This window comes from Oncorhynchus mykiss, chromosome 10, assembly GCF_057628025.1.
Source record: "Oncorhynchus mykiss isolate SJ-2025 chromosome 10, ASM5762802v1, whole genome shotgun sequence".
In the NCBI taxonomy this organism is placed as follows: Eukaryota; Metazoa; Chordata; class Actinopteri; order Salmoniformes; family Salmonidae; genus Oncorhynchus; species Oncorhynchus mykiss.
This window is the reverse complement of record NC_143031.1, coordinates 1,772,949-1,916,667: the sequence shown is the minus strand read 5'-3', so window position 1 is coordinate 1,916,667 and position 143,719 is coordinate 1,772,949. Positions and strand designations below refer to the sequence as shown.

General features: G+C 47.1%; 1 protein-coding gene across 4 annotated transcripts; it reads left to right on the top strand.

Annotated features, from left to right (window-relative positions):
• Positions 1–35,650: 35,650 nt before the first annotated feature.
• Positions 35,651–139,158, top strand: slc7a1a (solute carrier family 7 member 1a). Of its 4 annotated transcripts, XM_036989484.2 has the most exons (13): positions 35,651–35,913; positions 48,942–49,185; positions 63,311–63,493; positions 65,341–65,499; positions 65,719–65,884; positions 65,975–66,108; positions 71,821–72,043; positions 79,889–80,025; positions 121,492–121,594; positions 128,291–128,499; positions 129,074–129,225; positions 134,051–134,159; positions 134,920–139,158. In XM_036989484.2, the coding sequence occupies exons 2-13, from the start codon at positions 48,999–49,001 to the stop codon at positions 135,114–135,116; spliced, it is 1,959 nt and encodes a 652-aa protein (XP_036845379.2). In that variant the 5' UTR covers positions 35,651–35,913; positions 48,942–48,998; the 3' UTR covers positions 135,117–139,158. The 4 variants fall into 4 exon arrangements, 3 of the variants coding, with proteins under 3 accessions (XP_036845379.2, XP_036845380.2, XP_090044885.1); XR_016484076.1 differs by lacking the exon at positions 79,889–80,025 and having other exon boundaries at positions 134,920–135,395; XM_036989485.2 differs by lacking the exons at positions 79,889–80,025; positions 121,492–121,594.
• The last annotated feature ends 4,561 nt before the right edge of the window (positions 139,159–143,719 follow it).

The window sequence follows — 143,719 nt, the reverse complement described above, 5'->3', positions numbered from 1 at the left end:
TCTGTTCTATTGTACTCTGTTCTATTGTACTCTGGTCTACTGTACTCTGGTCTACTGTACTCTGGTCTACTGTATTCTGTTCTATTGTACTCTGGTCTACTGTACTCTGGTCTACAGTACTCTGGTCTAATGTACTCTGTTCTATTGTACTCTGGTCTACTGTACTCTGTTATACTGTACTCTGTTCTACTGTACCCTGTTATACTGTACTCTGGTCTACTGTACTCTGTTCTACTGTACTCTGTTATACTGTACTATGTTCTAGTCAATAATGACTAAATAATGTATACATTTGGCATAGAGTTATAACTAACAGAGTTATATGTTGTCTGTTAAATAATATGTTGGTACATAGGCAAAGAGGAAGGGTCAACAGACAACTCGTGATCACAGTGAAACTAACAACAGGAAATATGTCTTGTCCCCAACCAGGGAGGGGAGAAACCCGTTGGGTGTGTAGTAGATTGTAGAACATATGGTAGCAGAAGATAATTAATGTGTTGGAATGGAATTGAAAAACAGCTTTGTCATGGTCCAGGAGGAGGAGGGACATTTTCGCAAGACATGACGCAATGTGTGTTATATAAACTAACTGTACTTTGTGATTATGTTCAGTACACTCGAGAATAAACGCTGTTAATTGATTTTGAGACTGGTCTCTGTCCATTTTATGCAAACAAGTATCTTACAAATTCTTAGAAATGGACAGAGTGTTTTAATTGAATTGGTTAATGAATATATAGTTAAATTCATCTAACATTGGGGCATACAGAACCATTCACAGGTCCCACTCACCTCAGCCAGACTACGATCCTCTGCTCCTCTGACACATTATTTTGAAATGACAAAAAATACAAATAATTAAAATTAAAAATATTATACATATCTTTATGAACGTCATATCAACTTTGCACAGCACTATAACAACTGTGTCAGTCCTATCAAAAGATGAGAACTCACATTTTGTGAGGTCGCTGTTTCTTACTTTACTCCGTCAGAGGTTTGTCAAGGTTCTGGAAATTCTGCTATGGATTTTTTTTTGACAGATTAGGATTGTGAGCATGTCTGTCCCAGAGAAAGCCACAATATGTGTTCTGGGCTAACACAGTGACAGTAGCTAGCTAAATCCTCATGCCAGCTCACCAACAAATTAACTTGACTTAAACTAATGTTACCTCCAAATTACAAGATAATGTATAACTTCTTAACGGTGGCTAGCTAGCTATATGCACTTCGGCACTAGCGCCATGGAAACATGTTATGAGCTAAACATGTATACGCTAGCTAAATTTGGTTGTTAGCAAAAGTTAACATTCACCGGAGTTTCCATCTTGTCCTAGATTTTTTGTGATCTCCATCCCTCAATCATTCCCGTAGCTTTAGCTAGCTAGCTTCGCCTTTTTTGACTATATTTTGCACGGGTCCCTTTATGTAGAAACGTGACGTAGTGATGTAGCTTGAAAAATGAGAAATTCTGCAGTCAACGAGTCACCACGATGACAAGTTGAAAGCAGCAAGTAGGAGAGAGACATAGCTAGCTAGGTATTATTTTTATTTTTTTCTGAAATTAGTCAAACAGTCACCATGACGACAAGTTGAAAGTACAAAGAGATGAAGATAGCCACGTGGACCTTCTGAGAGTGGCATACCTTGCAACAGGGTTTCATGTGTCGATAACTTCTACACCAGCACAGCCCTCTTCCACCACTTGCACAGGTTGAAGTACGGCACCTGTGGCACTTTCAGGGAGACCCGTATTGGACTCTCCTGCAACCGAGAGAAGGCAGACAAGGGGACCATCAGATGGGTCACTACTGTACATCCAGTGGAAGGGCACCCGGGATGTTAGCATGCTCTCCTCCATCCACAAGGTGACTCAGTCAGCAGAGAGTCAGTAACCATGACGGGAAATGGACCCCTCGTTGTATCCCAGCACCAGTGAGGGCATTTAACAGCTTAAGCCTTGTGTTCGCATCTGTGGGACCCATTTTCAATGTTTACTGAAAGGAAAATAATACAATTCATTATTTTTTCAATCTGAGAGTCATTGGCCTCGGCTCGTTTTCTGTGAAGAACATGTAAAATAACACATTTCCATTGAGTGCACACTGTGCACCCCCCTATCAATTAATATTATATATGTGGTGTTCTGGTCCACTGGACCCCCTATACATTTATATTATATATGTGGTGTTCTGGTCCTCTGGACCCCCCTATACATTTAGATTATATATGTGGTGTTCTGGTCCAATGGACCCCCTACACATTTATATTGCATATGTGGTATTCTGGTCCAGCCTCAGCAACCAGCCCCAGGACCAGCCCATCAGCAACCAGCCCCAGGACCAGCCCAACAGCAAACAGCACCAGGACCAGCCCATCAGCAACCAGCCCCAGGACCAACCCGTCAGCAACCAGCCCCAGGACCAGCCCTTCAGCAACCAGCACCAGGACCAGCCCATCAGCAACCAACCCCAGGACCAGCCCATCAGCAACCAGCCCCAGGACCAGCCCGTCAGCAACCAGCCCCAGGACCAGACCGTCAGCAACCAGCCCCAGGACCAGCTCATCAGCAACCAGCCCCAGGACCAGCCTGTCAACTATCAGCCCCAGGACCAGCTCATCAGCAACCAGCCCTAGGACAAGCCATAGGACCAGCCTGTCAGCAACCAGCCCCAGGACCAGGACCAGCCCCAGGACCAGCCCGTCAGCAACAAGCCCCAGGACTAGCCCCAGGACCAGCCCATCAGCAGCCAGCCCCAGGACCAGCTCATCAGCAGCCAGCCCCAGGACCAGCCCATCAGCAACCAGCCCCAGCATCAGCACATCAGCAATCAGCCCCAGAACCAGCCTGTCAGCAACCAGACCAGGATCAGCACATCAGCAATCAGCCCCAGGACCAGCCCATCAGCAACCAGGACCAGTCCATCAGCAACAGCCCCTGGACCAGCCCATCAGCAACCAGCCCCAGGACCAGCCCATCAGCAACCAGCGCCAGGACCAGCCCATCAGCAACCAGGACTAGGACCAGCCCATCAGCAACCAGCCCCAGGACCAGCCCCAGGACCAGCCCGTCAGCAACCAGACCATCAGCAACCAGCCCCAGGACCAGCTCATCAGCATCCAGCCCCAGGACCAGCCTGTCAGCAATCAGCCCCAGGACCAGCTCATCAGCAACCAGCCCCAGGACAAGCCACAGGACAAGCCTGTCATTAACCAGCCCCAGGACCAGGACCAGCCCCAGGACCAGCCCGTCAGCAACAAGCCCCAGGACTAGCCCCAGGACCAGCCCGTCAGCAGCCAGCCCCAGGACCAGCCGTCAGCAGCCAGCCCCAGGACCAGCTCATCAGCAGCCAGCCCCAGGACCAGCCCATCAGCAACCAGCCCCAGCATCAGCACATCAGCAATCAGACCTAGGACCAGCCCATCAGCAACCAGGACCAGGACCAGTCCATCAGCAACCAGCCCCAGGACCAACCCGTCAGCAACAGCCCCTGGACCAGCCCATCAGCAACCAGCCCCAGGACCAGCCCGTCAGCATCCAGCGCCAGGACCAGCCCATCGGCAACCAGGACAAGGACCAGCCCATCAGCAAACCAGCCCCAGGATCAGCCCCAGGACCAGCCCGTCAGCAACCAGCCCATCAGCAACCAGCCCCAGGACCAGCCCGTCAGCAACCAGCCCCAGGACCAGCCCATCAGCAAACAGCCCCAGTACAAGCCCCAGGACCAGCCCGTCAGCAACAATCCCATCCGCAACCAGCCCCAGGACCAGCCCGTCAGCATCCAGCCCCAGGACCAGCCCATCAGCAACCAGCGCCAGGACCAGCCCCAGGACCAGACCGTCAGCAACCAGCCCCAGGACCAGCCCATCAGCAACCAGCCCCAGGACAAGCCCCAGGACCAGCCCGTCAGCAACCAGCCCCAGGACAAGCCCCAGGACCAGCCCGTCAGCAACAAGCCCATCCGCAACCAGCCCCAGGACCAGCCCGTCAGCAACCAGCCCCAGGACCAGCCCATCAGCAACAAGCCCCAGGACCAGCTCATCAGCTGCCAGCCCCAGGACCAGCCTGTCAGCAACCAGCCCCAGGATCAGCACATCAGCAACAGCCCCAGGACCAGCCCATCAGCAACCAGCGCCAGGACCAGCCCATCAGCAACCAGGACCAGGACCAGCCCATCAGCAACCAGCCCCAGGACCAGCCCCAGGACCAGCCCGTCAGCAACCAGCCCATCAGCAACCAGCCCCAGGACCAGCCCGTCAGCAACCAGCCCCAGGACCAGCCCATCAGCAACCAGCGCCAGGACCAGCCTATCAGCAACCAGGACCAGGACCAGCCCATCAGCAACCAGCCCCAGGACCAGCCCCAGGACCAGCCCGTCAGCAACCAGCCCATCAGCAACCAGCCCCAGGACCAGCCCGTCAGCAACCAGCCCCAGGACCAGCCCGTCAGCAACCAGCCCCAGGACAAGCCCCAGGACCAGCCCGTCAGCAACCAGCCCCAGGACAAGCCTCAGGACCAGCCCGTCAGCAACAAGCCCATCAGCAACCAGCCCCAGGACCAGCTCATCAGCAACCAGCCCCAGGACCAGCCTGTCAGCAACCAGCCCCAGGACCAGGACCAGCCCCAGGACCAGTCCATCAGCAACAAGCCCCAGGACCAGCCCGTCAGCAACCAGCCCCAGGACCAGGACCAGCCCCAGGACCAGTCCATCAGTAACAAGCCCCAGGACCAGCCCGTCAGCAGCCAGCCCCAGGACCAGCTCATCAGCAGCCAGCCCCAGGACCAGCCTGTCAGCAACCAGCTCATCAGCAGCCTCCAGGAGGAGAAGTATGGATGTCCAATTTTTTTGTTATATTGAATGGTCTTCTTGCCTAAGGAATGAGCCACTCCTTATGGCTGCCAATGTTATAAGGAAGCAACCTGGGCCGAAGCGGATGGAGGTTACTCATGTACAGGACATTAAGTCTTCTTTTGAACAGTTCATCCCAGACACCATCCAGAAAATCATTCTGGACAGCACCAATTTGGAGGGAAGGTGTGTTTTTGGAGAGAGATGGAAGGAGATGGACCAAACTCATGTACATGCATACCCGGGGTTCTTATCCTTGCTGGTGTCTTCAGATCCGATGGAGAATCCACAGAATCCCTGTGGGATGCAGAAACTGGCAGAGAACTTTTTTGTGCAACAATGTCTCTGGAAAACTTCCGTATTAGTTCCAGGATTATCCGCTTCGATAACCGAGACACCGGACCAGCACGGCTGCAGAGAGACAAGCTACCGTAGCTGCTATCAGGTCAGTGTGGGACAAGTGGGTGGACCGCCTTCCCCTGTCTTACAACCCTGGGCTCAACGTTACTGTTGATGAGCAGTTTATGCCGTTTAGGGGTGCGTTTGGCATCGGAATGGCATTGAACCCAAATTGGAAGGGGGAAGCTCCAGAGCTGGGCAAGGCATTGGTAAGACCTCAAATCCAGAGGAGGCAACATATCCCAAGGACCCCAGCTTCTGCAGCCATTGTTAATTAAGAGGATTCAGGAGGAGGATGCTGGTGCCCCATCCGCCCGACCCACAGAACCAACAACTCCAATACCGGACATAAGTGTGAGTGATGTCAACCTTGGCCCGCTGTAACTAGAAATGTAAGTGAGTGAGTGAGTGAGTGAGACATTAGTAACATTCCTGAATTCATCGTTCTGGATTGCAGCTGGTAGCAAGAAGAAGAAGCTCTGCGATGTGTGAAGAGTCCTCTCTTGAAGATCTGAATAACTTATATATCAATAGCAGTCAATCAGTCATTAATAATGTTTTACCTAACATCAGTCTCATCTGAACGTCGTAAAGTTCTTGGTTATCTGTAAGAACCCAGACTTTACTTATGAATCAACACAAATTGACTCAATTATTTATTTACTAATTAATTAAACAATTACAGAATATACAATACATAATAACATTATACTGTAAGTATCGTCCCTAGTGGACAGACCAAAAACAGTTTGGTTATAACATGATAGATTCAGAGAGAAGAGAAGGGGGTTTTGTAAGGAAGACAAAGGAACATGGGTTTATATCGTACCTGGGTAGCTACTGTCATGAAGTTGGCCTTGGGGTAGGTTTATGACAGTCATAAATACCTCTTCCCCCCTTTTTCCACTCTCTACTCTACTGAGGTTAAATTTTTTTTTAAACATAGAGATTCTGGGAACATCAGTAGGTGGGTTGAAATTAACTATATTTTGGTAATCCGAACAATTGAACATATGCAGTGGTACTTAATGAATATGATGTCAGTTCGGTTGTCATCTGAGACATTATCATCAATGATAAGATAACATAAACTCTACAGTGGAAAGTCTACACATCAGAGTTATCGGATTCACATGGAATTGTTGTTCAATTTAAATGTTTGAATATGAAATTATTTGTGACAGGATGAAATGTGATTTTAGCTTCTAAAATGTGAGATGTGGGTTTTCATAAGTTAGGGCTGCTCCCTCAGTGGCCCGCCTCTGTGAAGGGACATGGGCTATAAAACTTTTCAAACACGCCCTCTTCTCTCTTCCTATATAAAGCCTTGACGACAATAGAGCGTCCTGTTCCGAAGATGTGGGGATGACGGTCCTAAGTCAAAATGGTTCAGATAATAACTACAGAACGAAGCCAACATCAGCGTGAGCTTTGGTTGCGAATGGTATGAACTTTGAACTCTTATTCACTACAGAAGTGATACCTCCTAGCCGTTGAGTTAGCAACAGCAGATGCAACAAGGGTTAGGAAGGAACAGACAGAGTATCCCGTCTATCACCCAACAACGTTACTACAACTTATCCAATTGACAACAAGAGACATTCTTCAAAGGACAAAGGACTCGGTTTGGCAACACGGCCTTCCATCTACCACCAACCTACTGAGGCGCAGCTCAGAGTAAATATTTATTGCATTTTCCTTTTCCAAATGGGCGGTAATTTAGAATGCATAAGATACTGTATTTACGATAGCACAGCTTCTTCCCTTTGTTCCTCAGTCTTCCCGCTCTTTCACTCAAACCCAGCCCCTTTTCCTTTGTGTAACAAGCTCTCATATCTGTTCCGCCCTCTAGGGACGTTTTCCTTTATGACGTAATTTGTAATCAAGTTATGATTTAATTATGTGTATGTGTAATTCTGTGTGATTAGTTTTATATTTAGTAAATAAATATTTAACCCAATTTTGTATTGCTGATTCAAATTGTTAGCCAGGGTTCTTGCAGATAGCCAAGAATTTACAACTTTCAGATTATGAGACTGAAGTAAAATGACGATTGATATTGACTGCTATTGATGTTGATGTAAAATATTACTATTACTAGGTCTTTAAGAGTTTATTCGTAAGATAACAGCTCTATAAATATTATTTTGTGGTGCCCGACTCTCTAGTCAATTACATTTACATGATTAGCTCAATCAGGTGATATTAATTACTGGATAAATTATTTTATGGAATAGCATGTCTTATCAATTAATCCGGCATAGCCAAAGACACAACACTTTTCTCACATAAATACATATGCCACTAACGATCGCTCATTCGGTAAAGCAATGCATTGTAGCTGGCTTCGGATGTTGAGCTGGTGATGTGAGGCTCTGGTTTGCCCAGTCGATGTCACCATTGTCCTTTGTGGAATCTTCCAGGTCGTCGTGTGAGAGGTTTGTCTCACTCTGGAGATGCTTCCGCGTCGGTCAGTGTTCAGATGTTCAGACGCAGTATGATATACTGTATGCTAGTTTAGTATGCACTTCTTCTTCAGGTGATCAATAGTTCAGAGTTCATACCATTTCACATGTGGAGCAAGCTGTCACGTTTCCTGGACTGTAGAGTTGAAATTAGAATGAGCCTTTTTAAACCATCACGGTATTTGGAACTGAGGTGCTGAGGAACGTCACGGAGGCTTTTATTCATGAGTGGAAAAGGGGTTGGTTCCTCATGTCTCAACAATGTCTATTCACTTGGGCGTGGCTACTGACTTCATTAGAATTTACCTTTCATGTAAAGTTTAAGTATTAAGTATTTTTAGGTAAATTGTTATGTCTGTATTGTTATAAAAACCCAATAATGATGTGGGTCCATCAGAACATTGGGTGAAGAACAAAAACATTAACCACAAGGGTTAGTGGGGGGAGATGTCTGATGTCCTCTGGAAGTGGAAAAACGTAGATGAAAATGCCAAAGTGGTACCAGAAACTGTTCTTGTCACTCCCTGATCTGTTTCACTTGTCTTTGTGCTTGTCTTCACCCCCCTCCAGGTGTCGCCCATCCTTCCCATTATCCCCAATGTATTTATGCCTGTGTTCTCTGTTTGTCTGTTGCCAGTTCGTTTTGTCTGTTAAGCCTACCAGTGGTTTTACCAGTGGTTTTCAATAACGTATTAATCTAGCTCTCTATCCATCTGTTTAGGAGGAACAGGAGGCTCGTAAAGGGTAATTGGCTGCCGTGGCTGAAGAGGTGGACTGCAAACCCCATTACAATCGTGGATTTACTCACCACTGCCTACTTCAAGTACACCAAGGACAGGCTGAGAAGCTTGAAAATAAGACCCCTTGTGGCAACGTGCCACTCTGTCTTACAGTAGACAAGAACTGTTATCTGGCACAAGAGGAGGAGAGAAAGGACAGACGTGTCCGCACCCTTGATTGTTGATGTAATCTAGGGCTGAGTGTTGTTGATGGCTCTATGTAATCTAGGGCTGAGTATTGTTGATTATTGACATAATCTAGGGCTGAGTGATGTTGATGGCTCTATGTAATCTAGGGCTGAGTGTTGTTGATGGCTCTATGTAATCTAGGGCTGAGTGTTGTTGATGGCTCTATGTAATCTAGGGCTGAGTGTTGTTGATGCCATATGTAATCTAAGGCTGAGTGTTGTTGATGGCTGATGTAATCTAGGGCTGAGTGTTGTTGATGGCTGTATGTAATCCAGGGCTGAGTGTTGTTGATGGCTCTATGTAATCTAGGGCTGAGTATTGTTGATTGTTGACATAATCTAGGGCTGAGTGTTGTTGATGGCTCTATGTAATCTAGGGCTGAGTGTTGTTGATGGCTCTATGTAATCTAGGGCTGAGTTTTGTTGATGGCTGATGTAATCTAGGGCTGAGTGTTGTTGATGACTGATGTAATCTAGGGCTGAGTGTTGTTGATGGCAGATGTAATCTAGGGCTGAGTGTTGTTGATGGCAGATGTAATCTAGGGCTGAGTGTTGTTGATGGCTCTATGTAATCTAGGGCTGAGTGTTATTGATGGCTGATGTAATCTAGGGCTGAGTGTTGTTGATGGCTCTATGTAATCTAGGGCTGAGTGTTGTTGATGGCTCTATGTGATCTGGGGCTGAGTGTTGTTGATAGGTGATGTAATCTAGGGCTGAGTGTTGTTGATGGCTGATGTAATCTAGGGCTGAGTGTTGTTGATGGCTGATGTAATCTAAGGCTGAGTGTTGTTGATGGCTGATGTAATCTAGGGCTGAGTGTTGTTGATGGCTGTATGTAATCTAGGGCTGAGTGTTGTTGATGCCTTATGTAATCTAGGGCTGAGTGTTGTTGATGGCTGATGTAATCTAGGGCTGAGTGTTGTTGATGGCTCTATGTAATCTAGGGCTGAGTGTTGTTGATGGCTCTATGTAATCTAGGGCTGAGTGTTGTTGATAGGTGATGTAATCTAGGGCTGAGTGTTGTTGATGGCTGATGTAATCTAGAGCTGAGTGTTGTTGATGGCTCTATGTAATCTAGGGCTGAAAGTTGTTTATGGTTGATGTAATCTAGGGCTGAGTGTTGTTGATGGCTGATGTAATCTAGGGCTGATGGTTGTTTATGGCGGATGTAATCTAGGGCTGAGTGTTGTTGATGCCTTATGTAATCTAGGGCTGAGTGTTGTTGATGGCTCAATGTAATCTAGGGCTGAGTGTTGTTGATGGCTGATGTAATCTAGGGCTGAGTGTTGTTGATGGCTCTATGTAATCTGGGGCTGAGTGTTGTTGATAGGTGATGTAATCTAGGGCTGAGTGTTGTTGATGGCGGATGTAATCTAGGGCTGAGTGTTGTTGATGGCTCTATGTAATCTAGGGCTGAGTGTTGTTGATGGCTCTATGTAATCTAGGGCTGAGTGTTATTGATGGCTGATGTAATCTAGGGCTGAGTGTTGTTGATGGCTCTATGTAATCTAGGGCTGAGTGTTGTTGATGGCTCTTTGTAATCTGGGGCTGAGTGTTGTTGATAGGTGATGTAATCTAGGGCTGAGTGTTGTTGATGCCTTATGTAATCTAGGGCTGAGTGTTGTTGATGGCTGATGTAATCTAGGGCTGAGTGTTGTTGATGGCGGATGTAATCTAGGGTTGAGTGTTGTTGATGGCTGATGTAATCTAGGGCTGAGTGTTGTTGATGCCTTATGTAATCTAAGGCTGAGTGTTGTTGATGGCTGATGTAATCTAGGGCTGAGTGTTGTTGATGGCTCTATGTAATCTAGGGCTGAGTGTTGTTGATAGCTCTATGTAATCTAGGGCTGAGTGTTGTTGATAGGTGATGTAATCTAGGGCTGAGTGTTGTTGATGGCTGATGTAATCTAGGGCTGAGTGTTGTTGATGGCTCTATGTAATCTAGGGCTGAATGTTGTTTATGGCTGATGTAATCTAGGGCTGAGTGTTGTTGATGGCTGATGTAATCTAGGGCTGATGGTTGTTTATGGCGGATGTAATCTAGGGCTGAGTGTTGTTGATGTCTGATGTAATCTAGGGCTGATGGTTGTTTATGGCGGATGTAATCTAGGGCTGAGTGTTGTTGATGCCTTATGTAATCTAGGGCTGAGTGTTGTTGATGGCTGATGTAATCTAGGGCTGAGTGTTGTTGATGGCGGATGTAATCTAGGGTTGAGTGTTGTTGATGGCTGATGTAATCTAGGGCTGAGTGTTGTTGATGCCTTATGTAATCTAATTCTGAGTGTTGTTGATGGCTGATGTAATCTAGGGCTGAGTGTTGTTGATGGCTCTATGTAATCTAGGGCTGAGTGTTGTTGATGGCTCTATGTAATCTAGGGCTGAGTGTTGTTGATAGGTGATGTAATCTAGGGCTGAGTGTTGTTGATGGCTGATGTAATCTAGAGCTGAGTGTTGTTGATGGCTCTATGTAATCTAGGGCTGAATGTTGTTTATGGCTGATGTAATCTAGGGCTGAGTGTTGTTGATGGCTGATGTAATCTAGGGCTGATGGTTGTTTATGGCGGATGTAATCTAGGGCTGAGTGTTGTTGATGCCTTATGTAATCTAGGGCTGAGTGTTGTTGATGGCTGATGTAATCTAGGGCTGAGTGTTGTTGATGGCGGATGTAATCTAGGGTTGAGTGTTGTTGATGGCTGATGTAATCTAGGGCTGAGTGTTGTTGATGCCTTATGTAATCTAGGGCTGAGTGTTGTTGATAGGTGATGTAATCTAGGGCTGAGTGTTGTTGATGGCTGATGTAATCTAGAGCTGAGTGTTGTTGATGGCTCTATGTAATCTAGGGCTGAAAGTTGTTTATGGCTGATGTAATCTAGGGCTGAGTGTTGTTGATGGCTGATGTAATCTAGGGCTAATGGTTGTTTATGGCGGATGTAATCTAGGGCTGAGTGTTGTTGATGCCTTATGTAATCTAGGGCTGAGTGTTGTTGATGGCTCTTTGTAATCTAGGGCTGAGTGTTGTTGATAGGTGATGTAATCTAGGGCTGAGTGTTGTTGATGGCTGATGTAATCTAGAGCTGAGTGTTGTTGATGGCTCTATGTAATCTAGGGCTGAATGTTGTTTATGGCTGATGTAATCTAGGGCTGAGTGTTGTTGATGGCTGATGTAATCTAGGGCTGATGGTTGTTTATGGCGGATGTAATCTAGGGCTGAGTGTTGTTGATGGCTGATGTAATCTAGGGCTGAGTGTTGTTGATGCCTTATGTAATCCAGGGCTGAGTGTTGTTGATGGCTGATGTAATCTAGGGCTGAGTGTTGTTGATGGTGGATGTAATCTAGGGCTGAGTGTTGTTGATGGCTCTATGTAATCTAGGGCTGAGTGTTGTTGATGGCGGATGTAATCTAGGGTTGAGTGTTGTTGATGGCTGATGTAATCTAGGGCTGAGTGTTGTTGATGGCGGATGTAATCTAGGGTTGAGTGTTGTTGATGGCTGATGTAATCTAGGGCTGAGTGTTGTTGATGCCTTATGTAATCTAATTCTGAGTGTTGTTGATGGCTGATGTAATCTAGGGCTGAGTGTTGTTGATGGCTCTATGTAATCTAGGGCTGAGTGTTGTTGATGGCTCTATGTAATCTAGGGCTGAGTGTTGTTGATAGGTGATGTAATCTAGGGCTGAGTGTTGTTGATGGCTGATGTAATCTAGAGCTGAGTGTTGTTGATGGCTCTATGTAATCTAGGGCTGAATGTTGTTTATGGCTGATGTAATCTAGGGCTGAGTGTTGTTGATGGCTGATGTAATCTAGGGCTGATGGTTGTTTATGGCGGATGTAATCTAGGGCTGAGTGTTGTTGATGCCTTATGTAATCTAGGGCTGAGTGTTGTTGATGGCTGATGTAATCTAGGGCTGAGTGTTGTTGATGGCGGATGTAATCTAGGGTTGAGTGTTGTTGATGGCTGATGTAATCTAGGGCTGAGTGTTGTTGATGCCTTATGTAATCTAGGGCTGAGTGTTGTTGATAGGTGATGTAATCTAGGGCTGAGTGTTGTTGATGGCTGATGTAATCTAGAGCTGAGTGTTGTTGATGGCTCTATGTAATCTAGGGCTGAAAGTTGTTTATGGCTGATGTAATCTAGGGCTGAGTGTTGTTGATGGCTGATGTAATCTAGGGCTAATGGTTGTTTATGGCGGATGTAATCTAGGGCTGAGTGTTGTTGATGCCTTATGTAATCTAGGGCTGAGTGTTGTTGATGGCTCTTTGTAATCTAGGGCTGAGTGTTGATAGGTGATGTAATCTAGGGCTGAGTGTTGTTGATGGCTGATGTAATCTAGAGCTGAGTGTTGTTGATGGCTCTATGTAATCTAGGGCTGAATGTTGTTTATGGCTGATGTAATCTAGGGCTGAGTGTTGTTGATGGCTGATGTAATCTAGGGCTGATGGTTGTTTATGGCGGATGTAATCTAGGGCTGAGTGTTGTTGATGGCTGATGTAATCTAGGGCTGAGTGTTGTTGATGCCTTATGTAATCCAGGGCTGAGTGTTGTTGATGGCTGATGTAATCTAGGGCTGAGTGTTGTTGATGGTGGATGTAATCTAGGGCTGAGTGTTGTTGATGGCTCTATGTAATCTAGGGCTGAGTGTTGTTGATGGCTCTTTGTAATCTAGGGCTGAGTGTTGTTGATAGGTGATGTAATCTAGGGCTGAGTGTTGTTGATGGCTGATGTAATCTAGAGCTGAGTGTTGTTGATGGCTCTATGTAATCTAGGGCTGAATGTTGTTTATGGCTGATGTAATCTAGGGCTGAGTGTTGTTGATGGCTGATGTAATCTAGGGCTGATGGTTGTTTATGGCGGATGTAATCTAGGGCTGAGTGTTGTTGATGCCTTATGTAATCTAGGGCTGAGTGTTGTTGATGGCTCTATGTAATCTAGGGCTGAGTGTTGTTGATGGCTGATGTAATCTAGGGCTGAGTGTTGTTGATGGCTCTATGTAATCTAGGGCTGAGTGTTGTTGATGGCTCTATGTAATCTGGGGCTGAGTGTTGTTGATAGGTGATGTAATCTAGGGCTGAGTGTTGTTGATGGCGGATGTAATCTAGGGCTGAGTGTTGTTGGAGCCATATGTAATCTAAGGCTGAGTGTTGTTGATGGCTGATATAATCTCGGGCTGAGTGTTGTTGATGGGTCTATGTAATCTAGGGCTGAGTGTTGTTGATGGCTGATATAATCTAGGGCTGAGTGTTGTTGATGGCTGATGTAATCTAGGGCTGATGGTTGTTTATGGCGGATGTAATCTAGGGCTGAGTGTTGTTGATGCCTTATGTAATCTAGGGCTGAGTGTTGTTGATGGCTCTATGTAATCTAGGGCTGAGTGTTGTTGATGGCTGATGTAATCTAGGGCTGAGTGTTGTTGATGGCTCTATATAATCTAGGGCTGAGTGTTGTTGATGGCTCTATGTAATCTGGGGCTGAGTGTTGTTGATAGGTGATGTAATCTAGGGCTGAGTGTTGTTGATGACGGATGTAATCTAGGGCTGATGGTTGTTTATGGCGGATGTAATCTAGGGCTGAGTGTTGTTGATGGCTCTATGTAATCTGGGGCTGAATGTTGTTGATAGGTGATGTAATCTAGGGCTGAGTGTTGTTGATGGCTGATGTAATCTAGGGCTGAGTGTTGTTGATGCCATATGTAATCTAAGGCTGAGTGTTGTTGATGCCTGATGTAATCTAGGGCTGAGTGTTGTTGATGGCTCTATGTAATCTAGGGCTGAGTGTTGTTGATGGCTCTATGTAATCTAGGGCTGAATGTTGTTTATGGCTGATGTAATCTAGGGCTGAGTGTTGTTGATGGCTGATGTAATCTAGGGCTGATGGTTGTTTATGGCGGATGTAATCTAGGGCTGAGTGTTGTTGATGCCTTATGTAATCTAGGGCTGAGTGTTGTTGATGGCTCTATGTAATCTAGGGCTGAGTGTTGTTGATGGCTGATGTAATCTAGGGCTGAGTGTTGTTGATGGCTCTATGTAATCTAGGGCTGAGTGTTGTTGATGGCTCTATGTAATCTGGGGCTGAGTGTTGTTGATAGGTGATGTAATCTAGGGCTGAGTGTTGTTGATGGCGGATGTAATCTAGGGCTGAGTGTTGTTGGAGCCATATGTAATCTAAGGCTGAGTGTTGTTGATGGCTGATATAATCTCGGGCTGAGTGTTGTTGATGTGTCTATGTAATCTAGGGCTGAGTGTTGTTTATGGCGGATGTAATCTAGGGCTGAGTGTTGTTGATGGCTCTATGTAATCTGGGGCTGAATGTTGTTGATAGGTGATGTAATCTAGGGCTGAGTGTTGTTGATGGCTGATGTAATCTAGGGCTGAGTGTTGTTGATGCCTTATGTAATCTAAGGCTGAGTGTTGTTGATGGCGGATGTAATCTAGGGCTGAGTGTTGTTGATGGCTCTATGTAATCTAGGGCTGAGTGTTGTTGATAGCGGATGTAATCTAGGTTTGAGTGTTGTTGATGGCTGATGTAATCTAGGGCTGAGTGTTGTTGATGGCTGATGTAATCTATGGCTGAGTGTTGTTGATAGCAGATATAATCTAGGGCTGAGTGTTGTTGATAGCGGATGTAATCTAGGGCTGAGTGTTGTTGATGGCTCTATGTAATCTAGGGCTGAGTGTTGTTGATAGCGGATGTAATCTAGGTTTGAGTGTTGTTGATGGCTGATGTAATCTAGGGCTGAGTGTTGTTGATGGCTGATGTAATCTATGGCTGAGTGTTGTTGATAGCAGATATAATCTAGGGCTGAGTGTTGTTGATAGCAGATGTAATCTAGGGCTGAGTGTTGTTGATGGCTCTATGTAATCTAGGGCTGAGTGTTGTTGATAGGTGATGTAATCTAGGGCTGAGTGTTGTTGATGGCTGATGTAATCTAGAGCTGAGTGTTGTTGATGGCTCTATGTAATCTAGGGCTGAGTGTTGTTGATGGCTCTATGTAATCTGGGGCTGAGTGTTGTTGATGGCGGATTTAATCTAGGGCTGAGTGTTGTTGATGGCAGATGTAATCTAGGGCTGAGTGTTGTTGATGGCTCTATGTAATCTAGGGCTGAGTGTTATTGATGGCTGATGTAATCTAGGGCTGAGTGTTGTTGATGGCTCTATGTAATCTAGGGCTGAGTGTTGTTGATGGCTCTATGTAATCTGGGGCTGAGTGTTGTTGATAGGTGATGTAATCTAGGGCTGAGTGTTGTTGATGGCTGATGTAATCTAGGGCTGAGTGTTGTTGATGCCTTATGTAATCTAAGGCTGAGTGTTGTTGATGGCTGATGTAATCTAGGGCTGAGTGTTGTTGATGGCTCTATGTAATCTAGGGCTGAGTGTTGTTGATGCCTTATGTAATCTAGGGCTGAGTGTTGTTGATGGCTGATGTAACCTAGGGCTGAGTGTTGTTGATGGCGGATGTAATCTAGGGCTGAGTGTTGTTGATGCCTTATGTAATCTAAGGCTGAGTATTGTTGATGGCTGATGTAATCTAGGGCTGAGTGTTGTTGATGGCTCTATGTAATCTAGGGCTGAGTGTTGTTGATAGTTTATGTAATCTAGGGCTGAGTGTTGTTGATAGCGGATGTAATCTAGGGCTGAGTGTTGTTGATGGCTCTATGTAATCTAGGGCTGAGTGTTGTTGATAGGTGATGTAATCTAGGGCTGAGTTTTGTTGATGGCTGATGTAATCTAGAGCTGAGTGTTGTTGATGGCTCTATGTAATCTAGGGCTGAATGTTGTTTATGGCTGATGTAATCTAGGGCTGAGTGTTGTTGATGGCTGATGTAATCTAGGGCTGATGGTTGTTTATGGCGGATGTAATCTAGGGCTGAGTGTTGTTGATGGCTGATGTAATCTAGGGCTGAGTGTTGTTGATGGCTGATGTAATCTAGGGATGAGTGTTGTTGAAGGCTCTATGTAATCTAGGGCTGAGTGTTGTTGATGCCATATGTAATCTAAGGCTGAGTGTTGTTGATGGCTGATATAATCTAGGGCTGAGTGTTGTTGATATCTGATGTAATCTAGGGCTGAGTGTTGTTGATGCCTTATGTAATCTAGGGCTGAGTGTTGTTGATGGCTGATGTAATCTAGGGCTGAGTGTTGTTGATGGCGGATGTAATCTAGGGCTGAGTGTTGTTGATGGCTGATGTAATCTAGAGCTGAGTGTTGTTGATGGCTCTATGTAATCTAGGGCTGAGTGTTGTTTATTGCTCTATGTAATCTTGGGCTGAGTGTTGTTGATAGGTGATGTAATCTAGGGCTGAGTGTTGTTGATGGCGGATGTAATCTAGGGCTGTGTTGTTGATGGCTGATGTAATCTAGGGCTGAGTGTTGTTGATGGCTCTATGTAATCTATGGCTGAGTGTTGTTGATGGCTCTATGTAATCCAGGGCTGAGTGTTGTTGATAGCGGATGTAATCTAGGGTTGAGTGTTGTTGATGGCTGATGTAATCTAGGGCTGAGTGTTGTTGATGGCTGATGTAATCTAGGGCTGAGTGTTGTTGATGGCGGATGTAATCTAGGGCTGTGTTGTTGATGGCTGATGTAATCTAGGGCTGAGTGTTGTTGATGGCTCTATGTAATCTATGGCTGAGTGTTGTTGATGGCTCTATGTAATCCAGGGCTGAGTGTTGTTGATAGCGGATGTAATCTAGGGCTGAGTGTTGTTGATGGCTCTATGTAATCTAGGGCTGAGTGTTGTTGATAGCGGATGTATTCTAGGGTTGAGTGTTGTTGATGGCTGATGTAATCTAGGGCTGAGTGTTGTTGATGGCTGATGTAATCTAGGGCTGAGTGTTGTTGATGGCGGATGTAATCTAGGGCTGAGTGTTGTTGATGGCGGATGTAATCTAGGGCTGAGTGTTGTTGATGTCTGATGTAATCTAGAGCTGAGTGTTGTTGATGGCTCTATGTAATCTAGGGCTGAGTGTTGTTTATGGCTCTATGTAAGCTTGGGCTGAGTGTTGTTGATAGGTGATGTAATCTAGGGCTGAGTGTTGTTGATGGCGGATGTAATCTAGGGCTGTGTTGTTGATGGCTGATGTAATCTAGGGCTGAGTGTTGTTGATGGCTCTATGTAATCTATGGCTGAGTGTTGTTGATGGCTCTATGTAATCCAGGGCTGAGTGTTGTTGATAGCGGATGTAATCTAGGGTTGAGTGTTGTTGATGGCTGATGTAATCTAGGGCTGAGTGTTGTTGATGGCTGATGTAATCTAGGGCTGAGTGTTGTTGATGGCGGATGTAATCTAGGGCTGTGTTGTTGATGGCTGATGTAATCTAGGGCTGAGTGTTGTTGATGGCTCTATGTAATCTATGGCTGAGTGTTGTTGATGGCTCTATGTAATCCAGGGCTGAGTGTTGTTGATAGCGGATGTAATCTAGGGCTGAGTGTTGTTGATGGCTCTATGTAATCTAGGGCTGAGTGTTGTTGATAGCGGATGTAATCTAGGGTTGAGTGTTGTTGATGGCTGATGTAATCTAGGGCTGAGTGTTGTTGATGGCTGATGTAATCTAGGGCTGAGTGTTGTTGATGGCGGATGTAATCTAGGGCTGAGTGTTGTTGATAGCTGATGTAATCTAGGGCTGAGTGTTGTTGATAGCAGATATAATCTAGGGCTGAGTGTTGTTGATAGCAGATGTAATCTAGGGCTGAGTGTTGTTGATGGCTCTATGTAATCTAGGGCTGAGTGTTGTTGATAGGTGATGTAATCTAGGGCTGAGTGTTGTTGATGGCTGATGTAATCTAGAGCTGAGTGTTGTTTATGGCTCTATGTAATCTAGGGCTGAGTGTTGTTGATGGCTCTATGTAATCTGGGGCTGAGTGTTGTTGATAGGTGATGTAATCTAGGGCTGAGTGTTGTTGATGGCTGATGTAATCTAGGACTGAGTGTTGTTGATGGCTCTATGTAATCTAGGGCTGAGTGTTGTTGATGGCTCTATGTAATCTGGGGCTGAGTGTTGTTGATAGGTGATGTAATCTAGGGCTGAGTGTTGTTGATGGCTGATGTAATCTAGGGCTGAGTGTTGTTGATGCCTTATGTAATCTAAGGCTGAGTGTTGTTGATGGCTGATGTAATCTAGGGCTGAGTGTTGTTGATGGCTCTATGTAATCTAGGGCTGAGTGTTGTTGATGCCTTATGTAATCTAGGGCTGAGTGTTGTTGATGGCTGATGTAATCTAGGGCTGAGTGTTGTTGATGGCGGATGTAATCTAGGGTTGAGTGTTGTTGATGGCTGATGTAATCTAGGGCTGAGTGTTGTTGATGCCTTATGTAATCTAAGGCTGAGTATTGTTGATGGCTGATGTAATCTAGGGCTGAGTGTTGTTGATGGCTCTATGTAATCTAGGGCTGAGTGTTGTTGATGGCTCTATGTAATCTAGGGCTGAGTGTTGTTGATAGTTTATGTAATCTAGGGCTGAGTGTTGTTGATAGCGGATGTAATCTAAGGCTGAGTATTGTTGATGGCTGATGTAATCTAGGGCTGAGTGTTGTTGATGGCTCTATGTAATCTAGGGCTGATTGTTGTTGATGGCTCTATGTAATCTAGGGCTGAGTGTTGTTGATGCCTTATGTAATCTAGGGCTGAGTGTTGTTGATGGCTGATGTAATCTAGGGCTGAGTGTTGTTGATGGCGGATGTAATCTAGGGTTGAGTGTTGTTGATGGCTGATGTAATCTAGGGCTGAGTGTTGTTGATGCCTTATGTAATCTAAGGCTGAGTATTGTTGATGGCTGATGTAATCTAGGGCTGAGTGTTGTTGATGGCTCTATGTAATCTAGGGCTGAGTGTTGTTGATGGCTCTATGTAATCTAGGGCTGAGTGTTGTTGATAGTTTATGTAATCTAGGGCTGAGTGTTGTTGATAGCGGATGTAATCTAAGGCTGAGTATTGTTGATGGCTGATGTAATCTAGGGCTGAGTGTTGTTAATGGCTCTATGTAATCTAGGGCTGATTGTTGTTGATGCCTTATGTAATCTAGGGTTGAGTGTTGTAGATGGCTGATGTAATCTAGGGCTGAGTGTTGTTGATGCCTTATGTAATCTAAGGCTGAGTATTGTTTGTTGATGGCTGATGTAATCTAGGGCTGAGTGTTGTTGATGGCTCTATGTAATCTAGGGCTGAGTGTTGTTGATGGCTCTATGTAATCTAGGGCTGAGTGTTGTTGATAGTTTATGTAATCTAGGGCTGGGTGTTGTTGATAGCGGATGTAATCTAGGGCTGAGTGTTGTTGATGGCTCTATGTAATCTAGGGCTGAGTGTTGTTGATGGCTGATGTAATCTAGGGCTGATGGTTGTTTATGGCGGATATAATCTAGGGCTGAGTGTTGTTGATGGCTGATGTAATCTAGGGCTGAGTGTTGTTGATGGCTGATGTAATCTAGGGCTGAGTGTTGTTGAAGGCTCTATGTAATCTAGGGCTGAGTGTTGTTGATAGCGGATGTAATCTAGGGCTGAGTGTTGTTGATGGCTCTATGTAATCTAGGGCTGAGTGTTGTTGATGGCTCTATGTAATCTGGGGCTGAGTGTTGTTGATAGGTGATGTAATCTAGGGCTGAGTGTTGTTGATGGCGGATGTAATCTAGGGCTGATTGTTGTTGATGCCTTATGTAATCTAGGGTTGAGTGTTGTAGATGGCTGATGTAATCTAGGGCTGAGTGTTGTTGATGCCTTATGTAATCTAAGGCTGAGTATTGTTTGTTGATGGCTGATGTAATCTAGGGCTGAGTGTTGTTGATGGCTCTATGTAATCTAGGGCTGAGTGTTGTTGATGGCTCTATGTAATCTAGGGCTGAGTGTTGTTGATAGTTTATGTAATCTAGGGCTGGGTGTTGTTGATAGCGGATGTAATCTAGGGCTGAGTGTTGTTGATGGCTCTATGTAATCTAGGGCTGAGTGTTGTTGATAGGTGATGTAATCTAGGGCTGAGTGTTGTTGATGGCTGATGTAATCTAGAGCTGAGTGTTGTTGATGGCTCTATGTAATCTAGGGCTGAATGTTGTTTATGGCTGATGTAATCTAGGGCTGAGTGTTGTTGATGGCTGATGTAATCTAGGGCTGATGGTTGTTTATGGCGGATATAATCTAGGGCTGAGTGTTGTTGATGGCTGATGTAATCTAGGGCTGAGTGTTGTTGATGCCTTATGTAATCTAGGGTTGAGTGTTGTAGATGGCTGATGTAATCTAGGGCTGTGTTGTTGATGCCTTATGTAATCTAAGGCTGAGTATTGTTTGTTGATGGCTGATGTAATCTAGGGCTGAGTGTTGTTGATGGCTCTATGTAATCTAGGGCTGAGTGTTGTTGATGGCTCTATGTAATCTAGGGCTGAGTGTTGTTGATAGTTTATGTAATCTAGGGCTGGGTGTTGTTGATAGCGGATGTAATCTAGGGCTGAGTGTTGTTGATGGCTCTATGTAATCTAGGGCTGAGTGTTGTTGATAGGTGATGTAATCTAGGGCTGAGTGTTGTTGATGGCTGATGTAATCTAGAGCTGAGTGTTGTTGATGGCTCTATGTAATCTAGGGCTGAATGTTGTTTATGGCTGATGTAATCTAGGGCTGAGTGTTGTTGATGGCTGATGTAATCTAGGGCTGATGGTTGTTTATGGCGGATATAATCTAGGGCTGAGTGTTGTTGATGGCTGATGTAATCTAGGGCTGAGTGTTGTTGATGGCTGATGTAATCTAGGGCTGAGTGTTGTTGAAGGCTCTATGTAATCTAGGGCTGAGTGTTGTTGATGGCTGATGTAATCTAGGGCTGAGTGTTGTTGATGGCTCTATGTAATCTAGGGCTGAGTGTTGTTGATGGCTCTATGTAATCTGGGGCTGAGTGTTGTTGATAGGTGATGTAATCTAGGGCTGAGTGTTGTTGATGGCGGATGTAATCTAGGGCTGAGTGTTGTTGATGCCATATGTAATCTAAGGCTGAGTGTTGTTGATGGCTGATATAATCTAGGGCTGAGTGTTGTTGATGGGTCTATGTAATCTAGGGCTGAGTGTTGTTGATATCTGATGTAATCTAGGGCTGAGTGTTGTTGATGCCTTATGTAATCTAGGGCTGAGTGTTGTTGATGGCTGATGTAATCTAGGGCTGAGTGTTGTTGATGGCGGATGTAATCTAGGGCTGAGTGTTGTTGATGGCTCTATGTAATCTAGGGCTGAGTGTTGTTTATGGCTCAATGTAATCTGGGGCTGAGTGTTGTTGATAGGTGATGTAATCCAGGGCTGAGTGTTGTTGATGGCGGATGTAATCTAGGGCTGTGTTGTTGATGGCTGATGTAATCTAGGGCTGAGTGTTGTTGATGGCTCTACGTAATCTATGGCTGAGTGTTGTTGATGGCTCTATGTAATCCAGGGCTGAGTGTTGTTGATAGCGGATGTAATCTAGGGCTGAGTGTTGTTGATGGCTCTATGTAATCTAGGGCTGAGTGTTGTTGATAGCGGATGTAATCTAGGGTTGAGTGTTGTTGATGGCTGATGTAATCTAGGGCTGAGTGTTGTTGATGGCTCTATGTAATCTATGGCTGAGTGTTGTTGATGGCTCTATGTAATCCAGGGCTGAGTGTTGTTGATAGCGGATGTAATCTAGGGCTGAGTGTTGTTGATGGCTCTATGTAATCTAGGGCTGAGTGTTGTTGATAGCGGATGTAATCTAGGGTTGAGTGTTGTTGATGGCTGATGTAATCTAGGGCTGAGTGTTGTTGATGGCTGATGTAATCTAGGGCTGAGTGTTGTTGATGGCGGATGTAATCTAGGGCTGAGTGTTGTTGATAGCTGATGTAATCTAGGGCTGAGTGTTGTTGATAGCAGATATAATCTAGGGCTGAGTGTTGTTGATAGCAGATGTAATCTAGGGCTGAGTGTTGTTGATGGCTCTATGTAATCTAGGGCTGAGTGTTGTTGATAGGTGATGTAATCTAGGGCTGAGTGTTGTTGATGGCTGATGTAATCTAGAGCTGAGTGTTGTTGATGGCTCTATGTAATCTAGGGCTGAGTGTTGTTGATGGCTCTATGTAATCTGGGGCTGAGTGTTGTTGATAGGTGATGTAATCTAGGGCTGAGTGTTGTTGATGGCTGATGTAATCTAGGACTGAGTGTTGTTGATGGCTCTATGTAATCTAGGGCTGAGTGTTGTTGATGGCTCTATGTAATCTGGGGCTGAGTGTTGTTGATAGGTGATGTAATCTAGGGCTGAGTGTTGTTGATGGCTGATGTAATCTAGGGCTGAGTGTTGTTGATGCCTTATGTAATCTAAGGCTGAGTGTTGTTGATGGCTGATGTAATCTAGGGCTGAGTGTTGTTGATGGCTCTATGTAATCTAGGGCTGAGTGTTGTTGATGCCTTATGTAATCTAGGGCTGAGTGTTGTTGATGGCTGATGTAATCTAGGGCTGAGTGTTGTTGATGGCGGATGTAATCTAGGGTTGAGTGTTGTTGATGGCTGATGTAATCTAGGGCTGAGTGTTGTTGATGCCTTATGTAATCTAAGGCTGAGTATTGTTGATGGCTGATGTAATCTAGGGCTGAGTGTTGTTGATGGCTCTATGTAATCTAGGGCTGAGTGTTGTTGATGGCTCTATGTAATCTAGGGCTGAGTGTTGTTGATAGTTTATGTAATCTAGGGCTGAGTGTTGTTGATAGCGGATGTAATCTAAGGCTGAGTATTGTTGATGGCTGATGTAATCTAGGGCTGAGTGTTGTTGATGGCTCTATGTAATCTAGGGCTGATTGTTGTTGATGGCTCTATGTAATCTAGGGCTGAGTGTTGTTGATGCCTTATGTAATCTAGGGCTGAGTGTTGTTGATGGCTGATGTAATCTAGGGCTGAGTGTTGTTGATGGCGGATGTAATCTGGGGCTGAGTGTTGTTGATAGGTGATGTAATCTAGGGCTGAGTGTTGTTGATGGCGGATGTAATCTAGGGCTGAGTGTTGTTGATGCCATATGTAATCTAAGGCTGAGTGTTGTTGATGGCTGATATAATCTAGGGCTGAGTGTTGTTGATGGGTCTATGTAATCTAGGGCTGAGTGTTGTTGATATCTGATGTAATCTAGGGCTGAGTGTTGTTGATGCCTTATGTAATCTAGGGCTGAGTGTTGTTGATGGCTGATGTAATCTAGGGCTGAGTGTTGTTGATGGCGGATGTAATCTAGGGCTGAGTGTTGTTGATGGCTGATGTAATCTATGGCTGAGTGTTGTTGATGGCTCTATGTAATCTAGGGCTGAGTGTTGTTTATGGCTCAATGTAATCTGGGGCTGAGTGTTGTTGATAGGTGATGTAATCCAGGGCTGAGTGTTGTTGATGGCGGATGTAATCTAGGGCTGTGTTGTTGATGGCTGATGTAATCTAGGGCTGAGTGTTGTTGATGGCTCTACGTAATCTATGGCTGAGTGTTGTTGATGGCTCTATGTAATCCAGGGCTGAGTGTTGTTGATAGCGGATGTAATCTAGGGCTGAGTGTTGTTGATGGCTTTATGTAATCTAGGGCTGAGTGTTGTTGATAGCGGATGTAATCTAGGGTTGAGTGTTGTTGATGGCTGATGTAATCTAGGGCTGAGTGTTGTTGATGGCTGATGTAATCTAGGGCTGAGTGTTGTTGATGGCGGATGTAATCTAGGGCTGAGTGTTGTTGATAGCTGATGTAATCTAGGGCTGAGTGTTGTTGATAGCAGATATAATATAGGGCTGAGTGTTGTTGATAGCAGATGTAATCTAGGGCTGAGTGTTGTTGATGGCTCTATGTAATCTAGGGCTGAGTGTTGTTGATAGGTGATGTAATCTAGGGCTGAGTGTTGTTGATGGCTGATGTAATCTAGAGCTGAGTGTTGTTGATGGCTCTATGTAATCTAGGGCTGAGTGTTGTTGATGGCTCTATGTAATCTGGGGCTGAGTGTTGTTGATAGGTGATGTAATCTACGGCTGAGTGTTGTTGATATTTGATGTAATCTAGGGCTGAGTGTTGTTGATGGCTCTATGTAATCTAGGGCTGAGTGTTGTTGATGGCTCTATGTAATCTGGGGCTGAGTGTTGTTGATAGGTGATGTAATCTAGGGCTGAGTGTTGTTGATGGCTGATGTAATCTAGGGCTGAGTGTTGTTGATGCCTTATGTAATCTAAGGCTGAGTGTTGTTGATGGCTGATGTAATCTAGGGCTGAGTGTTGTTGATGGCTCTATGTAATCTAGGGCTGAGTGTTGTTGATGCCTTATGTAATCTAGGGCTGAGTGTTGTTGATGGCTGATGTAATCTAGGGCTGAGTGTTGTTGATGGCGGATGTAATCTAGGGTTGAGTGTTGTTGATGGCTGATGTAATCTAAGGCTGAGTGTTGTTGATGCCTTATGTAATCTAAGGCTGAGTATTGTTGATGGCTGATGTAATCTAGGGCTGAGTGTTGTTGATGGCTCTATGTAATCTAGGGCTGAGTGTTGTTGATGGCTCTATGTAATCTAGGGCTGAGTGTTGTTGATAGTTTATGTAATCTAGGGTTGAGTGTTGTTGATAGCGGATGTAATCTAGGGCTGAGTGTTGTTGATGGCTCTATGTAATCTAGGGCTGAGTGTTGTTGATAGGTGATGTAATCTAGGGTTGAGTGTTGTTGATAGCGGATGTAATCTAGGGCTGAGTGTTGTTGATGGCTCTATGTAATCTAGGGCTGAGTGTTGTTGATAGGTGATGTAATCTAGGGCTGAGTGTTGTTGATGGCTGATGTAATCTAGTGCTGAGTGTTGTTGATGGCTCTATGTAATCTAGGGCTGAATGTTGTTTATGGCTGATGTAATCTAGGGCTGAGTGTTGTTGATGGCTGATGTAATCTAGGGCTGATGGTTGTTTATGGCGGATGTAATCTAGGGCTGAGTGTTGTTGATGGCTGATGTAATCTAGGGCTGAGTGTTGTTGATGGCTGATGTAATCTAGGGCTGAGTGTTGTTGAAGGCTCTATGTAATCTAGGGCTGAGTGTTGTTGATGGCTGATGTAATCTAGGGCTGAGTGTTGTTGATGGCTCTATGTAATCTAGGGCTGAGTGTTGTTGATGGCTCTATGTAATCTGGGGCTGAGTGTTGTTGATAGGTGATGTAATCTAGGGCTGAGTGTTGTTGATGGCTGATGTAATCTAGGGCTGAGTGTTGTTGATGGCTGATGTAATCTAGGGCTGAGTGTTGTTGATGGCGGATGTAATCTAGGGCTGAGTGTTGTTGATGGCTGATGTAATCTAGGGCTGAGTGTTGTTGATGGCTCTATGTAATCTATGGCTGAGTGTTGTTGATGGCTCTATGTAATCTAGGGCTGAGTGTTGTTGATAGCGGATGTAATCTAGGGCTGAGTGTTGTTGATGGCTCTATGTAATCTAGGGCTGAGTGTTGTTGATAGCGGATGTAATCTAGGGTTGAGTGTTGTTGATGGCTGATGTAATCTAGGGCTCAGTGTTGTTGATGGCTGATGTAATCTAGGGCTGAGTGTTGTTGATGGCGGATGTAATCTAGGGCTGAGTGTTGTTGATAGCTGATGTAATCTAGGGCTGAGTGTTGTTGATGCCTTATGTAATCTAAGGCTGAGTATTGTTGATGGCTGATGTAATCTAGGGCTGAGTGTTGTTGATGGCTCTATGTAATCTAGGGCTGAGTGTTGTTGATGGCTCTATGTAATCTAGGGCTGAGTGTTGTTGATAGTTTATGTAATCTAGGGTTGAGTGTTGTTGATAGCGGATGTAATCTAGGGCTGAGTGTTGTTGATGGCTCTATGTAATCTAGGGCTGAGTGTTGTTGATAGGTGATGTAATCTAGGGCTGAGTGTTGTTGATGGCTGATGTAATCTAGAGCTGAGTGTTGTTGATGGCTCTATGTAATCTAGGGCTGAATGTTGTTTATGGCTGATGTAATCTAGGGCTGAGTGTTGTTGATGGCTGATGTAATCTAGGGCTGATGGTTGTTTATGGCGGATGTAATCTAGGGCTGAGTGTTGTTGATGGCTGATGTAATCTAGGGCTGAGTGTTGTTGATGGCTGATGTAATCTAGGGCTGAGTGTTGTTGAAGGCTCTATGTAATCTAGGGCTGAGTGTTGTTGATGGCTGATGTAATCTAGGGCTGAGTGTTGTTGATGGCTCTATGTAATCTAGGGCTGAGTGTTGTTGATGGCTCTATGTAATCTGGGGCTGAGTGTTGTTGATAGGTGATGTAATCTAGGGCTGAGTGTTGTTGATGGCTGATGTAATCTAGGGCTGAGTGTTGTTGATGGCTGATGTAATCTAGGGCTGAGTGTTGTTGATGGCGGATGTAATCTAGGGCTGAGTGTTGTTGATGGCTGATGTAATCTAGGGCTGAGTGTTGTTGATGGCTCTATGTAATCTATGGCTGAGTGTTGTTGATGGCTCTATGTAATCTAGGGCTGAGTGTTGTTGATAGCGGATGTAATCTAGGGCTGAGTGTTGTTGATGGCTCTATGTAATCTAGGGCTGAGTGTTGTTGATAGCGGATGTAATCTAGGGTTGAGTGTTGTTGATGGCTGATGTAATCTAGGGCTCAGTGTTGTTGATGGCTGATGTAATCTAGGGCTGAGTGTTGTTGATGGCGGATGTAATCTAGGGCTGAGTTTTGTTGATAGCTGATGTAATCTAGGGCTGAGTGTTGTTGATGGCTCTATGTAATCTAGGGCTGAGTGTTGTTGATAGGTGATGTAATCTAGGGCTGAGTGTTGTTGATGGCTGATGTAATCTAGAGCTGAGTGTTGTTGATGGCTCTATGTAATCTAGGGCTGAGTGTTGTTGATGGCTCTATGTAATCTGGGGCTGAGTGTTGTTGATAGGTGATGTAATCTAGGGCTGAGTGTTGTTGATGGCTGATGTAATCTAGGGCTGAGTGTTGTTGATGGCTCTATGTAATCTAGGGCTGAGTGTTGTTGATGCTTTATGTAATCTAGGGCTGAGTGTTGTTGATGGCTGATGTAATCTAGGGCTGAGTGTTGTTGATGGCTCTATGTAATCTAGGGCTGAGTGTTGTTGATGGCTCTATGTAATCTGGGGCTGAGTGTTGTTGATAGGTGATGTAATCTAGGGCTGAGTGTTGTTGATGGCTGATGTAATCTAGAGCTGAGTGTTGTTGATGGCTCTATGTAATCTAGGGCTGAGTGTTGTTGATGGCTCTATGTAATCTGGGGCTGAGTGTTGTTGATAGGTGATGTAATCTAGGGCTGAGTGTTGTTGATGGCTGATGTAATCTAGGGCTGAGTGTTGTTGATGGCTCTATGTAATCTAGGGCTGAGTGTTGTTGATGCTTTATGTAATCTAGGGCTGAGTGTTGTTGATGGCTGATGTAATCTAGGGCTGAGTGTTGTTGATGGCTCTATGTAATCTAGGGCTGAGTGTTGTTGATAGGTGATGTAATCTAGGGCTGAGTGTTGTTGATGGCTGATGTAATCTAGAGCTGAGTGTTGTTGATGGCTCTATGTAATCTAGGGCTGAGTGTTATTGATGGCTCTATGTAATCTGGGGCTGAGTGTTGTTGATAGGTGATGTAATCTAGGGCTGAGTGTTGTTGATGGCTGATGTAATCTAGGGCTGAGTGTTGTTGATGGCTCTATGTAATCTAGGGCTGAGTGTTGTTGATGCTTTATGTAATCTAGGGCTGAGTGTTGTTGATGGCTGATGTAATCTAGGGCTGAGTGTTGTTGATGGCTCTATGTAATCTAGGGCTGAGTGTTGTTGATGCTTTATGTAATCTAGGGCTGAGTGTTGTTGATGGCTGATGTAATCTAGGGCTGAGTGTTGTTGATGGCTCTATGTAATCTAGGGCTGAGTGTTGTTGATGGCTCTATGTAATCTAGGGCTGAGTGTTGTTTGACAGGAATCCATCAGGTCCAATCCCATTGCTGTCTTTCTCCAGGCCGTACATTAGGATTTTGTAATGACCTGAGGGTGCTGCTACCACTCTCACACCTAGCAATATTATTGGACGACAGCAGACCAGCCCCCTTTTCTAGGTTGGGGCTCACACACACACTCGGAGAGAGACACACACACACACACACACACACACACACACACACACACACACACACACACACACACACACACACACACACACACACACACACACACACACACACACACACACACACACACACACACACACACACAGAGAGAGGGAGACACACACACACACACACACAGAGAGAGAGGGAGACACACACACACACAGTTATCAGTGTTGTTGGGTGATGAACATGTGATTGCCTGCTCTGTACCTCTGTTACTAGGCTCTGACTCACACACCCAGCCATCTGATTGGACCACACTGGACCTGCCCCCTTTCAGACCACAACATGCTTTGGGTTGGGGATGGGAGGGTGAGCTGGAGGGTTCTGTGGAGGCCTGTGGGAGAATTCAGACCCCTTTACTTAATCTCATTCCTCCCTCGTCTCTCCTCCCCCATCTCTCCTCCCCCTTCTCTCCTCACCCGTCACTCCTCCCCCGTCTCTCCTCCCCCATCTCTACTCTCCCGTCTCTCCTCCCCCTTCTCTCCTCCTCCCTTCTCACCCGATTTCTCTCCACATCTGCTATGCATTTTAACCCCCCCCCTCTCTCCATCTCTCGGGGCTGTAGTATATCACTAAGTGTTCTACTTTATCCAAACCAGTGGCAGGTCTCCAGATTCCTGCTTCAACATGTGCCTCTGCCTGTCTCACTGGGCGGTATAGACAGACCCTTTAACACAGGAACTAATGCCAAGGCAGCAGCTACTCTTCCTGGGGTTTATTATGGATCCCCATTAGTTCCTGCCAAGGCAGCAGCTACTCTTCCTGGGGTTTATTATGGATCCCCATTAGTTCCTGCCAAGGCAGCAGCTACTCTTCCTGGGGTTTATTATGGATCCCCATTAGTTCCTGCCAAGGCAGCAGCTACTCTTCCTGGGGTTTATTATGGATCCCCATTAGTTCCTGCCAAGGCAGCAGCTACTCTTCCTGGGGTTTATTATGGATCCCCATTAGTTCCTGTCAAGGCAGCAGCTACTCTTCCTGGGGTTTATTATGGATCCCCATTAGTTCCTGCCAAGGCAGCAGCTACTCTTCCTGGGGTTTATTATGGATCCCCATTAGTTCCTGCCAAGGCAGCAGCTACTCTTCCTGGGATTCATTATGGATCCCCATTAGTTCCTGCCAAGGCAGCAGCTACTCTTCCTGGGGTTTATTATGGATCCCCATTAGTACCTACCAAGGTAGCAGCTACTCTTCCTGGGGTCCAGCAAAATTAAAGCTGATTATACCATTTTAAAACATTACAATAAATTCAATAGATGTCACAACACACTGTGTACCCTCAGGCCCCTACCCCACCACTACCACTTATCTACAGTACTAAATCCATGTGTACGTGTGTCTGTAGTGTTTATGTTATCATGTGTCTGTGCTGTGTTCATGTGTTGCATCACAGTCCCCGCTGTTCCATGAGGTGTATTTTAACCCCATCAAACACCTTTGGGATGAATTGGAACGCCGACTGCGAGCCAGGCCTAATCGCTCAACATCAGTGCCCAACCTCACTAATGCTCTTGTGGCTGAATGGAAGCAAGTCCCCGTAGCAATGTTCCTACATCTATTGGAAAGCCTTCCCAGAAGAGTGGAGGCTGTTATAGCAGCAATGTTCCAACATCTAGTGGAAAGCCTTCCCAGAAGAGTGGAGGCTGTTATAGCAGCAAAGAGGGGACCAACTCCATATTAATGCCCATGATTTCAGAATGAGATGTTCGATGAACAGGTGTCCACATACTTTTGGCCATGTAGTGTATCTCAAATAGCTCATTAAGGTCCAGCTGGCCGTGAATTGAGATGTGTGTGGGTGAGAGGGTGTGGGTGAGAGGGTGTGAGTCCGCGTGTGGGTGAGAGGCTGTGGGTGAGAGGGTGCGAGTCCATGTGTGGGCGAGAGGGTGTGGGTGAGAGGGTGTGAGTTTCCTTGTGGGTGAGAGGGTGAGAGGGTGAGAGGGTGTGGTTGAGAGGGTGTGGGTGAGAAAGTGTGTTTGAGAGGGTGAGAGGGTGTGGTTGAGAGGGTGTGGGTGAGAGGGTGTGGTTGAGAGGGTGTGGGTGAGAGGGTGTGGTTGAGAGGCTGTGGTTGAGAGAGTGTGGTTGAGAGGGTGTGGTTGAGAGGCTGTGGTTGAGAGAGTGTGGTTGAGAGGGTGTGGTTGAGAGGGTGTGGTTGAGAGGGTGTGGGTGAGAGGGTGTGGTTGAGAGGCTGTGGTTGAGAGAGTGTGGTTGAGAGGGTGTGGTTGAGAGGCTGTGGTTGAGAGAGTGTGGTTGAGAGGGTGTGGTTGAGAGGGTGTGGTTGAGAGGGTGTGGGTGACAGGGTGAGGGTGTGGGTGAGAGTCTGTGGGTGCGAGGGTGTAAAAATTTGTGGAAGAATTTATGGCGAGTCGAACTGAATAGAAATGAAGAGAGTCTTGGCACGGTTATGAGCTTTGCTTGACATACCAATTGGTGTCATTCAACACTGCAGACTTCCTTATTGTTTTTTTGTTAAAAATCAGGCAAAACAGCGTCCTCTTGTGTTAAAGAAAGCACTGAGCTTATTGCATTGAAAAGACAAAATAAAGACGATCCACACACCTGAAACAGTGAATAAGATCAGTTTAATGTGTTAATTAACGTAACCCGTCTTCAGATTTCATAACTTTTTTCTCTCTGGCAGTGAAGCTGTAAATTATGGTCAATCTCACAAAAATATATGAATCAAACAACTATGAATCAAACAACTATGAATCAAACAACTATGAATCAAACAACTATGAATGAAACGTCTATGAATGAAACGTCTATGAATCAAACGTCTATGAATCAAACGTCTATGAATCAAACGTCTATGAATCAAACGTCTATGACGGATGCCAAGGGAAGCCAGACCGCCCCCCTCCTCCCCCCCAAAAACAAAAAAATTACCAAGACAAAAATATGCAAAATAATCTCTCTTTGTGTTTCATAAATTTCCTTCAATTTGCAAGAAGCTGAATGTATCTCACCGGAGAAAACATCTGATGAACAAAACAGCGTCTGTCTATCCGTATCTATCCAATGGTGTCTGGTCAGAAAAGAGTATGACATTGTTGCCCCATGTAGCATTGAATGGAAGGGAAGCCAGTGAGCATTTGACCTCCTAAAAAAAAACGGTCAAATAATAGCCAATCAGCATTGAGATATACTGTGTGAGCTCAGCTGTGATTGGTCCTGGCGCACCAAAACAATGTGTCAAGGGAAGCCGGTTTGGATTTGGCTTCACACCAATCACATCACATCAGAAGCCAGTTTGGATTTGGCTTCAGTTGGGGAATAATCAGAATTGGTTGGTAACATAGGTAAGATGTTTTATATTCATCATATGTTTGTAAGTTACTTCTCATCAGAATGTTATTTTTGTATAATACTGTGGCGGGGTTGCAGTATCTGTTCTATGTCAAGACTAAGTTGTTTTGGGCCGGAGAGAGGGGAGAGGTCAAGCGTGTATCTCTTGGCTCCACAATGTCTGTGTGCCAGTCAGGGTGTCTCTGTGATCTTGTCAAGATAGGATGGATTTGATATATGCCTGTTGATATGGAGGATTGGTTTATGGTTCTGAGTTTGAGAAAGGAGACAAAGCTGAACGATTTATTACGTCTATGCTGTCTTATCCTGTGTGTGTCTTTACTATAAAGGACCTAATTTGAAATGTGGAAGGGGCTCTCAGAGAATTCATTGATAGACACTGAATTGATCTGAGAGTCACAGGGTTGTGATAGAGCTCATATAATTAAAGATGGACTTTGATAACTCTGACTTGTGTTGTGGTTTGCTCTCATGATTTGGTAAATAGAGGAAATTTCCACGACACTTCACACCAATCACATCACATTAGAAGCCAAACGTCATTGACAGAAAACAACTTGAATCGTTGCATCTTGTTGTGTTGTCCTCCAGTGGCTAGCTAGCTAGCTAAAATCGTCACTTGCCTAAAATAACCACGGATGAGGATGAGGATTTGTGGTTTTGCTTAATTCTCCGTACTGGCTAATGATTATATCGTCGATTCTGATCCAACCATTAATTCGTACATTGTTGTGTCCCTGGCCTGAGAGGATGGAAGTTCAATGTAGCTAGACGTAGAAGGCTAATGTTAACTAGATGGCCTGGTGTATCATTTACCATGAAGGGAAGACAGGCAGGCGAGCAAGTATTTTAGCCAGGTAGCCTAGGACAACAAAAAATAAAAGTGTGTACTGTATAACAGAGTCACAGACCGTTTGGTCAACATGAAAGAGAGGAGGATGGATTGGCGTTTCTCTACAAGTAGGGTGAGTAAACATGTTGTCTCTACTTGCACACACACACACACACACACACACACACACACACACACACACACACACACACACACACACACACACACACACACACACACACACACACACACACACACAGATAAGTCAGTACCATGGACAACCACGTCATATTGTTGATTGGACAAAAGCATTTTTGGTATAATTTAGTTATCTCTGTATGAGACTAAACATACAGTAGGTGATTTGATGATGTTGAAATGTTGAAGTTGAATTGGTGCTGGAACAGTGGAGGGAGCTCCTGTTGTTGAAATGGTGCTGGAACAGTGGAGGCAGCTCCTGTTGTTGAAATGGTACTGGAATAGTGGAGGCAGCTCCTGTTGTTGAAATGGTGCTGGAACAGTGGAGGCAGCTCCTGTTGTTGAAATGGTACTGGAATAGTGGAGGCAGCTCCTGTTGTTGAAATGGTACTGGAATAGTGGAGGCAGCTCCTGTTGTTGAAATGGTGCTGGAACAGTGGAGGGAGCTCCTGTTGTTGAAATGGTGCTGGAACAGTGGAGGCAGCTTCTGTTGTTGAAATGGTGCTGGAACAGTGGAGGCAGCTCCTGTTGTTGAAATGGTGCTGGAACAGTGGAGGCAGCTCCTGTTGTTGAAATGGTACTGGAATAGTGGAGGCAGCTCCTGTTGTTGAAATGGTGCTGGAATAGTGGAGGCAGCTCCTGTTGTTAAAATGGTGCTGGAGCAGTGGAGGCAGCTCCTGTTGTTGAAATGGTGCTGGAATATTGGAGGCAGCTCCTGTTGTTAAAATTGTGCTGGAGCAGTGGAGGCAGCTCCTGTTGTTAAAATGGTGCTGGAACAGTGGAGGCAGCTCCTGTTGTTGAAATGGTGCTGGAATAGTGGAGGCAGCTCCTGTTGTTGAAATGGTGCTGGAACAGTGGAGGGAGCTCCTGTTGTTGAAATGGTACTGGAATAGTGGAGGCAGCTCCTGTTGTTGAAATGGTGCTGGAACAGTGGAGGCAGCTCTTGTTTTCTCTGGGGTTTTCTCTGGGAAATCTCTGTAGTTTTAAATCCATAGTTGTTTAGTAGTCATTGTTTACTTGTCATTAACATTAACTTTCTTGACCATGCTATAGGTCATGTCTGTTACATGCAACATGCTTAGTGGACTTCACCATACAGAGGTTGCTCTCTGGTTCTGTGGACTTCACCAGACAGAAGTTGCTCTCTGGTTCTGTGGACTTCACCAGACAGAGGTTGCTGTCTGGTTCTGTGGACTTCACCGTACAGAGGTTGCTCTCTGATTCTGTGGACTTCACCGTACAAAGGTTGCTCTCTGGTTCTGTGGACTTCACCAGACAGAGGTTGCTCTCTGGTTCTGTGGACTTCACCAGACAGAGGTTGCTCTCTGGTTCTGTGGACTTCACCACACAGAGGTTGCTCTCTGGTTCTGTAGACTTCACCGAACAGAGGTTGCTGTCTAGTTCTGTTGACTTCACCGTACAGAGGTTGCTCTCTGGTTCTGTGGACTTCACCAGACAGAGGTTGCTCTCTGGTTCTGTGGACTTCACCAAACAGAGGTTGCTGTCTAGTTCTGTGGACTTCACCGTACAGAGGTTGCTCTCTGGTTCTGTGGACTTCACCAGACAGAGGTTGCTCTCTGGTTCTGTGGACTTCACCGTACAAAGGTTGCTCTCTGGTTCTGTGGACTTCACCAGACAGAGGTTGCTCTCTGGTTCTGTGGACTTCACCAGACAGAGGTTGCTCTCTGGTTCTGTGGACTTCACCACACAGAGGTTGCTCTCTGGTTCTGTAGACTTCACCGAACAGAGGTTGCTGTCTAGTTCTGTTGACTTCACCGTACAGAGGTTGCTCTCTGGTTCTGTGGACTTCACCAGACAGAGGTTGCTCTCTGGTTCTGTGGACTTCACCAAACAGAGGTTGCTGTCTAGTTCTGTGGACTTCACCGTACAGAGGTTGCTCTCTGGTTCTGTGGACTTCACCAGACAGAGGTTGCTCTCTGGTTCTGTGGACTTCACCGTACAGAGGTTGCTGTCTGGTTCTGTGGACTTCACCAGACAGAGGTTGCTCTCTGGTTCTGTGGACTTCACCGAACAGAGGTTGCTGTCTAGTTCTGTGGACTTCACCGTACAGAGGTTGCTCTCTGGTTCTGTGGACTTCACCGTACAGAGGTTGCTCTCTGGTTCTGTGGACTTCACCGTACAGAGGTTGCTCTCTGGTTCTGTGGACTTCACCGTACAGAGGTTGCTGTCTGGTTCTGTGGACTTCACCAGACAGATGTTTCTCTCCTCTTTCTTGCATTCTATACCGACTGGCATGAGGGTTTGTGCATCGCTGCGTTAGTTGTTTGTCACAGCCATCCAGAGGGATTGGGACGTGTAGAAATCACTGATGACAGCACACAGCATGTTCGTGTGAGATTTGTGTGTATGTACTTTTATTTCCGTGAGTCTAAGAAATGTGGGTCAGTGGGTGAGTAGTCACTGTAGCTGTCTGTGTGTGTGTGCTCGTACATGTGAGCGTGTGCCTATATGCCTCTTTCTGTCAGTGTGTTAGACTGTATTAGATTGGGGAGGAGCTGTAGCCTTGCAGTCAGAGGAGCTAGCTGCGTTAGATTGGCTGTGTTAGAGTGGGGAGGAGCTGTATCCTTGCAGTCAGAGGAGCTAGCTGCCTGGAATAGCTGTGCTGCCATGTGATTCCTCATGGTTCTATTTTAGAACAGCACTGGTCTCTACACCACCAGCACTCACACTGGAGGAGTTAACAGATATACCTACTAATCAATCTACTATGCTCTCTGTCCGTCTCTCTTCCTTCCTTTCTCTCTCTCTCTCTCTCTCTCTCTCTCCGTCCTCTCTTTCAAGTATAACTCCTGGCGGTTGGTTGTGAGTGAGTACATGCTTCCCTTCTGTTAATCTGTGTGTTAAGGAACTTGCTCTGTTAATCTGTGTGTGCAGGAACTTGTTCTGTTAATCTGTGTGTTAAGGAACTTGTTCTGTTAATCTGTGTGTTAAGGAACTTGTTCTGTTAATCTGTGTGTTTAGGAACTTGTTCTGTTAATCTGTGTGTTAAGGAACTTGTTCTGCTAACCTGTGTGTTTAGGAACTTGTTGCATCTAACTTCAGAATAGTCACTACAGAACTTGTAATACATGGTGTGACAGAGCTGAAGTCCATGGTGTGATAGAGCTGTAGTCCATGTGTGACAGAGCTGTAGTCCATGGTGTGACAGAGCTATAGTCCATGGTGTGACAGAGCTGAAGTCCATGGTGTGATAGAGCTGTAGTCCATGGGGTGACAGAGCTGTAGTCCATGGTGTGACAGAGTTGTAGTCCATGTGTGAAAAAGCTGTGGTCCATGGTGTGACAGAGCAGTAGTCCATGGTGTGACAGAGCTGTAGTCCATGGTTTGACAGAGTTGTAGTTCATGTGTGACAGAGCTGTAGTCCATGGTGCGACAGAGCTGTAGTCCATGGTGTGACAGAGCTATAGTCCATGGTGTGACAGAGCTGTAGTCCATGGTGTGACAGAGTTGTAGTCCATGGTGTGACTGAGCTGTAGTCCATGGTGTGATAGAGCTGTAGTCCATGTGTGACAGAGCTGTAGTCCATGGTGTGACAGAGCTGTAGTCTATGGTGTGACAGAGCTGAAGTCCATGGTGTGATAGAGCTGTAGTCCATTGTGTGACAGAGCTGTAGTCCAAGTCCATGGTGTGACATAGCTGTAGTCCATGGTGTGACAGAGTTGTAGTCCATGTGTGACAGAGCTGTGGTCCATGGTGTGACAGAGCTGTAGTCCATGGTGTGACAGAGCTGTAGTCCATGGTTTGAAAGAGTTGTAGTCCATGTGTGACAGAGCTGTAGTCCATGGTGTGACAGAGCTGTAGTCCATGGTGTGACAGAGCTATAGTCCATGGTGTGACAGAGCTGTAGTCCATGGTGTGATAGAGCTGTAGTCCATGGTGTGACAGAGTTGTAGTCCATGTTGTGACTGAGCTGTAGTCCATGGTGTGATAGAGCTGTAGTCCATGTGTGACAGAGCTGTAGTCCATGGTGTGAAAGAGCTGTAGTCCATGGTGTGACAGAGCTAAAGTCTATGGTGTGACAGAGCTGTAGTCCATGTGTGACAGAGCTGTAGTCCATAGTGTGACAGAGCTGTAGTCCATGGTGTGACAGAGCTGTAGTCCATGGTTTGACAGAGTTGTAGTCCATGTGTGACAGAGCTGTAGTCCATGGTGCGACAGAGCTGTAGTCCATGGTGTGACAGAGCTATAGTCCATGGTGTGACAGAGCTGTAGTCCATGGTGTGACAGAGTTGTAGTCCATGGTGTGACTGAGCTGTAGTCCATGGTGTGATAGAGCTGTAGTCCATGTGTGACAGAGCTGTAGTCCATGGTGTGACAGAGCTGTAGTCTATGGTGTGACAGAGCTGAAGTCCATGGTGTGATAGAGCTGTAGTCCATTGTGTGACAGAGCTGTAGTCCAAGTCCATGGTGTGACATAGCTGTAGTCCATGGTGTGACAGAGTTGTAGTCCATGTGTGACAGAGCTGTGGTCCATGGTGTGACAGAGCTGTAGTCCATGGTGTGACAGAGCTGTAGTCCAAAGGTGTGACAGAGCTATAGTCCATGGTGTGACAGAGCTGTAGTCCAAGGTGTGACAGAGCTGTAGTCCATGGTGTGACAGCGCTGCAGTCCAAGGTGTGACAGAGCTGTAGTCCATGGTGTGACAGAGCTGTAGTCCATGGTGTGACTGAGCTGTAGTCCATGTTGTGACTGAGCTGTAGTCCATGGTGTGACAGAGCTGCAGTCCATGGTGTGACAGAGCTGCAGTCCATGGTGTGACAGAGCTGTCATCCATGGTGTGACAGAGTTGTAGTCCATGGTGTGACTGAGCTGTAGTCCATGGTGTGACAGAGCTGTAGTCCATGGTGTGACAGAGCTGTAGTCCATGGTGTGACAGAGCTGTAGTCCATGGTGTGACAGAGCTGTAGTCCATGGTGCGACAGAGCTGTAGTCCATGGTGTGACAGCTGTAGTCCATGGTGCGACAGAGCTGTAGTCCATGGTGTGACAGAGCTGTAGTCCATGGTGTGACAGAGCTGTAGTCCATGGTGTGATAGAGCTGTAGTCCATGGTGTGACAGAGCTGTAGTCCATGGTGTGATAGAGCTGTAGTCCATGGTGTGACAGAGCTGTAGTCCATGGTGTGACAGAGCTGTAGTCCATGGTTTGAAAGAGTTGTAGTCCATGTGTGACAGAGCTGTAGTCCATGGTGTGACAGAGCTGTAGTCCATGGTGTGACAGAGCTATAGTCCATGGTGTGACAGAGCTGTAGTCCATGGTGTGATAGAGCTGTAGTCCATGGTGTGACAAAGTTGTAGTCCATGTTGTGACTGAGCTGTAGTCCATGGTGTGATAGAGCTGTAGTCCATGTGTGACAGAGCTGTAGTCCATGGTGTGAAAGAGCTGTAGTCCATGGTGTGACAGAGCTAAAGTCTATGGTGTGACAGAGCTGTAGTCCATGTGTGACAGAGCTGTAGTCCATAGTGTGACAGAGCTGTAGTCCAAGTCCATGGTGTGACAGAGCTGTAGTCCATGGTGTGACAGAGTTGTAGTCCATGGTGTGACAGAGCTGTAGTCCATGGTGTGACACAGCTGTAGTCCATGTGTGACAGAGCTGTAGTCCATGGTGTGACAGAGTTGTAGTCCATGGTGTGACTGAGCTGTAGTCCATGGTGTGATAGAGCTGTAGTCCATGTGTGACAGAGCTGTAGTCCATGGTGTGACAGAGCTGTAGTCTATGGTGTGACAGAGCTGAAGTCCATGGTGTGATAGAGCTGTAGTCCATAGTGTGACAGAGCTGTAGTCCATGGTGTGACAGAGCTGTAGTCCATGGTTTGACAGAGTTGTAGTCCATGTGTGACAGAGCTGTAGTCCATGGTGCGACAGAGCTGTAGTCCATGGTGTGACAGAGCTATAGTCCATGGTGTGACAGAGCTGTAGTCCATGGTGTGACAGAGTTGTAGTCCATGGTGTGACTGAGCTGTAGTCCATGGTGTGATAGAGCTGTAGTCCATGTGTGACAGAGCTGTAGTCCATGGTGTGACAGAGCTGTAGTCTATGGTGTGACAGAGCTGAAGTCCATGGTGTGATAGAGCTGTAGTCCATTGTGTGACAGAGCTGTAGTCCAAGTCCATGGTGTGACATAGCTGTAGTCCATGGTGTGACAGAGTTGTAGTCCATGTGTGACAGAGCTGTGGTCCATGGTGTGACAGAGCTGTAGTCCATGGTGTGACAGAGCTGTAGTCCATGGTTTGAAAGAGTTGTATTCCATGTGTGACAGAGCTGTAGTCCATGGTGTGACAGAGCTGTAGTCCATGGTGTGACAGAGCTATAGTCCATGGTGTGACAGAGCTGTAGTCCATGGTGTGATAGAGCTGTAGTCCATGGTGTGACAGAGTTGTAGTCCATGTTGTGACTGAGCTGTAGTCCATGGTGTGATAGAGCTGTAGTCCATGTGTGACAGAGCTGTCGTCCATGGTGTGAAAGAGCTGTAGTCCATGGTGTGACAGAGCTAAAGTCTATGGTGTGACAGAGCTGTAGTCCATGTGTGACAGAGCTGTAGTCCATAGTGTGACAGAGCTGTAGTCCAAGTCCATGATGTGACAGAGCTGTAGTCCATGGTGTGACAGAGTTGTAGTCCATGGTGTGACAGAGCTGTAGTCCATGGTGTGACACAGCTGTAGTCCATGGTGTGACAGAGCTGTAGTCCATGGTGTGACAGAGCTGTAGTCCATGGTGTGACAGAGCTGTAGTCCATGGTGTGACAGAGCTGTAGTCCAAGGTGTGACAGAGCTGTAGTCCATGGTGTGACAGAGCTGTAGTCCATGGTGTGACAGAGCTGTAGTCCATGGTGTGACAGAGCTGCAGTCCATGGTGTGACAGAGCTGTCATCCATGGTGTGACAGAGTTGTAGTCCATGGTGTGACTGAGCTGTAGTCCATGGTGTGACAGAGCTGTAGTCCATGGTGTGACAGAGCTGTAGTCCATGGTGTGACAGAGCTGTAGTCCATGGTGTGACAGAGCTGTAGTCCATGGTGTGACAGAGCTGCAGTCCATGGTGTGACAGAGCTGTCATCCATGGTGTGACAGAGTTGTAGTCCATGGTGTGACTGAGCTGTAGTCCAAAGGTGTGACAGAGCTATAGTCCATGGTGTGACAGAGCTGTAGTCCAAGGTGTGACAGAGCTGTAGTCCATGGTGTGACAGCGCTGCAGTCCAAGGTGTGACAGAGCTGTAGTCCATGGTGTGACAGAGCTGTAGTCCATGGTGTGACTGAGCTGTAGTCCATGGTGTGACAGAACTGTAGTCCATGGTGTGACAGAGCTGCAGTCCATGGTGTGACAGAGCTGCAGTCCATGGTGTGACAGAGCTGTCATCCATGGTGTGACAGAGTTGTAGTCCATGGTGTGACTGAGCTGTAGTCCATGGTGTGACAGAGCTGTAGTCCATGGTGTGACAGAGCTGTAGTCCATGGTGTGACAGAGCTGTAGTCCATGGTGTGACAGAGCTGTAGTCCATGGTGCGACAGAGCTGTAGTCCATGGTGTGACAGCTGTAGTCCATGGTGCGACAGAGCTGTAGTCCATGGTGTGACAGAGCTGTAGTCCATGGTGTGACAGAGCTGTAGTCCATGGTGTGATAGAGCTGTAGTCCATGGTGTGACAGAGCTGTAGTCCATGGTGTGATAGAGCTGTAGTCCATGGTGTGACAGAGCTGTAGTCCATGGTGTGACAGAGCTGTAGTCCATGGTTTGAAAGAGTTGTAGTCCATGTGTGACAGAGCTGTAGTCCATGGTGTGACAGAGCTGTAGTCCATGGTGTGACAGAGCTATAGTCCATGGTGTGACAGAGCTGTAGTCCATGGTGTGATAGAGCTGTAGTCCATGGTGTGACAGAGTTGTAGTCCATGTTGTGACTGAGCTGTAGTCCATGGTGTGATAGAGCTGTAGTCCATGTGTGACAGAGCTGTAGTCCATGGTGTGAAAGAGCTGTAGTCCATGGTGTGACAGAGCTAAAGTCTATGGTGTGACAAAGCTGTAGTCCATGTGTGACAGAGCTGTAGTCCATAGTGTGACAGAGCTGTAGTCCAAGTCCATGGTGTGACAGAGCTGTAGTCCATGGTGTGACAGAGTTGTAGTCCATGGTGTGACAGAGCTGTAGTCCATGGTGTGACACAGCTGTAGTCCATGTGTGACAGAGCTGTAGTCCATGGTGTGACAGAGCTGTAGTCCATGGTGTGACTGAGCTGTAGTCCATGGTGTGACAGAACTGTAGTCCATGGTGTGACACAGCTGCAGTCCATTGTGTGACAGAGCTGTCATCCATGGTGTGACAGAGTTGTAGTCCATGGTGTGACTGAGCTGTAGTCCATGGTGTGACAGAGCTGTAGTCCATGGTGTGACAGAGCTGTAGTCCATGGTGTGACAGAGCTGTAGTCCATGGTGTGACAGAGCTGTAGTCCATGGTGCGACAGAGCTGTAGTCCATGGTGTGACAGCTGTAGTCCATGGTGCGACAGAGCTGTAGTCCATGGTGTGACAGAGCTGTAGTCCATGGTGTGACAGAGCTGTAGTCCATGGTGTGACAGAGCTGTAGTCCATGGTGTGACAGAGCTGTAGTCCATGGTGTGACAGAGCTGTAGTCCATGGTGTGACTGAGCTGTAGTCCATGGTGTGACAGAGCTGTAGTCCATGGTGTGACAGAGCTGTAGTCCATGGTGTGACAGAGCTGTAGTCCATGGTGTGACAGAGCTGTAGTCCATGGTGCGACAGAGCTGTAGTCCATGGTGTGACAGCTGTAGTCCATGGTGCGACAGAGCTGTAGTCCATGGTGTGACAGAGCTGTAGTCCATGGTGTGACAGAGCTGTAGTCCATGGTGTGACAGAGCTGTAGTCCATGGTGTGACAGAGCTGTAGTCCATGGTGTGACAGAGCTGTAGTCCATGGTGTGATAGAGCTGTAGTCCATGGTGTGACAGAGCTGTAGTCCATGGTGTGATAGAGCTGTAGTCCATGGTGTGACAGAGCTGTAGTCCATGGTGTGACAGAGCTGTAGTCCATGGTGTGACAGAGCTGCCATCCATGGTGTGACAGAGTTGTAGTCCATGGTGTGACTGAGCTGTAGTCCAAGGTGTGACAGAGCTGTAGTCCATGGTGTGACAGAGCTGTAGTCCATGGTGTGACAGAGCTGTAGTCCAAGGTGTGACAGAGCTGTAGTCCATGGTGTGACAGAGCTGTAGTCCAAGGTGTGACAGAGCTGTAGTCCATGGTGTGACAGAGCTGTAGTCCATGGTGTGACAGAGCTGTAGTCCATGGTGTGACAGAGCTGTCATCCATGGTGTGACAGAGTTGTAGTCCATGGTGTGACTGAGCTGTAGTCCATGGTGTGGCAGAGCTGTAGTCCATGGTGTGACAGAGCTGTAGTCCATGGTGTGACTGAGCTGTAGTCCATGGTGTGACAGAGTTGTAGTTCATGGTGTGACTGATCTGTAGTCCATGGTGTGAATGAGCTGTAGTCCATGGTGTGACAGAGCTGTAGTCCATGGTGTGACAGAGCTGCAGTCCATGGTGTGACAGAGCTGTCATCCATGGTGTGACAGAGCTGTAGTCCATGGTGTGACTGAGCTGTAGTCCAAAGGTGTGACAGAGCTATAGTCCATGGTGTGACAGAGCTGCAGTCCAAGGTGTGACAGAGCTGTAGTCCATGGTGTGACACAGCTGTAGTCCATGGTGTGACAGAGCTGTAGTCCATGGTGTGACAGAGCTGTAGTCCATGGTGTGACAGAGCTGTAGTCCATGGTGCGACAGAGCTGTAGTCCATGGTGTGACAGCTGTAGTCCATGGTGCGACAGAGCTGTAGTCCATGGTGTGACAGAGCTGTAGTCCATGGTGTGACAGAGCTGTAGTCCATGGTGTGACAGAGCTGTAGTCCATGGTGTGACAGAGCTGTAGTCCATGGTGTGACAGAGCTGTAGTCCATGGTGTGATAGAGCTGTAGTCCATGGTGTGACAGAGCTGTAGTCCATGGTGTGATAGAGCTGTAGTCCATGGTGTGACAGAGCTGTAGTCCATGGTGTGACAGAGCTGTAGTCCATGGTGTGACAGAGCTGCCATCCATGGTGTGACAGAGTTGTAGTCCATGGTGTGACTGAGCTGTAGTCCAAGGTGTGACAGAGCTGTAGTCCATGGTGTGACAGAGCTGTAGTCCATGGTGTGACAGAGCTGTAGTCCAAGGTGTGACAGAGCTGTAGTCCATGGTGTGACAGAGCTGTAGTCCAAGGTGTGACAGAGCTGTAGTCCATGGTGTGACAGAGCTGTAGTCCATGGTGTGACAGAGCTGTAGTCCATGGTGTGACAGAGCTGTCATCCATGGTGTGACAGAGTTGTAGTCCATGGTGTGACTGAGCTGTAGACCATGGTGTGGCAGAGCTGTAGTCCATGGTGTGACAGAGCTGTAGTCCATGGTGTGACTGAGCTGTAGTCCATGGTGTGACAGAGTTGTAGTTCATGGTGTGACTGATCTGTAGTCCATGGTGTGAATCAGCTGTAGTCCATGGTGTGACAGAGCTGTAGTCCATGGTGTGACAGAGCTGCAGTCCATGGTGTGACAGAGCTGTCATCCATGGTGTGACAGAGTTGTAGTCCATGGTGTGACTGAGCTGTAGTCCAAAGGTGTGACAGAGCTATAGTCCATGGTGTGACAGAGCTGTAGTCCAAGGTGTGACAGAGCTGTAGTCCATGGTGTGACAGAGCTGCAGTCCAAGGTGTGACAGAGCTGTAGTCCATGGTGTGACAGAGCTGTAGTCCATGGTGTGACAGAGCTGTAGTCCATGGTGTGACAGAGCTGTAGTCCATGGTGTGACAGAGCTGTAGTCCATGGTGTGACAGAGCTGTAGTCCATGGTGTGACAGAGCTGTAGTCCATGGTGTGACAGAGCTGTAGTCCATGGTGTGACAGAGCTGTAGTCCATGGTGTGACAGAGCTGTAGTCCATGGTGTGATAGAGCTGTAGTCCATGGTGTGACAGAGCTGTAGTCCATGGTGTGATAGAGCTGTAGTCCATGGTGTGACAGAGCTGTAGTCCATGGTGTGACAGAGCTGTAGTCCATGGTGTGACTGAGCTGTAGTCCATGGTGTGACAGAGCTGTAGTCCATGGTGTGACAGAGCTGTAGTCCATGGTGTGACAGAGCTGTAGTCCATGGTGTGACAGAGCTGTAGTCCATGGTGTGACAGAGCTGTAGTCCATGGTGTGACAGAGCTGTAGTCCATGGTGTGATAGAGCTGTAGTCCATGGTGTGACAGAGCTGTAGTCCATGGTGTGATAGAGCTGTAGTCCATGGTGTGACAGAGCTGTAGTCCATGGTGTGACAGAGCTGTAGTCCATGGTGTGACAGAGCTGTCATCCATGGTGTGACAGAGTTGTAGTCCATGGTGTGACTGAGCTGTAGTCCAAGGTGTGACAGAGCTGTAGTCCATGGTGTGACAGAGCTGTAGTCCATGGTGTGACAGAGCTGTAGTCCAAGGTGTGACAGAGCTGTAGTCCATGGTGTGACAGAGCTGTAGTCCAAGGTGTGACAGAGCTGTAGTCCATGGTGTGACAGAGCTGTAGTCCATGGTGTGACAGAGCTGTAGTCCATGGTGTGACACAGCTGTAGTCCATGGTGTGACAGAGCTGTAGTCCATGGTGTGACAGAGCTGTAGTCCAAGGTGTGACAGAGCTGTAGTCCATGGTGTGACAGAGCTGTAGTCGAAGGTGTGACAGAGCTGTAGTCCATGGTGTGACAGAGCTGTAGTCCATGGTGTGACAGAGCTGTAGTCCATGGTGTGACACAGCTGTAGTCCATGGTGTGACTGAGCTGTAGTCCATGGTGTGACAGAGCTGTAGTCCATTGTGTGACAGAGCTGTAGTCCATGGTGTGACAGAGCTGTAGTCCAAGGTGTGACAGAGCTGTAGTCCCTGGTGTGACAGAGCTGTAGTCCATGGTGTGACAGAGCTGTAGTCCATGGTGTGATAGAGCTGCAGTCCATGGTGTGACAGAGCTGTCATCCATGGTGTGAAAGAGTTGTAGTCCATGGTGTGACTGAGCTGTAGTCTATGGTGTGACAGAGCTGTAGTCCATGGTGTGACAGAGCTGTAGTCCATGGTGTGACTGAGCTGTAGTCCATGGTGTGACAGAGTTGTAGTCCATGGTGTGACTGAGCTGTAGTCCAAGGTGTGACAGAGCTGTAGTCCAAGGTGTGACAGAGCTGTAGTCCATGGTGTGACAGAGCTGTAGTCCATGGTGTGACAGAGCTGTAGTCCAAGGTGTGACAGAGCTGTAGTCCATGGTGTGACAGAGCTGTAGTCCATGGTGTACCAGAGCTGTAGTCCATGTTGTGACAGAGTTGTAGTCCATGGTGTGACAGAGCTGTAGTCCATGGTGTGACAGAGCTGTAGTCCATGGTGTGACAGAGCTGTAGTCCAAGGTGTGACAGAGCTGTAGTCCATGGTGTGACAGAGCTGTAGTCCATGGTGTGACAGAGCTGTAGTCCATGGTGTGACACAGCTGTAGTCCATGGTGTGACAGAGCTGTAGTCCATGGTGTGACAGAGCTGTAGTCCATGGTGTGACAGAGCTGTAGTCCATGGTGTGACATAGCTGTAGTCCAAGGTGTGACAGAGCTGTAGTCCTTGGTGTGACAGAGATGTAGTCCATGGTGTGACAGAGCTGTAGTCCATGGTGTGACAGAGCTGTAGTCCATGGTGTGACAGAGCTGCAGTCCATGGTGTGACAGAGCTGTCATCCATGGTGTGACAGAGTTGTAGTCCATGGTGTGACTGAGCTGTAGTCCATGGTGTGACAGAGCTGTAGTCCATTGTGTGACAGAGCTGTAGTCCATGGTGTGACTGAGCTGTAGTCCATGGTGTGACAGAGTTGTAGTTCATGGTGTGACTGATCTGCAGTCCATGGTGTGACTGAGCTGTAGTCCATGGTGTGACAGAGCTGTCGTCCATGGTGTGACACAGCTGTAGTCCATGGTGTGACAGAGCTGTAGTCCATGGTGTGACAGAGCTGCAGTCCAAGGTGTGACAGAGCTGTAGTCCATGGTGTGACAGAGCTGTAGTCCATGGTGTGACAGAGCTGTAGTCCATGGTGTGACAGAGCTGTAGTCCATGGTGTGACTGAGCTGTAGTCCATGGTGTGACAGAGCTGTAGTCTATGGTGTGACAGAGCTGCAGTCCATGGTGTGACAGAGCTGTCATCCATGGTGTGACAGAGTTGTAGTCCATGGTGTGACTGAGCTGTAGTCCAAGGTGTGACAGAGCTGTAGTCCATGGTGTGACAGAGCTGTAGTCCATGGTGTGACAGCGCTGTAGTCCAAGGTGTGACAGAGCTGTAGTCCATGGTTTGACAGAGCTGTAGTCCATGGTGTGACAGAGCTGTAGTCCATGTTGTGACAGAGCTGTAGTCCATGGTGTGACAGAGCTGTAGTCCATGGTGTGACAGAGCTGTAGTCCATGGTGTGACAGAGCTGTAGTCCAAGGTGTGACAGAGCTATAGTCCATGGTGTGACAGAGCTGTAGTCCATGGTGTGACAGAGCTGTAGTCCATGGTGTGACAGAGCTGTAGTCCATGGTGTGACAGAGCTGTAGTCCATGGTGTGATAGAGCTGTAGTCCATGGTGTGACAGAGCTGTAGTCCATGGTGTGATAGAGCTGTAGTTGTAGCAAAGCTGAAACCGTGGATCTACACATCTTAACGATCATTAAAAACAGATTACACCCATAATACATATTAAAATACCAAGTATTAGTAATCACAAAACTCTTATAATGGTGTGACAGAGCTGTAGTCCATGGTGTGACAGAGCTGTTGTCCATGGTGTGACACAGCTGTAGTCCATGGTGTGATAGAGCTGTAGTCCATGGTGTGACAGAGCTGTAGTCCATGGTGTGATAGAGCTGTAGTCCATGGTGTGACAGAGCTGTAGTCCATGGTGTGATAGAGCTGTAGTCCATGGTGTGACAGAGCTGTAGTCCATGGTGTGACAGAGCTGTAGTCCATGGTGTGACAGAGCTGTCATCCATGGTGTGACAGAGTTGTAGTCCATGGTGTGACTGAGCTGTAGTCCAAGGTGTGACAGAGCTGTAGTCCATGGTGTGACAGAGCTGTAGTCCATGGTGCGACAGAGCTGTAGTCCATTGTGTGACAGCTGTAGTCCATGGTGTGACAGAGCTGTAGTCCATGGTGTGACAGAGCTGTAGTCCATGGTGTGACAGAGCTGTAGTCCATGGTGTGACAGAGCTGTAGTCCATGGTGTGACAGAGCTGTAGTCCATGGTGTGACAGAGCTGTAGTTGTAGCAAAGCTGAAACCATGGATCTACACATCTTAACGATCATTAAAAACAGATTACACCCATAATACATATTAAAATACCAAGTATTAGTAATCACAAAACTCTTATAACACACACACACACACACACACACACACACACACACACACACACACACACACACACACACACACACACACACACACACACACACACACACACACACACACACACCCACATACACACACGTTTGCGGAATATGAACTGAACGACCTTACCCCGAGTAAAGAGCTATCACCAGGACAACACATGTTATATTATGACAGCAGAGTAAACAGCTATTATTATCAGCTGTGTTATTATGTAATTATTACCGGTTTAAATTAGCTGTGTTGTTCTGTTATTATTACCAGTTCATTGTGCGGCGCACAGTTGGCCTCTCGTCGTCTGGGATAGTGGAGGGTTTTGCCGGGGTATGTCATCATTGTAAAATAAGAATTTGTTCTTAAGTTACATGCCTAGCTAAATAAAAGTGTAAAAGAGGGCCTGTGTTGTTGTGCAATTATTACCAGTTTAAATGAGTTGTGCTGTTGTGACCTGGAGACATGATCATTCTGGTGGACCGTCTCTTATCCCTATAAAGGGTCTCCTGCTGTCTTCATCACTCTAGGGACAGGAAATCCCTGACTAGCCCACCTACCAACCACTCAACACAAACTTTATGTAAACATTGGACACAGAGAAGTGAAACACAGAAACATACGGACGTACACACAACAACGTACACAGCACAACACATCACAACACATCATAATGCAACACAATGCTCGAAAAACACACAACACCAGGAGCAGGCATATAAACAACTTGCACAAGTCCTATTTAAAGTAGTTTTTCTCAGAGTTGACTGGATGGCAAGTGCCTCCACTTATATGAGGAGATCATAACAACATGACCGTTCTGAAGCTGCTGTACGATGTCCTGTCACTTCCTCTTCCTCTCTGTTTACATCTGTACATTGTCCTGTCACTTCCTCTTCCTCTCTGTTTACATCTGTACGTTGTCCTGTCACTTCCTCTTCCTCTCTGTTTACATCTGTACGTTGTCCTTTCACTTCCTCTTCCTCTCTGTTTACATCTGTACGTTGTCCTGTCACTTCCTCTTCCTCTCTGTTTACATCTGTACGTTGTCCTGTCACATCCTCTTCCTCTCTGTTTACATCTGTACGTTGTCCTGTCACTTCCTCTTCCTCTCTGTTTACATTTGTACGTTGTCCTGTCACTTCCTCTTCCTCTATGTTTATATCTGTACGTTGTCCTGTCACTTCCTCTTCCTCTCTGTTTGCCTACTGTTGCCTCAGTGAATACCAATATATAGTATTGGTGGAAGGCGGGGGTAGGAGAAAGAGGGGTTAGAGGTGGAAGGGGGGGAGTGACAGGAGGAGCATGTAAACAGTCCCTACATTGGAGGGCTGCAGTTCTGCTACTGTGTTCTTATCAGCATTCTAATCTGTCCCATCCTCTTTCTCGTCCTCTCTCGTGCTCAGGTGTATGTGACCTCTCCCCTCTGACCTTTGACCTCCGTCTGACTGTGACCCCTCAGCATGGCCCTGGAGAAGCTGCTAGGCTTTGGGAAGCAGCTGCTGCGTGTCAAGGTTGTGGACTGTAACAGTGAAGATTCCCGTCTGTCCCGATGTCTCAACACCTTCGACCTGGTGGCTTTGGGGGTGGGCAGTACTCTGGGAGCTGGGGTCTACGTCCTGGCTGGGGCCGTGGCCAGAGAGAATGCAGGTAATGTACTGCAGTAGTAGTAGCAGTAATAGGAGTTTTAGTAGTTGTAATAGTAGTTGTAGTAGTAGTTATAGTAGTGGTAGTAGTGGTAGTAGTACTAATAGTAGCAAAATAGTTGTAGTAGTAGTAGTGTAGTTGTATAGTAGCAGTACTGTAGTAGCAGTAGTAGTATAGTGTACTATAATAGTAGTAGTAGTAGTAGTAGTAGTAGTGGTAGTAGTACTGTAGAAGTGGTATTATTAGTCTAATAGTAGTAGTATAATAGTAGTAGTATAGCAGTAGTAAAATAGTAGTAGTTTAGTGGTAGTAAAATAGTAGTAGTATAGGGGTAGTATAATAGTAGTAGTATAGTGGTAGTATAGTGATGGTATAATAGTAGTAGTATAGTGGTAGTATAATAGTAGTAGTATAGTGGTAGTATAGTAGTAGTAGTATAATAGTAGTAGTATAGTGGTAGTATAATAGTAGTAGTATAATAGTAGTAGTATAGCGGTAGTATAATAGTAGTAGTATAGTGGTAGTATAATAGTAGTAGTATAATGGTAGTAGTATAGTGGTAGTATAATAGTAGTATTATAATAGTAGTAGTATAGCCGTAGTATAATAGCAGTAGTATGGCGATAGTATAATAGTAGTAGTATAGTGGTAGCATAGTAGTAGTATAATAGTAGTAGTATAGTTGTAGTATAATAGTAGTAGTATAATAGTAGTAGTATAGTGGTAGTATAATATCGGCAGTAAGGTGGTAGTACAAAATATGTAGTATAGTGGTATCATAATAGTAGTAGTACAATAGTAGTATAATAGTAGTATAATAGTAGTAGTATAATAGTAGTAGTATAGTAGTAGTATAATAGTAGTAGTATAGCGGTAGTATAATAGTAGTAGTATAGTGGTAGTATAATAGTAGTAGTATAATAGCAGTAGTATAGTGGTAGTATAATAGTAGTAGTATAATAGCAGTAGTATAGTGGTAGTATAATAGTAGTAGTATAATAGTAGTAGCATAGTGGTAGTATAATAGTAGCAGTATAGTGGTAGTATAATAGTAGTAGTGTAATAGTCGTAGTATAGTGGTTGTACAATAGTAGTAGTATAATAGTAGTAGTATAGTGGCAGTATAATAGTAGTAGTATAGTGGTAGTATAATATTAGTAGTATAGTGGTAGTATAAGAGTAGTAGAATAGTGGTAGTATAGTCGTAGTATAATAGTAGTAGTATGGTGGTAGTGTAATAGTAGTGGTATGGTGGTAGTATAATAATATTAATATAGTGGTAGTATAATATCGGTAGTATAGTGGTAGTATAAAATATGTAGTGTAGTGGTAGTATAACAGTAGTAGTATTGTGTTAGAATATTAGTAGTAGTATAGTAGTAGTATTATAGTGGTAGTATAATGGTAGTATAGTGGTAGTATGATGGTAGTATAATAGTAGTAGTATAGTGGTAGTATAATAGTAGTAGTATAGTAGTAGTATAATAGTAGTAGTGCTGTAGTAGTGTAGAGTAGTATAGTGGTAGTGTAATTGTAGTGGTGTAGAGTAGCATAGTGGTAGTATAATAGTAATAGTACTGTAGTAGTATAGCCTTAGTATATCAGTAGTATAGTAGTAGTATAATATTAGTATAGCAGTAGTATAGTAGTAGTATAGTAGTAGTATAGTAGTAGTATGTATGGTGGTAGTATAATAGTAGTAATACTGTAGCAGTGTGGAGTGGTATAGTAGTACTACAGTATTAGTATGGCAGTAGTATAGTTGTAGTAAAATAGTAGTAGTATGTATGGTGGTAGTATAATAGTAGTAATACTGTAGCAGTGTGGAGTGGTATAGTAGTACTACAGTATTAGTATGGCAGTAGTATAGTTGTAGTAAAATAGTAGTAGTATGTATGGTGGTAGTATAATAGTAGTAATACTGTAGCAGTGTGGAGTAGTATAGTAGTAGTATAATATTAGTATAGCAGTAGTATAGTAGTAGTATAATAGTAGTAGTATAGTAGTATAGTGGTAGTATAGTAGTAGTATAATATTAGTATAGCAGTAGTATAGTAGTAGTAAAATAGTAGTAGTATAGTAGTATAGTGGTAGTATACGGGTAACAATCCTTCATTGAAGGGCTTATATTATTATGCGTATTATTTGTCAATTGTGGGAATAAATTAAGATAATCAAGTTTGTATTTTTTAATAGCTAGATGGAGTACAACTGAGGTGAAGTAAGTAGAACAAAACACACATCACGACAAGAGACAACACACCACTTCATAAAGAGAAACCTAAGACAACAACATAGAGTAATTGGAAAGATTTGTTTGTTCTATTAATAATGTCAAATGAACATCTGTAGAGAAAGACTCATGTGAAAGCCAAAATACAGAGGTACTTCTTGATGCAATTAAAATCTTTAAGTCCTGGAAAACTCCAGGGCTGGATGTCATAGCAGTTGACCAAACCTTGTTTTAATGTACTCATGTTTTAACCACTCCTATAAAATGGCAGACTATCAGATGCTCAGCAAGAAGAACAGTAACAGGACCCAGGTGGTACATATACAGATCCAGTCCATTTAAAAACAACTGGGGACCCCTTACACATCAGTGTAGTGATGCAAATATTCTTGCAAAATGTAGAAAACATTGAATTAAAAAGGTATTGTCAGATATTATGTATCCTAATCAGACATGGACGATACATTGGAGATAATATAAGTGGGGTGGTAGCCTAGTGGTTAGAGCATTGGGCCAGTAATCAGCAGGTAGCCTAGAGGTTAGAGCATTGGGCCAGTAATCAGCAGGTAGCCTAGTGGTTAGAGCATTGGGCCAGTAATCAGCAGGTAGCCTAGTGGTTAGAGCATTGGGCCAGTAATCAGCAGGTAGCCTAGTGGTTAGAGCATTGGGCCAGTAACCAGCAGGTAGCCTAGTGGTTAGAGCATTGGGCCAGTAACCAGCAGGTAGCCTAGTGGTTAGAGCGTTGGGCCAGTAACCAGCAGGTAGCCTAGTGGTTAGAGCATTGGGCCAGTAATCAGCAGGTAGCCTAGTGGTTAGAGCGTTGGGCCAGTAACCAGCAGCGTAGCCTAGTGGTTAGAGTATTGGGCCAGTAATCAGCAGGTAGCCTAGTGGTTAGAGCATTGGGCCAGTAATCAGCAGATAGCCTAGTGGTTAGAGCATTGGGCCAGTAATCAGCAGGTAGCCTAGTGGTTAGAGCATTGGGCCAGTAATCAGCAGGTAGCCTAGTGGTTAGAGCATTGGGCCAGTAATCAGCAGATAGCCTAGTGGTTAGAGCATTGGGCCAGTAATCAGCAGGTAGCCTAGTGGTTAGAGCATTGGGCCAGTAATCAGCAGGTAGCCTAGTGGTTAGAGCATTGGGCCAGTAATCAGCAGGTAGCCTAGTGGTTAGAGCATTGGGCCAGTAATCAGCAGGTAGTCTAGTGGTTAGAGCGTTGGGCCAGTAACCAACAGCGTAGCCTAGTGGTTAGAGCATTGTGCCAGTAATCAGCAGGTAGCCTAGTGGTTAGAGCATTGGGCCAGTAATCAGCAGGTAGACTAGTGGTTAGAGCATTGGGCCAGTAATCAGCAGGTAGACTAGTGGTTAGAGCATTGGGCCAGTAATCAGCAGGTAGCCTAGAGGTTAGAGCATTGGGCCAGTAATCAGCAGGTAGCCTAGTGGTTAGAGCATTGGGCCAGTAATCAGCAGGTAGCCTAGTGGTTAGAGCATTGGGCCAGTAATCAGCAGGTAGCCTAGTGGTTAGAGCATTGGGCCAGTAACCAGCAGGTAGCCTAGTGGTTAGAGCATTGGGCCAGTAACCAGCAGGTAGCCTAGTGGTTAGAGCGTTGGGCCAGTAACCAGCAGGTAGCCTAGTGGTTAGAGCATTGGGCCAGTAATCAGCAGGTAGCCTAGTGGTTAGAGCGTTGGGCCAGTAACCAGCAGCGTAGCCTAGTGGTTAGAGCATTGGGCCAGTAATCAGCAGGTAGCCTAGTGGTTAGAGCATTGGGCCAGTAATCAGCAGATAGCCTAGTGGTTAGAGCATTGGGCCAGTAATCAGCAGGTAGCCTAGTGGTTAGAGCATTGGGCCAGTAATCAGCAGGTAGCCTAGTGGTTAGAGCATTGGGCCAGTAATCAGCAGATAGCCTAGTGGTTAGAGCATTGGGCCAGTAATCAGCAGGTAGCCTAGTGGTTAGAGCATTGGGCCAGTAATCAGCAGGTAGCCTAGTGGTTAGAGCATTGGGCCAGTAATCAGCAGGTAGCCTAGTGGTTAGAGCATTGGGCCAGTAATCAGCAGGTAGTCTAGTGGTTAGAGCGTTGGGCCAGTAACCAACAGCGTAGCCTAGTGGTTAGAGCATTGTGCCAGTAATCAGCAGGTAGCCTAGTGGTTAGAGCATTGGGCCAGTAATCAGCAGGTAGACTAGTGGTTAGAGCATTGGGCCAGTAATCAGCAGGTAGACTAGTTGTTAGAGCATTGGGCCAGTAATCAGCAGGTAGACTAGTGGTTAGAGCATTGGGCCAATAATCAGCAGGTAGACTAGTGGTTAGACCATTGGGCCAGTAATCAGCAGGTAGCCTAGTGGTTAGAGCATTGGGCCAGTAACTGAAAGGTTGCTAAATCGAATCCCCGAGTTGACAAGGTAAAAATCTGTCGTTCTACCCCTGAACAAGGCAGTTAACCCATTGTTCCCCGGTAGGCCGTCATTGTAAATAAGAATTTGTTCTTAACTTGTCTAGTTAAATATAGGTTCAATCAAATTATTGGAAACAATAGAACACTATGAACAATCTGTGAAACTAGGCCTGGTGTTCATAGATGACTTTGAAAAGGCCTTTAATAAAGTAGGACTGGAGTTTCTATATATACGTAATTGCCTGGAATACTTTGATTTTGGAGAATCTCTTACACAATAGGGTAAAGTTATGTACAGTATTAAACTGTCAAGAAAAGTAAAAACAAGGTTTTTCACTTTTAGCATATTTATTTACCATGGCCATCAAAATGTCAGCTGTTAAATTAGATCCAACAGTAGCATCAATGGGCTTAAAAACAAAGGTGTTGACGATTGATATTTTCCCTTAAATCCTCAATTTGGATCCCTCCACAGCCTCATAGAGGATCTAGATAATTTTTCTAACCTCTCTGGATTACAACCCAAAGTATATATTACTTATATATATATATAAGTATATATTGTATCATATTACATATTGATTCACAAAAAAATACAAGTGGACAAACTCAGTATTCATATCCAAAAATAAATAAATAATCTCACTACAATATATTTTAATAGAAAGTTAGCCAAATTAGATCAAATCTTGCTACCGTGGAAATGACAACACCTGTCTATTTGTGGAAAAAAATCACCCTGATTAATTCTATAGTCATGTCACAGTTAACCTATTTACTTATGGCCCAGCCTACACCTAACGATTAGTTTTAATAATTTTATGAGCAAAGAATATTCCACTTTATTTGGAACAGCAAGCCAGACAAAATTAAACAGAATACCTGAATACGAATTCGGAGGGCAGAAATGATTCAATATTAAAGCATTGGACCTCTCACTAAAGGCTTCAGTCTTACAAAAAAATATTCTTTAATCCGACTGGATCTGTAGCAGATTAGTAAGAATGGCTTACCCCATGTTTTCCCTTTATTCAGATAACAACCTCTCACTTTGAATTATTTTAAAATAAAAACAGCTCCAAATATCGCAATTTTTAAAACAAGCGATAGAAAGTTGGTTGCAATTTCAGTTTAATCCACCAGAAAAGACAGAACAAATATTACCACAAATATTGTGGTTCAACTCAAATATACTAATTGACAAAAAAAAAAAGTTATTGTATAATGTATAAATATGTAAAGGATATAACCAATAGGATTGGTGGACTTATGTCATACAAGCAGCTAACAAAAATATATGGAAATATCTGCTCTATCCAAAAGTAAAACCAACTGATTGCAGGATTACAGGCAAGTGGGAGTAGGTAAGGAACTTGTCTGTCGGCATTAAATAGCAAAATTGACTAAAGAAAATTGTGATAAATAAAAAAGTATACCAGTTTAATTTAAGGACCCAAAAACAGCTGTTCCATACAAGTTGACAGTTGTGCCATACAGGTTGACAGCTGTTCCATGCAGGTTGACAGCTGTTCCATACAGGTTGACAGCTGTTCCATACAGGTTGACAGCTGTTCCATACAGGTTGACAGCTGTTCCATACAGGTTGACAGCTGTTCCATACAGGTTGACAGCTGTTCCATACAGGTTGACAGCTGTTCCATGCAGGTTGACAGCTGTTCCATACAGGTTGACAGCTGTTCCATACAGGTTGACAGCTGTTCCATGCAGGTTGACAGCTGTTCCATACAGATTGACAGCTGTTCCATACAGGTTGACAGCTGGTCCATACAGGTTGACAGCTGGTCCATACAGGTTGACAGCTGTTCCATACAGGTTGACAGCTGTTCCATACAGGTTGACAGCTGGTCCATACAGGTTGACAGCTGTTCCATACAGGTTGACAGCTGTTCCATACAGGTTGACAGCTGTTCCATATAGGTTGACAGCTGTTCCATACAGGTTGACAGCTGTTCCATACAGGTTGACAGCTGTTCCATACAAGTTGACAGCTGGTCCATACAGGTTGACAGCTGTTCCATACAGGTTGACAGCTGTTCCATATAGGTTGACAGCTGTTCCATACAGGTTGACAGCTGTTCCATACAGGTTGACAGCTGTTCCATACAGGTTGACAGCTGGTCCATACAGGTTGACAGCTGTTCCATGCAGGTTGACAGCTGTACAATACAGGTTGACAGCTGTTCCATACTGGTTGACAGCTGTTCCATACAGGTTGACAGCTGTTCCATACAGGTTGACAGCTGTTCCATACAGGTTGACAGCTGTTCCATACAGGTTGACAGCTGTTCCATACAGATTGACAGCTGTACAATACAGGTTGACAGCTGTTCCATACTGGTTGACAGCTGTTCCATACAGGTTGACAGCTGTTCCATACAGGTTGACAGCTGGTCCATACAGGTTGACAGCTGTTCCATACAGGTTGACAGCTGTTCCATACAGGTTGACAGCTGTTCCATACAGGTTGACAGCTGTTCCATACAGGTTGACAGCTGGTCCATACAGGTTGACAGCTGGTCCATACAGGTTGACAGCTGTTCCATGCAGGTTGACAGCTGTTCCATACAGGTTGACAGCTGTTCCATACAGGTTGACAGCTGTTCCATACAGGTTGACAGCTGGTCCATACTGGTTGACAGCTGTTCCATACAGGTTGACAGCTGTTCCATACAGGTTGACAGCTGTTCCATGCAGGTTGACAGCTGTTCCATACAGGTTGACAGCTGTTCCATACAGGTTGACAGCTGTTCCATACAGGTTGACAGCTGTTCCATACAGGTTGACAGCTGTTCCATACAGGTTGACAGCTGGTCCATACAGGTTGACAGCTGTTCCATACAGGTTGACAGCTGTTCCATACAGGTTGACAGCTGTTCCATACAGGTTGACAGCTGTTCCATACAGGTTGACAGCTGGTCCATACAGGTTGACAGCTGTTCCATACAGGTTGACAGCTGGTCCATACTGGTTGACAGCTGTACAATACAGGTTGACAGCTGTTCCATACAGGTTGACAGCTGTTCCATACAGGTTGACAGCTGTTCCATACAGGTTGACAGCTGTTCCATACAGGTTGACAGCTGTTCCATACAGGTTGACAGCTGTTCTATACAGGTTGACAGCTGTTCCATACAGGTTGACAGCTGTTCCATACAGGTTGACAGCTGGTCCATACAGGTTGACAGCTGTTCCATACAGGTTGACAGCTGGTCCATACAGGTTGACAGCTGTTCCATACAGGTTGACAGCTGGTCCATACTGGTTGACAGCTGTACAATACAGGTTGACAGCTGTTCCATACAGGTTGACAGCTGTTCCATACAGGTTGACAGCTGTTCCATACAGGTTGACAGCTGGTCCATACAGGTTGACAGCTGTTCCATACAGGTTGACAGCTGGTCCATACTGGTTGACAGCTGTACAATACAGGTTGACAGCTGTTCCATACAGGTTGACAGCTGTTCCATACAGGTTGACAGCTGTTCCATACAGGTTGACAGCTGGTCCATACAGGTTGACAGCTGTTCCATACAGGTTGACAGCTGGTCCATACTGGATGACAGCTGTACAATACAGGTTGACAGCTGTTCCATACAGGTTGACAGCTGTTCCATACAGGTTGACAGCTGGTCCATACTGGTTGACAGCTGTACAATACAGGTTGACAGCTGTTCCATACAGGTTGACAGCTGTTCCATACAGGTTGACAGCTGTTCCATACAGGTTGACAGCTGGTCCATACAGGTTGACAGCTGTTCCATACAGGTTGACAGCTGGTCCATACTGGATGACAGCTGTACAATACAGGTTGACAGCTGTTCCATACAGGTTGACAGCTGTTCCATACAGGTTGACAGCTGTTCCATACATGTTGACAGCTGTTCCATACAGGTTGACAGCTGTTCCATACAGGTTGACAGCTGTTCCATACAGGTTGACAGCTGTTCCATACAGGTTGACAGTTGTACCATACAGGTTGACAGTTGTTCCATACAGGTTGACAGTTGTACCATACAGGTTGACAGTTGTACCATACAGGTTGACAGCTGTTCCATACAGGTTGACAGCTGGTCCATACAGGTTGACAGCTGTTCCATACAGGTTGACAGCTGGTCCATACAGGTTGACAGCTGTTCCATACAGATTGACAGCTGTTCCATACAGGTTGACAGCTGTTCCATACAGGTTGACAGCTGTTCCATACAGGTTGACAGCTGTTCCATACAGGTTGACAGCTGTTCCATACAGGTTGACAGCTGTTCCATACAGGTTGACAGCTGTTCCATACAGGTTGACAGCTGGTCCATACAGGTTGACAGCTGGTCCATACAGGTTGACAGCTGTTCCATACAGGTTGACAGCTGGTCCATACAGGTTGACAGCTGTTCCATACAGGTTGACAGCTGTTCTATACAGGTTGACAGCTGTTCCATACAGGTTGACAGCTGTTCCATGCAGGTTGACAGCTGTTCCATACAGGTTGACAGCTGTTCCATACAGGTTGACAGCTGTTCCATACAGGTTGACAGCTGGTCCATACAGGTTGACAGCTGTTCCATACAGGTTGACAGCTGTTCCATACAGGTTGACAGCTGGTCCATACAGGTTGACAGCTGTTCCATACAGGTTGACAGCTGTTCCATACAGGTTGACAGCTGTTCCATACAGGTTGACAGCTGTTCCATACAGGTTGACAGCTGTTCCATACAGGTTGCCAGCTGGTCCATACAGGTTGACAGCTGTTCCATACAGGTTGACAGCTGGTCCATACAGGTTGACAGCTGTTCCATACAGGTTGACAGCTGTTCCATACAGGTTGACAGCTGTTCCATACAGGTTGACAGCTGTTCCATACAGGTTGACAGCTGGTCCATACAGGTTGACAGCTGTTCCATACAGGTTGACAGCTGGTCCATACTGGTTGACAGCTGTACAATACAGGTTGACAGCTGTTCCATACAGGTTGACAGCTGTTCCATACAGGTTGACAGCTGTTCCATACAGGTTGACAGCTGGTCCATACAGGTTGACAGCTGTTCCATACAGGTTGACACCTGGTCCATACTGGATGACAGCTGTACAATACAGGTTGACAGCTGTTCCATACAGGTTGACAGCTGTTCCATACAGGTTGACAGCTGTTCCATACAGGTTGACAGCTGTTCCATACAGGTTGACAGCTGTTCCATACAGGTTGACAGCTGTTCCATACAGGTTGACAGTTGTACCATACAGGTTGACAGTTGTTCCATACAGGTTGACAGTTGTACCATACAGGTTGACAGCTGTTCCATACAGGTTGACAGCTGGTCCATACAGGTTGACAGCTGTTCCATACAGGTTGACAGCTGGTCCATACAGGTTGACAGCTGTTCCATACAGATTGACAGCTGTTCCATACAGGTTGACAGCTGTTCCATACAGTTTGACAGCTGTTCCATACTGGTTGACAGCTGGTCCATACTGGTTGACAGCTGTTCCATACAGGTTGACAGCTGTTCCATACAGGTTGACAGCTGTTCCATACAGGTTGACAGCTGGTCCATACTGGTTGACAGCTGTACAATACAGGTTGACAGCTGGTCCATACAGGTTGACAGCTGTTCCATACAGGTTCTACATTGTAGAATAATGGTGAAGACATCAAAACTATGAAATAACACATATGGAATCATGTAGTAACCAAAAAAGAAAAACTGTGGAATGAGTAGGTGTGTCCAAACTTCTCTATATGGGGGATGCAACCTTTCCAGCTCTGTAGATTTCGCTGTGAAGAGACAGAATCATTAGATCATTTGTTTTGGTACCGTCCTTATGTAGTTATTTTTTGGATCGATGTTCAGGAATGGCTGAATAATTGTAATATTTACCTGGAGCTAACTCTGCAGATAACACTCTTGAAAATCAATAACATAATAATACACTTTGTAAATGAAATGTTTTTTTTTGTTGCTATCTGTAGAAACTATTAGAATAGAAAGGTTCAGAACGTTTGTGAAACATCACAGCACAGTGGGAAAATATATGGCAAATAGAAACTGTATGGTCTTCAGAGATAGATGGGAGGGGCTGAGGGTTAGGTGTAGAGTAGTAGTAGTAGTGGTAGTATGGTTTATTGTAGTAGTAGTAGTACTGTATTAGTGTAGTAGTAGTATAGTAGTAGTAGTACTAATAGTAGTAGTTGTAGTAGTAGTGGTATAGTGTTGTATAGTAGTAGTAATACTGTATCAGTATAGTAGTAGTATAGTAGTAGTAGTACTAATAGTAGTAGTTGTAGTAGTGGTGGTCGAGTGTTGTATAGTAGTAATAATACTGTATTAGTATAGCAGTAGTAGTAGTGGTAGTGTAGTATATTAACGGTAGTGGTAGTGTGGTTTAGTATAGTACTAGTAGTAGTGTAGTATAGTAACGGTAGTGGTAGTGTGGTTTAGTATAGCAGTAGTAGTAGTAGTGGTAGTGTGGTTTAGTATAGTAGTAGTAGTAGTAGTGTAGTATAGTAACAGTAGTGGTAGTGGTAGTGTGGTTTAGTATAGTAGTAGTAGTAGTGTAGTATAGTAACAGTAGTGGTAGTGTTATAATGTTGTATAGTAGTAGTAATACTGTATTAGTATAGCAGTAGTAGTAGTAGTGTAGTATAGTAGTGGTAGTTGTAGTGTGGTTTAGTATAGTAGTAGTAGTAGTAATGGTAGTGTGGTTTAGTATAGTAGTAGTAGTAGTAGTAGTGGTAGCAATACTGTATTAATATAGTAGTAGTATAGTAATATTATATTAGCAGTAGTACCGCATTAGTGTAGAAGTAGTAGTAGCAGTGGTAGTGTGATTTAGTGTAGTAGTAGTGGTAGTAGTAGTGGTAGTACTGTATTAATATAGTAGCAGTATCATAGGAGTAGTAGTACTGTATTAATATAGTAGCAGTATTATAGTAGTAGTAGTACCGCGTTAGTGTAGTAGTAGTAATAGCAGTAGTAGTAGTAGTAATAATATAGTGTAGTAGAAGTAGTACTGCGTTAGTATAGCAATAGTATTATAGTGTGGCACAGTAGTAGTAGTGATGTATTAGTATAGTGGTAGTACTGGTGGTAGTATAGTGTAGTATAGTAGTACAGTTGTACTGTATTAGTATAATAATAGTATAGTAGTACTATTTTGGTGGTGGGAGGTACTCTGGGAGTTGGGATTTAAGTACTATCTGGAGCCGTGGCCAGAGAAAATGCAGGTAATGCACTGTAGTAGTATACTAGTAATATAGTAGTAATATAGTAGTAATATATTAATAATATAGTAGTAATATAGTAGTAATATATTGGTAGTAATATAGTAGTAAAATAGTAGTAATATATTAGTAATATATTAGTAATATAGTAGTAATATAGTAGTAATATATTAGTAATATAGTAGTAATATATTAGTAATATAGTGGTAATATAGTAATAATATATTAGTAATATGGTGGTAATATATTAGTAATGTAGTGGTAATATATTAGTAATATAGTGGTAATATAGTAGTAATATAGTGGTAATATAGTAGTAATATAGTGGTAATATAGTAGTACTATAGTAGTGATATAGTAGTAATATAGTGGCAATATATGGGGCGGCAGGGTAGCCTAGTGGTTAGAGCGTTGGACTAGTAACCGGAAGGTTGTGAGTTCAAACCCCCGAGCTGACAAGGTACAAATCTGTCGTTCTGCCCCTGAACAGGCAGTTAACCCACTGTTCCCAGGCCGTCATTGAAAATAAGAATTTGTTCTTAACTGACTTGCCTGGTTAAATAAAGGTAAAAAAAAAAAAATATATATATTAGTAATATAGTAGTAATATAGTAGTAATATAGTGGTAATATAGTAGTAATATACTAGTAATATAGTGGTAATATATTAGTAATATATTAGTGATATATTAGTGATATATTAGTGATATAGTAGTAATATATTAGTAATATAGTAGTAATATATTAGTAATATAGTAGTAATATATTAGTAATATAGTAGTAATATAGTAGTAATATAGTGGTAATATAGTAGTAATATATTAGTAATATAGTGGTAATATAGTAGTAATATAGTGGTAATATAGTAGTAATATAGTGTTAATATATTAGTAATATAGTAGTAATATAGTGGTAATATATTAGTAATATAGTGGCAATATAGTAGTAATATATTAGTAATATAGTGGTAATATATTAGTAATATAGTAGTTATATATTAGTAATATAGTGGTAATATAGTAGTAATATAGTAGTAATATAGTGGTAATATATTAGCAATATAGTAGCAATAAATTAGTAATATAGTAGTAATATAGTAGTAATATATTAGTAATATAGTGGTACTATAGTGGTAATATAGTAGTAATATAGTGGTAATATAGTAGTAATATATTAGTAATATAGTAGTAATATAGTGGTAATATAGTAGCAATATAGTAGCAATATATTAGTAATATAGTGGTAATATATTAGTAATATATTAGTGATATATTAGTGATATAGTAGTAATATATTAGTAATATAGTAGTAATATATTAGTAATATAGTAGTAATATATTAGTACTGTAGTAGTAATATAGTGGTAATATATTAGTAATATAGTAGTAATATATTAGTAATATATTGGTAATATAGTAGTAATATTTTAGTAGTAATATAGTGGTAATATATTAGTAATATAGTAGTAATATATTAGTAATATAGTGGTAATATATTAGTAATATAGTGGCAATATAGTAGTAATATATTAGTAATATAGTGGTAATATAGTAGTAATATAGTAGTAATATAGTGGTAATATATTAGCAATATAGTAGCAATATATTAGTAATATAGTAGTAATATAGTAGTAATATATTAGTAATATAGTGGTACTATAGTGGTAATATAGTAGTAATATAGTGGTAATATATTAGTAATATATTAGTAATATAGTAGTAATATAGTGGTAATATAGTAGCAATATAGTAGCAATATATTAGTAATATAGTGGTAATATATTAGTAATATATTAGTGATATATTAGTGATATAGTAGTAATATATTAGTAATATAGTAGTAATATATTAGTAATATAGTAGTAATATATTAGTACTGTAGTAGTAATATAGTGGTAATATATTAGTAATATAGTAGTAATATATTAGTAATATATTGGTAATATAGTGGTAATATATTAGTAATATATTGGTAATATAGTAGTAATATATTAGTAGTAATATAGTGGTAATATATTAGTAATATAGTAGTAATATATTAGTAATATATTAGTAATATAGTAGTAATATATTAGTAATATAGTAGTAATATATTAGTAATATAGTAGTAATATATTAGTACTATATTAGTAATATAGTGGTAATATATTAGTAATATAGTAGTAATATATTAGTAATATAGTGGTAATACGTGGGGGTATTACTCTGGAAGCTGAAGTATATTTACTGGATTTGACTAAACCTGATGATCATCCCAACCCTCTCCCTGTCCCCAGGTCCTGCCATTGTCCTATCCTTCTTCATCGCAGCGCTGGCCTCTGTGATGGCTGGTCTGTGTTATGCTGAGTTTGGGGCCCGCGTCCCCAAGACGGGCTCAGCCTACCTGTACAGCTACGTCACAGTGGGAGAACTCTGGGCCTTCATCACGGGATGGAACCTCATCCTTTCTTACGTTATCGGTGAGACAGGCAGACATTGGTATTATTAAAAGGTAGACTAAGCAAGGTGCTGTTGTATGCACAAAGTAAACACAAAGCGGATTAATTTCCACAACAACTAAGAGTGTTGAAGAAAGAGGCTAAACTTGTCCTCTGTTTTCGTCCCGTCCCGTAACAGCATGAAGCGCACCACAGACACCGTATGAAGGAATGTGGAAGTCAAGCATCAAGCTGATCTCAATATTTGTGGTGCTTTGTGTCCATTTATTTTCACCTTTATTTTCACCAGATTTGAAAATGTTTATCAGCTACAAGCTGGGCAATGAAACTCAAATCAAATGTATTTATAAAGCCCTTCGTACATCAGCTGATATCTCAAAGTGCTGTACAGAAACCCAGCCTAAAACCCTAAACAGCAAGCAATGCAGGTGTAGAAGCACGGTGGCTAGGAAAAACTCCTTAGAAAGGCCAGAACCTAGGAAGAAACATAGAGATGAACCAGGCTATGTGGGGTGGCCAGTCCTCTTCTGGCTGTGCCGGGTGGAGATTATAACAGAACATGGCCAAGATGTTCAAATGTTCATAAATGACCAGCATGGTCAAATAATAATAATCACAGGCAGAACAGTTGAAACTGGAGCAGCAGCACGGCCAGGTGGACTGGGGACAGCAAGGAGTCATCATGTCAGGTAGATCATTCTTGATACACACAGGAAACTGTTGAACATGAAACGCCCAGCAGAGTTGTTGTTCCTGACACAAACCGGTGCACCTGGCACCTACTACCATACCCCGTTCAAAGGCCCTTTTATAGTCTTGCCCATTCACCCTATGAATGGCACACTAACACCATCCATGTTTAAATTCTATCAAGACTTTACAATCCTTCTTTAACCCGTCTCCTCCCTTTCATCTACACTGATTTAAGGGGATTTATCAATAAGGGATCATATATTTCACCTGGATTCACCTGGTCAGTCAATGTCATGGTGCTCCTAACGCTTTGTATACTCAGTGTAAAGACAGAGCTTTTATTGTTAGATCACTAACTTGCTTCATATGTGGTGACGGTTGGGTAGAGACTTGGGTAGAGAGTTGGGTAGAGAGTTGGGTAGAGTGTTGGGTAGAGAGTTTGGTAGGGTGTTGGGTAGAGAGTTGGGTAGAGACTTGGGTAGAGAGTTGGGTAGAGTGTTGGGTAGAGAGTTGGGTAGAGTGTTGGGTAGAGAGTTGGGTAGAGAGTTGGGTAGAGAGTTAAGTAGTTTAGAAAGGGCTAGGGGTTGAGTTGGTTCTTTAAATAAATTCTATATGCAAATGTTTGGTTCATACATTTCACTCTCTTTTCATCTCTCTGTCTCTCCCTCTATCTGTCTCTGTCTCCGTCTCTCCCTGTCTCTGTCTCTACCTCTATCTGTCTCTCCCTCTATCTGTCTCTGTCTCCGTCTCTCTTTGTCTCTGTCTCTACCTCTATCTGTCTCTGTCTGTCTGTCTCTCCCTCTATCTGTCTCTGTCTCTCCCTCTATCTGTCTCTCCCTCTATCTGTCTCTGTCTCTCCCTCTCTGTCTCTCCCTCTATATGTCTCTGTCTCTCTCCCTCTCTGTCTCTCCCTCTATCTGTCTCTCCCTCTATCTGTCTCTCTGTTTGTCTCTGTCTCTGTCTCTCCCTCTCTGTCTCTCCCTCTCTGTCTCTCCCTCTATCTGTCTCTGTCTCTCCCTCTATCTGTCTCTCCCTCTATCTGTCTCTGTCTCTCCCTCTGTCTGTCTCTGTCTCTCCCTCTATCTTTCTCTGTCTCTCCCTCTCTGTCTCCCCCTCTCTGTCTCTCCCTCTATCTGTCTCTCTGTTTGTCTCTGTGTCTGTCCCTCCCTCCCCAGGTACCTCCAGTGTAGCACGGGCATGGAGCGCAACGTTTGATGAGTTGACAGGGAAACATATAGAGGCGTTCTGCAGACAGTACATGACCATGAAAGCACCTGGGATACTGGCAGAGTACCCTGACATGTTCGCTGTGCTCATCATCATTACCCTCACAGGTACACACACACACACACACACACACACACACACACACACACACACACACACACACACACACACACACACACACACACACACACACACACACACACACACACACACACACACACACACATACACACACACACACACCTTCACCCGTCTTTTCAGCTCTAATCTTCAACTCTCTTTTCTACCCTTTTTCCTATCTTATTATAAACGTTCTCTCCCTCTAGGTCTGTTGTCGTTTGGAGTGAAGGAGTCAGCTGTTGTCAACAAGGTGTTTACGTGTATCAACGTCCTGGTGTTGTTGTTTATGGTGGTCTCTGGACTGGTCAAAGGAACCCTGAAGAACTGGCATCTGGACCCTGATGTCATCTTACACAACAACTCCAGCCAAAAGTAAACACACACACACACACACACACACACACACACACACACACACACAGAGTATACTAGTGTGTATTTAATGATCTCTCTTTCTCTCAGCATGACAGAGCCCTTGCTGTCGGCGGAGAGTCTAGGAGTGGGCGGGTTCATGCCATTTGGCTTCACCGGTGTCCTATCAGGCGCTGCCACCTGTTTCTACGCCTTCGTGGGATTTGACTGCATCGCCACGACAGGTCAGTGTGGGAGGGGCCAACTTACATCACCAGTGGAGGTAAACACACGTCGCTGGTGAAACCTCCACAGTCTTCAAATTACATCTAAAAGGGATTGTTCTTTACTATCGATCTACACAACTTACTAAACATTTTCAAAAGAGAAATAAAACGTTGTGAACATTTTATTCATTTCTAAGACATGTAAAATGAAGATGAATTGATTGCATATGTCTTCACCCCCCTGAGGTATTACTTGGTGGAAACACCTTTGGCAGCCATTACAGCTGGGAATCATTTGGAATATGATTCTACCAACTTGAATCAACTCTTAGGGAGACATTCAGTCTCTTCAGAATGTTTTCTACCAACCTGAATCAACTCTTAGGGAGACATTCAGGCTCTTCAGAACGTATTCTACCAACCTGAATCAACTCTTAGGGAGACATTCAGGCTCTTCAGAAAGTATTCTAACCAACCGGAATCAACTCTTAGGGAGACATTCAGGCTCTTCAGAACGTATTCTACCAACCTGAATCAACTCTTAGGGAGACATTCAGGCTCTTCAGAACGTATTCTACCAACCTGAATCAACTCTTAGGGAGACAATCAGGCTCTTCAGAAAGTATTCTACCAACCTGAATCAACTCTTAGGGAGACATTCAGGCTCTTCAGAACGTATTCACACCACTTCACATTTTCTACAGTTTGTTGAGTTACAGCCTGAATTTAAAACATTGAGAGTTGTTGTGACTGACCTCCTCACAATACCCCATTATGTCTAAGTGGAATTACATTTTTCTAAACATTACCAAATTTATAAAAAATTAAAATCTGAAATATCTTGAGTCAAGTATTCAACCTCTTTGTTGTTATGGCCTAAATAAGTTCAGGAGTAAAAATGTGCTGAACAAGTCACGTCATGTTTGAATGACGACCTAATCTCAGTAGCCCACAAATACAATTATATCTAGGGTCCTCAGTGAAGCAGTGAATTTAAAACCGATTGTTCCACGAAGACGGTGTGGATAAGGGGGTGATTGAGGTCATGGGCTAAGCTGCTGTCCAGTCAGACAGTCACAGGGTTTAGGGTTAGGGTTAAGGTTAGGGATAGGGTTTAGGGTCAGGAGGTTCTACAGGGGTCAGAGGTCATTGAGGTCATGGGCTAAGCTGCTGTCCAGTCAGACAGTCACAGGGTTTAGGGTTAGGAGGTTCTACAGGGGTCAGAGGTCATTGAGGTCATGGGTTAGGGTTAGGGTTCTTAGCTCTCAGTCAAATTCCACAAAAGTGAAACTAAAACTTTAGTTTAGGTATTAATTCTGAGTGGTTAAGTTAAGGGTTAAGGTTAGGGATAGGGTTTAGGGTTAGGGTTGGGGATAGGGTTTAGGGTTAGGGATAGGGTTTAGGGTTAGGGTTAAGGTTAGGGATAGGGTTTAGGGTTAGGGTTAGGGATAGGGTTTAGGGTTAGGGTTAAGGTTAGGGATAGGGTTTAGGGTTAGGAGGTTCTACAGGGGTCAGAGGTCATTGAGGTCATGGGTTAGGGTTAGGGTTAACCCTACATTTCCACTGCCTCTAAATCAGTTGAACCAGGCTGTTTTACCTGTGGACAGTGGATACGGAAAGTTTTCAGACCCCTTTGGCTTTTTACACATTTTGTAATGTTACAAAATTACTATTTAAGTTTATTTTCCTCATCAATCTGCACACCATACCCCATGAAGACAAAGGAAAAACAGGTTTTTAGATTTTTTTTCAAAAGTATATAAAAAAATGTATCTATCACATTTACATAAGTATTCAGACCCTTTACTCAGTACTCTGTGCCTCGACACAATCCTGTCTCAGAGCACTATGGACAATCCCTTCAACCTAATAGCTTGGTTTTTGCTCTGATATGCACTGTCAACTATAGGACCTTATATAGAGAGGTGTGGGAATTTCCAAATCATGACCAATCAATTGAATTTACCACAGGTGGACGGACTCCAATCAAGTATTTTTTTATTTCAGCTTTATTTAACCAGGTTGGCCAGTTGAGAACACCTTTATTTAACCAGGTAGGCCAGTTGAGAACACCTTTATTTAACCAGGTAGGCCAGTTGAGAACACCTTTCATTTAACCAGGTAGGCCAGTTGAGAACACCTTTATTTAACCAGGTAGGCCAGTTGAGAACAAGTTCTCATTTACAACTGCGACCTGGCCAAGATAAAGCAAAGCAGTGTGACACAAACAACAGCACAGAGTTACACATAAACAAACATACAGTCAATAACACAATAGAACAATCTATATACAGTGTGTGTAAATGAGGTAAGAGTAGGGAGGTAGGCAATACATACACCATAGAGGATAATAATAAATACAATTTAGCAAATTAAACACTGGAGTGATAGATGTGCAGATGATGATGTGCAAGTAGAGATAGTGAGCAAGAAGATAAATAACAATATGGGGATGAGGTAGTTGGATGGGCTATTTATAGATTGGCAGTGTACAGGTACAGTCATCGGTTAGCTGCTCTGACAGCTGATGCTTAAAGTTAGTGAGGGATATATAAGTCTTCAGCTTCAGTGATTTTTGCAATTCGTTCCAGTCATTGGCAGCAGAGAACTGGAAGGAAAGGGGGCCAAGGCCTTTGGGAAAGACCAGTGAAATATACCTGCTGGAGAACGTGCTACAGGTGGGTGTTACTATGGTGACCAGTGAAATATACCTGCTGGAGAACGTGCTACAGGTGGGTGTTACTATGGTGACCAGTGAGATATACCTGCTGGAGAGCATGCTACAGGTGGGTGTTGCTATGGTGACCAGTGAAATATACCTGCTGGAGAGCATGCTACAGGTGGGTGTTGCTATGGTGACCAGTCAGCTGAGATAAGGCGGGGCTTTACCTAGCAGAGACTTATAGATGACCTGGAGCTTGTGGGTTTGGTGACAAATATGTGGTGAAGGCCAGTCAACGAGAGCATACAGGTCGCAGTGGTGGGTATATTGGTTCCTAACTGACTGAGTAAATTGGTTCCTGACTCGCAGGGGCTATTTGATGCTAATGCAGTAAGCCACAGGATGTTTTTGTGCTGGTTGAGGGCAGTCAAGTCTGGGGTGAACCAAGGGCTATATCTGTTCTTAGTTCTAAATTTTTTGAATGTGGAATGCTTATTTAAGATGGTGAGGAAAGCACTTTTAAAGAGCAACCAGGCATCTTCTACTGATGGAATGAGGTCAATATCCTTCCAGGATATCCGGGACAGGTCGATTAGAAAGGCCTGCTCGCTGAAGTGTTTTAGGGAGCGTTTGACAGTGATGAGGGGTGGTCGTTTGACCGTGGATCCATTATGCACGCAGGCAATGAATGATCGCTGAGATCCTGGTTGAAGACAGCAGAGGTGTATTTAGAGGGCAAGTTGGTCAGGATGATATCTAAGAGGGTGCCCATGGTTACGGATTTAGGGTTCTACCTGGTAGGTTCCTTGATTATCAGTGTGAGATTGAGGGCATCTAGCTTAGATTGTAGGACGGCCGGGGTGTTAAGCATGTCCCAGTTTAGGTAACCTAACAGTACGACCTCTGTAAATAGATGGGGGGCGATCAATTCACATATGGTGTCCAGGGCACAGCTGGGGGCTGAAGGGAGTCTATAACAAGCAGCAACGGTGAGAGACTTGTTTCTGAAAAGGTGAATTTTTTTGAAAGTTAAAGCTCGAACTGTTTGGGCACTGACCTGGATAGTATGACAGAACTCTGCAGGCTCTCTCTGCAGCAGATTGCAACTCCGCCCCCTTTGGCAGTTCTATCTTGTCGGAAAATGTTACAGTTAGGGATGGAAATTTCAGGATTTTTGGTGGCCTTCCTAAGGCAGGATTGAGACACGGCTAGTAAATCCGGGTTGATGGAGTGTGCTAAAGCAATCGATAAAACAAACTTAGGGAGGTGGCTTCTAAGGCTTTTACAGTTTCAGAAGTCAACAAAAGAGAGCGCCTGGGGAATAGAAGTGGTGCTGGGGGCTGCAGGGCCTGGATTAACCTCTTCATTACCAGAGGAACAGAGGAGGAGTAGGATAAGGACACGACTAAAGGCTATAAGAACTGGTCGTCTAGTGCGCTCGGAACAGAGAGTAAAAAGAGCAGAATTCTCGCCACGGGAGAAAAATTCAAGGCATAATGTTTAGACTATGGAAGGATATAAGTACAATGGAGGTAAACCTTGGCATTGAGTGACAATGAGAGAGGTTTTGTCTCTAGAGGCACCATTTAAGCCAGGTGAGGTCACGCATGTGTGGGGGGTGGAATTAAAGGGCTAGCCAAGGAATATTGGGCAGGGCTGGAGGCTCTACAGTGAAATAAGACAATCACTAACAAAAACAGCTATGGACAATGTAGTGCACTAATAATAATCAGTAACCAAAACAGCAATAGGCATACTGGCATTAGGGCGAGGCATGTGTATCCGAGTGATCATAGGGTCCAGTGAGTAGCAATACCTGAGTCAGGGAGCCAATTCAGTACCATGCTAGGCGAGCTGGAGACACAGCGATTCAGACAGCGGGCAGATGGGCATGGGACGGAAGAGTTTAAACCTCATCGAATGGTCGGCAGACCAGCTGCAGTGTGTGCAAACCTGGTCAAGAACTACAGTATTTTTGTTTTAGATTCCGTCTCTCACAGTTGAAGTGTACCTATAATAGAAATGACAGACCTCTAAATGCTTTGTAAGTAGGAAAACCTGCAAAACCGACAGTGTATCAAACACTTGTTCTCCCCACTGTATGATGAAAATGATATATACACGGGACGGGACAAGGCCAAGACTTCTACGCCATCTTGGAATCTAAAGTCATAGAAACATCTCAAGGATGATCAATGGAAACAGGATGCACCTGAGCTGAATTTCAAGTCTCATAGCAAAGGGTCTGAATACTTATGTAAATAAGGTATCTGTTTTTTATTTTTAATAAATGTGCAAAACAATTATCCAAACCGGTTTTCGCTTTGTTATTATGGGGTATTGTGAGGATAAAAAAAAATATATATATATGTAAGGCTGTAAATGTAACAAAACGTGGAATAAATGAGTAGTTCTGAATACTTTCTGAAGGCACTGTTGTGTCGGTAGAATATTATTCAACACGACAACCTGGGGTTCAATCCCAAGCTGTGTCATTACCGGCCGTGACCAGCAGTCCCAATTGGCCCAGCATCGTCCGGGTTAGGGGAGGGTTTGGCCGGAGGGGCTTTACTTGGCTCTAGCGACTCCTTGGGTTGGCTGGGAAAGTGCAGGCTGACTTCGGTCGTCAGTTAAACGGTGCCTCCGACACATTGGTGCAGCTTCCTGGTTAAGCGGATAGGTGATATTATTAAGAAGTACGGTTTGGTCATGTTCCGGAGAACGCATGACTCGACATACTCCTCTCCCGAGCACGTTGGGGAGTTGCAGAGATGAGACAAGATCGTAATCACGAAATTGGGGAGGAAAAGGGGGGTAAAAATTACAACAACTAAAAATATATACATATTTTTTGAATATCAAAATGATTGACAGCTGCCCAAGGTGCTCCCACCAATAATTAATTGTAATTCTGGGGTGTGAAGACCTACGCAACGAAGACGTCTTCATTCATTTAGAACATTAACTTTCTTTCTCTTTGAAATAGGTTGTGTAGATCTTGAGGAACCTTTGACATCTAACCCCTGACATCTGACCTCTGACCTCTAACTCCTGACCTCTGCCCCCAGGTGAGGAGGTGAAGAACCCTCAGAAGGCCATTCCCATAGGCATCGTGTCGTCTCTCCTCATCTGCTTCGTGGCCTACTTCGGAGTGTCTGCTGCTCTCACCATGATGATGCCCTACTACCTCATAGACAACAACAGTCCTCTGCCCGCAGCCTTTAAATATGTAGGCTGGGAGGGAGCCACTTACGCTGTGGCTGTAGGGTCACTGTGTGCTCTGTCCACCAGGTTAGTACACATACTGTACATCTATGTATAGAAGGTGATTCAACACACACACCTAGCCTCACCTAGACAAACTAACCTGTATGTACACACACACACCCTGCTGATGTGATCAGTGAGTTTAGCTCACACCACCAGGTGTGTGCGTGTGTGTGTCTCTTAGTGAGTATATATTTAACCATGGGGGTATTTGATTCCCCAGCTGTCTATTAATATCAGTAGAGAGATCTGTCATATTGTCCCATAAATCTAACAGGTATATCATGTTCATTATAAACTGGGTGGTTCGAGCCCTGAATGCTGATTGGCTAACAGACGTGGTATATGAAATCAATCAATCAAATGTATTTATAAAGCCCTTCTTACATCAGCTGATGTCACAAAGTGCTGTACAGAAACCCAGCCTAAAACCCCAAACAGCAAGCAATGCAGGTGTAGAAGCACGGTGGCTAGGAAAAACTCCCTAGAAAGGCCAAAACCTAGGAAGAAACCTAGAGAGGAACCAGGCTATGTGGGGTGGACAGTCTCTTCTGGCTGTGCCGGGTGGAGATTATAACAGAACATGGCCAAGATGTTCAAATGTTCATAAATGACCAGCATGGTCAAATAATAATAATCACAGGCAGAACAGTTAAAACTGGAGCAGCAGCATGGCCAGGTGGACTGGGGACAGCAAGGAGTCATCATGCCAGGTAGTCCTGAGGCATGGTCCTAGGGCTCAGGTCCTCCAAGAGAGAGAGAGAGAATTAGAGAGAGCATACTTAAATTCACACAGGACACCGGATAGGACAGGAGAAGTACTCCAGATATAACAAACTGACCCTAGCCCCCATGACACAAACTATTGCAGCACAAGTACTGGAGGCTGAGACAGGAGGGGTTGGGAGACACTGTGGCCCCGTCTGATGACACCCCCGGATAGGGCCAAACAGGCAGGATTTACTGTACATCAGACCGTATACCACGGGTATGACAAAACATGTAGTTTTCCTGCTCTAATTTAGTTGATAACCAGTTTATAGTAGCAATAAGGCTCTCGGGGGGTTGTGATATATTGCCAATATACCACTGCTAAGGGCTCTGTCCAGGCACTCCACATTGCGTCGTGCTTAAGAACAGCCCTTAGCCTTGGTATATTGGCCACATACCACACCCCCTCGGCCTTATTGGTTAAGTATGACAAACCTATACACTCTTACTTCCTATTTCAACTATTAAAAATGTAAAATTATTGAAAAACAGAAATGAAATGTATTATTATTCAGCCCGTTCGCGGTTCTAAAGGCATTGAGTTGTATTCATTTGTAGACTTCTAATTTGATTCCCAGACGTTAGGGAAAAAAAGTATTTCAAAAGGGTTCTCCGGCTGTCCCCGTAAGAAAACCCTTGTTGGTTCCAGGAAGAACCATTTTGGGTACCATGTAAAATGCTGTGTAAAAAGGATTCTACATTGAAGCCAAAACAGCTCTACTTAAACCCAAAAAGGTTCTACCTGGAACCAACAAGTGTTCTTCAAAGGGTTCCTCTATGGGGACAGTCGAATAACCCTTTTAGGTTCTAGAGGGCACCTTTTTCCCCTGAGGGTGTAGTTCCATTCCGTGTCTGTGATAAGATGTCTAAATGATTAGCGTCTCCTGATATTCCAATATGAAATGTGTTTTATTTCAACCTTGATCTCTCTGTCTGAATTGCCTGTTTCGTGATTATGGGTTTGTCCCACACGGCATCCTATTCTCATTATAGTGCACTACATTACACCAGGGTCCATAGGGCTTTATAGTGCACTACATTACACCAGGGTCCATAGGGCTTTATAGTGCACCACATTACACCAGGGTCCATAGGGCGTTATAGTGCACTACATTACACTAGGGTCCATAGGGCTTTATAGTGCACTACATTGCACTAGGGTCCATAGGGGTCTTGTCTAAAGAAGTGTGCAATATAGGGAGTACGATGCCATTTGGGATTGAGCCTCTAACTCTGTGTTTATGCATGAAGGAATATGAACTATTTTAAATGGTTATTGCTCTCACTAACACCCTTCATCACTATCGTAACCCCCCCGCCTGCTAACACTTTCAGTCCTGTGATCGGATGCCCCAGCCTTCAGTCAAATCTCAGCACCCTGCTCATACGTCGTAAGTGCGGGAAAATCACACCCCTTTGGAAATAAAAGTCCAATCAAACCAAAATGTTCAAATGATACTGTCTTTCCAAAACTCCATCCATGGACCTTCAACATAAAAAAAATCTACTCCAACCTTCCAAAAGAACATAAGCCTAAAACAATTATGAAACATGTTCATTTATCTACTATTTGGAATCAATTGAATGTGTTAGCTGCTCTGTGATTAACTCCCAACGTGACTGGCCTGCGTGGCATTGCCTGTATTCTGTCTGTATGTGTCCGGCTGTCCATCTGTGTGTGTGTGTGTGTGTGTGCATGCATGCGTCTGTGTGATCGTCCATCTTGTGCCTGTATGTGTCTGTGTGTGTGCAGCCTGTTGGTGTGCTATGTTCCCTCTGCCTCGTGTGATCAGGGCCATGGCGAATTATGTTCTGCTGTTCAAGAACATAGCAGAGATCATAGCACCAAAACACCCCTAATCCCCACCCTGACCTCTGGCTTTATGGCAGAGATCAGCCCTCTCACCAAAATACCATGGTACAACATGGTTATCACTAACAACATGGTTATCACTAACAACAAGGTTATCGCTAACAACATGTTATCACTAACAGCATGGTTATTTCTAACAACATGGTTATCTCTAACAACATGGTTATCACTAACAACATGGTTATCTCTAACATCATGTTATCACTAACAAAATGGTTATCTCTAACAACATGGTTATCGATAACAACATGGTTATCACTAACAGCATGGTTATCGATAACAACATGTTATCTCTAACAACATGGTTATCTCTAACAACATGTTATCACTAACAACATGGTTATCTCTAACAACATGTTATCACTAACAACATGGTTATCACTAAAACCATGGTTATCACTAACAACATGGTTATCTCTAACAACATGGTTATCTCTAACAACATGGTTATCTCTAACAACATGGTTATCGATAACAACATGTTATCACTAACAACATGTTATCTCTAACAACATGGTTATCTCTAACAACATGGTTATCTCTAACAACATGGTTATCTCTAACAACATGGTTATCTCTAACAACATGTTATCACTAACAACATGGTTATCTCTAACAACATGTTATCTCGAACAACATGGTTATCGATAACATGGTTATAACTAACAACATGGTTATCACTAACAACATGCTTATAACTAACAACATGGTTATCACTAACGACACGGTATAGCTAACAACATGGTTATCACTAACAACATGCTTATAACTAACAACATGGTTATCACTAACATGGTTATCACTAAAACCATGGTTATCACTAACACCATGGTTATCACTAACAACATGGTTATCACTAACAACATGCTTATAACTAACAACATGGTTATCACTAACATCATGTTATCACTAACATGCTTATAACTAACAACATGCTTATCACTAACGACACAGATTAGCTAACAACATGGTAATCACTAACATCATGGTTATCGCTAAGAACATGGTTATCACTAACAACATGCTTATAACTAACAACATGGTTATCACTAACAACATGGTTATCACTAACAACATGCTTATAACTAACAACATGCTTATCACTAACGACACAGATTAGCTAACAACATGGTAATCACTAAGAACATGGTTATCACTAACAACATGGTTATCAATAACACCATGGTTATCACTAACAACATGGTTATCGTTAACAACATGGTTATCACTAGCGACAAGGTTATCGCTAACAACAGGGTTATCGCTAACACCATGGTTATCGTCAGAAACAAGGTTATCACTAACAACATGGTTGTAGCTAACACCATGGTTATCGCTAACAACAAGGTTGTCCCAAACAACATGGTTATCACTAACAACATGGTTATGACTAACAACAAGGTTATCGATAACAACAAGGTTATCACTAACACATGGTTATCGCTAACAACATGCTAACCACTAACAACATGCTTATCACTAATGACATGGTTATCACTAACGGCATGGTTATCACTAACACCATGGTTATCACTAACAACATGGTTATCACTAACAACATGGTTATCGCTAACAACATGGTTATCGCTAACAACATGGTTATCGCTAGCTACAAGGTTATCGCTAACTCCATGGTTATCGCTGGCAACAAGGTTATCGCTAACGACATGGTTATCGCTAGCGACAAGGTTATTGCTAACAACAAGGTTATCTCTAACTGCAAGGTTATCTCTAACGGCAAGGTTATCGCTAGCGCGGTTATCGCTAGCGCAGTTATCGCTAACAACAAGGTTATCGCTAACGGCAAGGTTATCGCTAGCAAGGTTATCGCTAACAACAAGGTTATCGATAGCAACAAGGTTATAGCTAACAACACGGTTATCACTAACAACAAGGTTATCACTAACGACATGGTTATCGCTAACAACAAGGTTATCGCTAACAACCTGGTTATCGCTAACAGCAAGATTATCGCTAACAGCCTGGTTATTACTAACAACATGGTTATAGCTAACGGCATGGTTATCGCTAACAACATGGTTATCGCTAACGACATGGTTATCGCTAACAACAAGGTTATCGCTAACAACCTGGTTATCGCTAACAGCAAGATTATCGCTAACAGCCTGGTTATTACTAACAACATGGTTATAGCTAACGGCATGGTTATCGCTAACAACATGGTTATCGCTAACGACATGGTTATCGCTAACAACATGGTTGTCGCTAACAACAAGGTTGTCGCTAACAACATGGTTGTCGCTAACAACAAGGTTGTCGCTAACAGCAAGGTTGTCACTGACAACATGGTTATCACTAACAACATGGTTATCGCTAACAACATGGTTATCGCTAGCAACATGGTTATCGCTAACAACATGGTTATCACTAACAACATGATTGTCGCTAACAACATGGTTATCGCTTGCAACATGGTTATCGCTAACAACAAGGTGGTACCCAGACAGAGGGACATCAATAACGGAAGCCAAGATCATGATATGCTGAAACAGACTGGCACCCACTCTAGACACAAGAGGTTAATGGTGGAAGGGTCAGGTCTGGTAAGGGAGCTACATTACAGCTAAATTACAGGGAGCAACATTACAGCTACATTACAGGGAGCTACGTTACATGGAGCTACATTCCTGGGAGCTACATTATAGGGAGCTACATTACAGCTACATTACATGGACCTACATTACAGCTACATTACAGGGAGCTAGCTACATTACAGGGAGCTATGTTACATGGAGCTACATTACAGGGAACTACATTCCTGAGAGCTACATTACACCTACTTTACAGGGTGGATTTTGTTGTTTGACTCCTTGTCTCTTCTTGCTCTATACTAGTTTGACCCTCTATTAAGCCGTCACCCTCCTCCTCCCTTGACTGTCACTTCACCCTATCTCCTAGCGAATATCTCCCTCTCAACCCTTCCTCCTCCCCTCTATCAAATCTCCCCCTCATCCCTTCCTCCTCTCCTCTATCAAGTCTCTCTTCTCTCAACCCTTCCTCCCCCCCTCAAGCCTTCCTCCTCCCCTCTATCAAGTCTCTCTCCCATCAACCCTTCCTCCTTCCCACAACCCTTCCTCCTCTCCTCTATCAAATCTCTCCCCTCAACCCTTCCTCCTCCCCTCAGCCCTTCCTCCTTCCTCATTCCTTCCTCCGCCCCTCAAACCTTCCTCCTCTCCTCTTTCAAGTCTTTCTTCTCTCAACCCTTCCTCCTCCCCTCAACACTTCCTCCTCTCCTGTATCAAGTCTCTCTTCTCTCAACCCTTCCTCCCCCCTCAACCCTTCCCCCTCCCCTCTATGAAATCTCTTCCCTCAACCCTTCCTCCACCCCTCAACCCTTCCTCCTCTCCCCTATCAAGTCTTGCCCTCAACCCTTCCTCCTCCCCTCAACCCTTCCTTCTCTCCTCTATCAAGTCTTTCCTCTCAACACTTCCTCCGCCCCTCAACCCTTCCTCCACCCCTCAACCCTTTCTCCTCTATCAAGTCTCTCTCCCCTCAAATCTTCCTCCCCCTCAACCCTTCCTCCCCCCCTCAACTCTTCCTCCCCTCAACTCTTCCTCCCCCTCAACCCTTCTTCCTCTCCTCTATCAAGTCTCTCTCCCCTCAACCCTTCCTCCTTCCCACTACTCTTCCTCCCCCCTCAACCCTTCCTCCTCTCCTCTATCAAGTCTCTCTCCCCTCAACTCTTCCTCCTCCCTCAACCCTTCCTCCTCCCTCAACCCTTCCTCCTCCCCTCCCCTCAACTCTTCCTCCCCCCCTCAACCCTTCCTCCTCCCCTCAACTCTTCCTACTCCCCTCAACTCTTCCTCCTTCCCACAACTCTTCCTCCTTCCCACAACCCTTCCTCCTCCCCTCAACCCTTCCTCCTCCCCTCAACCCCTCCTCCTCTCCTCTATCAAGTCTCTCTCCCCTCAACCCTTCCTCCTCCCCTCAACCCCTCCTCCTCTCCTCTATCAAGTCTCTCTCCCCTCAACCCTTCCTCCTTCCCACAACCCTTCCTCCTCTCCTCTATCAAGTCTCTCTCCCCTCAACCCTTCCTCCTCCCCTCAGCCCTTCCTCCTCCCTCAACCCCTCAACCCTTCCTCCTCTCCTCTATCAAGTCTCTCTTCTCTCAACCCTTCCTCCACCCCTCAACCCTTCCTCCTCTCCTGTATCAAGTCTCTCTTCTCTCAACCCTTCCTCCCCCCTCAACCCTTCCTCCTCCCCTCCCCTCAACTCTTCCTCCTCCCCTCAACCCTTCCTCCTCCCCTCAACTCTTCCTACTCCCCTCAACTCTTCCTCCTTCCCACAACCCTTCCTCCACCCCTCAACCCTTCCTCCTCCCCTCAACCCCTCCTCCTCTCCTTTATCAAGTCTCTCTCCTCTTAACCCTTCCTCCTTCCCACAACCCTTCCTCCTCTCCTCTATCAAGTCTCTCTCCCCTCAACCCTTCCTCCTCCCCTCAGCCCTTCCTCCTCCCTCAACCCCTCCTCCACCCCTCAACCCTTCCTCCTCTCCTCTATCAAGTCTCTCTTCTCTCAACCCTTCCTCCCTCCCTCAACCCTTCCTCCTCTCCTGTATCAAGTCTCTCTTCTCTCAACCCTTCCTCCCCCCTCAACCCTTCCTCCTCCCCTCTATCAAATCTCTTCTCTCAACCCTTCCTCCACCCCTCAACCCTTCCTCCTCTCCTCTATCAAGTTTCCCCTCAACCCTTCCTCCTCTCCACAACCCTTCCTCCCCCCTCATCCCTTCCTCCTCCCCTCAACCCTTCCTCCTCCCCTCAGCCCTTCTTCTCCCCTCAACCCTTCCTCCGCCCCTCAACCCTTCCTCCTCCCCTCAACTCTTCCTTCTTCCCTCAACACTTCCTCCTTCCCGCAACTCTTCCTACCCCCCTCAACCCTTCCTCCTCTCCTCTATCAAGTCTCTCTCCCATCAACCCTTCCTCCTTCCCACAACCCTTCCTCCTCCCCTCAACCCTTCTTCCTCTTCTCTACCAAATTCTCCTCCCCTGTTCCCCCACTTTACCCTCACCCCTCATACCTACTATTCTACCAAAATATCCCTTTCTCATCCCTTTCCTCTCCCTCCCTTCCTCCCCCCAGTCTCCTGGGCTTTATGTTCCCTCTCTCCTCAACCCTCTCCCCTCACTTCCTTCCTCCCCCCAGTCTCCTGGGGTTTATGTTCCCTCTCTCCTCATCCCTTTCCTCTCCCTCCCTTCCTCCCCCCAGTCTCCTGGGCTCGATGTTCCCTCTCCCTCGTATAATATTTGCCATGTCTCGCGACGGCCTCCTCTTCTCCTTCTTGGCCCGCATCAGTGAGAGGAAGACACCCATCATGTCCACCATGGCTGCTGGAGTCATGTCTGGTAAGCAGCGTCAGGGGTTAGGGGTTAGAGGTTAGAGGTTAGGGAAGACACCCATCATGTCCACCATGGCTGCTGGAGTCATGTCTGGTAAGCAGCGTCAGGGGTTAGGGGTTAGAGGTTAGAGGTTAGGGAAGACACCCATCATGTCCACCATGGCCGCTGGGGTCATGTCTGGTAAGCAGCGTCAGGGGTTAGGGGTTAGAGGTTAGAGGTTAGGGAAGACACCCATCATGTCCACCATGGCTGCTGGAGTCATGTCTGGTAAGCAGCGTCAGGGGTTAGGGGTTAGAGGTTAGAGGTTAGGGAAGACACCCATCATGTCCACCATGGCCACTGGGGTCATGTCTGGTAAGCAGCGTCAGGGGTTAGGGGTTAGAGGTTAGAGGTTAGGGAAGACACCCATCATGTCCACCATGGCCACTGGGGTCATGTCTGGTAAGCAGCGTCAGGGGTTAGGGGTTAGAGGTTAGAGGTTAGGGAAGACACCCATCATGTCCACCATGGCTGCTGGAGTCATGTCTGGTAAGCAGCGTCAGGGGTTAGGGGTTAGAGGTTAGAGGTTAGGGAAGACACCCATCATGTCCACCATGGCTGCTGGAGTCATGTCTGGTAAGCAGCGTCAGGGGTTAGGGGTTAGAGGTTAGAGGTTAGGGAAGACACCCATCATGTCCACCATGGCTGCTGGAGTCATGTCTGGTAAGCAGCGTCAGGGGTTAGGGGTTAGAGGTTAGAGGTTAGGGAAGACACCCATCATGTCCACCATGGCCACTGGGGTCATGTCTGGTAAGCAGCGTCAGGGGTTAGGGGTTAGAGGTTAGAGGTTAGGGAAGACACCCATCATGTCCACCATGGCTGCTGGAGTCATGTCTGGTAAGCAGCGTCAGGGGTTAGGGGTTAGAGGTTAGAGGTTAGGGAAGACACCCATCATGTCCACCATGGCTGCTGGAGTCATGTCTGGTAAGCAGCGTCAGGGGTTAAATTACAAGAGTTAGAGGTGGGAAGACAGTGGTAGAGCGAGCAGCTGCATGGTGTCGTTGTTTACCTAGCTGTGATTACCTAGCTGTCATCTCCTCGAAGAGAGAAGTTAAAGTTAATAAATACATAATAATAAATCAACCTGGTGTTCAGAGTGCTGTGACCCAGTTAGTCACCTGAGGACCTTCAGTCAGATTGGACCCCAGCTCTGTGGATGATGTGGCCAAGCTGTTCTGTGTTTGAACCACACATCATCAGTTTGTAGTGTTGTTGTCACTCTTTCAGAAGTCTCGGGCCAGTGATATTTACTTATCTGACAACTATTATCAAGCATACGACTGAAAAGAGTGGAGGGAGAGCAGAGAGCGTAGTGAAAGGAGAGAGTAGAGAGAGTAGGGAGAGGAGAGAGAGTAGGGGGAGGAGAGATTGTAGGGGAAGGAGAGATTGTAGGGGGAGGAGATAGAGTAGGGAGAGGAGAGAGGAGATAGAGGGGTTAGTGTAGACAGAGGAGATAGAGGGGTTAGTGTAGATAGAGGAGATAGAGGGGTAAGTGTAGACAGAGGAGATAGCGGGGTTAGTGTAGACAGAGGAGATAGAGGGGTTAGTGTAGACAGAGGAGATAGAGGGGACTTATGGCCTTTCTGTCTCTCCCCCAGCTATCAATGCCTCATGGCCTTTCTGTCTCTCCCCCAGCTATCATGGCCTTTCTGTCTCTCCCCCAGCTATCATGGTCTTTCTGTCTCTCCCCCAGCTGTCATGGCCTTTCTGTCTCTCCCCCAGCTATCATGGCCTTATGGCCTTTCTGTCTCTCCCCCAGCTATCATGGCCTTATGGCCTTTCTGTCTCTCCCAAAGCTATCATGGCCTTATGGCCTTTCTGTCTCTCCCCCAGCTATCATGGACTTTCTGTCTCTCCCCCAGCTATCATGGCCTTTCTGTCTCTCCCCCAGCTATCATGGCCTTTCTGTCTCTCCCCCAGCTATCATGTCCTTTCTGTCTCTCCCCCAGCTATCATGGCCTTTCTGTCTCTCCCCCAGCTATCATGGCCTTTCTGTCTCTCCCCCAGCTATCATGGCCTTTCTGTCTCTCCCCCAGCTATCATGGCCTTTCTGTCTCTCCCCCAGCTATCATGGCCTTATGGCCTTTCTGTCTCTCCCCCAGCTATCATGGCCTTACGGCCTTTCTGTCTCTCCCCCAGCTATCATGGCCTTATGACTTTTCTGTCTCTCCCCCAGCTGTCATGGCCTTTCTGTCTCTCCCTCAGCTATCATGGCCTTTCTGTCTCTCCCCCAGCTATCATGGCCTTTCTGTCTCTCCCCCAGCTCTCATGGCCTTTCTGTCCCTCCCTCAGCTCTCAAGGCCTTTCTGTCTCTCCCCCAGCTATCATGGCCTTATGGCCTTTCTGTCTCTCCCCCAGCTATCATGGCCATTTGGCCTTTCTGTCTCTCCCAAAGCTATCATGGCCTTATGGCCTTTCTGTCTCTCCCCCAGCTATCATGGACTTTCTGTCTCTCCCCCAGCTATCATGGCCTTTCTGTCTCTCCCCCAGCTATCATGGCCTTATCGCCTTTCTGTCTCTCCCACAGCTATCATGGCCTTTCTGTCTCTCCCCCAGCTATCATGGCCTTATGGCCTTTCTGTCTCTCCCCCAGCTATCATGGCCTTTCTGTCTCTCCCCCAGCTATCATGGCCTTTCTGTCTCTCCCCCAGCTATCATGGCCTTTCTGTCTCTCCCCCAGCTATCATGGCCTTATGGCCTTTCTGTCTCTCCCCCAGCTATCATGGCCTTATGGCCTTTCTGTCTCTCCCCCAGCTATCATGGCCTTATGGCCTTTCTGTCTCTCCCCCAGCTATCATGGCCTTATGGCCTTTCTGTCTCTCCCAAAGCTATCATGGCCTTATGGCCTTTCTGTCTCTCCCCCAGCTATCATGGCCTTTCTGTCTCTCCCCCAGCTATCATGGCCTTTCTGTCTCTCCCCCAGCTATCATGGCCTTTCTGTCTCTCCCCCAGCTATCATGGCCTTTCTGTCTCTCCCCCAGCTATCATGGCCTTTCTGTCTCTCCCCCAGCTATCATGGCCTTTCTGTCTCTCCCCCAGCTATCATGGCCTTTCTGTCTCTCCCCCAGCTATCATGGCCTTTCTGTCTCTCCCCCAGCTATCATGGCCTTATGGCCTTTCTGTCTCTCCTCCAGCTATCATGGCCTTTCTGTCTCTCCCTCAGCTATCATGGCCTTTCTGTCTCTCCCCCAGCTATCATGGCCTTTCTGTCTCTCCCCCAGCTCTCATGGCCTTTCTGTCCCTCCCTCAGCTCTCAAGGCCTTTCTGTCTCTCCCCCAGCTATCATGGCCTTATCGCCTTTCTGTCTCTCCTCCAGCTATCATGGCCTTTCTGTCTCTCCCCCAGCTATCATGGCCTTATGGCCTTTCTGTCTCTCCCCCAGCTATCATGGCCTTATGGCCTTTCTGTCTCTCCCCCAGCTATCATGGCCTTTTGGCCTTTCTGTCTCTCCCAAAGCTATCATGGCCTTATGGCCTTTCTGTCTCTCCCCCAGCTATCATGGCCTTTCTGTCTCTCCCCCAGCTATCATGGCCTTTCTGTCTCTCCCCCAGCTATCATGGCCTTATCGCCTTTCAGTCTCTCCCACAGCTATCATGGCCTTTCTGTCTCTCCCCCAGCTATCATGGCCTTATGGCCTTTCTGTCTCTCCCCCAGCTATCATGGACTTTCTGTCTCTCCCCCAGCTATCATGGCCTTTCTGTCTCTCCCCCAGCTATCATGGCCTTTCTGTCTCTCCCCCAGCTATCATGGCCTTTCTGTCTCTCCCCCAGCTATCATGGCCTTTCTGTCTCTCCCCCAGCTCTCATGGCCTTTCTGTCCCTCCCTCAGCTCTCAAGGCCTTTCTGTCTCTCCCCCAGCTATCATGGCCTTATCACCTTTCTGTCTCTCCCACAGCTATCATGGCCTTTCTGTCTCTCCCCCAGCTATCATGGCCTTTCTGTCTTTCCCCCAGCTATCATGGCCTTTCTGTCTCTCCCCCAGATATCATGGCCTTACTGTCTCTCCCCCAGCTATCTTGGCCTTTCTGTCTCTCCCCCAGCTATCATGGCCTTTCTTTCTCTCCCCCAGCTATCATGGCCTTTCTGTCTCTCCCCCAGCTATCTTTGGCTTTCTGTCTCTCCCCCAGCTATCATGGCCTTATCGCCTTTCTGTCCCTCCCTCAGCTATCATGGCCTTTATGTATCTCCCCCAGCTATCATGGCCTTTCTGTCTCTCCCCCAGCTATCATGGCCTTTCTGTCTCTCGCCCAGCTATCATGGCCTTTCGGTCTCTCCCCCAGCTATCATGGCCTTTCTGTCTCTCCCCCAGCTATCATGACCTTTCTGTCTCTGCCCCAGCTATCATGGCCTTTCTGTCTCTGCCCCAGCTATCATGGCCTTCCTGTCTCTCCCCCAGCTATCATGGCCTTTCTATCTCTCCCCCAGCTATCATGGCCTTATCGCCTTTCTGTCTCTCCCCCAGCTATCATGGCAATTTCTGTCTCTCCCCTAGCTATAATGGCCTTTCTGTCTCTCCCCCAGCTCTCATGGCCTTTCTGTCTCTCCCCCAGCTATCATGGCCTTTCTGTCTCTCCCACTGCTATCATGGCCTTTCTGTCTCTCCCCCAGCTATCATGGCCTTTCTGTCTCTCCCCCAGCTCTCATGGCCTTTCTGTCTCTCCCCCAGCTATAATGGCCTTTCTGTCTCTCCCACTGCTATCATGGCCTTTCTGTCTCTCCCACTGCTATCATGGCCTTTCTGTCTCTCCCCCAGCTATCATAGCCTTTCTGTCTCTCCCCCAGCTAGCATGGCCTTTCTGTCTCTCCCACAGCTATCATGGCCTTTCTGTCACTCCCCCAGCTATCATGGCCTTTCTGTCTCTCCCCCAGCTATCATGGCCGTATCGCCTTTCTGTCTCTCCCCCAGCTATCATGGCAATTTCTGTCTCTCCCCCAGCTATATTGGCCTTTCTGTCTCTCCCCCAGCTCTCATGGCCTTTCTGTCTCCCCCCCAGCTCTCATGGCCTTTCTGTCTCTCCCACTGCTATCATGGCCTTTCTGTCTCTCCCCCAGCTATCATGGCCTTTATGTCTCTCCCCCAGCTATCATGGCCTTTCTGTCTCACCTCCAGCTATCATGGCCTTTCTGTCTCTCCCCCAGCTATCATGGCCTTTCTGTCTCTCCCCCAGCTATCATGGCCTTTCTGTCTCTCCCCCAGCTATCATGGCCTTTCTGTCTCTCCTCCAGCTATCATGGCCTTTCTGTCTCTCCCCCAGCTATCTTTGGCTTTCTGTCTCTCCCCCAGCTATCATGGCCTTATCGCCTTTCTGTCCCTCCCTCAGCTATCATGGCCTTTATGTATCTCCCCCAGCTATCATGGCCTTTCTGTCTCTCCCCCAGCTATCATGGCCTTTCTGTCTCTCGCCCAGCTATCATGGCCTTTCGGTCTCTCCCCCAGCTATCATGGCCTTTCTGTCCCTCCCCCAGCTATCATGGCCTTTCTGTCTCTGCCCCAGCTATCATGGCCTTTCTGTCTCTGCCCCAGCTATCATGGCCTTCCTGTCTCTCCCCCAGCTATCATGGCCTTATCGCCTTTCTGTCTCTCCCCCAGCTATCATGGCAATTTCTGTCTCTCCCCCAGCTATAATGGCCTTTCTGTCTCTCCCCCAGCTCTCATGGCCTTTCTGTCTCTCCCCCAGCTATCATGGCCTTTCTGTCTCTCCCACTGCTATCATGGCCTTTCTGTCTCTCCCCCAGCTATCATGGCCTTTCTGTCTCTCCCCCAGCTCTCATGGCCTTTCTGTCTCTCCCCCAGCTATAATGGCCTTTCTGTCTCTCCCACTGCTATCATGGCCTTTCTGTCTCTCCCACTGCTATCATGGCCTTTCTGTCTCTCCCCCAGCTATCATAGCCTTTCTGTCTCTCCCCCAGCTAGCATGGCCTTTCTGTCTCTCCCACAGCTATCATGGCCTTTCTGTCACTCCCCCAGCTATCATGGCCTTTCTGTCTCTCCCCCAGCTATCATGGCCGTATCGCCTTTCTGTCTCTCCCCCAGCTATCATGGCAATTTCTGTCTCTCCCCCAGCTATATTGGCCTTTCTGTCTCTCCCCCAGCTCTCATGGCCTTTCTGTCTCCCCCCCAGCTCTCATGGCCTTTCTGTCTCTCCCACTGCTATCATGGCCTTTCTGTCTCTCCCCCAGCTATCATGGCCTTTATGTCTCTCCCCCAGCTATCATGGCCTTTCTGTCACTCCCCCAGCTATCATGGCCTTTCTGTCTCTCCCCCAGCTATCATGGCCGTATCGCCTTTCTGTCTCTCCCCCAGCTATCATGGCAATTTCTGTCTCTCCCCCAGCTATATTGGCCTTTCTGTCTCTCCCCCAGCTCTCATGGCCTTTCTGTCTCCCCCCCAGCTCTCATGGCCTTTCTGTCTCTCCCACTGCTATCATGGCCTTTCTGTCTCTCCCCCAGCTATCATGGCCTTTATGTCTCTCCCCCAGCTATCATGGCCTTTCTGTCTCACCTCCAGCTATCATGGCCTTTCTGTCTCTCCCCCAGCTATCATGGCCTTTCTGTCTCTCCCCCAGCTATCATGGCCTTTCTGTCTCTCCCCCAGCTATCATGGCCTTTCTGTCTCTCCTCCAGCTATCATGGCCTTTCTGTCTCTCCCCCAGCTATCTTTGGCTTTCTGTCTCTCCCCCAGCTATCATGGCCTTATCGCCTTTCTGTCCCTCCCTCAGCTATCATGGCCTTTATGTATCTCCCCCAGCTATCATGGCCTTTCTGTCTCTCCCCCAGCTATCATGGCCTTTCTGTCTCTCGCCCAGCTATCATGGCCTTTCGGTCTCTCCCCCAGCTATCATGGCCTTTCTGTCCCTCCCCCAGCTATCATGGCCTTTCTGTCTCTGCCCCAGCTATCATGGCCTTTCTGTCTCTGTCCCAGCTATCATGGCCTTCCTGTCTCTCCCCCAGCTATCATGGCCTTTCTATCTCTCCCCCAGCTATCATGGCCTTATCGCCTTTCTGTCTCTCCCCCAGCTATCATGGCAATTTCTGTCTCTCCCCCAGCTATAATGGCCTTTCTGTCTCTCCCCCAGCTCTCATGGCCTTTCTGTCTCTCCCCCAGCTATCATGGCCTTTCTGTCTCTCCCACTGCTATCATGGCCTTTCTGTCTCTCCCCCAGCTATCATGGCCTTTCTGTCTCTCCCCCAGCTCTCATGGCCTTTCTGTCTCTCCCCCAGCTATAATGGCCTTTCTGTCTCTCCCACTGCTATAATGGCCTTTCTGTCTCTCCCACTGCTATCATGGCCTTTCTGTCTCTCCCCCAGCTATCATAGCCTTTCTGTCTCTCCCCCAGCTAGCATGGCCGTTCTGTCTCTCCCACAGCTATCATGGCCTTTCTGTCACTCCCCCAGCTATCATGGCCTTTCTGTCTCTCCCCCAGCTATCATGGCCGTATCGCCTTTCTGTCTCTCCCCCAGCTATCATGGCAATTTCTGTCTCTCCCCCAGCTATATTGGCCTTTCTGTCTCTCCCCCAGCTCTCATGGCCTTTCTGTCTCCCCCCCAGCTCTCATGGCCTTTCTGTCTCTCCCACTGCTATCATGGCCTTTCTGTCTCTCCCCCAGCTATCATGGCCTTTATGTCTCTCCCCCAGCTATCATGGCCTTTCTGTCTCACCTCCAGCTATCATGGCCTTTCTGTCTCTCCCCCAGCTATCATGGCCTTTCTGTCTCTCCCCCAGCTAGCATGGCCTTTCTGTCTCTCCCACAGCTATCATGGCCTTTCTGTCTCTCCTCCAGCTATCATGGCCTTTCTGTCTCTCCCCCAGCTATCATGGCCTTTCTGTCTCTCCCCCAGCTATCATGGCCTTATGGCCTTTCTGTCTCTCCCCCAGCTGTCATGGCCTTACGGCCTTTCTGTCTCTCCCCCAGCTATCATGGCCTTATGTCCTTTCTGTCTCTCCCCCAGCTGTCATGGCCTCTCTGTCTCTCCCCCAGCTATCAAGGCCTTTCTGTCTCTCCCTCAGCTATCATGGCCTTTCTGTCTCTACTCCAGCTATCATGGCCTTTCTGTCTCTCCCTCAGCTATCATTGCCTTTCTGTCTCTCCCTCAGCTATCATGGCCTTTCTGTCTCTCCCCAGCTATCATGGCCTTTCTGTCTCTCCCCCAGCTATCTTGGACTTATGGCCTTTCCGTCTCTCCTCCAGCTATCATGGCCTTTCTGTCTTTCCCCCAACTATCATGGCCTTTCTGTCTCTCCCCCAGCTATCATGGCCTTTCTGTCTCTCCCCCAACTATCATGGCCTTTCTGTCTGTCCCCCAGCTATCATGGCCTTTCTGTCTTTCCCCCAGCTATCATGGCCTTTCTGTCTCTCCCCCAGCTATCATGGCCTTTCTGTCTCTCCCCCAGCTATCATGGCCTTTCTGTCTCTCCCCCAGCTATCATGGCCTTTCTGTCTCTCCCCCAGTTATCATGGCCTTTCTGTCTCTCCCCCAGCTATCATGGCCTTTCTGTCTCTCCCCCAGCTATCATGGCCTTTCTGTCTCTCATCCAGCTATCATGGCCTTTCTGTCTCTCCCCCAGCTATCATGGCCTTTCTGTCCCTCCCTCAGCTATCATGGCCTTTATGTCTCTCCCCCAGCTATCATGGCCTTTCTGTCTCTCCCCCAGCTATCATTGCCTTATCGCCTTTCTGTCCCTCCCTCAGCTATCATGGCCTTTATGTCTCTCCCCCAGCTATCATGGCCTTTCTGTCTCTCCCCCAGCTATCATGGCCTTTCTGTCTCTGGCCCAGCTATCATGGCCTTTCTGTCTCTCCCCAAGCTATCATGGCCTTTCTGTCTCTCCCCCAGCTATCATGGCCTTATCGCCTTTCTGTCTCTCCCCCAGCTATCATGGCAATTTCTGTCTCTCCCCCAGCTATAATGGCCTTTCTGTCTCTCCCCCAGCTCCCATGGCCTTTCTGTCTCTCCCCCAGCTCTTGTGGCCTTTCTGTCTCTCCCACAGCTATCATGGCCATTCTGTCTCTCCCCCAGCTATCATGGCCTTTCTGTCTCTCCCCAAGCTATCATGGCCTTTCTGTCTCTCCCCCAGCTATCATGGCCTTATGGACTTTCTGTCTCTCCACAGCTATCATGGCCTTATGGACTTTCTGTCTCTCCCCCAGCTTTCATGGCCTTAAGGCCTTTCTGTCTCTCCCCAGCTATCATGGCCTTATGGCCTTTATGTCTCTCCTCCAGCTATCATGGCCTTATGGCCTTTCTGTCTCTCCTCCAGCAATCATAGCCTTATTGCCTTTCTGTCTCTCCCCCAGCTATCATGGCCTTTCTGTCTCTCCTCCAGCAATCATGGCCTTTCTGTCTCTCCCCAAGCTATCATGGCCTTTCTGTCTCTCCCCCAGCTATCATGGCCTTATGGACTTTCTGTCTCTCCCCAGCTATCATGGCCTTATGGACTTTCTGTCTCTCCCCCAGCTATCATGGCCTTTCTGTCTCTCCCCCAGCTATCATTGCCTTATCGCCTTTCTGTCCCTCCCTCAGCTATCATGGCCTTTATGTCTCTCCCCCAGCTATCATGGCCTTTCTGTCTCTCCCCCAGCTATCATGGCCTTTCTGTCTCTGGCCCAGCTATCATGGCCTTTCTGTCTCTCCCCAAGCTATCATGGCCTTTCTGTCTCTCCCCCAGCTATCATGGCCTTATCGCCTTTCTGTCTCTCCCCCAGCTATCATGGCAATTTCTGTCTCTCCCCCAGCTATAATGGCCTTTCTGTCTCTCCCCCAGCTCCCATGGCCTTTCTGTCTCTCCCCCAGCTCTTGTGGCCTTTCTGTCTCTCCCACAGCTATCATGGCCATTCTGTCTCTCCCCCAGCTATCATGGCCCTTCTGTCTCTCCCCAAGCTATCATGGCCTTTCTGTCTCTCCCCCAGCTATCATGGCCTTATGGACTTTCTGTCTCTCCACAGCTATCATGGCCTTATGGACTTTCTGTCTCTCCCCCAGCTTTCATGGCCTTAAGGCCTTTCTGTCTCTCCCCAGCTATCATGGCCTTATGGACTTTATGTCTCTCCTCCAGCTATCATGGCCTTATGGCCTTTCTGTCTCTCCTCCAGCAATCATAGCCTTATTGCCTTTCTGTCTCTCCCCCAGCTATCATGGCCTTTCTGTCTCTCCTCCAGCAATCATGGCCTTTCTGTCTCTCCCCAAGCTATCATGGCCTTTCTGTCTCTCCCCCAGCTATCATGGCCTTATGGACTTTCTGTCTCTCCCCAGCTATCATGGCCTTATGGACTTTCTGTCTCTCCCCCAGCTTTCATGGCCTTAAGGCCTTTCTGTCTCTCCCCAGCTATCATGGCCTTATGGCCTTTATGTCTCTCCTCCAGCTATCATGGCCTTATGGCCTTTCTGTCTCTCCTCCAGCAATCATGGCCTTATTGCTTTTCTGTCTCTCCCCCAGCTATCATGGCCTTTCTGTCTCTCCTCCAGCAATCATGGCCTTTCTGTCTCTCCCCAGCTTTCATGGCCTTTATGTCTCTCTCCCAGCTATCATGGCCTTTATGTCTCTCCCCCAGCCATCATGGCCTTATGGCATTCCTGTCTCTCCTCATCTATCATGGCCTTTCTGTCTCTCCCCAGCTATCATGGCCTTCTGTCTCTCCCCCAGCTATCATGGCCTTTCTGTCTCTCCCCCAGCTATCATGGCCTTTCTGTCTCTCCCCCAGCTATCATGGCCTTTCTGTCTCTCCCCAGCTATCATGGCCTTTCTGTCTCTCCCCAGCTATCATGGCCTTTCTGTCTCTCCCTCAGCTTTCATGGCCTTTCTGTCTCTCCCTCAGCTATCATGGCCTTTCTGTCTCTCCCTCAGTTATCATGGCCTTTCTGTCTCTCCCTCAGCTATCATGGCCTTTCTGTCTCTCCCTCAGCTATCATGGCCTTTCTGTCTCTCCCCAGCTATCATGGCCTTATGGCCTTTCTGTCTCTCCTCCAGCTATCATGGCATTTCTTTTCTCTCTCCTCCAGCTATCATGGCCTGCCTGTCTCTCCTCCAGCTATCATGGCCTTTCTGTCTCTCCCCCAGCTATCATGGCCTTATGGCCTTTCCGTCTCTCCTCCAGCAATCATGGCCTCATGGCCTTTCTGTCTCTCCCCCAGCTATCATGGCCTTTCTGTCTCTCCCCCAGCTATCATGGCCTTATCGCCTTTCTGTCCCTCCCTCAGCTATCATGGCCTTTATGTCTCTCCCCCAGCTATCATGGCCTTTCTGTCTCTCCCCCAGCTATCATGGCCTTATCGCCTTTCTGTCCCTCCCTCAGCTATCATGGCCTTGATGTCTCTCCCCCAGCTATCATGGCCTTTCTGTCTCTCCCCCAGCTATCATGGCCTTTCTGTCTCTGCCCCAGCTATCATGGCCTTTCTGTCTCTCCCCAAGCTATCATGGCCTTTCTGTCTCTCCCCCAGCTATCATGGCCTTATCGCCTTTCTGTCTCTCCCCCAGCTATCATGGCAATTTCTGTCTCTCCCCCAGCTATAATGGCTTATGGCCTTTCTGTCTCTCCCCCAGCTATCATGGCCTTTCTGTCTCTCCCCCAGCTATCATGGCCTTATCGCCTTTCTGTCTCTCCCACAGCTATCATGGCCTTTCTGTCTCTCCCCCAGCTATCATGGCCTTATGGCCTTTCTGTCTCTCCCCCAGCTATCATGGCCTTTCTGTCTCTCCCCCAGCTATCATGGCCTTTCTGTCTCTCCCCCAGCTATCATGGCCTTTCTGTCTCTCCCCCAGCTATCATGGCCTTATGGCCTTTCTGTCTCTCCCCCAGCTATCATGGCCTTATGGCCTTTCTGTCTCTCCCCCAGCTATCATGGCCTTATGGCCTTTCTGTCTCTCCCCCAGCTATCATGGCCTTATGGCCTTTCTGTCTCTCCCAAAGCTATCATGGCCTTATGGCCTTTCTGTCTCTCCCCCAGCTATCATGGACTTTCTGTCTCTCCCCCAGCTATCATGGCCTTTCTGTCTCTCCCCCAGCTATCATGGCCTTTCTGTCTCTCCCCCAGCTATCATGTCCTTTCTGTCTCTCCCCCAGCTATCATGGCCTTTCTGTCTCTCCCCCAGCTATCATGGCCTTTCTGTCTCTCCCCCAGCTATCATGGCCTTTCTGTCTCTCCCCCAGCTATCATGGCCTTTCTGTCTCTCCCCCAGCTATCATGGCCTTATGGCCTTTCTGTCTGTCCCCCAGCTATCGTGGCCTTACAGCCTTTCTGTCTCTCCCCCAGCTATCATGGGCTTATGGCTTTTCTGTCTCTCCCCCAGCTGTCATGGTCTTTCTGTCTCTCCCTCAGCTATCATGGCCTTTCTGTCTCTCCCCCAGCTATCATGGACTTTCTGTCTCTCCCCCAGCTCTCATGGCCTTTCTGTCCCTCCCTCAGCTCTCAAGGCCTTTCTGTCTCTCCCCCAGCTATCATGGCCTTATCGCCTTTCTGTCTCTCCTCCAGCTATCATGGCCTTTCTGTCTCTCCCCCAGCTATCATGGCCTTATGGCCTTTCTGTCTCTCCCCCAGCTATCATGGCCTTATGGCCTTTCTGTCTCTCCCCCAGCTATCATGGCCTTTTGGCCTTTCTGTCTCTCCCAAAGCTATCATGGCCTTATGGCCTTTCTGTCTCTCCCCCAGCTATCATGGCCTTTCTGTCTCTCCCCCAGCTATCATGGCCTTTCTGTCTCTCCCCCAGCTATCATGGCCTTATCGCCTTTCTTTCTCTCCCACAGCTATCATGGCCTTTCTGTCTCTCCCCCAGCTATCATGGCCTTATGGCCTTTCTGTCTCTCCCCCAGCTATCATGGCCTTTCTGTCTCTCCCCCAGCTATCATGGCCTTTCTGTCTCTCCCCCAGCTATCATGGCCTTTCTGTCTCTCCCCCAGCTATCATGGCCTTTCTGTCTCTCCCCCAGCTATCATGGCCTTTCTGTCTCTCCCCCAGCTCTCATGGCCTTTCTGTCCCTCCCTCAGCTCTCAAGGCCTTTCTGTCTCTCCCCCAGCTATCATGGCCTTATCACCTTTCTGTCTCTCTCACAGCTATCATGGCCTTTCTGTCTCTCCCCCAGCTATCATGGCCTTTCTGTCTTTCCCCCAGCTATCATGGCCTTTCTGTCTCTCCCCCAGATATCATGGCCTTACTGTCTCTCCCCCAGCTATCATGGCCTTTCTGTCTCTCCCCCAGCTATCATGGCCTTTCTGTCTCTCCCCCAGCTATCATGGCCTTTCTGTCTCTCCCCCAGCTATCTTTGGCTTTCTGTCTCTCCCCCAGCTATCATGGCCTTATCGCCTTTCTGTCCCTCCCTCAGCTATCATGGCCTTTATGTATCTCCCCCAGCTATCATGGCCTTTCTGTCTCTCCCCCAGCTATCATGGCCTTTCTGTCTCTCCCCCAGCTATCATGGCCTTTCTGTCTCTGCCCCAGCTATCATGGCCTTTCTATCTCTCCCCCAGCTATCATGGCCTTATCGCCTTTCTGTCTCTCCCCCAGCTATCATGGCAATTTCTGTCTCTCCCCCAGCTATAATGGCCTTTCTGTCTCTCCCCCAGCTCTCATGGCCTTTCTGTCTCTCCCCCAGCTCTCATGGCCTTTCTGTCTCTCCCACTGCTATCATGGCCTTTCTGTCTCTCCCCCAGCTATCATGGCCTTTCTGTCTCTCCCCCAGCTCTCATGGCCTTTCTGTCTCTCCCCCAGCTATAATGGCCTTTCTGTCTCTCCCACTGCTATCATGGCCTTTCTGTCTCTCCCACTGCTATCATGGCCTTTCTGTCTCTCCCCAAGCTATCATGGCCTTTCTGTCTCTCCCCCAGCTATCATGGCCTTATGGACTTTCTGTCTCTCCCCAGCTATCATGGCCTTATGGACTTTCTGTCTCTCCCCCAGCTTTCATGGCCTTAAGGCCTTTCTGTCTCTCCCCAGCTATCATGGCCTTATGGCCTTTATGTCTCTCCTCCAGCTATCATGGCCTTATTGCCTTTCTGTCTCTCCTCCAGCAATCATGGCCTTATTGCCTTTCTGTCTCTCCCCCAGCTATCATGGCCTTATCGCCTTTCTTTCTCTCTCCCAGCTATCATGGCCTTTATGTCTCTCCCCCAGCCATCATGGCCTTATGGCATTCCTGTCTCTCCTCATCTATCATGGCCTTTCTGTCTCTCCCCAGCTATCATGGCCTTTCTGTCTCTCCCCTAGCTATCATGGCCTTTCTGTCTCTCCCCTAGCTATCATGGCCTTTCTGTCTCTCCCCCAGCTATCATGGCCTTTCTGTCTCTCCCCAGCTATCATGGCCTTTCTGTCTCTCCCCAGCTATCATGGCCTTTCTGTCTCTCCCTCAGCTTTCATGGCCTTTCTGTCTCTCCCTCAGCTATCATGGCCTTTCTGTCTCTCCCTCAGTTATCATGGCCTTTCTGTCTCTCCCTCAGCTATCATGGCCTTTCTGTCTCTCCCTCAGCTATCATGGCCTTTCTGTCTCTCCCCAGCTATCATGGCCTTATGGCCTTTCTGTCTCTCCTCCAGCTATCATGGCATTTCTTTTCTCTCTCCTCCAGCTATCATGGCCTGCCTGTCTCTCCTCCAGCTATCATGGCCTTTCTGTCTCTCCCCCAGCTATCATGGCCTTATGGCCTTTCCGTCTCTCCTCCAGCAATCATGGCCTCATGGCCTTTCTGTCTCTCCCCCAGCTATCATGGCCTTTCTGTCTCTCCCCCAGCTATCATGGCCTTATCGCCTTTCTGTCCCTCCCTCAGCTATCATGGCCTTTATGTCTCTCCCCCAGCTATCATGGCCTTTCTGTCTCTCCCCCAGCTATCATGGCCTTTCTGTCTCTGCCCCAGCTATCATGGCCTTTCTGTCTCTCCCCAAGCTATCATGGCCTTTCTGTCTCTCCCCCAGCTATCATGGCCTTATCGCCTTTCTGTCTCTCCCCCAGCTATCATGGCAATTTCTGTCTCTCCCCCAGCTATAATGGCCTTATGGCCTTTCTGTCTCTCCCCCAGCTATCATGGCCTTTCTGTCTCTCCCCCAGCTATCATGGCCTTATCGCCTTTCTGTCTCTCCCACAGCTATCATGGCCTTTCTGTCTCTCCCCCAGCTATCATGGCCTTATGGCCTTTCTGTCTCTCCCCCAGCTATCATGGCCTTTCTGTCTCTCCCCCAGCTATCATGGCCTTTCTGTCTCTCCCCCAGCTATCATGGCCTTTCTGTCTCTCCCCCAGCTATCATGGCCTTATCGCCTTTCTGTCTCTCCCCCAGCTATCATGGCAATTTCTGTCTCTCCCCCAGCTATCATGGCCTTATCGCCTTTCTGTCTCTCCCCCAGCTATCATGGCCTTCTGTCTCTCCCCCAGCTATCATGGCCTTTCTGTCTCTCCCCTAGCTATCATGGCCTTTCTGTCTCTCCCCCAGCTATCATGGCCTTTCTGTCTCTCCCCAGCTATCATGGCCTTTCTGTCTCTCCCCAGCTATCATGGCCTTTCTGTCTCTCCCTCAGCTTTCATGGCCTTTCTGTCTCTCCCTCAGCTATCATGGCCTTTCTGTCTCTCCCTCAGTTATCATGGCCTTTCTGTCTCTCCCTCAGCTATCATGGCCTTTCTGTCTCTCCCTCAGCTATCATGGCCTTTCTGTCTCTCCCCAGCTATCATGGCCTTATGGCCTTTCTGTCTCTCCTCCAGCTATCATGGCATTTCTTTTCTCTCTCCTCCAGCTATCATGGCCTGCCTGTCTCTCCTCCAGCTATCATGGCCTTTCTGTCTCTCCCCCAGCTATCATGGCCTTATGGCCTTTCCGTCTCTCCTCCAGCAATCATGGCCTCATGGCCTTTCTGTCTCTCCCCCAGCTATCATGGCCTTTCTGTCTCTCCCCCAGCTATCATGGCCTTATCGCCTTTCTGTCTCTCCCCCAGCTATCATGGCAATTTCTGTCTCTCCCCCAGCTATAATGGCCTTATGGCCTTTCTGTCTCTCCCCCAGCTATCATGGCCTTTCTGTCTCTCCCCCAGCTATCATGGCCTTATCGCCTTTCTGTCTCTCCCACAGCTATCATGGCCTTTCTGTCTCTCCCCCAGCTATCATGGCCTTATGGCCTTTCTGTCTCTCCCCCAGCTATCATGGCCTTTCTGTCTCTCCCCCAGCTATCATGGCCTTTCTGTCTCTCCCCCAGCTATCATGGCCTTTCTGTCTCTCCCCCAGCTATCATGGCCTTATGGCCTTTCTGTCTCTCCCCCAGCTATCATGGCCTTATGGCCTTTCTGTCTCTCCCCCAGCTATCATGGCCTTATGGCCTTTCTGTCTCTCCCCCAGCTATCATGGCCTTATGGCCTTTCTGTCTCTCCCAAAGCTATCATGGCCTTATGGCCTTTCTGTCTCTCCCCCAGCTATCATGGACTTTCTGTCTCTCCCCCAGCTATCATGGCCTTTCTGTCTCTCCCCCAGCTATCATGGCCTTTCTGTCTCTCCCCCAGCTATCATGTCCTTTCTGTCTCTCCCCCAGCTATCATGGCCTTTCTGTCTCTCCCCCAGCTATCATGGCCTTTCTGTCTCTCCCCCAGCTATCATGGCCTTTCTGTCTCTCCCCCAGCTATCATGGCCTTTCTGTCTCTCCCCCAGCTATCATGGCCTTATGGCCTTTCTGTCTGTCCCCCAGCTATCGTGGCCTTACAGCCTTTCTGTCTCTCCCCCAGCTATCATGGGCTTATGGCTTTTCTGTCTCTCCCCCAGCTGTCATGGTCTTTCTGTCTCTCCCTCAGCTATCATGGCCTTTCTGTCTCTCCCCCAGCTATCATGGACTTTCTGTCTCTCCCCCAGCTCTCATGGCCTTTCTGTCCCTCCCTCAGCTCTCAAGGCCTTTCTGTCTCTCCCCCAGCTATCATGGCCTTATCGCCTTTCTGTCTCTCCTCCAGCTATCATGGCCTTTCTGTCTCTCCCCCAGCTATCATGGCCTTATGGCCTTTCTGTCTCTCCCCCAGCTATCATGGCCTTATGGCCTTTCTGTCTCTCCCCCAGCTATCATGGCCTTTTGGCCTTTCTGTCTCTCCCAAAGCTATCATGGCCTTATGGCCTTTCTGTCTCTCCCCCAGCTATCATGGCCTTTCTGTCTCTCCCCCAGCTATCATGGCCTTTCTGTCTCTCCCCCAGCTATCATGGCCTTATCGCCTTTCTTTCTCTCCCACAGCTATCATGGCCTTTCTGTCTCTCCCCCAGCTATCATGGCCTTATGGCCTTTCTGTCTCTCCCCCAGCTATCATGGCCTTTCTGTCTCTCCCCCAGCTATCATGGCCTTTCTGTCTCTCCCCCAGCTATCATGGCCTTTCTGTCTCTCCCCCAGCTATCATGGCCTTTCTGTCTCTCCCCCAGCTATCATGGCCTTTCTGTCTCTCCCCCAGCTCTCATGGCCTTTCTGTCCCTCCCTCAGCTCTCAAGGCCTTTCTGTCTCTCCCCCAGCTATCATGGCCTTATCACCTTTCTGTCTCTCTCACAGCTATCATGGCCTTTCTGTCTCTCCCCCAGCTATCATGGCCTTTCTGTCTTTCCCCCAGCTATCATGGCCTTTCTGTCTCTCCCCCAGATATCATGGCCTTACTGTCTCTCCCCCAGCTATCATGGCCTTTCTGTCTCTCCCCCAGCTATCATGGCCTTTCTGTCTCTCCCCCAGCTATCATGGCCTTTCTGTCTCTCCCCCAGCTATCTTTGGCTTTCTGTCTCTCCCCCAGCTATCATGGCCTTATCGCCTTTCTGTCCCTCCCTCAGCTATCATGGCCTTTATGTATCTCCCCCAGCTATCATGGCCTTTCTGTCTCTCCCCCAGCTATCATGGCCTTTCTGTCTCTCCCCCAGCTATCATGGCCTTTCTGTCTCTGCCCCAGCTATCATGGCCTTTCTATCTCTCCCCCAGCTATCATGGCCTTATCGCCTTTCTGTCTCTCCCCCAGCTATCATGGCAATTTCTGTCTCTCCCCCAGCTATAATGGCCTTTCTGTCTCTCCCCCAGCTCTCATGGCCTTTCTGTCTCTCCCCCAGCTCTCATGGCCTTTCTGTCTCTCCCACTGCTATCATGGCCTTTCTGTCTCTCCCCCAGCTATCATGGCCTTTCTGTCTCTCCCCCAGCTCTCATGGCCTTTCTGTCTCTCCCCCAGCTATAATGGCCTTTCTGTCTCTCCCACTGCTATCATGGCCTTTCTGTCTCTCCCACTGCTATCATGGCCTTTCTGTCTCTCCCCAAGCTATCATGGCCTTTCTGTCTCTCCCCCAGCTATCATGGCCTTATGGACTTTCTGTCTCTCCCCAGCTATCATGGCCTTATGGACTTTCTGTCTCTCCCCCAGCTTTCATGGCCTTAAGGCCTTTCTGTCTCTCCCCAGCTATCATGGCCTTATGGCCTTTATGTCTCTCCTCCAGCTATCATGGCCTTATTGCCTTTCTGTCTCTCCTCCAGCAAACATGGCCTTATTGCCTTTCTGTCTCTCCCCCAGCTATCATGGCCTTTCTGTCTCTCCTCCAGCAATCATGGCCTTTCTGTCTCTCCCCAGCTTTCATGGCCTTTATGTCTCTCTCCCAGCTATCATGGCCTTTATGTCTCTCCCCCAGCCATCATGGCCTTATGGCATTCCTGTCTCTCCTCATCTATCATGGCCTTTCTGTCTCTCCCCAGCTATCATGGCCTTTCTGTCTCTCCCCTAGCTATCATGGCCTTTCTGTCTCTCCCCTAGCTATCATGGCCTTTCTGTCTCTCCCCCAGCTATCATGGCCTTTCTGTCTCTCCCCAGCTATCATGGCCTTTCTGTCTCTCCCCAGCTATCATGGCCTTTCTGTCTCTCCCTCAGCTTTCATGGCCTTTCTGTCTCTCCCTCAGCTATCATGGCCTTTCTGTCTCTCCCTCAGTTATCATGGCCTTTCTGTCTCTCCCTCAGCTATCATGGCCTTTCTGTCTCTCCCTCAGCTATCATGGCCTTTCTGTCTCTCCCCAGCTATCATGGCCTTATGGCCTTTCTGTCTCTCCTCCAGCTATCATGGCATTTCTTTTCTCTCTCCTCCAGCTATCATGGCCTGCCTGTCTCTCCTCCAGCTATCATGGCCTTTCTGTCTCTCCCCCAGCTATCATGGCCTTATGGCCTTTCCGTCTCTCCTCCAGCAATCATGGCCTCATGGCCTTTCTGTCTCTCCCCCAGCTATCATGGCCTTTCTGTCTCTCCCCCAGCTATCATGGCCTTATCGCCTTTCTGTCCCTCCCTCAGCTATCATGGCCTTTATGTCTCTCCCCCAGCTATCATGGCCTTTCTGTCTCTCCCCCAGCTATCATGGCCTTTCTGTCTCTGCCCCAGCTATCATGGCCTTTCTGTCTCTCCCCAAGCTATCATGGCCTTTCTGTCTCTCCCCCAGCTATCATGGCCTTATCGCCTTTCTGTCTCTCCCCCAGCTATCATGGCAATTTCTGTCTCTCCCCCAGCTATAATGGCCTTATGGCCTTTCTGTCTCTCCCCCAGCTATCATGGCCTTTCTGTCTCTCCCCCAGCTATCATGGCCTTATCGCCTTTCTGTCTCTCCCACAGCTATCATGGCCTTTCTGTCTCTCCCCCAGCTATCATGGCCTTATGGCCTTTCTGTCTCTCCCCCAGCTATCATGGCCTTTCTGTCTCTCCCCCAGCTATCATGGCCTTTCTGTCTCTCCCCCAGCTATCATGGCCTTTCTGTCTCTCCCCCAGCTATCATGGCCTTATCGCCTTTCTGTCTCTCCCCCAGCTATCATGGCAATTTCTGTCTCTCCCCCAGCTATCATGGCCTTATCGCCTTTCTGTCTCTCCCCCAGCTATCATGGCCTTCTGTCTCTCCCCCAGCTATCATGGCCTTTCTGTCTCTCCCCTAGCTATCATGGCCTTTCTGTCTCTCCCCCAGCTATCATGGCCTTTCTGTCTCTCCCCAGCTATCATGGCCTTTCTGTCTCTCCCCAGCTATCATGGCCTTTCTGTCTCTCCCTCAGCTTTCATGGCCTTTCTGTCTCTCCCTCAGCTATCATGGCCTTTCTGTCTCTCCCTCAGTTATCATGGCCTTTCTGTCTCTCCCTCAGCTATCATGGCCTTTCTGTCTCTCCCTCAGCTATCATGGCCTTTCTGTCTCTCCCCAGCTATCATGGCCTTATGGCCTTTCTGTCTCTCCTCCAGCTATCATGGCATTTCTTTTCTCTCTCCTCCAGCTATCATGGCCTGCCTGTCTCTCCTCCAGCTATCATGGCCTTTCTGTCTCTCCCCCAGCTATCATGGCCTTATGGCCTTTCCGTCTCTCCTCCAGCAATCATGGCCTCATGGCCTTTCTGTCTCTCCCCCAGCTATCATGGCCTTTCTGTCTCTCCCCCAGCTATCATGGCCTTATCGCCTTTCTGTCCCTCCCTCAGCTATCATGGCCTTTATGTCTCTCCCCCAGCTATCATGGCCTTTCTGTCTCTCCCCCAGCTATCATGGCCGTTCTGTCTCTGCCCCAGCTATCATGGCCTTTCTGTCTCTCCCCAAGCTATCATGGCCTTTCTGTCTCTCCCCCAGCTATCATGGCCTTATCGCCTTTCTGTCTCTCCCCCAGCTATCATGGCAATTTCTGTCTCTCCCCCAGCTATAATGGCCTTATGGCCTTTCTGTCTCTCCCCCAGCTATCATGGCCTTTCTGTCTCTCCCCCAGCTATCATGGCCTTATCGCCTTTCTGTCTCTCCCACAGCTATCATGGCCTTTCTGTCTCTCCCCCAGCTATCATGGCCTTATGGCCTTTCTGTCTCTCCCCCAGCTATCATGGCCTTTCTGTCTCTCCCCCAGCTATCATGGCCTTTCTGTCTCTCCCCCAGCTATCATGGCCTTTCTGTCTCTCCCCCAGCTATCATGGCCTTATGGCCTTTCTGTCTCTCCCCCAGCTATCATGGCCTTATGGCCTTTCTGTCTCTCCCCCAGCTATCATGGCCTTATGGCCTTTCTGTCTCTCCCCCAGCTATCATGGACTTTCTGTCTCTCCCCCAGCTATCATGGCCTTTCTGTCTCTCCCCCAGCTATCATGGCCTTTCTGTCTCTCCCCCAGCTATCATGTCCTTTCTGTCTCTCCCCCAGCTATCATGGCCTTTCTGTCTCTCCCCCAGCTATCATGGCCTTTCTGTCTCTCCCCCAACTATCATGGCCTTTCTGTCTCTCCCCCAGCTATCATGGCCTTTCTGTCTCTCCCCCAGCTATCATGGCCTTATGGCCTTTCTGTCTCTCCCCCAGCTATCGTGGCCTTACAGCCTTTCTGTCTCTCCCCCAGCTATCATGGGCTTATGGCTTTTCTGTCTCTCCCCCAGCTGTCATGGTCTTTCTGTCTCTCCCTCAGCTATCATGGCCTTTCTGTCTCTCCCCCAGCTATCATGGACTTTCTGTCTCTCCCCCAGCTCTCATGGCCTTTCTGTCCCTCCCTCAGCTCTCAAGGCCTTTCTGTCTCTCCCCCAGCTATCATGGCCTTATCGCCTTTCTGTCTCTCCTCCAGCTATCATGGCCTTTCTGTCTCTCCCCCAGCTATCATGGCCTTATGGCCTTTCTGTCTCTCCCCCAGCTATCATGGCCTTATGGCCTTTCTGTCTCTCCCCCAGCTATCATGGCCTTTTGGCCTTTCTGTCTCTCCCAAAGCTATCATGGCCTTTCTGTCTCTCCCCCAGCTATCATGGCCTTTCTGTCTCTCCCCCAGCTATCATGGCCTTTCTGTCTCTCCCCCAGCTATCATGGCCTTATCGCCTTTCTTTCTCTCCCACAGCTATCATGGCCTTTCTGTCTCTCCCCCAGCTATCATGGCCTTATGGCCTTTCTGTCTCTCCCCCAGCTATCATGGCCTTTCTGTCTCTCCCCCAGCTATCATGGCCTTTCTGTCTCTCCCCCAGCTATCATGGCCTTTCTGTCTCTCCCCCAGCTATCATGGCCTTTCTGTCTCTCCCCCAGCTATCATGGCCTTTCTGTCTCTCCCCCAGCTCTCATGGCCTTTCTGTCCCTCCCTCAGCTCTCAAGGCCTTTCTGTCTCTCCCCCAGCTATCATGGCCTTATCACCTTTCTGTCTCTCTCACAGCTATCATGGCCTTTCTGTCTCTCCCCCAGCTATCATGGCCTTATGGCCTTTCTGTCTCTCCCCCAGCTATCATGGACTTTCTGTCTCTCCCCCAGCTATCATGGCCTTTCTGTCTCTCCCCCAGCTATCATGGCCTTTCTGTCTCTCCCCCAGCTATCATGTCCTTTCTGTCTCTCCCCCAGCTATCATGGCCTTTCTGTCTCTCCCCCAGCTATCATGGCCTTTCTGTCTCTCCCCCAACTATCATGGCCTTTCTGTCTCTCCCCCAGCTATCATGGCCTTTCTGTCTCTCCCCCAGCTATCATGGCCTTATGGCCTTTCTGTCTCTCCCCCAGCTATCGTGGCCTTACAGCCTTTCTGTCTCTCCCCCAGCTATCATGGGCTTATGGCTTTTCTGTCTCTCCCCCAGCTGTCATGGTCTTTCTGTCTCTCCCTCAGCTATCATGGCCTTTCTGTCTCTCCCCCAGCTATCATGGACTTTCTGTCTCTCCCCCAGCTCTCATGGCCTTTCTGTCCCTCCCTCAGCTCTCAAGGCCTTTCTGTCTCTCCCCCAGCTATCATGGCCTTATCGCCTTTCTGTCTCTCCTCCAGCTATCATGGCCTTTCTGTCTCTCCCCCAGCTATCATGGCCTTATGGCCTTTCTGTCTCTCCCCCAGCTATCATGGCCTTATGGCCTTTCTGTCTCTCCCCCAGCTATCATGGCCTTTTGGCCTTTCTGTCTCTCCCAAAGCTATCATGGCCTTATGGCCTTTCTGTCTCTCCCCCAGCTATCATGGCCTTTCTGTCTCTCCCCCAGCTATCATGGCCTTTCTGTCTCTCCCCCAGCTATCATGGCCTTATCGCCTTTCTTTCTCTCCCACAGCTATCATGGCCTTTCTGTCTCTCCCCCAGCTATCATGGCCTTATGGCCTTTCTGTCTCTCCCCCAGCTATCATGGCCTTTCTGTCTCTCCCCCAGCTATCATGGCCTTTCTGTCTCTCCCCCAGCTATCATGGCCTTTCTGTCTCTCCCCCAGCTATCATGGCCTTTCTGTCTCTCCCCCAGCTATCATGGCCTTTCTGTCTCTCCCCCAGCTCTCATGGCCTTTCTGTCCCTCCCTCAGCTCTCAAGGCCTTTCTGTCTCTCCCCCAGCTATCATGGCCTTATCACCTTTCTGTCTCTCTCACAGCTATCATGGCCTTTCTGTCTCTCCCCCAGCTATCATGGCCTTTCTGTCTTTCCCCCAGCTATCATGGCCTTTCTGTCTCTCCCCCAGATATCATGGCCTTACTGTCTCTCCCCCAGCTATCATGGCCTTTCTGTCTCTCCCCCAGCTATCATGGCCTTTCTGTCTCTCCCCCAGCTATCATGGCCTTTCTGTCTCTCCCCCAGCTATCTTTGGCTTTCTGTCTCTCCCCCAGCTATCATGGCCTTATCGCCTTTCTGTCCCTCCCTCAGCTATCATGGCCTTTATGTATCTCCCCCAGCTATCATGGCCTTTCTGTCTCTCCCCCAGCTATCATGGCCTTTCTGTCTCTCGCCCAGCTATCATGGCCTTTCGGTCTCTCCCCCAGCTATCATGGCCTTTCTGTCTCTCCCCCAGCTATCATGGCCTTTCTGTCTCTGCCCCAGCTATCATGGCCTTTCTATCTCTCCCCCAGCTATCATGGCCTTATCGCCTTTCTGTCTCTCCCCCAGCTATCATGGCAATTTCTGTCTCTCCCACAGCTATAATGGCCTTTCTGTCTCTCCCCCAGCTCTCATGGCCTTTCTGTCTCTCCCCCAGCTATCATGGCCTTTCTGTCTCTCCCACTGCTATCATGGCCTTTCTGTCTCTCCCCCAGCTATCATGGCCTTTCTGTCTCTCCCCCAGCTCTCATGGCCTTTCTGTCTCTCCCCCAGCTATAATGGCCTTTCTGTCTCTCCCACTGCTATCATGGCCTTTCTGTCTCTCCCACTGCTATCATGGCCTTTCTGTCTCTCCCCCAGCTATCATAGCCTTTCTGTCTCTCCCCCAGCTATCATGGCCTTTCTGTCTCTCCCACAGCTATCATGGCCTTTCTGTCACTCCCCCAGCTATCATGGCCTTTCTGTCTCTCCCCCAGCTATCATGGCCGTATCGCCTTTCTGTCTCTCCCCCAGCTATCATGGCAATTTCTGTCTCTCCCCCAGCTATATTGGCCTTTCTGTCTCTCCCCCAGCTCTCATGGCCTTTCTGTCTCCCCCCCAGCTCTCATGGCCTTTCTGTCTCTCCCACTGCTATCATGGCCTTTCTGTCTCTCTCCCAGCTATCATGGCCTTTATGTCTCTCCCCCAGCTATCATGGCCTTTCTGTCTCACCTCCAGCTATCATGGCCTTTCTGTCTCTCCCCCAGCTATCATGGCCGTATCGCCTTTCTGTCTCTCCCCCAGCTATCATGGCAATTTCTGTCTCTCCCCCAGCTATATTGGCCTTTCTGTCTCTCCCCCAGCTCTCATGGCCTTTCTGTCTCCCCCCCAGCTCTCATGGCCTTTCTGTCTCTCCCACTGCTATCATGTCCTTTCTGTCTCTCTCCCAGCTATCATGGCCTTTATGTCTCTCCCCCAGCTATCATGACCTTTCTGTCTCACCTCCAGCTATCATGGCCTTTCTGTCTCTCCCCCAGCTATCATGGCCTTTCTGTCTCTCCACCAGCTAGCATGGCCTTTCTGTCTCTCCCACAGCTATCATGGCCTTTCTGTCTCTCCTCCAGCTATCATGGCCTTTCTGTCTCTCCCCCAGCTATCATGGCCTTTCTGTCTCTCCCACAGCTATCATGGCCTTTCTGTCACTCCCCCAGCTATCATGGCCTTTCTGTCTCTCCCCCAGCTATCATGGCCGTATCGCCTTTCTGTCTCTCCCCCAGCTATCATGGCAATTTCTGTCTCTCCCCCAGCTATATTGGCCTTTCTGTCTCTCCCCCAGCTCTCATGGCCTTTCTGTCTCCCCCCCAGCTCTCATGGCCTTTCTGTCTCTCCCACTGCTATCATGGCCTTTCTGTCTCTCTCCCAGCTATCATGGCCTTTATGTCTCTCCCCCAGCTATCATGGCCTTTCTGTCTCACCTCCAGCTATCATGGCCTTTCTGTCTCTCCCCCAGCTATCATGGCCGTATCGCCTTTCTGTCTCTCCCCCAGCTATCATGGCAATTTCTGTCTCTCCCCCAGCTATATTGGCCTTTCTGTCTCTCCCCCAGCTCTCATGGCCTTTCTGTCTCCCCCCCAGCTCTCATGGCCTTTCTGTCTCTCCCACTGCTATCATGTCCTTTCTGTCTCTCTCCCAGCTATCATGGCCTTTATGTCTCTCCCCCAGCTATCATGACCTTTCTGTCTCACCTCCAGCTATCATGGCCTTTCTGTCTCTCCCCCAGCTATCATGGCCTTTCTGTCTCTCCACCAGCTAGCATGGCCTTTCTGTCTCTCCCACAGCTATCATGGCCTTTCTGTCTCTCCTCCAGCTATCATGGCCTTTCTGTCTCTCCCCCAGCTATCATGGCCTTTCTGTCTCTCCCCCAGCTATCATGGCCTTTCTGTCTCTCCTCCAGCTATCATGGCCTTTCTGTCTCTCCCCCAGCTATCTTTGGCTTTCTGTCTCTCCCCCAGCTATCATGGCCTTATCGCCTTTCTGTCCCTCCCTCAGCTATCATGGCCTTTATGTATCTCCCCCAGCTATCATGGCCTTTCTGTCTCTCCCCCAGCTATCATGGCCTTTCGGTCTCTCCCCCAGCTATCATGGCCTTTCTGTCTCTCCCCCAGCTATCATGGCCTTTCTGTCTCTGCCCCAGCTATCATGGCCTTTCTGTCTCTGCCCCAGCTATCATGGCCTTCCTGTCTCTCCCCCAGCTATCATGGCCTTTCTATCTCTCCCCCAGCTATCATGGCCTTATCGCCTTTCTGTCCCTCCCTCAGCTATCATGGCCTTTATGTATCTCCCCCAGCTATCATGGCCTTTCTGTCTCTCGCCCAGCTATCATGGCCTTTCGGTCTCTCCCCCAGCTATCATGGCCTTTCTGTCTCTCCCCCAGCTATCATGGCCTTTCTGTCTCTGCCCCAGCTATCATGGCCTTTCTGTCTCTGCCCCAGCTATCATGGCCTTCCTGTCTCTCCCCCAGCTATCATGGCCTTTCTATCTCTCCCCCAGCTATCATGGCCTTATCGCCTTTCTGTCTCTCCCCCAGCTATCATGGCAATTTCTGTCTCTCCCCCAGCTATAATGGCCTTTCTGTCTCTCCCCCAGCTCTCATGGCCTTTCTGTCTCTCCCCCAGCTATCATGGCCTTTCTGTCTCTCCCACTGCTATCATGGCCTTTCTGTCTCTCCCCCAGCTATCATGGCCTTTCTGTCTCTCCCCCAGCTCTCATGGCCTTTCTGTCTCTCCCCCAGCTATAATGGCCTTTCTGTCTCTCCCACTGCTATCATGGCCTTTCTGTCTCTCCCACTGCTATCATGGCCTTTCTGTCTCTCCCCCAGCTATCATAGCCTTTCTGTCTCTCCCCCAGCTAGCATGGCCTTTCTGTCTCTCCCACAGCTATCATGGCCTTTCTGTCACTCCCCCAGCTATCATGGCCTTTCTGTCTCTCCCCCAGCTATCATGGCCGTATCGCCTTTCTGTCTCTCCCCCAGCTATCATGGCAATTTCTGTCTCTCCCCCAGCTATATTGGCCTTTCTGTCTCTCCCCCAGCTCTCATGGCCTTTCTGTCTCCCCCCCAGCTCTCATGGCCTTTCTGTCTCTCCCACTGCTATCATGGCCTTTCTGTCTCTCCCCCAGCTATCATGGCCTTTATGTCTCTCCCCCAGCTATCATGGCCTTTCTGTCTCACCTCCAGCTATCATGGCCTTTCTGTCTCTCCCCCAGCTATCATGGCCTTTCTGTCTCTCCCCCAGCTAGCATGGCCTTTCTGTCTCTCCCACAGCTATCATGGCCTTTCTGTCTCTCCTCCAGCTATCATGGCCTTTCTGTCTCTCCCCCAGCTATCATGGCCTTTCTGTCTCTCCCCCAGCTATCATGGCCTTATGGCCTTTCTGTCTCTCCCCCAGCTATCATGGCCTTACGGCCTTTCTGTCTCTCCCCCAGCTATCATGGCCTTATGTCCTTTCTGTCTCTCCCCCAGCTATCAAGGCCTTTCTGTCTCTCCCTCAGCTATCATGGCCTTTCTGTCTCTCCTCCAGCTATCATGGCCTTTCTGTCTCTCCCTCAGCTATCATGGCCTTTCTGTCTCTCCCTCAGCTATCATGGCCTTTCTGTCTCTCCCCAGCTATCATGGCCTTTCTGTCTCTCCCCCAGCTATCATGGCCTTATGGCCTTTCCGTCTCTCCTCCAGCTATCATGGCCTTTCTGTCTCTCCCCCAGCTATCATGGCCTTTCTGTCTCTCCCCCAGCTATCATGGCCTTTCTGTCTTTCCCCCAACTATCATGGCCTTTCTGTCTCTCCCCCAGCTATCATGGCCTTTCTGTCTCTCCCCCAACTATCATGGCCTTTCTGTCTGTCCCCCAGCTATCATGGCCTTTCTGTCTTTCCCCCAGCTATCATGGCCTTTCTGTCTCTCCCCCAGCTATCATGGCCTTTCTGTCTCTCCCCCAGCTATCATGGCCTTTCTGTCTCTCCCCCAGCTATCATGGCCTTTCTGTCTCTCCCCCAGTTATCATGGCCTTTCTGTCTCTCCCCCAGCTATCATGGCCTTTCTGTCTCTCCCCCAGCTATCATGGCCTTTCTGTCTCTCATCCAGCTATCATGGCCTTTCTGTCTCTCCCCCAGCTATCATGGCCTTTCTGTCCCTCCCTCAGCTATCATGGCCTTTATGTCTCTCCCCCAGCTATCATGGCCTTTCTGTCTCTCCCCCAGCTATCATTGCCTTATCGCCTTTCTGTCCCTCCCTCAGCTATCATGGCCTTTATGTCTCTCCCCCAGCTATCATGGCCTTTCTGTCTCTCCCCCAGCTATCATGGCCTTTCTGTCTCTGCCCCAGCTATCATGGCCTTTCTGTCTCTCCCCAAGCTATCATGGCCTTTCTGTCTCTCCCCAAGCTATCATGGCCTTTCTGTCTCTCCCCCAGCTATCATGGCCTTATCGCCTTTCTGTCTCTCCCCCAGCTATCATGGCAATTTCTGTCTCTCCACCAGCTATAATGGCCTTTCTGTCTCTCCCCCAGCTCCCATGGCCTTTCTGTCTCTCCCCCAGCTCTTGTGGCCTTTCTGTCTCTCCCACAGCTATCATGGCCATTCTGTCTCTCCCCCAGCTATCATGGCCTTTCTGTCTCTCCCCAAGCTATCATGGCCTTTCTGTCTCTCCCCCAGCTATCATGGCCTTATGGACTTTCTGTCTCTCCCCAGCTATCATGGCCTTATGGACTTTCTGTCTCTCCCCCAGCTTTCATGGCCTTAAGGCCTTTCTGTCTCTCCCCAGCTATCATGGCCTTATGGCCTTTATGTCTCTCCTCCAGCTATCATGGCCTTATGGCCTTTCTGTCTCTCCTCCAGCAATCATGGCCTTATTGCCTTTCTGTCTCTCCCCCAGCTATCATGGCCTTTCTGTCTCTCCTCCAGCAATCATGGCCTTTCTGTCTCTCCCCAGCTTTCATGGCCTTTATGTCTCTCTCCCAGCTATCATGGCCTTTATGTCTCTCCCCCAGCCATCATGGCCTTATGGCATTCCTGTCTCTCCTCATCTATCATGGCCTTTCTGTCTCTCCCCAGCTATCATGGCCTTCTGTCTCTCCCCCAGCTATCATGGCCTTTCTGTCTCTCCCCCAGCTATCATGGCCTTTCTGTCTCTCCCCCAGCTATCATGGCCTTTCTGTCTCTCCCCAGCTATCATTGCCTTTCTGTCTCTCCCCAGCTATCATGGCCTTTCTGTCTCTCCCTCAGCTTTCATGGCCTTTCTGTCTCTCCCTCAGCTATCATGGCCTTTCTGTCTCTCCCTCAGCTATCATGGCCTTTCTGTCTCTCCCTCAGCTATCATGGCCTTTCTGTCTCTCCCTCAGCTATCATGGCCTTTCTGTCTCTCCCCAGCTATCATGGCCTTATGGCCTTTCTGTCTCTCCTCCAGCTATCATGGCATTTCTTTTCTCTCTCCTCCAGCTATCATGGCCTGCCTGTCTCTCCTCCAGCTATCATGGCCTTTCTGTCTCTCCCCCAGCTATCATGGCCTTATGGCCTTTCCGTCTCTCCTCCAGCTATCATGGCCTCATGGCCTTTCTGTCTCTCCCCCAGCTATCATGGCCTTTCTGTCTCTCCCCCAGCTATCATGGCCTTATCGCCTTTCTGTCCCTCCCTCAGCTATCATGGCCTTTATGTCTCTCCCCCAGCTATCATGGCCTTTCTGTCTCTCCCCCAGCTATCATGGCCTTATCGCCTTTCTGTCCCTCCCTCAGCTATCATGGCCTTTATGTCTCTCCCCCAGCTATCATGGCCTTTCTGTCTCTCCCCCAGCTATCATGGCCTTTCTGTCTCTGCCCCAGCTATCATGGCCTTTCTGTCTCTCCCCAAGCTATCATGGCCTTTCTGTCTCTCCCCCAGCTATCATGGCCTTATCGCCTTTCTGTCTCTCCCCCAGCTATCATGGCAATTTCTGTCTCTCCCCCAGCTATAATGGCCTTTCTGTCTCTCCCCCAGCTCCCATGGCCTTTCTGTCTCTCCCCCAGCTCTTGTGGCCTTTCTGTCTCTCCCACAGCTATCATGGCCATTCTGTCTCTCCCCCAGCTATCATGGCCTTTCTGTCTCTCCCCCAGCTATCATGGCCTTTCTGTCTCTCCCCCAGCTATCATGGCCTTATGGACTTTCTGTCTCTCCCCCAGCTCTTGTGGCCTTTCTGTCTCTCCCACAGCTATCATGGCCTTTCTGTCTCTCCCCCAGCTATCATGGCCTTTCTGTCTCTCCCCCAGCTATCATGGCCTTTCTGTCTCTCCCCAGCTATCATGGCCTTTCTGTCTCTCCCCAGCTATCATGGCCTTTCTGTCTCTCCCTCAGCTATCATGGCCTTTCTGTCTCTCCCTCAGCTATCATGGCCTTTCTGTCTCTCCCCAGCTATCATGGCCTTATGGCCTTTCTGTCTCTCCTCCAGCTATCATGGCATTTATTTTCTCTCTCCTCCAGCTATCATGGCCTGCCTGTCTCTCCTCCAGCTATCATGGCCTTTCTGTCTCTCCCCCAGCTATCATGGCCTTATGGCCTTTCCGTCTCTCCTCCAGCTATCATGGCCTCATGGCCTTTCTGTCTCTCCCCCAGCTATCATGGCCTTTCTGTCTCTCCCCCAGCTATCATGGCCTTTCTGTCTCTCCCCCAGCTATCATGGCCTTTCTGTCTTTCCCCCAACTATCATGGCCTTTCTGTCTCTCGCACAGCTATCATGGCCTTTCTGTCTCTCATCCACCTATCATGGCCTTTCTGTCTCTCCCCCAGCTATCATGGCCTTTCTGTCTCTCCCCCAGCTATCATGGCCTTATCGCCTTTCTGTCCCTCCCTCAGCTATCATGGCCTTTATGTCTCTCCCCCAGCTATCATGGCCTTTCTGTCTCTCCCCCAGCTATCATGGCCTTATCGCCTTTCTGTCCCTTCCTCAGCTATCATGGCCTTTATGTCTCTCCCCCAGCTATCATGGCCTTTCTGTCTCTCCCCCAGCTATCATGGCCTTTCTGTCTCTGCCCCAGCTATCATGGCCTTTCTGTCTCTCCCCAAGCTATCATGGCCTTCCTGTCTCTCCCACAGCTATCATGGCCTTATCGCCTTTCTGTCTCTCCCCCAGCTATCATGGCAATTTCTGTCTCTCCCCCAGCTATAATGGCCTTTCTGTCTCTCCCCCAGCTCCCATGGCCTTTCTGTCTCTCCCCCAGCTCTTGTGGCCTTTCTGTCTCTCCCACAGCTATCATGGCCATTCTGTCTCTCCCCCAGCTATCATGGCCTTTCTGTCTCTCCCCCAGCTATCATGGCCTTTATGTCTCTCCCCCAGCTATCATGGCCTTATGGACTTTCTGTCTCTCCCCCAGCTTTCATGGCCTTAAGGCCTTTCTGTCTCTCCCCAGCTATCATGGCCTTATGGCCTTTCTGTCTCTCCTCCAGCTATCATGGCCTTATGGCCTTTCTGTCTCCCCTCCAGCAATCATGGCCTTATTGCCTTTCTGTCTCTCCCCCAGCTATCATGGCCTTTCTGTCTCTCCTCCAGCAATCATGGCCTTTCTGTCTCTCCCCAGCTTTCATGGCCTTTATGTCTCTCTCCCAGCTATCATGGCCATTCTGTCTCTCCCCCAGCTATCATGGCCTTTCTGTCTCTCCCCCAGCTATCATGGCCTTTCTGTCTCTCCCCCAGCTATCATGGCCTTATGGACTTTCTGTCTCTCCCCCAGCTTTCATGGCCTTAAGGCCTTTCTGTCTCTCCCCAGCTATCATGGCCTTATGGCCTTTCTGTCTCTCCTCCAGCTATCATGGCCTTATGGCCTTTCTGTCTCCCCTCCAGCAATCATGGCCTTATTGCCTTTCTGTCTCTCCCCCAGCTATCATGGCCTTTCTGTCTCTCCTCCAGCAATCATGGCCTTTCTGTCTCTCCCCAGCTTTCATGGCCTTTATGTCTCTCTCCCAGCTATCATGGCCTTTATGTCTCTCCCCCATTCATCATGGCCTTTCTGTCTTTCCCCCAGCTATCATGGCCTTTCTGTCTCTCCCCCAGCTATCATGGCCTTTCTGTCTCTCCCCCAGCTATCATGGCCTTTCTGTCCCTCCCTCAGCTATCATGGCCTTTCTGTCTCTCCCCCAGCTATCATGGCCTTTCTGTCTCTGCCCCAGCTATCATGGCCTTTCTGTCTCTCCCCAAGCTATCATGGCCTTTCTGTCTCTGCCCCAGCTATCATGGCCTTTCTGTCTCTCCCCCAGCTATCATGGATTTATCGCCTTTCTGTCTCTCCCCCAGCTATCATGCAATTTCTGTCTCTCCCCCAGCTATAATGGCCTTTCTGTCTCTCCCCCAGCTCCCATGGCTTTTCTGTCTCTCCCCCAGCTCTCGTGGCCTTTCTGTCTCTCCCACAGCTATCATGGCCTTTCTGTCTCTCCCACAGCTATCATGGCCTTTCTGTCTCTCCCCCAGATATCATGGCCTTTCTGTCTCTCCCCCAGCTATCATGGCCTTTCTGTCTCTCCCCCAGCTATCATGGCCTTTCTGTCTCTCCCCCAGCTATCATGGCCTTTCTGTCTCTCCCCCAGCTATCATGGCCTTTCTGTCTCTCCTCCAGCTATCATGGCCTTTCTGTCTCTCCCCCAGCTATCATGAACTTTCTGTCTCTCCCCCAGCTATCATGGCCTCATCGCCTTTCTGTCCCTCACACAGCTATCATGGCCTTTATGTCTCTCCCCCAGCTATCATGGCCTTTCTGTCTCTCCCACAGCTATCATGGCCTTTCTGTCTCTTCCCCAGCTATCATGGCCTTTCTGTCTCTCCCCAGCTAACATGGCCTTCCTGTCTCTCCCCCAGCTATCATGGCCTCATGGCCTTTCTGTCTCTCCTCCAGCTATCATGGCCTTTCTGTCTCTCCCCCAGCTATCATGGCCTTCTTGTCTCTCCCCCAGCTATCATGGCCTTATGGCCTTTCTGTCTCTCCTCCAGCTATCATTGCCTTTCTGTCTCTCCCCCAGCTGTCATGGCCTTTCTGTCTCTCCCCCAGCTATCATGGCCTTCCTGTCTCTCCCCCAGCTATCATGGCCTTATGGCCTTTCTGTCTCTCCTCCAGCTATCATGGCCTTTCTGTCTCTCCCCCAGCTATCATGGCCTTTCTGTCTCTCCTCCAGCTATCATGGCCTTTCTGTCTCTCCTCCAGCGATCATGTCCTTTCTGTCTCTCCCCAGCTATCATGGCCTTTCTGTCTCTCCCCCAGCCATCATGGCCTTATGGCCTTTCTGTCTCTCCCCAGCTATCATGGCCTTTCTGTCTCTCCCCCAGCCATCATGGCCTTATGGCCTTTCTGTCTCTCTCCCAAGCTATCATGGCCTTTCTGTCTCTCCCCCAGCTATCATGGCCTTATGGACTTTCTGTCTCTTCCCCAGCTTTCATGGCCTTAAGGCCTTTCTGTCTCTCCCCAGCTATCATGGCCTTATGGCCTTTCTGTCTCTCCTCCAGCTATCATGGCGTTATCGCCTTTCTGTCCCTCACACAGCTATCATGGCCTTTATGTCTCTCCCACAGCTATCATGGCCTTTCTGTCTCTCTCACAGCTATCATGGCCTTTCTGTCTCTTCCCCAGCTATCATGGCATTTCTGTCTCTCCCCCAGCTATCATGGCCTTTCTGTCTCTCCCCCAGCTGTCATGGCCTTTCTGTCTCTCCCCCAGCTATCATGGCCTTTCTGTCTCTCCCCCAGCTATTATGGCCTTTCTGTCTCTCCCCCAGCTGTCATGGCCTTTCTGTCTCTCCCCCAGCTATCATGTCCTTCCTGTCTCTCCCCCAGCTATCATGGCCTTATGGCCTTTCTGTCTCTCCTCCAGCTATCATGGCCTTTCTGTCTCTCCTCCAGCTATCATGGCCTTATGGCCTTTCTGTCTCTCCCCAGCTATCATGGCCTTTTGGCCTTTCTGTCTCTCCCCCAGCTATCATGGCCTTTCTTTCTCTCCTCCAGCTATCATGGCCTTTCTGTCTCTCCTCCAGCGATCATGTCCTTTCTGTCTCTCCCCAGCTATCATGGCCTTTATGTCTCTCCCCCAGCCATCATGGCCTTATGGCCTTTCTGTCTCTCCTCCAGCTATCATGGCCTTATGGCCTTTCTGTCTCTCCCCAGCCATCATGGCCTTATGGCCTTTCTGTCTCTCCCCAGCTATCATGGCCTTTCTGTCTCTCCCCAGCTATCATGGCCTTTCTGTCTCTCCCCCAGCTATCATGGCCTTTCTGTCTCCCCCCCAGCTATCATGGCCTTTCTGTCTCTCCCCCAGCTATCAATACCTTTCTGTCTCTCCCCAGCTATCATAGCCTTTCTGTCTCTCCCCCAGCTGTCATGGCCTTTCTGTCTCTCCTCCAGCTATCATGGCCTTATGGCCTTTCTGTCTCTCCCCAGCTATAATGGCCTTATGGCCTTTCTGTCTCTCCCCCAGCTATAATGGCCTTATGGCCTTTCTGTCTCTCCCCCAGCTATCATGGCCTTTCTGTCTCTCCTCCAGCAATCATGTCCTTTCTGTCTCTCCCCAGGTATCATGGCCTTTCTGTCTCTACCCCAGCCATCATGGCCTTATGGCCTTTCTGTCTCTCCCCAGCTATCATGGCCTTTCTGTCTCTCCCCCAGCTATCATGGCCTTATGGACTTTCTGTCTCTACCCAGCTATCATGGCCTTATGGACTTTCTGTCTCTCCCCCAGCTTTCATGGCCTTAAGGCCTTTCTGTCTCTCCCCCAGCTATCATGGCCTTTCTTTCTCTCCTCCAGCTATCATGGCCTTTCTGTCTCTCCTCCAGCGATCATGTCCTTTCTGTCTCTCCCCAGCTATCATGGCCTTTATGTCTCTCCCCCAGCCATCATGGCCTTATGGCCTTTCTGTCTCTCCTCCAGCTATCATGGCCTTATGGCCTTTCTGTCTCTCCCCAGCCATCATGGCCTTATGGCCTTTCTGTCTCTCCCCAGCTATCATGGCCTTTCTGTCTCTCCCCAGCTATCATGGCCTTTCTGTCTCTCCCCCAGCTATCATGGCCTTTCTGTCTCTCCCCCAGCTATCATGGCCTTTCTGTCTCTCCCCCAGCTATCAATACCTTTCTGTCTCTCCCCAGCTATCATAGCCTTTCTGTCTCTCCCCCAGCTGTCATGGCCTTTCTGTCTCTCCTCCAGCTATCATGGCCTTATGGCCTTTCTGTCTCTCCCCAGCTATAATGGCCTTATGGCCTTTCTGTCTCTCCCCCAGCTATAATGGCCTTATGGCCTTTCTGTCTCTCCCCCAGCTATCATGGCCTTTCTGTCTCTCCTCCAGCAATCATGTCCTTTCTGTCTCTCCCCAGCTATCATGGCCTTTCTGTCTCTACCCCAGCCATCATGGCCTTATGGCCTTTCTGTCTCTCCCCAGCTATCATGGCCTTTCTGTCTCTCCCCCAGCTATCATGGCCTTATGGACTTTCTGTCTCTACCCAGCTATCATGGCCTTATGGACTTTCTGTCTCTCCCCCAGCTTTCATGGCCTTAAGGCCTTTCTGTCTCTCCCCAGCTATCATGGCCTTATGGCCTTTCTGTCTCTCCTCCAGCTATCATGGCCTTATGGCCTTTCTGTCTCTCCTCCAGCAATCATGGCCTTATTGCCTTTCTGTCTCTCCCCCAGCTATCATGGCCTTTCTGTCTCTCCTCCAGCTATCATGGCCTTTCTGTCTCTCCCCAGCTTTCATGGCCTTTATGTCTCTCTCCCAGCTATCATGGCCTTTCTGTCTCTCCCCCAGCCATCATGGCCTTATGGCCTTTCTGTCTCTCCTCATCTATCATGGCCTTTCTGTCTCTCCCCAGCTATCATGGCCTTCTGTGTCTCCCCCAGCTATCATGGCCTTTCTGTCTCTCCCCCAGCTATCATTGCCTTTCTGTCTCTCCCCCAGCTATTATGGCCTTTCTGTCTCTCCCCAGCTATCATGGCCTTTTTGTCTCTCCCCCAGCTATCATGGCCTTTCTGTCTCTCCCCAGCTATCATGGCCTTTCTGTCTCTCCCTCAGCTATCATGGCCTTTCTGTCTCTCCCTCAGCTATCATGGCCTTTCTGTCTCTCCCTCAGCTATCATGGCCTTTCTGTCTCTCCCTCAGCTATCGTGGCCTTTCTGTCTCTCAATCAGCTTTCATAGCCTTTCTGTCTCTCCCTCAGCTATCATGGCCTTTCTGTCTCTCCTCCAGCTATCATGGCCTTTCTGTCTCTCCCCCAGCTATCATGGCCTTATGGCCTTTCCGTCTCTCCTCCAGCTATCATGGCCTTTCTGTCTCTCCCCCAGCTATCATGGCCTTTCTGTCTCTCCCCCAGCTATCATGTCCTTTCTGTCTCTCCCCCAGCTATCATGGCCTTTATGTCTCTACCCCAGCTATCATGGCCTTATGGCCTTTCTGTCTCTCCCCAGCTATCATGGCCTTATGGCCTTTCTGTCTCTCCCCCAGATATCATGGCCTTATGGCCTTTCTGTCTCTCCTCCAGCTATCATGGCCTTATGGCCTTTCTGTCTCTCCCCCAGCTATCATGGCCTTATGGCCTTTCTGTCTCTCCTCCAGCTATCATGGCCTTATGGCCTTTCTGTCTCTCCCCAGCTATCATGCCCTTATGGCCTTTCTGTCTCTCCTCCAGCTATCATGGCCTTATGGCCTTTCTGTCTCTCCCCCGGCTATCATGGCCTTTCTGTCTCTCCCTCAGCTATCATGGCCTTTCTGTCTCTCCCTCAGCTATCATGGCCTTTCTGTCTCTCCCTCAGCTATCATGGCCTTTCTGTCTCTCAATCAGCTATCATGGCCTTTCTGTCTCTCCCTCAGCTATCATGGCCTTTCTGTCTCTCCCCAGCTATCATGGCCTTATGGCCTTTCTGTCTCTCCTCATCTATCATGGCCTTTCTGTCTCTCCCCAGCTATCATGGCCTTTCTGTCTCTCCCTCAGCTATCATGGCCTTTCTGTCTCTCCCTCAGCTATCATGGCCTTTCTGTCTCTCCCTCAGCTATCGTGGCCTTTCTGTCTCTCAATCAGCTATCATAGCCTTTCTGTCTCTCCCTCAGCTATCATGGCCTTTCTGTCTCTCCTCCAGCTATCATGGCCTTTCTGTCTCTCCCCCAGCTATCATGGCCTTTCTGTCTCTCCCCCAGCTATCATGGCCTTTCTGTCTCTCCCTCAGCTATCATGGCCTTTCTGTCTCTCCCTCAGCTATCGTGGCCTTTCTGTCTCTCAATCAGCTATCATAGCCTTTCTGTCTCTCCCTCAGCTATCATGGCCTTTCTGTCTCTCCTCCAGCTATCATGGCCTTTCTGTCTCTCCCCCAGCTATCATGGCCTTTCTGTCTCTCCCCCAGCTATCATGGCCTTTCTGTCTCTCCCCCAGCTATCATGGCCTTATGGCCTTTCTGTCTCTCCTCCAGCTATCATGGCCTTATGGCCTTTCTGTCTCTCCCCCAGCTATCATGGCCTTATGGCCTTTCTGTCTCTCCTCCAGCTATCATGGCCTTATGGCCTTTCTGTCTCTCCCCAGCTATCATGGCCTTATGGCCTTTCTGTCTCTCCCTCAGCTATCATGGCCTTTCTGTCTCTCAATCAGCTATCATGGCCTTTCTGTCTCTCCCTCAGCTATCATGGCCTTTCTGTCTCTCCCCAGCTATCATGGCCTTATGGCCTTTCTGTCTCTCCTCATCTATCATGGCCTTTCTGTCTCTCCCCAGCTATCATGGCCTTTCTGTCTCTCCCCCAGCTATCATGGCCTTTCTGTCTCTCCCCAGCTATCATGGCCTTTCTGTCTCTCCCTCAGCTATCATGGCCTTTCTGTCTCTCCCTCAGCTATCATGGCCTTTCTGTCTCTCCCTCAGCTATCATGGCCTTTCTGTCTCTCCCTCAGCTATCGTGGCCTTTCTGTCTCTCAATCAGCTATCATAGCCTTTCTGTCTCTCCCTCAGCTATCATGGCCTTTCTGTCTCTCCTCCAGCTATCATGGCCTTTCTGTCTCTCCCCCAGCTATCATGGCCTTTCTGTCTCTCCCCCAGCTATCATGGCCTTTCTGTCTCTACCCCAGCTATCATGGCCTTATGGCCTTTCTGTCTCTCCCCAGCTATCATGGCCTTATGGCCTTTCTGTCTCTCCCCCAGCTATCATGGCCTTATGGCCTTTCTGTCTCTCCTCCAGCTATCATGGCCTTATGGCCTTTCTGTCTCTCCCCCAGCTATCATGGCCTTATGGCCTTTCTGTCTCTCCTCCAGCTATCATGGCCTTATGGCCTTTCTGTCTCTCCCCAGCTATCATGGCCTTATGGCCTTTCTGTCTCTCCCTCAGCTATCATGGCCTTTCTGTCTCTCAATCAGCTATCATGGCCTTTCTGTCTCTCCCTCAGCTATCATGGCCTTTCTGTCTCTCCCCAGCTATCATGGCCTGATGGCCTTTCTGTCTCTCCTCCAGCTATCATGGCATTTCTGTCTCTCCTCCAGCTATCATGGCCTTTCTGTCTCTCCTCCAGCTATCATGGCCTTTCTGTCTCTCCCCCAGCTATCATGTCCTTTCTGTCTCTCCCCCAGCTATCATGGCCTTTCTGTCTCTCCCCCAGCTATCATGTCCTTTCTGTCTCTCCCCCAGCTATCATGGCCTTTCTGTCTCTCCCCAGCTATCATGGCCTTATGGACTTTCTGTCTCTCTTCCAGCTATCATGGCCTCATGGCCTTTCTGTCTCTCCTCCAGCTATCATGGCCTTATGGCCTTTCTGTCTCTCCCCAGCTATCATGGCCTTTCTGTCTCTCCCCAGCTATCATGGCCTTATGGACTTTCTGTCTCTCTTCCAGCTATCATGGCCTCATGGCCTTTCTGTCTCTCCTCCAGCTATCATGGCCTTATGGCCTTTCTGTCTCTCCTTCAGCTATCATGGCCTTTCTGTCTCTCCCCCAGCTATCATGGCCTTATGGTATTCCGTCTCTCCTCCAGCTATCATGGCCTTTTTGTCTCTCCCCCAGCTATCATGGCCTTTCTGTCTCTCCCCCAGCTACCATGACCTTTCTGTCTCTCGCCCAGCTATCATGGCCTTTCTGTCTCTCCCCAGCTATCATGGCCTTATGGCCTTTCTGTCTCTCCTCCACCTATCATGGCCTTATGACCTTTCTGTCTCTCCTCCAGCTATCATGGCCTTTCTGTCTCTCCCCCAGCTATCATGGCATTATGGCCTTTCTGTCTCTCCCCAGCTATCATGGCCTTATGGCCTTTCTGTCTCTCCTCCAGCTTTCATGGCCTTTCTTTCTCTCCCCCAGCTATCGTGGCCTTTCTGTCTCTCCCCCAGCTATCATGACCTTTCTGTCTCTCCCCCAGCTATCATGGCCTTTCTGTCTCTCCCCCAGCTATCATGTCCTTTCTGTCTCTCCCCCAGCTATCATGGCCTTTCTGTCTCTCCCCAGCTATCATGGCCTTATGGCCTTTCTGTCTCTCCTCCACCTATCATGGCCTTATGACCTTTCTGTCTCTCCTCCAGCTATCATGGCCTTTCTGTCTCTCCCCCAGCTATCATGGCATTATGGCCTTTCTGTCTCTCCCCAGCTATCATGGCCTTATGGCCTTTCTGTCTCTCCTCCAGCTTTCATGGCCTTTCTGTCTCTCCCCCAGCTATCGTGGCCTTTCTGTCTCTCCCCCAGCTATCATGGCCTTCCTGTCTCTCCCCCAGCTGTCATGGCCTTTCTGTCTCTCCTCCAGCTATCATGGCCTTTCTGTCTCTCCCCCAGCTATCATGGCCTTATGGTATTCCGTCTCTCCTCCAGCTATCATGGCCTTTCTGTCTCTCCCCCAGCTATCATGGCCTTTCTGTCTCTCCCCCAGCTACCATGACCTTTCTGTCTCTCGCCCAGCTATCATGGCCTTTCTGTCTCTCCCCAGCTATCATGGCCTTATGGCCTTTCTGTCTCTCCTCCACCTATCATGGCCTTATGACCTTTCTGTCTCTCCTCCAGCTATCATGGCCTTTCTGTCTCTCCCCCAGCTATCATGGCATTATGGCCTTTCTGTCTCTCCCCAGCTATCATGGCCTTATGGCCTTTCTGTCTCTCCTCCAGCTTTCATGGCCTTTCTTTCTCTCCCCCAGCTATCGTGGCCTTTCTGTCTCTCCCCCAGCTATCATGACCTTTCTGTCTCTCCCCCAGCTATCATGGCCTTTCTGTCTCTCCCCCAGCTATCATGTCCTTTCTGTCTCTCCCCCAGCTATCATGGCCTTTCTGTCTCTCCCCAGCTATCATGGCCTTATGGCCTTTCTGTCTCTCCTCCACCTATCATGGCCTTATGACCTTTCTGTCTCTCCTCCAGCTATCATGGCCTTTCTGTCTCTCCCCCAGCTATCATGGCATTATGGCCTTTCTGTCTCTCCCCAGCTATCATGGCCTTATGGCCTTTCTGTCTCTCCTCCAGCTTTCATGGCCTTTCTGTCTCTCCCCCAGCTATCGTGGCCTTTCTGTCTCTCCCCCAGCTATCATGGCCTTCCTGTCTCTCCCCCAGCTGTCATGGCCTTTCTGTCTCTCCTCCAGCTATCATGGCCTTTCTGTCTCTCCTCCAGCTATCATGGCTTTTCTGTCTCTCCTCCAGCTATCATGGCCTTATGGCCTTTCTGTCTCTCCCAAAAGCTATCATGGCCATTCTGTCTCTCCCCCAGCTATCATGGCCTTTCTGTCTCTCCCCCAGCTATCATGGCTTTTCTGTCTCTCCTCCAGCTATCATGGCCTTATGGCCTTTCTGTCTCTCCCAAAAGCTATCATGGCCTTTCTATCTCTCCCCCAACTATCATGGCCTTCCTGTCTCTCCCCCAGCTGTCATGGCCTTTCTGTCTCTCCTCCAGCTATCATGGCCTTTCTGTCTCTCCTCCAGCTATCATGGCCTTTCTGTCTCTCCTCCAGCTATCATGGCCTTTCTGTCTCTCCCCCAGCTATCATGGCCTTATGGCCTTTCTGTCTCTCCCCAAAGCTATCATGGCCTTTCTGTCTCTCCTCCAGCTATCATGGCCTTTCTGTCTCTCCCCCAGCTATCATGGCCTTATGGCCTTTCTGTCTCTCCCCAAAGCTATCATGGCCTGTCTGTCTCTCTCCCAGCTATCATGGCCTTTCTGTCTCTCCTCCAGCTATCATGGCCTTTCTGTCTCTCCTCCAGCTATCATGGCCTTTCTGTCTCTCCCCCAGCTATCATAGCCTTTCTGTCTTTCCCCCAGCTATCATGGCCTTTCTGTCTCTCCCCCAGCTATCATGGCTTTATGGACTTTCTGTCTCTCCCCCAGCTATCATGGCCTTTCTGTCTCTCCTCCCAGCTATCATGGCCTTATGGCCTTTCTGTCTCTCCCCCAGCTATCATGGCCTTTCTGTCTCTCCTCCAGCTATCATGGCCTTATGGCCTTTCTGTCTCTCCCCCAGCTATCGTGGCCTTATGGCCTTTCTGTCTCTCCCCAAAGCTATCATGGCCTTTCTGTCTCTCCCCCAGCTATCATGGCCTTTCTGTCTCTCCCCCAGCTATCATGGCCTTTCTGTCTCTCCTCCAGCTATCATGGCCTTATGGCCTTTCTGTCTCTCCCCCAGCTATTGTGGCCTTATGGCCTTTCTGTCTCTCCCCAAAGCTATCATGGCCTTTCTGTCTCTCCCCCAGCTATCATGGCCTTATGGGCTTTCTGTCTCTCCCCAATGCTATCATGACCTTTCTGTCTCTCCCCCAGCTATCATGGCTTTTATGTCTCTCCCCCAGCTATCATGGCCTTTCTGTCTCTCCCCCAGCTATCATGGCCTTTCTGTTTGACCTGAAGGACCTGGTAGATCTGATGTCTATAGGTACTCTGCTGGCCTACACCCTGGTTGCAGCCTGCGTTCTGGTACTCAGGTTAGTATCCTGAACCCTACACCCTGTGTTCTGGTACTCAGGTTAGTATCCTGAACCCTACACACTGTGTTCTGGTACTCAGGTTAGTATCCTGAACCCTAAACCCTGTGTTCTGGTACTCAGGTTAGTATCCTGAACCCTAAACCCTGTGTTCTGGTACTCAGGTTAGAGGACAATCATATCTATCAACAGATGACGCCCATTAAAAAAGGATCATCTCCATCTGTAATGGTCTGCCTGTGTCCTCTAACCCTAAGAGATTGATCCTCGTTCTGACTGTGTCCTCTAAACCTAAGAGATTGAACGAGGATCAGACTATGTCCTCTAACCTTAAGAGTACTGGCGTGGTAATACTGATGGTCTGTTAACAGAGCAGGTTAAGAGAACTAACATAGCAGGTTAGGAGAACTAAGACATCAGGTTAGGATAACTAACACAGCAGGTTAGGAGAACTAAGACAGCAGGTTAGGAGAACTAACAAAGCAGGTTAGGAGAACTAAGCCATGTGTTTAGGATGATTAACACAGCAGGTTAGGAGAACTAACGAGGCAGGTTAGGAGAACAAACACAGCAGGTTAGGAGAACTAACACAGCAGGTTAGGAGAACTAACACAGCAGGTTAGGAGAACAAACACAGCAGGTTAGGAGAACTAACACAGCAGGTTAGGATAATTAAATTGGCAGACTAGGATAACTAATTTAGCAGTTTAGCTGAATTAATTTAGCAGGTTAGAAGGATGAGGTTTAAAGTTAGAAAAAAGGTTTGGTTTTGCTACAATGATAAAGTTAATTGTTGTCCCCAATGTCACTACTAGATAGAGCTGTAGGACTAATCCATCTAGCCAGAAACGTAAACAAACCGTCTGTGGCAACAAATCATCAGTATCATAACACCAGAACAAAGAGCTCCACCCTCTCTCTTTTACGGGCAAGTCTATGAGCCTCCCCTTCCGAAATGTGAAAGATACAAAATCACGATTTATCCAAAGCACTGCTGCTTGTTATCTCATATGCATCTCGTTGTATCATGACAGATCAACGCTACCATTTATGTTTACATAGTCTGTCCACCAGATTACCTACATAGCACAATAGGACAGTGTTTCTCAAACCTTTCCTCTGGACCCCCCCAGCGGTTCCATGTATTTAATATATTCCAGAACACACCTGATTCAACTTAACAATTAATCATCACCGCTTTATGTCTCTCTCAAATGTCAAAATGCCTTGTATACTGTTGTTTAGGATAGTTATCATTGTTTTAGTTTACTGTGGAGCCCCTAGTCGCAATCAACATGCCTCAGATACCTCCTTTGTCCCACCCCCCACACATGCGGTGACCTCACCCAGTATAACCAGCATGTCCAGAGACGCAACCTCTCTTATCATCACCCAGTGCCTGGGCTTACCTCCGCTTTACCCGCACCCCACCATACCCCTGTCTGCACATTAAGCCCTGAATCTATTCTACCACGTCCAGAAATCTGCTCCTTTTATTCTCTGTCCTCAACGCACTAGATGACCAGTCTTGACAGCCTTTAGCCATACCCTCATCCTACTCCTCCTCTGTTCCTCGGGTGATGTGGAGGTTAACCCAGGCCCTGTGTGTCCCCAGGTGCTCTCATTTGCTGAATTCTGTAACCAAAAAAGCCTTGGTTTCATGCATGAAAACATCAGAAGCCTCCTCCCTAAGTTGGTTTTACTCACTGCCTTAGCACACTCCGCCAACCCTGATGTCCTTGCCATTTCTGAATCCTGGTTTAGGAAGGCCGCCACACATTCTGAGATTTCCATACACAACTACAACATTTTCCATCAAGATAGAACTGCCAAAAGGGGAGGAGTTGCAATCTACTGCAGAGATAGCCTGCAAAGTTCTGTCATACTTTCCAGGTCTGTGCCCAAACAGTTCGAGCTGCTCATTTTACAAATGAATCTCTCTAGAAACAAGTCTTGCACTGTTGCCACCTGTTAAAGACCCCCTCAGCTCCCAGCTGTACCCTGGACACCATATGTGAATTGATTGCCCCCCATCTATCTTCAGAGTTTGTTCTGTTAGGTGACCTAAACTGGGATATGCTTAACACCCCGGCAGTCCTACAATCTAAGCTAGATGCCCTGAATCTCACACAAATTATCAAGGAACCCACCAGGTATAACCCTATATCCCTAAAGATGGGGACTCTCATAGATATTATCCTGACCAACTTGCCCTCCAAATACACCTCTGCTGTTTTCAATCAGGATTTCAGCGATCACTGCCTCATTGCCTTAATGGGTCTGCGGTCAAACAACAACCTGATCACTGTCAAACGCTCCCTAAAACACTTCTGCGAGCAGCAGGCCTTTCTAATTGACCTGTCCCAGGTATTCTGGAAGGATATTGACCTCATCCTGTCAGTAGATGATGCATTGTTGTTCTTTAAACGTAATTACCTCACCATCTTAAATAAGCATGCCCCTTTCAAAAAATGTAGAACTAAGAAAATATATAGTCATTGGTTCACTCCAGACCTGACTTCCCTTGACCAGCACAAAAACATCCTGTGGCGGACTGCACTAGCATCGAATAGTCCCGGCGATATGCAACTTTTCAGGGAAGTCAGAAACCACTACAAGCAGTCAGTCAGGAAAGCAAAGACTAGCTTTTTCAAATAGAAATGTGCATCCTTTAACTCCAAAAAGCTCTGGGACACTGTAAAGTCCATGGAGAATAAGAGCATCTCCTCCCAGTTGCCCACTGCACTGAGGCTAGGAAACACTGTCACCACCGATAAATCATCAGGTGGGTATACACGATAATCGAGAATTTAAAGAAGCATTTTTCTACAGCTGGCCATGCTTTCCTCCTGGCTACCCCAACCTCGGCCAACAGCTCCGCACCCCCCGCAGCCTCTTGCCCAAGCCTCCCCAGCTTCCCAGCTTCTCCTTCACCCAAATCCAGAGAGCAGATGTTCTGAAAGAGCTGCAAAACCTGGACCCTTACAAATCAGCCAGGCTAGACAATCTGACCCTCTCTTTCTAAAATTATCCGCCGCCATTGTTGCAACCCCTATTACCAGTCGGTTCAACCTCTATTCCATATTGTCCACGATCCCTAAACATTGGAAAGCTTCCGCGGTCATCCCCCTCTTCAAAGGGGGTGACACTCTAGACCCAAACTGTGACAGACCGATTTCCATCCTGCCCTGCCTTTCTAAAATCTTCGAAAGCCAAGTCAATAAACAGATCACTGACCATTTCGAATCCTACCTTTCCTTCTCCGCTGTGCAATCCAGTTTCCGAGCTGGTCAGGGGTGCAACTCAGCCACGCTCAAGGTACTAAATGATATCATAACCGCCATTGATAAAAGACATTACAGTGCAGCCGTCTTCATCGTCCTGGCCAAGGCTTTTTTTCACCGTATTCTTATCGGCAGACTCAACAGCCTTCGTTTCTCAAATGACTGCCTCGCCTGGTTCAGCAACTACTTCTCTGATAGAGTTCACTGTGTCAAATTGGAGGGTCTGTTGTCCTGACCTCTGGCAGTCTATGGGGGTACCACAGGGTTCAATTCTCGGGGCGACTCTTTTCTCTGTATATATCAACGACGTCGCTCTTGCTGCAGGTAATTCCCTGATCCACCTCTACGCAGACGACACCATTCTGTTTACATCTGGCCCTTCATTGGACACTGTGTTAACTAACCTCCAAACGAGCTTCGATGCCATACAACACTCCTTCCGTGGTCTCCGACTGCTCTTAAATGCTAGTAAAACCAAATGCATGCTTGTCAACCGTTCGCTGCCCACACCCGCCTGCCCGACTAGCATCACTACTCTGGACGGATCTAACTTAGAATACGTGGACAACTACAAATACCTAGGTGTCTGGCTAGACTGTAAACTCTCCTTCCAATTCATATTAAACATCTCCAATCCAAAATTAAATCTAGAATTGGCTTCCTATTTCGCAACAAGCCGCCTTCACTCACGCAGCCAAACATACCCTTGTAAAACTGACTATCCTACCGATCCTCGACTTCGGCAATGTCATTTACAAAATAGCTTCCAATACTATACTCTGCAAACTAGATACAGTCTATCACAGTGCCATCCATTTTGTTACCAAAGCCCCATATACTACCCACCCCTGCGACCTCTATGCTCTCGTTGGCTGGCCCTCACTACATATCTGTCGCCAAACCCGCTGGCTCCAGGTCATCTATAAGTCTTTGCTAGGTAAAGCTCCGCCTTATCTCAGCTCACTGGTCACCATAGCAACACCCACCTGTAGCACGCGCTCTAGCAGGTACAGTGCCTTGCGAAAGTATTCGGCCCCCTTGAACTTTGCGACCTTTTGCCTCATTTCAGGATTCAAACATAAAGATATAAAACTGTATTTTTTTGTGAAGAATCAACAACAAGTGGGACACAATCATGAAGTGGAACGACATTTATTGGATATTTCAAACTTTTTTAACAAATCAAAAACTGAAAAATTGGGCGTGCAAAATTATTCAGCCCCCTTAAGTTAATACTTTGTAGCGCCACCTTTTGCTGCGATTACAGCTGTAAGTCGCTTGGGGTATGTCTCTATCAGTTTTGCACATCGAGAGACTGACATTTTTTCCCATTCCTCCTTGCAAAACAGCTCGAGCTCAGTGAGGTTGGATGGAGAGCATTTGTGAACAGCAGTTTTCAGTTCTTTCCACAGATTCTCGATTGGATTCAGGTCTGAACTTTGACTTGGCCATTCTAACACCTGGATATGTTTATTTTTGAACCATTCCATTGTAGATTTAGCTTTATGTTTTGGATCATTGTCTTGTTGGAAGACAAATCTCCGTCCCAGTCTCAGGTCTTTTGCAGACTCCATCAGGTTTTCTTCCAGAATGGTCGTGTATTTGGCTCCATCCATCTTCCCATCAATTTTAACCATCTTCCCTGTCCCTGCTGAAGAAAGGCAGGCCCAAACCATGATGCTGCCACCACCATGGTTGACAGTGGGGATGGTGTGTTCAGCTGTGTTGCTTTTACGCCAAACATAACGTTTTGCATTGTTGCCAAAAAGTTCAATTTTGGTTTCATCTGACCAGAGCACCTTCTTCCACATGTTTGGTGTCTCTCCCAGGTGGCTTGTGGCAAACTTTAAACAACACTTTTTATGGATATCTTTAAGAAATGGCTTTCTTCTTGCCACTCTTCCATAAAGGCCAGATTTGTGCAATATACGACTGATTGTTGTCCTATGGACAGAGTCTCCCACCTCAGCTGTAGATCTCTGCAGTTCATCCAGAGTGATCATGGGCCTCTTGGCTGCATCTCTGATCAGTCTTCTCCTTGTATGAGCTGAAAGTTTAGAGGGACGGCCAGGTCTTGGTAGATTTGCAGTGGTCTGATACTCCTTCCATTTCAATATTATCGCTTGCACAGTGCTCCTTGGGATGTTTAAAGCTTGGGAAATCTTTTTGTATCCAAATCCGGCTTTAAACTTTAAACTTACAACAGTATCTCGGAACGGCCTGGTGTGTTCCTTGTTCTTCATGATGCTCTCTGCGCTTTTAACGGACCTCTGAGACTATCACAGTGCAGGTGCATTTATACGGAGACTTGATTACACACAGGTGGATTGTATTTATCATCATTAGTCATTTAGGTCAACATTGGATCATTCAGAGATCCTCACTGAACTTCTGGAGAGAGTTTGCTGCACTGAAAGTAAAGGGGCTGAATAATTTTGCACGCCCAATTTTTCAGTTTTTGATTTGTTAAAAAAGTTTGAAATATCCAATAAATGTCGTTCCACTTCATGATTGTGTCCCACTTGTTGTTGATTCTTCACAAAAAAATACAGTTTTATATCTTTATGTTTGAAGCCTGAAATGTGGCAAAAGGTCGCAAAGTTCAAGGGGGCCGAATACTTTCGCAAGGCACTGTATATTTCAAAGCCAACTTGTCCTTTGGCCCCCTTTCCTTCCAGTTCTCTGCTGCCAATGACTGGAAAAAAATGCAAAAATTGCTGAAGCTGGAGACTTTTATTTCCCTCACTACCTTTTAACATCATCTATCTGAGCAGCTAACCGATCGCTGCAGCTGTACATAGCCCATCTGCAAATAGCGCACCCATTCTACCTCATCCCCATATTGTTTTATTTGACTTTTCTGCTCCTTTGCACACTAGTATTTCTACTTGCACATCATCATCTGCTCATCTATCACTCCAGTGTTAATTTGATAAATTGTAATTACTTCGCTACTATGGTCTATTTATTGCCTAACTCCTCACGCCATTCACACACACTGTATATAGACTTATTTTTTTTCTATTGTGCTATTGATTGTACGGTTGTTTATTCCATGTGTAACTCTGTGTTGTTGTTTGTGTCGCACTATGCTTTATCTTGGTCAGGTAGCAGTTGTAAATGGGAACTTGTTCTCAACTGGCCTACCTGGTTAAATAAAGGTGTTCTCAACTGGCCTACCTGGTTAAATAAAGGTGTTCTCAACTGGCCTACCTGGTTAAATAAAGGTGTTCTCAACTAGCCTACCTGGTTAAATAAAGGTGTTCTCAACTAGCCTACCTGGTTAAAAAATCATGAAACATCTGGGAGTCCGCAAGGAGGAGGGTTGAGAAACACTGCAATAGGGAAATAGCAGGTTAGGAGAACTAACACAGTAGGTTAGGAGACACAGTAAACCTCCTCTCTGTTCCAGGTACCAACCAGAGCATCCCAGCTCCTTGGCCTATCAGATGGCCAGTACCGTGGAGGAGATGGAGCTAAATGATGGTATCTCCGCCCCCAGTATGGGCATCCTGCCTGGTGTGAAGGAGCACTTCAGCCTGAAGACTGTCCTGTTCCCTGACAACACTGAACCCTCAGCCCTGTCCGGCTGCACTGTCAACATCACTGTCAGCCTCATGGGTAAAGGGGGGTACAGGAAGACTACAGATAAGCTACACACACACACACACACACACACACACACACACACACACACACACACACACACACACACACACACACACACACACCTCCCCTCCCATCCTTCTCCGTCATCTCCTCCCTTCTCATCCCTTTCTATCTCTCCTCTGTCATCTATTGCCTGCCCTCCCCTCCCCTCTCCTCCATTGCCTGCCCTCCTCTCCTCCCTCCTCCTCCCTCTCCTCCTCTCCTCCCCTCTTCCACCTCCTCTCCTCCCTCCCTCCCTCTCCTCCCGCCTCCCTGCAGTGTGGAACATTGTAGCTCTGACCGTCATCTTCATGGTGTGTGTTTTCCTCCTCTCCTCCCTCTCTTCCCCTCTTCCTCTCCTCCCCCTCCTCCTCCTCCTCCTCCCCCTATAGGCCTTCTGATCCTGGTGTTCAGTATACTAGCAGTACAGGGTGGATTTGCAGTGTGGAACATCGTAGCTCTGACCGTCATCTTCATGGTGTGTCTTTTCCTCCTCTCCTCCCTCTCTTCCCCTCTTCCTCTCCTCCTCCTCCTCCTCCCCATATAGGCCTTCTGATCCTGGTGTTCAGTATACTAGCAGTACAGGGTGGATTTGCAGTGTGGAACATCGTAGCTCTGACCGTCATCTTCATGGTGTGTGTTCTCCTCACCTTTATAATCTGGAGACAACCAGAGAGCAAGACCAAGCTGTCCTTTAAGGTGGGTATACAATACCTAACCCCACCAAGACCCCAACACCAAGACCCCAACACCCTAACACCAAGACCCTAACACCAAGACCCCAACACCAAGACCCCAACACCAAGACCCCAACACCCTAACACCAAGACCCCAACACCCTAACACCAAGACCCTAACACCAAGACCCCAACACCAAGACCCCAACACCAAGACCCCAACACCCTAACACCAAGACCCTAACACCAAGACCCCAACACCAAGACCCCAACACCAAGACCCTAACACCAACACCCCAACATCAAGACCCCGACACCAAGACCCCAACACCCTAACACCAAGACCCTAACACGAAGACCCCAACACCAAGACCCCAACACCCTAACACCAAGACCCTAACACCAAGACCCTAACACCAAGACCCCAACACCCTAACACCAAGACCCTAACACCAAGACCCCAACACCAAGACCCCTACACCCTAACACCAAGACCCCAACACCAAGACCCCAACACCAAGACCCCAATACCCTAACACCAAGACCCCAACACCAAGACCCCAACACCAAGACCCTAACACCAAGACCCCAACACCAAGACCCCAACACCAAGACCCCAACACCAATACCCCAACACCAAGACCCTAACACCAAGACCCCAACACCAAGACCAATCCACCCCATACTAAAACCTCTCACCTCAACAAGATAAAGCACATTGGACCAAATAACCTCCTAGCTGTTAACTTTCTGCCAATCTAGCCTGCTTTGAAGGATCCTGCCCATTCCACAAACTCCCAATCACCCTCTTGACACGCCCCCTCTTATCACTCATTGTGATAATCACCTCTCCTGAAATCACTGTGATAATCACCTCTCCTGAACTCACTGTGATAATCACAGACATAAGTTGGCAGATCTGCTATACTGACTTCAGACTGTAAAGCAAAACGTAGAACACCATCGTGTTTGTTAGAGTCTCATCTTTCCATAGATAGGTCATAATAGTTTATAGGCCTAACCATTCGGATGCTATGAACGATTTTGTGAGAATAGCTATTTTTGGGATGTCTCATGGTCTGACAAACACCTCCAACACCCCATCTACATGTCTCATGGTCTGACAAACACCTCCATCACCCCATCTTCATGTCTCATGGTCTGACAAACACCTCCAACACCCCATCTACATGTCTCATGGTCTGACAAACACCTCCATCACCCCATCTTCATGTCTCATGGTCTGACAAACACCTCCATCACCCCATCTTCATGTCTCATGGTATGACAAACACCTCCAACACCCCATCTACATGTCTCATGGTCTGACAAACACCTCCATCACCCCATCTTCATGCGGAAGTGTGACATTATTGGATGCGATGGATTGAGACGCATCCAAACTATCTCCAGAGAAGGTTTATTGTCGGCATTTATAAAGTCGTAGTGTACCCTTACGGAAAAACAAACACGTTGTAGCCGAGGTATCTTCAAGGGGGGTGGCAGGGTAGCCTAGTGGTTAGAGCGTTGGACTAGTAACCGGAAGGTTGCAAGTTTAAATCCCCGAGCTGACAAGGTACCAAATCTGTCGTTCTGCCCCTGAACAGGCAGTTAACCCACTGTCCCTAGGCCGTCATTGAAAATAAGAATTTGTTCTTAACTGACTTGCCTAGATAAATAAAGGTTTAAAAAAAAAATGTAAAGGGTGTGACTGCGGTAGATATACATTCATTGCCCGACCCTAGCGTTCCAACATAGGTAATTGGACCATTAATCTGAATTGAGTAAATTAATGATTTTTTTCTTAACGGAAAACCAAATTGTCTATTTGACTTGTTGTCTGCTTGTTTTAGTCAACTACAAAACTACATTTAAGAAAAGTACAACATATCTAAATATTTTTTTTCAACACTGCCTGCTTCTGAGTGTTCTCACTACATAGAAAAACATAATATTGTAAGGTTTCCCTCATGCGGGCGGCAGGTAGCCTAGTGGTTAGAGACAGGTAGTTTAGTGGTTAGAGGTAGGTAGGCTAGTGGTTAGAGACAGGTAGTCTAGTGGTTAGAGCAGGTAGCCTAGTGGTTAGAGACAGGTAGTCTAGTGGTTAGAGGTAGGTAGTCTAGTGGTTAGAGGTAGGTAGTCTAGTGGTTAGAGGTAGGTAGTCTAGTGGTTAGAGGTAGGTAGTCTAGTGGTTAGAGGTAGGTAGTCTAGTGGTTAGAGACAGGTAGTCTAGTGGTTAGAGCAGGTAGCCTAGTGGTTAGAGACAGGTAGTCTAGTGGTTAGAGGTAGGTAGTCTAGTGGTTAGAGGTAGGTAGTCTAGTGGTTAGAGGTAGGTAGCCTAGTGGTTAGAGTAGGTAGCCTAGTGGTTAGAGACAGGTAGTCTAGTGGTTAGAGGTAGGTAGTCTAGTGGTTAGAGGTAGGTAGCCTAATGGTTAGAGACAGGTAGCCTAGTGGTTAGAGTAGGTAGCCTAGTGGTTAGAGCATGTAGCCTAGTGGTTAGAGTGTTGGACTAGTATTCAAAAGGTTGCAAGATCTAATCCCCGAGCTGACAAGGTAAAAATCTGTTGTTCTGCCCCTGAACAAGGCAGTTAATCCACTGTTCCTAGACCAGTTAATCCACTGTTCCTAGACCAGTTAACCCACTGTTCCTAGACCAGTTAACCCACTGTTCCTAGACCAGTTAACCCACTGTTCCTAGACCGTCATTATAAATAAGACTTGCCTAGTTAAATGAAGGTTAAATAAAATGCCCCTTGTGATGTCCTAGCAGCCATGTGAATGAGTGCCAGCTAGCTAACGACCGGAGCATTAAGCTAGCCAAGACCAACAACACAAACAAACAGACTATATACAGTGGGGAGAACAAGTATTTGATATACTGCTGATTTTGCAGGTTTTCCTACTTACAAAGCATGTAGACGTCTGTAATTTTAATTATCAGAGGTACACTTCCACTGTGAGAGACGGAATCTAAAACTCAAATCCAGAAAATCACATTGTATGATTTTTAAGTAATTAATTTGCATTTTATTGACATAAGTATTTGACATAAGTATTTGATCACCTACCAACCAGTAAAAATTCCGGCTCTCACAGACCTGTTCGTTTTTCTTTAAGAAGCCCTCCTGTTCTCCACTCATTACCTGTATTAACTGCACCTGTTTGAACTCGTTACCTGTATAAAAGACACCTGTCCACACACTCAATCAAACAGACTCCAACCTCTCCACAATGGCCAAGACCAGAGAGCTGTGTAAGGACATCAGAGACAAAATTGTAGACCTGCACAAGGCTGGGATGGGCTACAGGACAATAGGCAAGCAGCTTGGTAAGAAGGCAACAACTGTAGGCGCAATTATTAGAAAATGGAAGAAGTTCAAGATGACGGTCAATCACCCTCGGTCTGGGGCTCCATGCAAGATCTCACCTCGTGGGGCATCAATGATCATGAGGAAGGTGAGGGATCAGCCCAGAACTACACGTCAGGACCACATTCTCAAAGAAAACCATTAGTAAAACACTATGCCGTCATGGATTAAAATCCTGCAGCGCACGCAAGGTCCCCCTGCTCAAGCCAGCGCATGTCCAGGCACGTCTGAAGTTTGTCAATGACCATCTGGATGATCCAGAGGAGGAATGGGACAAGGTCATATGGTCTGATGAGACAAAAATAGAGCTTTTTGGTCTAAACTTCACTCGCCGTATTTGGAGGAAGAAGAAGGATGAGTACAACCCCAAGAACACCATCCCAACTGTGAAGCATGGAGGTGGAAACATTCTTTGGGGATGCTTTTCTGCAAAGGGGACAGGATGACTGCACCGTATTGAGGGGAGGATGAAGGGGGCCATGTATAGCGAGCTCTTGGCCAACAACCTCCTTCCTTCAGTAAGAGCATTGAAGATGGGTTGTGGCTGGGTCTTCCAGCATGACAACAACCCGAAACACACAGCCAGGGCAACTAAGGAGTGGCTCCGTAAGAAGCATCTCAAGGTCCTGGAGTGGCCTGGCCAGTCTCCAGACCTGAACCCAATAGAAAATCTTTGGAGGGAGCTGAAAGTCTGTATTGCCCAGCGACAGTCCCAAAACCTGAAGGATCTGGAGAAGGTCTGTATGGAGGAGTGGGCCAAAATCCCTGCTGCAGTGTGTGCAAACCTGGTCAAGAACTACAAGAAACGTATGATCTCTGTAATTACAAACAAAGGTTTCTCTACCAAATATTATGTTCTGCTTTTCTGATGTATCAAATACTTATGTCATGCAATAAAATGCAAATTAATTACTTAAAAATCATATAATGTGATTTTCTATAATTTTGTTTTAGATTCCGTCTCTCACAGTTGAAGTGTACCTATGATAAAAATTACAGACCTCTACATGCTTTGTAAGTAGGAAAAGCTGCAATATCGGCAGTGTATCAAATACTTGTTCTCCCCACTGTAGCTACAAATAGTGAGTGGAGTTACTAACAGCCTATATTAAACAAGTTAAATGTCTCTGATTAAATGTTTTCCACACACATACCTTCGTGTGTCTTGCTTGGACCGTCTCCCACACCGAATAGACTCTTCTCACAGGCTCTATATATCCCTACGTGGGATTAGGTAGGGATATTTTACCTTGTTTGACCTGAACAACACAATATATTTTTGGCATGTTTTGTTATTTCTGTATGACAGAAAATCGACGACAAAGTAGGCTCTTTTACACAATATTTGTTTTCTCCAATTTGTGGGCTTGGTTGAGGAGAATTTCTTATTTTAAGGTGAATATCGACTCGGATGACGCCTTTTGTTTCTGACGCACTGACCTCTGCATAATCTTTGTATTTTACCTCCGACCCCTTAAGGTGCCCCTGTTGCCGTTCATCCCAGTGGTCAGCATGTTTGTCAACGTCTACCTAATGATGCAACTGGACAGAGGCACGTGGATACGCTTCGCTGTCTGGATGGCTATAGGTAAGAAACTATTTTCTATAACAATGTCATCTCTATAGAGATATCCTCTTCCAAGACATTATCAGAATATTATCAACTCCTCTATAGAGATATACCGCTGCTGGCTTGGCTCTGAAGCTAAGCAGGGTTGGTCCTGGTCAGTCCCTGGATGGGAGACCAGATGCTGCTGGCTTGGCTCTGAAGCTAAGCAGGGTTGGTCCTGGTCAGTCCCTGGATGGGAGACCAGATGCTGCTGGCTTGGCTCTGAAGCTAAGCAGGGTTGGTCCTGGTCAGTCCCTGGATGGGAGAACAGATGCTGCTGGCTTGGCTCTGAAACTAAGCAGGGTTGGTCCTGGTCAGTCCCTGGATGGGAGACCAGATGCTTCTGGCTTGGCTCTGAAGCTAAGCAGGGTTTGTCCTGGTCAGTCCCTGGATGGGAGACCAGATGCTGCTGGCTTGGCTCTGAAGCTAAGCAGGGTTGGTCCTGGTCAGTCCCTGGATGGGAGACCAGATGCTGCTGGCTTGGCTCTGAAGCTAAGCAGGGTTGGTCCTGGTCAGTCCCTGGATGGGAGACCAGATGCTGCTGGCTTGGCTCTGAAGCTAAGCAGGGTTGGTCCTGGTCAGTCCCTGGATGGGAGACCAGATGCTGCTGGAAGTGGTTTTGGAGACACTCTGTCCTCTGGTCTAAAAACATATCCCAATGCCCCAGGGTTAAATCAAAAATAAAATAAACATATCCTCTTCCAAGACATTCCATTATTAACCCCTCTGTTTATTGCAGGGTTTGTGATCTACTTTGGCTACGGGATCCACCACAGTGCTGAGGCGGCTCTGGACCGCTCCTGTCCTGGGTCTGATGTAGAGCTGAACGGCTACATAGCCAGCCACTCACACAACATGGAGCCCATGTCTCCTGAGAAAGAGGCGTTTCTACATAATGGTCTGGAGGCCCGGGGAGAGGAGGACCGAGACCTGTAGAGTGCTAGGACCCAGCTGACAACTGCCACAGCCTGCCCTGACCACCCTACATACCACACCTTATCACGCCCCTTTGGAACTTTTGTCTGTCTGGAACCTTTATCAAACAGGATAGAACCCTCTTGGAATGAACCGTCTCATTTTGGGATGTACCATGCCGTTTTTTAACAGAGTCCTGGATTTAGACTTTAGTCTAACATCTCACTGTGGCGTATGCACATGTAGCTTCTCGCAGGTGTTTCTGGGTAGGGGAAATACAATTCTAATGCAGAAAATAAAGGAGTAGAGAAAAATAAGGAAGAGAGGATAGACTGCTGTTTGCTCCTGAGGGCGTATTGTGAGCTCACAGGGGGTTTCCTACTACAGACAGGAGAACCATATCAACCCAGGGAAACCTAGAGAAACTGAGCCGACATCTTGGATCTTGTCCTCCTTCATTTTAGGGAGAGTGTGGGTTGATGTGGGGTAGTGTAGTGTTGCTGTTGAGGACTGGGTTTGATTGGACCCACTGGTTGAATCAACGTTGTTTCCAACGTTTTGTTACTAATATACTCTACCTTTAGATCTGCTAAAACCATGGATGAGCTATATATGTGTGTTTCCTCTGAAACAGTGTATTTTCTAGTCTCAACTGTTACCATCTCCCCTAGCAGGATATAGGCTACCTTGTAAACTTCCGTTATCTCCCCTGTGATGTAGTGGTTGTGGCTCACCACTAGAGATCGCTGTGTATCACACAACGTCAGTAGACCTTTCAAATCAAATGAAATAAAATTGTATTCATCACCTGCGCCGAATACATAAGGCGTAGACTTTACCGTGAAATGATTACTTACAAGCCCTTAACCAACAATGCAGTTCAAGAAAGAGTTCAGGAAATATTTACAAAATATACTTAACGTGAAAAAATTAAATATCAAAAAGTAACACAAGAAAATAACAAAACATTAATGAGGCAGGTAATACTGAGTCAATTTGGGTGGGGGTACCGGTACCGAGTCAATGTGCAGAGGGCACAGGTTTCTCAAAGTAATTTGTAAAGTGGCTATGCATAGATAGGTAACAGCGAACAGTAGCAGTGTGAAAACAAAGCGGGTGTCAATGTTAACGGTCCGGTGGCCATTTGACTAGAGTCTTCTACAATGTTTGGGGCCTTCCTCTGACAACACCTAGTATATAGGTCCTGGATGTCAGGAAGCTCTCGAGTGGCGCAGCCATCTAAGGCACTGCATCTCAATGCTAGAGATGTCACTACAGACACTGGTTCAATTCCAGGCTGTATCACAACCGGTCGTGATTGGGAGTCCCATAGGATTGCGCACAATTGGCCCAGCGTCATCCGGGTTAGGGTTTGGCTGGGGTAGGCCATCATTGTAATTAAGAATTTGTTCTTAACTGACTTGCCTAGTTAAATACTTTTTTTTTTTAAGCTTGGCCCCAGTGATATACTGGGCCGTACACACTACCCTCTGTAGCGCCTTTCGGTCGGATACCGAGCAGTTTCCATACCAGGCGGTGATGCAACCAGTGCTCTCGATGGTGCGGCTGTATAACTTTTTGAGGATCTGGGGAACCATTCAGTCTCCTGAGTAAATATGGTCACCAAGGAACTTGAATCTCTCTACCTCTCATCCACTTCAGCCCAGTCGATGTTAATGGAGGCCTGTTCAGCCCTCCTTTTCCTATAGTCCACGATCAGATCCTTCATCGTTCTCACATTGAGGGAGAGGTTGTTGTCCTGGCACCACACTGCCAGCTCTCTGACCTCCTCCCTATAGGCTGTTTCATCATTGTCGGTGATCAGGCCTACCACTGTTGTATCGTCAGCAAACTCAATAATGATGTAGCTTACTTTTGTCCAGGTAGGAAAGGGCAGTGTGGAGTACGATTGAGATTGTGTCATCTGTGGATCTGTTGGGGTGGTATGCATATTGGGTCGGTCTAGTGCTTCCGGCATGATGATGTTGATGTGAGCCATGACCAGCCTTTCAAAGACCTTCATGGCTACAGACGTGAGTGCTACAGGGCGGTAATAATTTAGGCAGGTTACCTTCGCTCTTCTTGGGCACAGGGACTATGTTGGTCTGCTTGAAACATGTAGGTATTACAGACTTGGTCAGAGAGAGGTTGAAAATGTCAGTCAAGACACTTGCCAGTTGGTCGGTGCATGCTTTGAGTACACGTCCATGTAATCTGTCTGGCCCCGCGGCCTCGAGTCTTCTTGGGTATGACGCTACAAGCTCGTCGCAACTGTATTTGGGTTGTTTCTCCAATTCTTGTCTGCAGATCCTCTCAAGCTCTGTCAGGTTGGATGGGGAGCGTCGCTGCACAGCTATTTTCAGATCTCTCCATATATGTTAGAGCGGGTTCAAGTCCGGGCTCTGGCCGGGCCACTCAATGACATTCAGAGACTTGTCCCGAAGCCACTCCTGCATTGTCTTGGCTGTGTGCTTAGGGTTGTTGTCCTGTTGGAAGGTGAACCTTCGTCCCAGTCTGAGGTCCTGAGCACTCTGGAGCAGGTTTACATCAAGGATCTCTTTGTACTTTGCTCAGTTCCTTCTTTCCCTTGATCCTGACTAGTCTCCCAGACCCTGCCGCTGAAAAAACATCCCCAGAGGATGATGCTGCCACCACCATGATTCACCATAGGCCAAATAGTTCAACCTGGGTTTCATCAGACTCTCATGGTCTGAGAGTCTTTAGGTGCCTTTTGAAAGCAAGCTGAAAGAAAGCTGTCATGGGCCTTTTACGTAACAAAATGTGGAAAAAGTAATGGGCCCTGAATACTTTGCAAAAGTTTGTTGGATACCCCTTCAAATGAGTGGATTCAGCTATTTCAGGCACACTCATTGCTGAGAGGTGTTTAAAATTGAGCACACAGCCATGCAATGTCCTTAGACAAACAATATCAGTACAATGGCCTTACTGAAGAGCTCACTTGCCTTCAATGTGTCACTGCCATAGGATGCCACCTTTCCAATAAGTCAGTTCATCAAATTTCCTCCCTGGTAGAGCTGCCCCGGTCAACTGTAAGTGCTGTTATTGTGAAGTGGAAACGTCTAAGAGCAACAGCTTCTCAGCCATTAAAATAGTATGTCTTAGTTGCAACAATCACTACTGAGTTCCAAACTGCCTCTGGAAGCAACGTCAGCACAAGAACTGTTTATCGGGCGCTTCATAATATGGGTCTCCATGGCCGAGCAGCCGCACACAAGCCTAAGTTCGCCGCCATTGGACTCTGGAGCAGTGGAAAAGTGTTCTCTGAAATGACAAATCACGCAGACAAATCTGGGTTTGGTGGATGCCATGAGATTGATACCTGCCTGAAAGCATAGTGCCAACTGTAAAGTTTGGTGAAGGAGGAATAATGGTCTGGGGTTGTTTTTCATGGTTCGGGCTAGGCCCTTTTGTTCCAGTGAAGGGAAAACTTAACGATGCAGCATTGAATGACATTCTAGATGATTCTGTGCTTCCAACTTTGTGGCAACAGTTTGGGGAAGGCCCTTTCCTGTTTCAGCATGACAATGCGAGATCCAGTTAGAGCAGACAAACTCCAAGTCAATGGCTGTGATTTTGGAAGTTCGACGAACAGATGTCCACATACTTAAGTCAATGTGTTATTAATTTAGATATAGGGAATGGATAAATGTTTTAAATACTATGTTTTCTAGAGGCGAGAATATCAATAGCAGAGATACTTTATATACCTGTATACCTGTTGTAATATGCTCAATACATTTTCTGCATGTAACATATTGTACATATTTCTTGCAGTAAATTATTTGTAAATTACCAAAAATGTGCTTTTAAATGTTTTTTTGCCAAAGTGCATGGGTTTGTGTGTCCGATCCTGCTACACTGAATGTTTTCAATGTTTTTTTTGCCAAAGTGCATGGGTTTGTGTGTCTGAATGTTTTGGGCGTAGAGCTAATGTATTTGACATACCATAAAACTTTAAACGCTGTCTCAGAAAGCTGACTGTCCCTTTTAATAGCCGGGCAAAGACACACATTTCAGCAAATAAACACCTGTTTCAAATAAATTAATTGTTTACGATGTTATCATTAATTACCATTAATTATTTACAAGGTTTAAAGTTTGTTTTGTTACATAAAATAATTCAGTAATGACTCGAAAAAATGACGTCAATCATCCGTTTTATCGCCAGTAAGAAACTGCCGTCGACTGATAACAGCTGAGAACCGACAGCATAAAAAGTCAACTTTAGGAGCACAAGCACCCAGAAATCGGCCGAAAATGCACAGTCAAAGAGGTTAAATATTTCCCTTGACAGAATAGTCAATGTCACTTTTTCATTGAGGCATATTAAGAGAAAATTAATTTGACACAGTGTGAAAATGATAACAATAAATGTTTTAAAAATGCAGGAAGTGAATGCTGGAATTAAACAATTAACTTAATAAGAGGTAACATTAAGAAAAAAGAAGCTCAAATAGAAGCCTGTCTTTAATAAGCAGCTGTTGTGTTCAGTTATGTAAGCAAAAAAAAAACGCCTCTGGATATTAAAGTTTTACAATATGTTAACTTAGGGCTCGATTCAATCAGATCCGCTTCAGCTGAAATCCACAAAGTTGATGTTTCGATGGTTTGTCACTGGTGTAGAGAGGAGTAGTAGGCAGGAGGCATTCGCAGGTTTAGAGCTACAGAATTTATTTAAACACCATTGAACAAAGCTGGACGAAACCCAAACGCTGTTGTTCTAAAAAAATGTATCTTCATAAACAAAAAAGCACAGGGCGAACCCAAAATATTAAGGAAATAGTAAGAGAGATTCCTCTCAGGAAAACAAGCAACATTTACAATGACCGACAAAGACAAATGACAGAGGGAGTACGTATACAGTGATAGAGTGGGGATTGGAACCAGGTGTGTAATGATGACGAGACAAGTTCGGGATTGATGACTGAAGGGTGCTTGCCAGCAACAGGTTGGGCAGCAGCTAGAAGGCTGGCGACGCCGAACACCTGAGCTGGACGCGAGGGGGAGCCAAAGAGAAGGCTGTTGTAACAATTGTGCCAGAGGTGGATCTGTGTTAGAGCTGTCAAATCCACAACAGCTCCTGGTATTAGAACTAAAGCAGACGTTGACATTGGTCGAATTAAAGTTGCACTTAGCCATCCCGGATCCGGGATCGTGAATACAGACTCAAGCTCATTGCCATAACGCAACGTTAACTATTCATGAAAATCGCAAATGAAATGAAATAAATATGCTAGCTCTCAAGCTTAGCCTTTTGTTAACAACACTGTCATCTCAGATTTTCAAAATATGCTTCTCAACCATAGGAAAACAAGAATTTATGTAACAGTAGCTAGCTAGCGTAGCATTTCGCATTAGAATTAGCATTAGCATTCAGAAGGCAACATTTTTACAAAAACCAGAAAAGCATTCAAATAAAATAATTTACCTTTGAAGAACTTCAGATGTTTTCAATGAGGAGACTCTGTTAGATAGCAAATGTTCAGTTTTTCCTGAAAGATAATTTGTTTAGGAGAAATCGCTCCGTTAGGCTACCAAAAAAAAACGAAAATCCAGTCATCAAAACGCCGAACTTTTTTCCAAATTAACTCCATAATATCGACTGAAACATGGCAAACGTTGTTTAGAACCAATCCTCAAGGTGTTTTTCACATATCTCTTCGATGATATATCGTTCGTGGAAGTGTGCTTTCTGTCCTGAATCCCAGGAGAAAATGACCGCAACTGAAGATTACGCACCAATTTAGACAACGGACAACGGGCGGACCCCTGGAAAATGTAGTCTCTTATGGCCAATCTTCCAATAATATGCCTACAAATACGTCACAATGCTGCAGACATCTTGAAGAAACGACAGAAAGCGCAGGCTCGTTCCTGGTGCATTCACAGCCATATAAGGAGACATTGGAAAACAGAGCTTCAGAAATTATGCTCATTTCCTGTTTGAAGTTTCATCTTGGTTTCACCTGTAGCATGAGTTCTGTGGCACTCACAGATAAAATCTTTGCAGTTTTGGAAACGTTAGACTGTTTTCTTTCCAAAGCTGTCAATTACATGCATAGTCGAGCATCTTTTCGTGACAAAATATTGCGCTTAAAACGGGCATGTTTTTTTATCCAATAATGAAATAGCGCCCCCATAGACTCAACAGGTTAAGAGAAATGCAATCTCCACCTCCATTGGGATGATAGATGGAATCTACTCCTCCATTAGGATGATAAATGTAATCTACTCCTCCTTTAGGATTACAGATGTAATCTCCAGGATGACAGATGTAATCTACAGGATGACAGATGAAATCTACAGGATGACAGATGTAATCTACAGGATGACAGATGTAATCTACTCCTCCATTAGGATGATAGATGTAATCTACTCCTCCATTAGGATGACAGATGTAATCTCCAGGATGACAGATGAAATCTACAGGATGACAGATGTAATCTACAGGATGACAGATGTAATCTACAGGATGACAGATGTAATCTACTCCTCCATTAGGATGATAGATGTAATCTACAGGATGATAGATGTGACCTACTCCTCCATTAGGATGATAGATGTAATCTACAGGATGATAGATGTAACCTACTCCTCCATTAGGATGATAGATGTAATCTACAGGATGATAGATGTAATCTACTCCTCCATTTGGATGATAGATGTGATCTACTCCTCCATTAGGATGATAGATGTGATCTACTCCTCCATTAGGAGGATGTAGATGTAATCTACAGGATGCTAGATGTAATCTACTCCTCCATTAGGATGATAGATGTAATCTACTCCTCCATTAGGATGACAGATGTAATCTACAGGATGATAGATGTAATCTACTCCTCCATTAGGATGATAGATGTAATCTACTCCTCCATTAGGATGATAGATGTAATCTACAGGATGATAGATGTAATCTACTCCTCCATTAGGATGATAGATGTAATCTACAGGATGATAGATGTAATCTACTCCTCCATTAGGATGATAGATGTAATCTACTCCTCCATTAGGATGATAGATGTAATCTACTCCTCCATTAGGATGATATATGTAATCTACAGGATTACATTACATGACAGCTTCATTCTGACAGGGAGAGGAACACACCTGAGACAACAGCTCCATTCTTATAGGGGGAGTAAAACCCCTGAGGCAACAGCTCCATTCTGACAGGGAGAGGAACACACCTGAGGTAACAGCTCCATTCTGACAGGGGGAGGAACACACCTGAGGTAACAGCTCCATTCTGACAGGGGGAGGAAAACCCCTGAGGTAACAGCTCCATTCTGACAGGGGGAGGAACACACCTGAGGTAACAGCTCCATTCTGACAGGGAGAGGAACACCCCTGAGGTAACAGCTCCATTCTGACAGGGAGAGGAACACACCTGAGGTAACAGCTCCATGCTGACAGGGGGAGGAACACACCTGAGGTAACAGCTCCATTCTGACAGGGGGAGGAACACCCCTGAGGTAACAGCTCCATTCTGACAGGGGGAGAAACAAACCTGAGGTAACAGCTCCATGCTGACAGGGGGAGGAACACACCTGAGGTAACAGCTCCATTCTGACGAGGGAGAGGAATAGTGTAGAATAGTCTTAATCTTTCATTATAATCCCCTATAGTGTAGAATAGTCTTAATCTCTCTTTATAATCCCCTATAGTGTAGAATAGTCTTAATCTCTCATTATAATCCCCTATAGTGTAGAATTGTCTTAATCTCTCATTACATATCCCCTATAGTGTAGAATAGTCTTAATCTCTCATTATATATCCCCTATAGTGTAGAATAGTCTTAATCTCTCATTATAATCCCCTATAGTGTTGAATAGTCTTAATCTCTCATTATAATCCCCTATAGTGTAGAATAGTCTTAATCTCTCATTATAATCCCCTATAGTGTAGAATAGTCTTCATCTCTCATAATAATCCCCTATAGTGTTGAATAGTCTTAATCTCTCATTATAATCCCCTATAGTGTAGAATAGTCTTAATCTATCATTATAATCCCCTATAGTGTAGAATAGTCTTAATCTCTCATTATAATCCCCTATAGTGTTGAATCGTGGTAATCTCTCATTATAATCCCCTATAGTGTAGAATAGTCTTAATCTCTCATTATAATCCCCTATAGTGTAGAATAGTCTTAATCTCCCATTATAATCCCCTATAGTGTAGAATAGTCTTAATCTCCCATTATAATCCCCTATAGTGTAGAATAGTCTTAATCTCTCATTATAATCCCCTATAGTGTAGAATAGTCTTATTCTCTCATTATAATCCCCTATAGTGTAGAATAGTCTTAATCTCTCATTATATATCCCCTATAGTGTAGAATAGTCTTTATCTCTCATTATAATCCCATATAGTGTTGAATCGTGGTAATCTCTCATTATAATCCCCTATAGTGTAGAATAGTCTTAATCTCTCATTATAATCCCCTATAGTGTAGAATAGTCTTAATCTCTCATTATAATCCCATATAGTGTAGAATAGTCTTAATCTCTCATTATAATCCCCTATAGTGTTGAATCGTGGTAATCTCTCATTATAATCCCCTATAGTGTAGAATAGTCTTAATCTCTCATTATAATCCCCTATAG

What these genes read in the sequence shown, in the direction of transcription:
- slc7a1a (XM_090188759.1), top strand. Translation starts at nt 120,081, where the DNA reads ATGGCATTATGGCCTTTCTGTCTCTCCCCAGCTATCATGGCCTTATGG. An exon ending in GCCTGCGTTCTGGTACTCAG is followed by an intron (nt 121,595 to 128,290) that starts GTTAGTATCCTG and finishes TCTCTGTTCCAG; the next exon opens with GTACCAACCAGAGCATCCCA. An exon ending in CGCTGTCTGGATGGCTATAG is followed by an intron (nt 134,160 to 134,919) that starts GTAAGAAACTAT and finishes TGTTTATTGCAG; the next exon opens with GGTTTGTGATCTACTTTGGC.